This window comes from Perna viridis, chromosome 11 (assembly GCF_037379345.1).
Source record: "Perna viridis isolate PV_CMFRI_1.1 ecotype Kerala chromosome 11, ASM3737934v1, whole genome shotgun sequence".
NCBI lineage: Eukaryota > Metazoa > Mollusca > Bivalvia > Mytilida > Mytilidae > Perna > Perna viridis.
The window spans coordinates 23,545,532-23,667,427 of NC_142455.1; the positions used below are offsets into that span (position 1 = coordinate 23,545,532).

At 31.5% G+C, this 121,896-nt stretch overlaps 3 protein-coding genes across 5 annotated transcripts; all 3 read right to left on the reverse strand.

Moving 5' to 3' along the window:
- Positions 1-35,867: 35,867 nt before the first annotated feature.
- Positions 35,868-45,828, reverse strand: LOC148603436 (uncharacterized). 3 transcript variants are annotated; one of them, XM_088553336.1, is made up of 4 exons: positions 45,695-45,828; positions 40,698-40,793; positions 38,614-38,785; positions 35,868-36,416 (listed from the first exon to the last, which is right to left on the reverse strand). In XM_088553336.1, exons 2-4 carry the CDS (start codon positions 40,785-40,787, stop codon positions 36,397-36,399), a joined length of 282 nt encoding a protein of 93 aa, XP_088409462.1. In that variant the 5' UTR covers positions 40,788-40,793; positions 45,695-45,828; the 3' UTR covers positions 35,868-36,396. The 3 variants fall into 3 exon arrangements, with proteins under 3 accessions (XP_088409462.1, XP_088409464.1, XP_088409461.1); XM_088553338.1 differs by having other exon boundaries at positions 45,664-45,768; XM_088553335.1 differs by lacking the exon at positions 45,695-45,828 and having other exon boundaries at positions 40,698-40,903.
- A 4,944-nt stretch (positions 45,829-50,772) lies between these two features.
- On the reverse strand, positions 50,773-54,551 carry LOC148603437 (uncharacterized). The gene is made up of 4 exons (XM_088552740.1): positions 54,499-54,551; positions 53,522-53,616; positions 51,821-52,004; positions 50,773-50,965 (listed from the first exon to the last, which is right to left on the reverse strand). Exons 2-4 carry the CDS (start codon positions 53,609-53,611, stop codon positions 50,955-50,957), a joined length of 285 nt encoding a protein of 94 aa, XP_088408866.1. The 5' UTR covers positions 53,612-53,616; positions 54,499-54,551; the 3' UTR covers positions 50,773-50,954.
- A 16,130-nt stretch (positions 54,552-70,681) lies between these two features.
- On the reverse strand, positions 70,682-109,377 carry LOC148603438 (PDF receptor-like). Its single transcript, XM_088552632.1, has 12 exons — positions 108,970-109,377; positions 92,457-92,567; positions 89,474-89,637; positions 88,744-88,847; positions 86,046-86,214; positions 80,942-81,098; positions 80,542-80,602; positions 79,640-79,709; positions 77,226-77,317; positions 74,682-74,859; positions 72,005-72,136; positions 70,682-70,869 (listed from the first exon to the last, which is right to left on the reverse strand). Exons 1-12 carry the CDS (start codon positions 109,046-109,048, stop codon positions 70,786-70,788), a joined length of 1,401 nt encoding a protein of 466 aa, XP_088408758.1. The 5' UTR covers positions 109,049-109,377; the 3' UTR covers positions 70,682-70,785.
- Positions 109,378-121,896: the final 12,519 nt, after the last annotated feature.

Genomic DNA, 121,896 nt, shown 5'->3' on the forward strand with positions numbered 1-121,896 from the left:
AATCCTCTTTTATTCTTAACACGTAGTGAAATATTTTACATATTCATGAATGCTTGGCATGCTTTTGCGTTTTGAGGTAGATTGACAAATGATTAATAATTAATCTGCTTATTTACAAGTATGTGAAAATCATGAACTATTATGTGCGGAATCAAATGCAAATAAAATAAAAGAAAGACACCATTTACTTCACATGAGTATGGGACAGTTTACATTAGTTAAGATAATATTATATTTATGATTCTGCAAAAAGTAGCTAATAGCACAATCGACCCATTATACTGTACATGTAAGTTTAAAATTCAATACGTTACCATGACCTACCATGCTCTCTTGAAAAAAAAAGGCTGACAGAGCATTGTAACGCTTGGAATATAAACAGGAGGATTTTATTTTTGGACAACACATTTCTCTAGTGTGGTGGACGTTTTCAATAAACGGCAACATTCTAATGGGGACAAATTGTGCTCATCTGCTACTCACTTACCTATGTTCCTTCATTCTTATGAGGCTAACCTTATAGCTGATCTGATCCAAAGAAAGGAACATCGTTTAGACAGATCCTTTAATCTATACAGAATACGTATTATCGTTAAACAATCCTAGTTTCGGGGATTTTATACATTGCATATACCCCAAGAATATTTAGATAAAAGATACTGTAGACACTGTGAAGTCAGCTCATATCTTGACCAATACTTAGAAACCGATGGAAAAGAAAATATTTTGACCAAAATATATGACAAACGCAATGAATTTTCATTCCGTATTTTCAACTTTCCTTTCATTTGTGGCAACACCTATTCAGCACCTGCATTTAGAGTTTTCATATCACAACTCATACGTTATGGCAAATTTGCCGTATTTTACCTGGCTAGACTTTTTAACAATTTAGTTCAGGAACAGAGTAATGTTGTAACAAGACTGACGTCATCACTTAAGTTTTATGGTTTTCATCATGAAATCGTGGAACATGACGGTGCATCCACCTGCTGCATAAAAACTGATTGTTGAACGTGTCATAGTTTTCCCTTTTACTTTGTTCTGCCCCAGACTTGTTATATTTTAGCAACTCGGCGGTTGTTTTATAGAAAAGCAGAAGACGCCTAACTTACCTGTGCACCTGGTCCATGCTCCCAAGTCCGAGTTGCTCATTTACTTTGGATACTTTGAACGTGTTGCTTTAGTTATTACATGTTTTTTCGTATGTGTCTAACTGGTATTATTATTTATATATCTACCGGTACAATAAAGATTTCCATTGGTATCTTCCAAATGCTTAAATGTATCTTTGGCATTCGACTTTAAACATTTAGTCAATTCTCTATTGAATCAATATCATTTAGGTTAACATCATATTCACCATCCTGTGAAATCTAAAAAGGAATCTTCGAACAAAATTCGACAATCCTTAGGTAATGACTGAAGATTAAAAGTACAATAAAGAGGAGCATTTACCAAAACGATAAAATTCATCTAAGAGGGTATCCATGCAAAACCTAACAGTGAGTGGCATATGGCATATTTTGTTTAAAAAAATGTCATTTACTTCATATCGCAAAATTGATTGTTGGTGTTTGATTAACTGAAACGGTTGAAGAGATATACATTATAGCGATATCATTGCAATTTATTAAAATAGGGAGATACCTCATTCATTTTGTGCAAATTTGGTTGCTTTCTTATGGAACTTTTAAATAATATTCTAAGCCATTTATATTGTTGATTCAAAACAATATTGTACTATTCGACACAAACACACACACACACACACATATATATATATATACAAATGTCTTAGAATGCGACGACTCTATTCGCTACACTGCTCCATCGGATCAAATTGATACAGGGAAGTTATGTAAACGTATAGAAAGGTCTGAAAAGTTCCCATCGATGTTAGAACTGTCAAATTTGCTATGCAAATTTTTGGTCATTCCCTCCGCGGGACTCGAACTCGTACCGCTGTGACATCTATGGCAACACCGCCTGCACAAAGTCCAGCGTCCTAGACCACTCGGCCAGGTAAGCTATATTAAAATATAGCTTTCGCTGGCCGGGTCATTCCTCCTCGTAGGATTAATCTAGGGCTGTAACTTAGTACACGATGTATGGTAGTACGGGACAGTTCAGTTAGATGTTTTTATGTAGGATAGAGGATCAAAATAATGATGCATGTCACATCAAATCAATATTATAAAAACAAACGTCTTAGAATGTATATATATAATGATTTATATATACATGATAAATGTATTAATATTGGAACAAAAAATATCTTAGGAATTGTCTGGTTTCTAAAAGGCATACAAAAGATAAACAAGATTTTATCTAAAGTTATGGATATGAAATGTCAAACGGCTAACGCAATTATTTATCCATTTATTTTAAACGCCGATGGCATTAGTGATGTCTATTGGAATGTGTTTCTTCATTTTGTTTTTATTGATAGGGAGAACAACCTATATCTAGATCTAAGGGAAGACAATTTCATTATTTTACGTATTTGAATAACCTTCAAACATGGTCAATTCTCTGTTGTATTGTTGGGCTCACATTACCACTGTTTCATTCAGCTGGTGAACAAAACCTGGTCCGCATCTCTGCTGATGTAACATTTAGATAGGCTTTTTTCCACATTTCTGGTTTGTAAAATATAAGTTTGTTCATGATTTAGGCATTTGTATTACGAACATGTTAATGAATATTTCATTTTATGTAACATGTCTATACATAAATACTCCTAAATTTGAATTTAAACAACTTAACCTTCCGCCACAACAATAATGATCAATAAGCAGTTGGCATTTTACACACATTCAAAGCAATTTAAATTGTATGTACATATATCAATGTTTTGAACAAAGTATAGTATAAAAAAGCATAGCTTATTCTGAGGCTGCCAATATTTTTCACATACCTCAATTATTCAAACGTATACGAAACCAAGCATTCCAAAGGTAATCAACCGTTTGTCAATAATTGTTAACTTCATATTAATGCTTTATAGGTACAATGCACATGAAATAAAAATTCTTAAGAAAATCATAGCGCTTACACCTCCTGAAACGTGTAACGTTCCCAATCCCACGCACACGAAGCACACGACACACGAAACACGTTGCACGAAGCATGATAAACGAATGATCGTGTCCGCCGGAAGTATTCTGATCAGTAATTGGTATATATCGAAATCTAACTTGCAAAACAAAACTATTAATAATTCATGATATACAGTGTATGTGTTCGTCGTATTTTGTTGATTGCTAACATCGTACATATAATTTTACATTAATATGTATTATGCTTTAATAAACACATTCGATATACACAATTTCTAAACGTCTATAAATGTTTTGATATGAAATCACGTTAATTTTCGATATAGATCGTATATTGCGAAAACATTGTCATTGGTCTGGAAGTTTGAAAATGTTGAAAGTTTTTTTTTTTAATTGAAGACAAATTATGAAAAAAAATTAGTTGATAAAGTGTACTTAGCAAACAACCATGTTGCTTTGAAAATGAAATAAATAGAACATTTTTTATGTGTACAGAATGTCCATATTTGATGTATATGGATTATTAGGAATACATTTTCCTTGTTGCAGGAGATCAAAAATACCAAAATTTCATAAAGTTTTGGTAAAAAGTACTCTATTTTTAGTGGAGTCCGAGTTGCTCATTTGCTTTTGTTACTTTGTGTGTATGATTTTAGTTACTTTATGTTCTTTGTTGTGTATGTCTATTTTCCATGTCTGGTCTTTGTCCCTGGATTACATTCTTTTGATTACCGCTATAACCTTGGTTCCCTTGATTACTCTTTTAAATAATTTAGTTGTTTCAACTAATGCGATACCATTTATTTATCTAAAAAAAATAAAAAAATAAAACAATTGTTGATATGCAAAATGCCCATTTACATGGTACATTGGGAAAACATAAAACAAAGATATACTCAATTTTTAGATAATAGAGTGTTTTTGACAGACGCGATACCATCTATTTGCTCTAAATGTGAAAAGAAAGAAAAATGGTGTATAAAGATCATTGTGAACACATTTCCTTGTTTCAGGAAAATGAAAGTACCAAACTTTCATTAAGTATTGGTAAAAAGCACTCTATTTTGAAATAATTTAGCTATTTTAACTATTGGTATACCATCTTATTGGTCTAAAAAAGAAATTACTGCATTGTTGATATGAAAAATGTCCATTTTTATTATACATGGTACATTGCAAAAACATTTTGACTGGTCTCACAGTATTAAAATTTTTAAATTTCAATAAATTAGGGTAAAATCTTTTTAAATTTCAATAAATTTGGCCAAAAATATACTCAATTTTAAGATAAAAGAGTATTTTGTTTGTTTATGCGATACCATGTAATTGCTCTAAATGTGAAAAGAAAGTAATTTTCATATGAAAAAATGTCCATATCTGTTGTATAGGAATGATTGGGAACACATTTTCCTTGTTCCAGGAGACTAAAAATACCAAAATTTTATGAAGTATTGGTAAAAAGTATTTTTTTTAAAAAATAATTTAGCTATTTTAGCTAATGCGATAACATCGTATTTATTTAAAAATGAAAATATTGCATTGTTGATATGAAAAGTGTTTATTTTCATTATACATGGTACAATGCGGAAACATTTTGACTGGTCTTGGAATAAGAAAATATTAAAATTTCATAAAATTGGGATACGATATACTCAGTTTTTAGAAAAAGAGTACTTTTGACTTATGCAATATATTCTAATTGCTCTGAATATGAAAAGAAAGTAATTTTTTGTGTTAAAAATGTCCATATTTGGTGTATATAGATCATTGTGAACACATTTACATTTTCCTTGTTCCAGGAGAATAAAAGTACCAAAATTTAATAAAGTATTGGTAAAAAGCACTCTATTTTGCAATACTTTAGCTATATTAACTAATGGGATACCATCTTATTGGTGTAAAAAAGAAAACACTGCATTGTTGATATGAAAAATGTCCATTTTTATTATACATGTTACATTGCGAATACATTTTGACTGGACTGGGAGTATGAAAAAATTGAAGTTTCATAAAATTGGGGTAAAATATACTCAATTTAAAGATAAAACAGTACTTTTTGCTTGTGCAATACCATCTTATTACTGTGAATATGAAAAGAAAGTAACATTTATGTGAAAAATGTCCATATTTGTTGTGGATCATTAGGAACACATCTTCCTTGTTCCAGGAGAACAAAAATACCAAAATTTCATAAAATATTGGTAAAAAAGTACTTTTTTTTTAAAAATAATAAACCAATTTAACTAATGCAATACCATCTTATTAGTCTAAAAAAAAAACATTACATTGTTAATATGAAATATGTCCATTTTGTTATACATGGTACATTGTAAAAACATTTTCACTGGTCTGGAAGTATGAAAATATTGAAAGGGGTTGGTTCATTAAGCGCCAAATTTGGCCCAAGCTCTGTTTTTGACAAAAGTTTTTCAGATGGATTGGTATTGATGAAATATATATGTATATATATATATATATATAATATTGAAGTGTCTGAATATCATTTCTGCGTTTCCATGGTAACCGATTGAATCTATCATAGGAGAATCACAATTTTTTTTTTAATAAAAATGCCCTATTTAGCCATTTTATTTATCTTTGGTATTGACTTTCCTTATAACTTTGTATGAGACTTTGTACTAGAATGGTATATAATGCAAAATGAACAACAAATACAACAAAAACTAATGTTTATTTAATGTTTCTATGGAAACCAATCAATTTTAACAACAATATCACCATTTCTTACTTCTACACCAGCGCATTGATGACTCATCTATTTTAATATGCTGTCCTTAAAGTACTTCATTATTAATTACTTTCAAGAGAAGCTTTATAGTAGTGAAAACAAATTTATTTATCTAAAATGTATTTAAACAATTTGCAAACTTGCCACTGTCATTTATGAGGAGGGTTAATGTTAGACGTTATTGAGTGTCAAACAAATAAATTAACTTCAGTGCAAATGAACTACCAATTCTTTATTATAATTTCTTTTAAATAAAACAGCAATTGTTTCATTAAAAATATTCTTTTTTATCTGCCTTACAAATGACTACCATTTTTTTCCATTCAGCTGGTCATCATATACAACTGGTTTAATTCACAATACCTGAGTAATAATTCAGATAAAACAATATTTTACAAATGAACTCAAAGTGATGTTAACAACAATAATTTAAAACAATAACTATTTCAAATTATTTGTAGGTAAGAAGAAGGCTTTCTTAAATACATAAATTATGAAAAATAGATTACCACAATTCACTTTTCACTCCTCTATCATACTAGCTACACTTTCAGTCTCAGATTCTGAGGAATCAATAGCTGGTGGCAAATCACTTGCATCAGACAAATAAACATGCCAATCACGTACACCAAATGTTTGTCTTGTTTCTCTCGCACCACTCAAATACCATAAAACAATAAAACAGCAGCTACATGCGCACAGACACCAACTACACGACATCCAGCATGACATGTGCAGTACCATGACTGCACATCATTTACAGAAAACCTTATCCACACTAAATATTTTTTGGCAGAAATATGTCTACTTTGAATTTTGATTCTGATCAAGTTTTGTTCTTCTTTATGACTAAAAATGGAATACTCCCCATCAATGTACTTTTAAGGATTTAAGATATCTTATGTTTCATAAGATATCTCTTAAAACTGCACATTACATAAGACATCTTATGAAAAATAGAAGATATATCATAAAATATGTAAGATTTCTTATAGACTTGAAAGAAATTTTATAAACTATATATAATTAAAGATATCTCATTACAAAATTATATATGATGTCATATCTTTATCAGATATCTAATAAACTGATAAGATATCTCATAAACTTTATATGATTTCTTATATATTTTATAACATAGATCATAAACTTTACAAGATATCTTATTTAATATATATCTTATCTTATAAATTTAAAAGTTAATCATATAAACTATATAAGAAATTATGTAAACGAATTTTATAAGATACCTTATAAAGTATATAAGATATCTTATACATGTATATTTTCTAAGATACATAATAAAATGTATAATATATGTTAATAATGTTATTAAGATATCTCATAAAGTTTGTAAGATATCCTATATATTCTATAAGATTTCTTATAAAAATGGGAGGTTTAGGCTAAATAATAACAAGCCATGCCATTTTAAATTTCAAAGAAAAAATAATGCTGATCTATATTTGATGATGTACCCTTACTCCATTGAAAAATGCCTTCAAAATTTTTTTTTAAATGTCCAACACCCCAGAGTATAATGCTGCAGTAAAGAAATGGCTTATTTTTTTATTTTCCATTTAGTGCTGTCACAATTGATACTTTTGACAAATTTACAGGGCTTGTCATCATAATGAAAATAAGAATGTGTCAACTGAACTTCACATTTAAATGAAAAATTGTAGCTACATGGACTATTAATTTTCCAAAAGGGGTTATTTCAGAAAAAAAATTGGGCCCGTATTATTGGAAGAAATCATTTGGCCTACATAAAATTCAATTACCTCCCCTCCAACCCAGTAGAAAGTAAGTGGTATGTGCCCTATAGTTACCAAATACAGTTTTTTCTTTTTTCTTAAACTGCCATATTCTTCATGTAAATGCAAATTAAAAATTCATAAAGTTGTGATATCCTCCCACCCCAACCCCCGCCCCAACCCCCCCCCAAAAAAAACAACAATAAAAACTATGTATCCAAACTGCTGTACATTTTACTTTGCCCAAGGATTAAAATTTATGATGCACTAGGAAAAAGCAGTTTCAAAGTTGTACTATAATACTATATTTTTGTTGGTATACAAATCTTGGAAATAGAAACTGTTTAGGGTGTTATCATAAGTCAGCCACATACCTTTGATTTGATTTGTAGAATGACATATAATATGTAGTAATGTATCCGTAAGTATTTACACTAGCTTGTGCTTGTTATACATTTGCATAAGGAGAAGTTTGTACGGAAATGTTAAAATATTAAAATCAACCCGGGAAGATAATTCGTGATCCGACAGTAAAATGTGTTTTTTCTCACTCTTGAATTTTGCTGCCACTGCCAACAACTTGCAGTCATATATCTTAACGTACATTTATTTTTCTTTGTATATGAATTAAAACATATTAAATGCATAGTAAATTTGGCCGTTTCGATGTTTGACTTTACAATCGATGTGGTTGTCGGCTGCCGCTTCCAATCATATTTCACCTATTCGGTTACTACTTTATAAAAAGAATAATGGTAACTGATGTTTATGGACAGATGGCATACTTACATTTCTAATAAAGATTAAATATTCTATTTCTGTACATTATCTGTAAGCGGTTTTGGTGAAATCATAAACATCAACATTGTAAAGTTCGTAATCTGGCACAATGATGTCGCTTCGGTTTCCATGGCAAAATAAACAACGAAAATGCGGTCCGAACGGAATGTTCCGATTTGCGTAAACAAAACACGTTTTTCAAAAGTTAAACAACATAAAAATTTTAATAGAGCGCATTTCTCGAACTCTTAGATATTGAAGGTGGACGTAGATATATAAGCGACAATTTTATCATAAAAATACAAAGATGTTCGACAGCTGCGCTGATACTACATTTTTCGTTTGAAGTAGGTAAATCGGGAGAAAAACTCACCAAACGATCATACCATCGATAAGACATGGCTATTTTTTTCAATGAAGTGACAGAGAACTTTTCTACAATATCATTCGGCAAGGCAATTAACATTTTTACAGTATTTTATTATATGTACAAATAATTTTCGAATATTTGAAGCCAATTAATTCCTATAAGTATTGATTCCTGACAAAATATTGTCTTTTCAAGGTAAAAGGAATATTGATTTTGGAATAGAAAACGAAATTACAACGATATTCCGTAAAATTGATCTACCATAGGAGCTATTTTTATCATCCAATCGGAATACAGAAACGTTGCACGAAGAACATTGCACGATACACGAAGAACGAAGCACAAAGTGCGCATACGAAAGGCACAGGCAAACGAAGTCCATGCTGCACGATACACGATCCCATGAAAGCACACGATACACGCACACGAAGCACACGAAGCACGCTAAAATGGGAATGTTACACGTTTCAGGAGGTGTTAAGTAAAAATACAATGTATATATATCTATAAAACAAAAATTCGTTTAGTTCAAAATTGGAATTTTTATCACAAAACAAATCACAAAGCATAGATCAGATCTTTGGCGAGAGCCCAAGTCCTTGTCATAAAACAGGAAAAACAAATAGCAACTGTTTTGTCTTCAAATAGACTATATTTGAATATCAGGATTAAAATACAATTACATGTAGGTTGTATAAAAGATTGAATATTGTTAGTTTTGTTGTTAGTATTGTCATGTTCTGAACCGTCAGTTCACTTGATTTGCTTGTCTTTTCATTACTCCTGGTTTGTGTCAGAGGTACACTTAAACTTCTATTTAGTCTTTCCACCACACAATTATTGTTCAAGATATCGTTGTTTCGCACTATCATGTAAACCTGGATGTCATAAATTTATGAGTAACTCGTCACAAAAGACGACAATTACCATGCCAATGCATCTGGTCCAATTCCAGTATTTAGCGGAATCATGGTTGCCGATTTATTCTTTAGCTTCTGTGAGTATTCGTTTCCTTAATTTCCTTTGATGGCGTGTTACATGCTGGAGTTGTCAGGCTATAATACGGAAAACCTGACCGCAAACCATAGTGGTACATCGTGTTGGGAAAGATGCCACGTTCCTTGCACGTTAAAGAACCCTACTGTGGTATTCTTTCGGAGTAGGAACCATAGGGCTCCGCCACAGGAGGCCAAATTGCCCGACCCTACCCACCTCTCCCTATTCCCAGTGACAGTAAAAATTTGTTGACCCCATTGTCTTTGTGTCCCATCCCTTTTTCATTTCATCATCATTTCATGTTCATTTTATCATCAATTTCATGTTCATCTTCTGAATATAGCTGAAATATTGCTGCTCGGACGTTAAACCCCAACAAACAAACAAACAAACAATTAGCTAACTCAGGATAATTATTTTTACAGCCACTTCAAAGTATTTTTTTCAAGTATTTTTTTTTTATAAATATGATTCCTTAAATTGCCCCATTTTTCAAACAACATACATGATTGAGTAAAAGAACCTTTTAGTTTTTAAGTGTTAGTCTATACGCTGTGTATGTTCCTAGGATAACGCCCCATTCAACTAAGTCCACCTGGTCTATTTGTAGAATTTTATACAGGGATACTCGTACTTTCTATCACTCTACGTCATCAATCAAAATATACCTACTATACTCGGCGTCACATAAATAACATACTGTTAAAATTTGAATAAAAATATTTTCTACGACTTTATTGACACCTACCGTCGTTTAAATTGTCTTAAATGACTTGCTCATTCGTTTAGCCAAACGGCTTCTCCCTAAACATTGAATCGTTAAATTCCGGTCATATTTTAATTCTAGGTGCCAATATTTACATTGTAAAATGTTTACAGTGATCGGGTTGCTAGGAGATGTTGTTTACGTTTAAATGGTTTGTCCAAAAACCGAAGAACCCAGAATGCATTTCGGCGTTATTTCGGATATCTCGGATTTATTTTACGCGAACAACGTACAATACCGAGAAGTTAATCAAGCAGACGATTGTCACCGGAGTTCGACAGGAACTTACGAACTTCGTTTGTAAACAAATCGTCCCGTAGAAACCAACATGGCGGATATTAGTATGGGATTTTCCCGTAAGGATTTGTTACGCATGATTTAAGCTAAAAGCGAATTGTTCAGGGAGAAGCCGTTTGGCTAAACGAATGAGCTAGTCATTTAAGACAATTTAAACGACGGTAGGTGTCAATAAAGTCGTAGAAAATATTTTTATTCAAATTTTAACAGTATGTTATTTATGTGACGCCGAGTATAGTATTGACTGCATTTTGATTACTGCATTAAAATATTAGGTCACTATATCTAGCTTACAAAGTTGTTTTTATGTGTGTAGGTATGATACATTCCTTGAACCGTTAACATTTCCTATATTAGCGTTCATGCATCGTTAATCGTGCGTTTACGCATCGTTTTGCTTTCGTTTAAACGCACGATAAACGAACGATAAAATTGTTCGTTTAGACGCACGCTGGGAGCGTTCGTTTAAACATGCGATACGGAGTGTTCGTTTATATATTTTGCTATCATAAATTTAAACATTTTCATTAATTCCATTTTCTATTTTTTATTTTCGCCATTATTGGTTAATACTATCATTTTTAATCGTTCGTCTATCGTACGTTTTAACGCACGCTGTGGTCGTTTGTCAATGTTGCGTTTAAACGCACGTTAGAAGCGTTCGTTTATCGTGCGTTTGGTGAGCGTTTAGCGAGTGTTTAGGTATCGTGCGTACGGGAAACCTAAACGTCTCTAGGAGTGTAACTACATTGACCACTGACAAACAAAGAATCCATTATAGATATTGTTTGTTTTAGTGAAATTATTAGTTATGAGGAGTGTTATTTACTTTTTGTAGGTTTAAACTGATGTAGAGCTGGCATTTCAGTTAATTGCTATTAGTCCTTAGTTGGTACATTCGTGTAAAGTATATTCAGTTTCATTGTATTCTTTGGAACAAATGACATACACATTTTTAACTGATTTTAGGTGTGTTTGATTGTGCAATATTTTTTCCCACAGTGACCAGATTTTGAAGGCTACGGTTGTGATCAGGCAAAAGTACTTTAACATCACAGCATTGTTTGTACCTGTCCCAATGCGGAAAGTTATGGCTTTTGTATACCTTGTTTTGTTTTCACCTTTAGTTTATTATCATGTTACTTGAGTACACTTTCGCCGTATCTGTATATAATGGTGTTTTGAGTTTAGCTGCAGTCTGCCTGTGGTATGAGAGTTTCCTCATTCTTCATCGAAGACTAATGTGTGGCCTTGGGCTTACATTTTCATCCCAGTGTGTTGTTGTCGCTCTAACATATTCGTCATACCTATTTCCGTTTCCCGTTTGATGCACGTAATCAGGCCATATAGGCATCTTTATACTTTACAAATTGTTATATGTTTTGGAGTGCTTCTAATTCAAGCAGTACTTTGAAAAATATCTATATTACGGCTGAAATATTACTTACAGTTGATGATTCTTTACAACTGAATTTGTAATATTCGAAATAGAAATATTTATCCTCTTGTAAAACCGTATGTAAACCATGCACACATTGTTTTGATTCGCGTTTAAAAGTACTATAGTATTATCCCTTTTTACCAAATCGCAACAAGTTAAATTGAATATCTGAAATATTGTAAAGTATTCAAATAGCATATGTGTATGTTGATCGGAAAATTATATTTGCTGTTTGTTATTAGTCGAACACAAAATATTAACATCAAAATGATACATGACAGCCTATTATTTCATTCCTTTATGTTTTTTTTTTCTCAATATATTTACCATTGAAATGCCTTGTAATTAATAGTTTCACTAGTTTGAGTATAAAATACACATTATGAATAAAACATTTTTGTTCGCTTTATTGTATATCATTTATGTTTGGTATGTTTTGGTACAAAGAACTTTGTTGTACTTGCTATGAAACGAGTCTATTTCCTTTGGCTTAACATATTATTTCATATGATTTAAAACACTTGAAATTTGGATCTTAGCAGGACAGCCACAATTGTACAGATCTTACTAAGGTCATGAAACCTCTTGTTCATACACGTACTATGGCAATCGAGTAAATGGTTCGTTTATATTAGTTTTAATTCACTATAATATAAAAATATATATTAATACTATCCCCCGGTCACTGGTATCAGTGACATCTTTGTAGAATTGTACAAAGAAGTTCCAAAAAAACTAAATCAAATATCTGTCACTCAAATCATTTACACAGTGCATTGAAAATGAGGCTTAATAAGGGGTTATAAGGCATTTACATGTACTATAATGGCACGCTAATAAATGTAGTGGTCTAATGTCAGTTTTGTGTCAAAACAAAAATAAAAGAAGTAACAAATATGAACCCAGTTCAGCAACAGACTTAAATGCATTCCATGCTAAAGGTTTTAGTAATTCGATGAATTTTCGTCGTGGACCAAAAAGAATAAATGAATATCGTATATTAAAGGGTACATTACATTGTTTATATTATGATCAGTTTTACGAATATTGGAAGACCGATACAATGAACTTTAATTACGAAATGCAATGCAATGTTGTTCTTGAAGTAATGATTATCAAGGCCTTCAAAATATCCTTCAATGATTTTGTCTAAAAACTGCTTCAAAGGAAACATGTATTCCCTAATAACAGAAATTAAGTGGCATAATGTTTCAGTATATGTTACGATCGAAAATGTAATAGGTGGAACATGAGAAAAATGATTGCAAAGTATATGTTATACTCACATTAAAAAAACTAAGCAAAAGAATCATCAAGGCAGAGACAGGAACAAATTAAAAATGTTTCGAGATAACGACTTTAAAACATGTCTTAGTTGTGCTCCACAACTTCCTGAACTATTTATTCATTCTAAGGAAACTGACTTCAAAGCTTTTATATTCAAAAGAAGGAACAGAGGTTATCCAGATAATTTTATTTCAGTTTCAACTATGTAGATGACGTTTCGTCCATAAACGATCACACATTCTGATAGTTTATGAATTGCATCTACCCGAAAGAACGAACTTGAGAAAATGATACTGCAGAAGTCCATCTCTTATATCGTCCTAGCCTTGACGATCGGAAAGGAAACACTTATGATTAAACTATACGACAAACGCGATGACTTGGCGGATTTTTCTACCCCCCCCCCCAAAAAAAAAAAAAAAAAAAAACAAAAAAAACAAAAAAAAAACACCAAACAAACAAACAAACAAACAAACAAACAACCAAAAACCCCCCCCCCCCCCCCAAAAAAAAAAAAAAACCCAAAAAAAAAACAAAAAAATAAAAAACGCCCGTTATTTTTGTTAATTCATTTTTATTCAATTTTATATATTAGTTTTGATGTTGATGCAGACCAAGGAAATCACAAATGCAACTGTCAGCCTTGCCCGATCCTGAGGAAAAAAGACAACTTAGTACAATTACGATAACAGGAAAAACAAATTATTTCAAGAATGTCCAACAGTGTCATGCATCAACATGGTCTTTATCGTAAATGCAGCTCTGCAACACGTGTTAAACGCTATTTAAACCAGGGCGAAATCATTCATTTCAACTAAGTATCTTGGTGTAAACAAAGTAAATTTTAATGAAAGTCGGTTAAGGTAACAACAAATCGCTACAAAGCATACGCAATTAACAATTATGTCTTTTCACACCGCCGGAAATTGATTTTGAACTTAATAATACAAAGCAATATATCATGCGATAAAATTAACATTGTGCAAAAAGTTGACTGAAGATTTAAAAAGAAATGAAATATATGTCTTTCAATGCTCTGGCACGATAGTCCAATGTTTCCAAATAATAAATAGATAAAACGAGTTTAATCAAAATTATTAATATTTATTTTAGTCAGACCTGCATATGGATATTCTTGCGCCTTGAATATATAACATATTTTTAAGGATTCAACAAGCTCCCTAAATTGGGTGTCCGTTGTACATGGTTGAGATTTTCACCTCCACCCCAAAAGAAGAGAATTAGTTTTGAATAAGTCATTTATGAACACACAGCTTCTTACGGACCTTTCTGAGTGACGTTTACAGTAACTCAAAAACCAATGACTTAAAGCAATTCAAATATAAATTTCGAAAATTTATGATCCAAAATATCAATTTAGAAAACATAATTAAAATTATACTTATTTTAGCGCATACATTACGGGATTGCAAAATTCATTTCAAATAAAAAAGATCTCATAATTAACTATATTGAATAAATATTACACTAATCCCAACATATTAATTAAAATCTTGTTTGTATTTATGATCGCAGACATCATTTAAATAAACATATAACATATACATCATATGATAAAATAACGTACAATCCCCAACTCGCAACATTGCAACATCGAGGGCAATGTAACTTTAGATAAATAAGGCATAATAACAGCTTACATGCTGAAGCAGAGAAATTTCCCCCGAGAAAAAGAAACCAGACAATAAATGTTTAATTATACCCTACAAACCAATTAGATATTTATTCTTGAGTAAAATATTACATCATTTTTGATATCACTCCAATCAGGCGCCATTCCAAATGACCCGTTATATAATCACTATAAAAAACAACATTTTCCCAACAGAACTGATCAATTATCTACTAAATTAGGTCTCTATATATCATTTAACTAGAAATGTTTACATCAACCCCAGACATTATTTTTAAATAAAGTAAACTGAAGAATCCCCCCGCTAAAAAAAGAGGACAAAATAAAATATATGTCATTTATGAACATACAACTTCTTACAAATCTTCTTGAGTGACGTATACAGTATATTAAAACCAATCACTTACAGCAATTCAATTACAAAAATGACCCATCTTTTCGAAAGTTTCAGATGCAAGTTATCAATTAAGAAAACATGACTAAGAATATATACATTTTAACGCATGCATTTCGGCATTGCAAAACTAATTTCAAATAAAAGACGCTGATGATTAACTAAAACCCAACCATGGTAACATGTAATATCAAAGGTTATGTATAATTGATGTAAAAGTAAAACAAAATAATAAAGGACAATTCAGTAAATTAAATACATGGCTTTCGAGAAACAACTGAGACATTTTATGACCACAAATAATTAGTGTCAATGAAATAACATGAAAATTGGCTGTGACATAATGGAGGAACCACATTTTCCCAACTGGAAGTATCATTGATGTTTGGTGTTATATGGTTTGTCTTGAATCACTCTCAAATGTTATATTTCCATATTGAAGTATATTACCTTTCGAAAATTGGCGGTGTATGTAATAAAGAAACTTATTTTCACTCTTGAAAGTCATTAATATTTTGCGTTATATGTTTGTCTGGTTGTCTCAAATGGCTTTCAACTGCCGTATATCATTATTGCTGCATACATCATTTTTCTTTAACGGATTGTCTTTTCTGTTTATATAGTAGCTTGTTTTTCATTATTGGTGTGATACGTTTTTGTTCACAGATTCCGTCAGCCACCAGCTAAAATGTTGTCATTAATGTCGAAATGGGCGATACATTTTTAGTGTAAGCCATTCTTTAATAGGATGTCTGATTTACTACTGATTCATCATGGTCATGAATAATAAAAATAGCAAGTGTTCATTTCCTAACTCTTCGAGGAATATCACACTTAAATTGTAAACTGATATCATTTGAGAACGTCTACCCTACAAATGCACTTAGTCATTGCTAATTCTGTGTTTAATACTTTTTACAAAAGCTCACCCTACATTTCCTGTAAATAATGATATGGAATAATTTATATCTTATTTATGTATTTTGATGTTAGTTTTCGAAATTGCCCAAAACATGAACTAATCTCATCTCACATGCACAAAATTAATATAATGCTTGCGACTGGGGTCTTTTATTTAATTTAAAAAAAAGTTTCAAATAGCCTCTTATGTTGTGAAGAACATTAGATTTTTCAAAACCAAGATCCTTCAGTAGATAATACCAATTACACTGGACATTCTTTTCTTTCATCCCGCAAATTGATACAGGAAAATGTATTTGCAATGATTAAAAAGAATTTGAAATGTTTTAAACATTATTGTTAACTCATTTGTGAAAGAACTATCTAGAAATATTAATGATGGAACTACAAACAATATTTCTTCGAAAAAGCCTCTTTCATAGGGGGGGGGGATAATAGAGGCAATGTTCAAAAGAAATGTAATGAGAGTTTTGATGTTTTTATTTGTTACCAGGAAAAAGTCCCCCAACAAAATTTTGCATCTTGAAATTTGAAAGTACGTTGTATAAGTGCTCTTCATACAAGTTTCAAAAGATACCCCATATATCATGCGTATTTCCCATACTGTTAAATCTGTTTTTTCCTAATATGGTGAAGCTAAATGTCAATCTTTTCTACTGATTTCTGAAGTATGAATTATACATTTACAAAGTTTATTCTATTTCACCTTTTCCCAAATTTTTAAACCCGTCCAAAAGTTTATTTGCCTTTTCAGTTAAAATTAGAACTGTAATAATATTCAAATGAAACCAGTTTCACCCTGAGAAATAATTTCTTTGATTAAAATAAGATTTTTCCCGCCAATTTTACTTGGTCACTATAGTCTTAACTTCCTGTTTATAAATCATAACATGTTAATAAAAGATGAAGATTTTGATTGATAAGTATGTGAAATGGAACATGCTTAAAACATTTGATGTTTCTTGATACATTACTCCTAGATGAATTATATTACAAATTATCTTTCAAGGTCAAAAAAGAATCCCTCAAATCTTCAGTTGATTTTTGGAAGACCTCATTTTTATTTTGCAAACAGAATATAATATCACTGAGCTGAATAATTGCCAGAAAGATATTTAAAAAACCCAAAACTCAGAAAAATGTTTTGGAACAATTTTAAGGCTTGATGGGTTAAGAAATGCACCTTTTCTGTTAGTAAGTTTTGACTAACAAAATAACAAAAAAGTTTTGACAATTTTGACTCAAGAAGATTCTTGTAGTACTTATCATTAGGATAATTTCAAAATTTGAAAGTTTTTATCGAACATAGTTTTCAAGATATTGGTAAAAACTTAAAACAAATCGTTTTCTCCTTTCAAGGGCAATAACTCTTTCAAGGAGTCGACTGACATTTTTGATAGCTTGGAGAGTTTTCTAGGCTTATAATCAGGACCATTTCAGCAATTGAAAGTATTTGGCTTAATCTAACGGCTTATATATAACGAGATACATGTGATAAACTACTGTCTGATCCCTATGTTTTATTTTAGTAACGGTGGCCATGTTTTTCATGATCGGAAATCCCCAAATCAGTTCTATGCAGGATATCCCAAGGAAAGTTCCCACCATGTTTGGTTCCAATTAGTCGCATAGTGTCAGAGAAGAAGAAAAAAAAATAGCAAAACAAAAAACAAAAACAAAAAAGGCGGAAAAAGGGCAATAATTCCAAAATTTCACAACGCTTTTCATGTAAACAAAATGTAAAAAGCCTGAATCGGTAATTTTTTTAATAGCTTTAAATGTTGAATTCATGCAAAACCTAAAATTATAATGCTACTGATGAACTGTTTTAACTTTAAACAGAATTACATGCTTAACTTTAAACAGAATAGCATGCTTAAAGTCCTAAAACTAAAAAAAAAGTCATAAAAAACGCAATCAACGATTTTTTTTCTAAATTTGCACCAATCATGGCTTTTTTTACATTTTATAAATTTACAATAATCATCGATCTGCTTGGTTTTGTAAATAATAGACAAAAACTGATAAAAATGTCAATAATGATCCTAACTCTAGGAAGGGTCAACATATTTTTTTCTGAAATTTACGCAAGAAATACAGAATATTTTATCAAATTACATTAATCATCGATCTGCAACCGATTTTTTTCTGAAATTTGCACCTATAATAGATATTGAAATTGTTAACATTATAATAAATTACATTTATCATCCATCAGCTTTCGTTTTCTAAATAACAGGTAAAAAATGCCAAAAAGGTAAAAGCAGCAGAAAGAGGTAATACCTTTAATATTAGTATATTTATTGTTTAGAAATTGTCAGAGAAGAGAGACAAAAGAACCAACGGTGGCTCAGATTTCTTCTATCTATTATAAGTTTTTTTTTATATCTAAACAAAAATTTATAGTGATACACCTGTATTCTGTTTTCAGTGGAAAACAGACATACACAACACAGAACATGAAGCCACTAAAATCATACATACAAAGTAAAAAAGGCAAATGAGCAACTCGGACTCAACTAAAAACTGAGAGCATGGACCAGATGCGCCGGTAGGGTAAGCTTTTCTAGAAACACCCGCCGAGTTGCTCATAAAAAGTCAAGTCCGGGGTAGACAAACGAGGAAAGGAAAACTATGATCCGTTGAATAAATCAGTTTTCATGGTGCAAATGGATACACCATACGATCCACGAGTTCATGATGACGACCATAAAACTTCTGTAGTGATGACTTCAATCTTGTAGCAACATAACCCTGTTCCAGAAGCCTATTTGTTAGAGTTTTAGTGCGATACAAAAAGTCTGCGTAGTTTCGGCAAGCTCTGGCATGACGCATCTGTTGTGATATGAACACTCCATACGCAGGTGTTGAAGAGATGTTGCCGCAGATGAAAGGAAAATTGACAATTTTGAATGAAAAGTCATCACGTTTATGGTAAGGTTTGGTCAATAGTTTCCTTTACCATCGATTTCTAAGTGTAGGTCAAGATATGAGGCTGACTTCACAGTGTCTGTAGTATCCTTTATCTCAAGTTCCATGGGTTAGGTGCGATGTATCAAATCCCCGAAATTAGGATTGTTTAAAAATAATACGTCATCTATATAGTGGATACTATTCTTCAAATAGAAGCCAATATCTGCTGCAGAAAAGTAAAACGGACGAACAGACTGACGAACAATGTGATTGCAATACCACACTAACTCATTAGAGTGGGGGTAAAATGATACAGTCTGTTAGACTAAAATAACAAATGTGAAAAGTTGAAGTTTATTGACCGATGGGTCTTGAAGTTACTGTGTGACATGTTACATTATATATCATGGATTGGTAGATGGATAAAAGTCAATAGCGAGCTTACATTGATGCAGATAAAGAATTCCCCACAGTGTCATGTACATAGCTGCAAAGGTTTGTGAGTGATAGTCCGAAAACAGAAAATTGCCCAAAGTACCTAAAAAATCAAAAACTAAACAAAAACAATACAAAAAACAAAAAAAAACAAAAACAAAAACAAACAAATAAAAACAAAAGCAAAAAACAAAAACAAAAACAAATCAAAAAAAAAAACATCAAAAAAAAAAAAAAAACAACAAAAAACAAGGAGCTCATATTAAAAATGAACAATTCAACATAGTTTCAAAAAAATTGAAGACAACAATTCCGAGTTAAAATGTACTAGAAAGACAGACAGATGGACACTTTAATCGAACATATTCCATAATATATTCTCTCTATTAAAACATACATACAAAATTTAAACACTGTACATGGATTATTGAAACAACATCATGCACAAGCATTAAATAATGCAGAGGACGCCTACCCTACCGGTGCACCTGGTCCATGCTCCCAGTTTTTAGTGGAGTCCGAGTTGCTCATTTACTTTTGTTACTTTGTATGTATGATTTTAGTTACTTTATGTTCTTTGTTGTGAATGTCTGTTTTCCATGTCTTGTCTTTGTCCCTGGATTACATTCTTTTATTTACCGCTATAACCTTGGTTCCCTTGATTACTCTAAAAAAACAGGACTTTCCAGTACGTGTGTGGCAACCTTTCATGATGGGCAAGCAAGCATAAAAGTTTGCATCCTGATGATAATTAAAACAGTAACATCCAGTCAAGGTAAGTTCAGTTCGGTTAAAGTTGCCTGTTTGAACAGTCCGTTTTTTTATTTCTACCCCTTAAAACATGTGATGCACTATTCACAGTCTACTGTATACCAGCCAATTGTTCTTTCTTACCTGTATCAACTAAATGACGGAGAAAGTTATGCTCAGAAATTCTGTAGGAACTTTCTGTGTCCATATCCATCTGATATTAATGCCCCTTTGAAGGAAAAATATCAATGAATCAATTTCAGCCAGTCAAGTGCCTGTACATATTTCTGTATAGTACTGTATACCGTGATCTAAAATCTTTCCTGTTTTCCTTCTCCCTAAAAACATAAACTTAAATTATGATGTCCAGAAGGCAAAACCAGTCTTGGACCTCCATATGTACAAGTACTTTGTTCGTGAATGTTAGCTCAAATTGTGATGACATATGTCAATCAACAGCATGATTTTTTTATGTAACTGTTTCAGATTAAAAGCGAAAAATAGATAAAAGAACTATGAAGAAGAAAACATATTTGTACATGTTGTACGTGCACATAAAAACAATGCTGGAAGACAATGTCTTATTTTTTACCTAATAAATTAAAAGTTGTTCCATTGTATCAAAAATATGGATATTTCACTCTCAATTATACAGAAATACTTACAAAATGTATCTAACAAAGGAACTGGTACAAATGCAATTCGTAGATGACTGTCTGAATCATGTTTTTTCTTCCTTCACATTACGAAAAAAGGCAGAGAGCTCGCGAGACGTGATGAAAAAATCTACCCGTTTGGTTGTCCTTCTAATGATTGAACGCATTTTTTTCTCTTGTCTTTCTTCATTTATTCAGTCTGTAGGGATAAGGTTTCACATTTGTGGGGTTTTATTCTTAGTATTATTTTTTTTTACAATCATTCATTTTTAAGCTTGCCGTAATGTGTTACTAAAAGACTAATTTTAAAGGCTAATTTTAACAAAGGGGCGAATTGACCGATAAATTTTGAATTACTTACCCTTCTGACATTTCCGGCCCGGGAAAAGTGAGATATCCCCCGAAGTGATAAAAGAGACGAAAGTGCAAATCTAAGGTTTCCAAAAGGACTCAAATGTTTCAACAAAGAAAATGGATCTTTCTGAATATTTCTGAGTAAAACATTCTTACCTATGACATTTTCGATCAGGCACAAAATGTGTTCTCGGAAAGAAACAGATTTTTTTTTCAAGATTCAAGAATACTTGTTTAGACAGGTAATAATATTTGTCATTCATTACAACAGTTGTATTTAGTTTTGTTGTCTAACCCTGTTGGATATGTCATATTGGCCTTACAAGACCATAAAAATTAATTTGCAAATTATTGAAGTTGATATTACACGACATTAATTCATACTTGTCATTTTACTTCGAATGATCACAGATTTGTCTCCAAATAACCTTTTTAAGTCAGATAATAAATGTGATTTCACATTGTGCCGTCATAAATATTTAAGTTGAAGGAGAATTCAGTACGAAAAATACATTATATTCCCGAATATTTCAGGTAAATTAATGCAATGTGGTTAAAATAAAAACGCAAAGTTCAAATTGTGGTCCTTTAAATCCATTTTCACAAAGAATAAAATAAAAGAAACTTTTATGCTAAAAGCACAAGTATCATAACTGACCCCCATCACATGTATATTGGACTTTCTTGCAAACGTTGATACTTTAAATTTAGAAATGAGCATATTGAATAGGAACAATACGTGAATATATATCTCAAATACAAGGCTTGTTTTCTATTACTAAAACGTAACCTCTACGAATTGACTATCATGAATTTTACTTTTGTTTCATCTGGTAGGTCCTCTGATCACCAATAATGGCAAACAAATGTGTGGTTCAAGAAGAACGAGTCGCATTATTGACAGTACCAAATGAATTGAACACATAGTGTACATGTTTGTTTTGTCTGTATTATAACATGCAAATACCGTTAATAACTAACCACATCCTGCAGCCCAGGAAGATCAAAGTCCACATAGGCATTTATCATGTAATTAGAACAGATTGTTAAATTAATTTTAACATTATTTAAGCATCCGAGAATAACATTTTTTTTTAAACTTATAACAATGACTAGCACTCATGTATGCATAAAAAACATGTGTAAAGCATGTAAATTTTGCTTGTGTCACAGGCGTTTCCAACCACATGTATTACGCGCGATTCAAACACATGCGTAACTCTTGTAAATTGCGCATGCATCACAAACATTTTCCACACACCGACGTCTGCGTTCTTGCATATGTGTTTTTTTCAAAAGCTGGAATTATTTATCGCAACATATTTTTCCGGTGTTACGGACGCGCATTTCAGTGGGAATAAATTTAGCTGCTCTACTTGCTGACCTTCCGCTATATAGCTTACGTATTATCGTGAAACAATCCTAGTTTTGGGGATTTGTTACATCGAATCTACCCCCAAAGAATTTGAGATAAAGAATACTACAGACACTGTCATATCTTCACCTACACATAGAGATCGATGGTAAAGGAACGCTATTCACCAACTTTACGAACAACACAATGACTTTCCATTTTTCATAGTCAACTTCCCGTTCAAATCATAAATCATACGTTATGCCAAAGCTTGCCGTTACTTTTTGTCTCGCGATAGACTTCTTACAATTAGGCTTCTGGATCAGGATTATGTTCTACTAGATTGAAGTCATCACTACAGAAGTTTAAGGTCGTCACCATGAACTCGTGGATCGATATGGTGTATCCATCAGCACCATGAACACTATTTAGTTATTCATTCAACGTGTCATGCTTTTCCTTTCATCTTTCGTCTACCTTGGGTTTGACTTTTTATGAAACTTGGTAGGTGTTTCTATAAAAGCAGAGTGCCCTTATCCTTCCTGTGTACCCGGTCCATGCTCCTAGTTTTCTGTGGAGTCCAAGTTGCTCAGTTACATGTACTTTTGTTACTTTGTATGTAATATTTAGATTATGTTATGTTATATGTTGTGTGTGTTAGTTTTCCTTGTCTGGTCTTTGTCCCTGGATTACACTTTTTTTAAATTTCCGTTATAATCTTGCTTCCCTTGATTACTCTTTCCCGCGCAAAGGACACGCATGTAAACACATTTGTGCCACGCACGTTCTTCATTTCTGACAAGAAACACGTGTATTACGCATTTGAAACTCCTGTTTTACATGCGTTTTTAGGTGGCATTTTTAACCTAGCAGAGCATACATTTAATATTGATGTTACGTTTGTTGTTTGCAACGTTATAAAGCAAACAATCTGTTTTGATGACGTTATACTGAAATGCAGACCCATCATGTATCAAGCGAAATCAAAGCGAGAATAAATTGATAGCCCGAATCATTCTCTGCCAATTAAATATTTTCCGTTCTGGAATGTGAGATAATCAGAATTAACATAACAGTCCTTAAGATGATTAAGTTGACTTTAAAACTACAAGAGCAAAATATAAACCATTATTGATATTATGATAGATAGTTCACTGTAATTTTGTAGGATTTAACTTATTAACTTCACAAATGGTATTCGTTTATTTGTCCTTTATTCATGTCATCACCTTGGAATTTTCTCTAATATCAATCTTCATAATAGTCATACATGATGAAATTCATACTTGTCAGAAATACGCCTATTCACTATTTTTAATTCAGAAGCAGAAGCCTGTCTTAGTTTCACATTGGGTTGTTGCATTTTGAGATAAAAATAATACAGTTTGTGTATAAAATTGGCACTGGAGTTATCGTGCTTAATTTGGTTTGAATTTGTTGGATTAAGTGGGAAATGAATGCAGAATTTTCTATAAAAATCGATCAAAATTCAGAAAACACTATCGGTACATGAACATATAGTATAGATAAACTGTTTCATCATAGGGTGGGTTATTATTTCTTTGAAATACTCACCAGTACTCAATACTTACTACGCATTTACTAATTTAATGGAATTGAAACTGGAGATATGAAATACCTCAGTACAGCTAGTTTATAGATTAGATAACTCCATATCACTGCAAGAACATAAACGATTTACAGCATATCATTTATCAGACGCTTTTTCTTTACTCAAAACGTCAGGGTATGAGGCAATGGCATCGGGTCTTTTGTTTCGGTGTTTTATTTACACATTTCTTCCTTTGATACAGTTATAATAAAGCACCCTTTGATGCAGCTTTCCTAGGTGAACTGTAGACTGACAATTTTATCATAGATTTTTAATAGGTATCAAGTATGAAGAATTGAACCTGTTTTAACATTTCAGTACATTATGCATATGGTAGTTGCACCACCAGCAAACAGTCTTAACGATTCATTAAACGACTGAATAGTATTCATTTATTTAAAATGATTCGTAATTTTCTGTGCTTATTTTTCAATTTTTATCAATTCAATTACAAACAATGAAAAAGTATAGAGAGCCATGTGTAGTTGCTTGGCAGTGATAATTAGATACTTATTGATAGACAATAGAGAGTTATCGTCTTGGTTTTTTGTTTTATGATATAGCGGATAATGTTCAGGTTGTGCTAATTTTAGCATATTTCAGAGGTCTGTCCACAAAATTAACAGCAGGCAAATAATCGGTAATATGGTATTTCGTCTAAAAATTGAACATCAATATCTTTAGAGAACCAGTTATAATTATATTGGAAAATGAATTCGAATAGAATATTGCATAACAACAAGAGGTTGACTTAGAACCTCTTTATTTTCTATAATTTATTTTTCTATTTCATTATAGAAAGTATCGGATACGGTACACAGCAGTTTAATAGCTAAACATTATATAAGAGAATAAGTAACAAAATCTATGGTATCTATATTTAAATATTCTGCCAAGAATTTGATAGTTTTCGATCTATTTTAGTGATTCTATATATGTAATATTAAATTTAACAATATATAATTTGGATTTAACTGGAGTTCTGTCCAGTTGTTTTTATACTTTACTTGTATTATCTTCCTTGCAGCTGAACAAACTCTGAAAATAAACAAGGAAAATATTAAGGATGTATTGTAAACGACAGATATGTTTATTGATCCCAGTTACATTTATGATACTGTCGTGGCCGATAGCTACTTCAATAAATGAGTCTAAAATTACGCAGTTATATGATAGATGATTTATTGCACTGGAGATATGGGGATAAATATTGTATGGTAAATGTTAGTGGATTGTATTGCCAATTAGGTTAATTGAAGGGAACACAAACTAACTGAAAAAAAAAAAAAAACAATGTTGGAAAATGGGATTTTCAAGTACATTGCCATGTTTACAGTTCTGCTACAAAATCAGATAAAAGTCCTTAATTAGTTATTTCATATCTTTTAAAGGCTTTAAATGATTTTACAGATCTTCAGTCAAATGAAAACTGAACACTTTTACCAGAGATGTGGAGCAAATATGAAAGTGCTAGTGGATTGCTTACCATTAAGGTAAAACTAAGTCAGAAAAAAGTTTTTCATATGTTTTGTTTGTGGTCTTAAACATTTAAGCAACATATGATAAACACGTTTTCCTGTGTAATATCCTTTTTTATATATATATATTATTGGGTTGTTATTTCTTATCTTAATTATTCCGTTTATGATTACATACAAAATAAAAAAACCATAAAAAAACAAAAACAAAAACAAAAAGAAACAAAAAACAAAAAATCAAAAACAAAACAAAACGAAACAAAATAAAAACGTTGTAGATATAAAAGAAATGCTAAGAAACAAAATATAATATTACTTGTATTATTATAGTACTAAGTATAGATATATGCTAAACGTTGAAATATTTACCGTCTTTAGAAATTAATCAAGCTTCATTTCGATCACCTCCATCAAAAAGTAATCAAGGGAACCAAGATTCTAGCGGAAATTAAAAAAACTATATAATCCAGGGACAAAGACAAGACATGAAAAACAGACACACACAACAAATAACTTAAAACAACCAAAATAATACATACAAATCAACAAAAATACATGTAAATGAGAAATTCATTGAGAAACTCGGACTCCACCAGAACACGATACAAAAAAGTCTGAATGATAGTTACGTCAAGCTCTGGCCTAACGTATGAATTGTAATATAAAAACGCCAAAAGTGCCGAAGGGATGTTGCCATGGATGAAAGGGAAGCGGAAAGAAAAATCATTGTGTTTGTCGTATAGTTCTTTTACGATCGATCTCTTAGGTATGAGGCTGAATTCACTATACCTGTAGTATCATTTATTTCGAGTCCTTTAGGATTGATGCTATGTATCCAATCCCCGAAACTAGGATTATTTAACGATAATATGGCATTTATATAGCGGTAAATGAGATTGAAGTATCTAGCTTATCTATATTTCCTCTCTTGGATGATATCAGCCATGAATTCAGCCTCATAAGAGTGAAGGAATAGGTAAGCCAGCACAAGAGCACACTTCGTTCCAATTGACATGCCGACCATTTTTTGTTCAAAAACGCATCCACCACATTTAAGAAATATGTTGTCGGTCAAACATTGAGTATGGAGAATACAAGTATAAAGAGTTGAAAAATCATAGGTTTTAATGCTTTGGAATTCCGATAAGATCTTCAGAATGTTTCAGGATTCACACTGAATTTATACCGCTACGGGAGTAACAAGTGTCGTAGTAGGACTGGAGACCATCTTTGAAAGTTAAAAGCTTTGAAAAAATAGGTTTGGTTGGTTGTACATGTTGCAGATCTAGCTAAGTAGAGTTGTTTGTATGGATTCTTGTGGGGTTTAATAATCAAGTACATAGACGGTAGATCACAATTATCGTCTTTAGAAGAGAGAAAAAAAGTGGACATATTTATAGTTTTCCACTATCTCTTCTTTGGAGAGTGTAGTAGCTGTATAAGTCTTATTACCGATATTTGGTTTTTACGTCTACCTCTGATAATAAACATTTGATGTTTTACATTTTGCAGACAAGTACAACGTTATTTTGAGCTTTGTCTTCTGGTACGACAACACATTTGTATAGTAGACAAAGGTTTTGTATAGTAGACAAAGGTTTTGCGAAAACATTCTGTTGCTAACTGGAATACTTGATCTATACCATTAAATCTAAACATAGTATAGTAATTCCCTAGCGTACAATGATGGCCATCCGTGTTAATACATAGATAAGACCACTGTTTTGCTTATGATCTGTATAAATACGGGAAAGGGATATTGCCCAATACGTCGATACTGCCTAGAACCGTAAGTGAAAGCTCTATCAGTGCCGAATGTAGTAGTAAATAAAGTGATTATGCCCTCTTCACACACGCAACATTGTTCTTACTTCATTACAGAATCTGAAGCGAACCGTATGGTAATGCCTCGGGTAAAATCATATGCACTCTTGACGTTTTACCGCACATAAATGAATACCTTATGACTATGTTGTAATATGTATTGATATACAATCTCTATTGTTATTACAAAATAAGAATAAATAACTTGAATAATTATAGATTTATACACTACCTGCCTTGAAGTTTCTCCCTTGTTATTAGCCTGAGCGCTATCATTATTAGTTTCCCATTTATCGATACAAACTATGTTTTTTTGTGCCATTAAAGTGGTAGGCATTAAATAGTTAAAAGTACACCAACAACCGTATCACTAGGGTTTATCAAATTCATTCTAGTTCATTAAAATTACTCTTATTTCAACATATAAATTAATGTCTTGTTTGCATTTCATGATCAAAGACATCAATTCAATTAAAATATAACATATAAATTATTTCTGGATAAATCGCGTACAATATCAAAATCGCCTATTGCAACAGCAATGACATTTCCACTGTCATATAAAATGAATGAGATATAAAAACATCTAACACATTGAAACCGAGGAAACAAACCAGACGATTTATGTTTGATTATTACTGATCATTACTAACCAACTTATTGTTTGTTCTTGATTAAAGTATTGCATCATATGAATGATATCACTCCAAACAGGCGTCATTCCAAATGACCCGATACATAATATATTGATAACATAACAACATTGTCTCTGTAAAACAGATCAATATGTATTTAGTATTCTTGTGTAGCGGTTTTTTGGTATGTTTGAAATTTTGTGTTTTTCAAGTAAACAAATATACAAAAATTGTGTCGTCCCTAATTTCGTCGATTATTTAAAATAAGTTATTTATGCAAATACAGAATCTTACGGACCTGACATACAAAAAATACCAGTTTTATATTTTGTAAATTTCGATATGCTGTACACGTGCTTCAAGGAGTAATCTCTCATCAGCAGCATTAAAATCGAATATGTAGGAGGATCATAATCAAAATATTAGTTGCATACATGAAGTACTCATAACCAAATCTATCGAAAGAGGAAGCCAAATCCATCACCGAGAGGTTCTACCATATGCAATGCAAGGAATGAAGGCTTTGTGTTTTACGTATTTTTAAATTTGAATACTGTAAGATTTTATAAATATGGTAGATAAAATGTGATATTATTCGGGGTCAGACAAGTCTGACTACTTGATTGTTGAATACCCTCGGAGACCTCAGGTCCACAAGCAGTGGTATCGACCCAGTGGTTTTAAAATACAAAAAATACCAGTTTTTAATATTGTAAATTTCGATATGCTGTACATGTGTTTCAAGGAATAACCTCTCATCAGCAGCATTAAAATAAAATATGTAGGAAGATCATAATCGAAATATTAGTTATGTACAAGAAGTGCTCATAACCAAAACTATCGAAATAGGAAGCCAAATCCATCACCGAGAGGTTCTACCATATGCAATATAAGGAATGAAGCCTATGTGTTTTTCGTATTTTTAAATTTTGAATACTGTAAGATTTTATAAATATGGCAGATAAAATGTGATATTTTTCGGGGTCAGACAAGTCTGACTACTTGGTTGCTGAATACCCTCGGGGACATCAGGTCCACCAGCAGTGGTATCGACCCAGTGGTTTTAATATACAAAAATTCCAGTTTTATATACTGTAAATTTCGATATGCTGTACACGTGGTACGAATACGAAAAAAAGGTTTGAAATTTAACGTTGACTTATTCAAAGTTAGTAAAAAGCAGAAAGTTACATCTTTCATCGTTTCCTTGAACACCCAACTCTGTAAATCAAGCATTTTATTGCACAATTTATAATTTTGTCGTATTAATTCAATTTGCCCTACGTCTAGCTTCGTATAGTCTGTCTAGTTCTGTCTTTTGAAGGGAATGCCACTTAACGCACATTAAGATTGATATTATTATGCTAACAACTACAATCCGACAGAGATCGCATGTCGTAGAACTGCTAATTGCGCTAGTTGATGCACCAAAACTATGGACAGATTTGTCCTTTATATGGTAACTGCAGGTTGAAAGTCTCGACAACATATCACATTACATCTTATGGGGCTCACTTCGTATTCTCTGTTTCGACTTAAAATGTCGGCATTCTATATTTAAGGATGAAACATTTCAGTATAAATATATTCACTCAGATATGATATTTTTTTTTGTGATATTTTTTGTGACAACGCCTACCCTACCGATGCATCTGGTCCATGCTCCTAGTGGAGTCCGATTTGCTCATTTGCTTTTGCTACTTTGTATGTATGATTTTAGTCACTTTATGTTATTTGTTGTGTATGCCTGTTTTCCATGTCTGGTCTTTGTCCCTGGATTACATTCGTTTGATTACCGCTATAGCCTGGTTCCCTTGATTACTCTCTCTACCTTTAGACTTGTCATCCCTTTAATCAATACCGTTTCAAAATTTAAATAAATAGAACTATTTTCATTGCTATATGTCATTTTGAACAGTTCTTGATATTCGAATCCGCTGGTACCCGTAGCACAAGGTTCATCAATTTATGAAACATAATTAAAATTATAATATTTCAGCGCATGCCAATGGGTATTGCAAAACTATGTCAAGTAAAATAAGTCCCGTATTAATTTCTGAATTAACTAAAGGATAAATCCACCCAAAGGAGGTGTATAACTTATATAAAAAATAGAAAATAGGATAATTAAAGACACTTCATTGATATTGACTCACGGCTTTCGAGGAAAAAGCTTAAGTACTTAATGACATCTTAAATATTTAAAAAAAAATAGTTTTGATAAACTGGTATCATTCTAATGATCCGATAACTTTTGAAAATTGACTTTGACATAATGAAAGAAAAAAGTATTGATACCTTGATGTGCCATTGAAGTTTGGTTCTAAATGTTTTTACTTGTACCCGCCTCAAATGATATAATTATCTACTAGCTTAGATAACGTCAGAAAATTGACTGTGAACATAATGAGTTTTTTTTAAAGAATTACCTAGAAATATGAACGGTGAAATAACAAACATTATCATTTTATAAAAACCTCTTCTCAAGGGAGGGATGATTTTGGAAATATTCCGTAGAAAAAGGTAATGAGAATCATAGTGTTTATTTGTAACTAGGAAAAAGGTTAACCGACAAAAAATATTTTTCTTGAAATATGAAAGTACGTCATATACATGCTCTTTATACAAATGTTTAACGACATTTCATATACAAGGTTTTCCATAGTTTGCAAAATGTCATAACTTCATACAGAAGCTACATGTAAAATCAAAACATTCAAGATAATCTTTTAGAAAAAACTAAGTTTTGTTCTACCTAAAAAGACGCTCGTGAGAAACGCTATAGAACAACTTGTATGGATGATGAAACAATGAAATTTAAACCATCAATAGCCGATACCGAATCGAGAATAAATTGTAATAACCTAACACCATATTATAACAATTAAGAGTAGTTCTCTGTACGCATCAAAGGAATCAGTAAAGGCTGGGAAATCATAGGTGTCAAATTTTGGTATATAAGCCCATAATATGGCTTAATTGAAAAATGAAAGATATGAACCACATTTTTTCGCTGAAACTCAGTGTTTTTCAACTTGATCAGATGTAGACTTCTGTACTCATAATACATCTAAGAAGATACATTCAGTGACCCCAGTTTTTGTAAATGATAGCATAGTACTTGCTTTTTGTAAAATTAAACAAGACTAAGAGTGTGACATATTCTGAAATAAGGGATTCTAAAATACTAGAAGGTAGACATTTTTAGTTTCTATAAAAAAAAAAAAACAACTGAAAATTGGACCTATTTGAAAAAAAAATATTTACAAAAAAACCAAAAAAAACCAAAACAAAACAAAACAAAAAAACGCAGGCATCGACAGAGGAGTGGTTTATTTCAAAAGAGAGACCAAAGTTTACTCTACAAAATATAAAATATTACAAGTGGTATATTTCTCAAGATAGAATAGTTTACTTTGAAAATGGTTACCATGGCGGTTTCTTTAAATGACCAATGGAATTTCGTCACAATATTCTTGATATTTGATGTAAAATGAAAAAAAAATAAAATAAAATAAATACCCAAAAAACATAATTTTTCGCCTTTAAAGGGCGATTAATATAATAAGAAGTCATTGGACAGCTTTGTGCAATGTAGATTCCTCAAGTTGAAGATGGGAAACCCCATTTTTTTCCAATAGATCTTGAAGTTTTTGAGATTTAAGTAGAAATTGTTGATTCTACCACTGTGGCCTGAAAATAGGAATGGCGGCCATGTCTTACTCTTGATCCATATATTATCGACACAATTTTATACAAAAGAGTAAATACCCTAAGGATGCTTATCATCAAATTTGGTAATAATCCACTGAAAAGATAAAACAACGACGGATGCGAATTGATGGAAATTGCTCACATGGCTCAAGAAACCCTTACCCAAACCCTGGATTTAGATTGAAAAATTATTGATTTAACACTAAAACAGTGTAACTACTGACAGCATCAACTATTCAGTGCATTCAAATCTTTTTATAGAGATTATTTTCTACTACATTTATATCTTGAGTCCTTCAGTAACAAGTTATAATTTTGAAAAAAGGAGTATATAAAAATAAAAGAGGGATAATTTTCCCTAAAATGTATCACAATACCTTATGACGTAAAGTTTGTCTTAAACATACACAGATTCAAACATAAATTTCTTGGAATACTATCGTAATCCATATCACAAGAAAGTCATATTTCTATACTCAGAACAATGCAATTGTATTATGTCAATATTTGTGAGACATTCAAATGGTAATTTCTAAATAAATAACTTATTAAGAATGTAAAAAAATAAATTCTTAACTCAAATTACTCGGTTTCAAATGAATAATCAATATGAATTAATACTTTACAATTTTCCTAGAAAATAATCACAGGATTTTTTTTTCATAATTTTATCATTTTGAAATGTATAGTAACGTCCAAATTGAAGACTGTCTTTTCAAGTTGAAGATTGAGTGATTGATTGATTGATTATTGGTATTAAAGCCCAAGCACCAATATTTCAGCTATATTCAGGCAATGAAATGGATGATCAAATGAAAATGGAATGATGATGAAATAGAATAAAATGGGATAGGACACAAGAATGATAGGGTCAATGAGTTTGATTGCCACTAGAAATTGGAAGAGATGGGTAGGGTCGGGCAATTTAGCTCCTATTGCAAAGCCGAGGCTCCTTCTCCTGTTGAATGCCAAATCAGGGTTCTTTAATATGAGAGGAACGTGGCATTTTTTCCAACACAGTGCACCGTCACGTTCATGTTTTCTCTATTATGGCCTGACGATCCCAGCATGTTGCATGCCAGGAATACCTCATTCCCTCACCTGGGACGCACAACCCAGTTGCTCTCTGGGGAGAGCGCCCTAGCTTCCGGCCAGGGTTCACAGAACCATTTCATCGCCGATGACAACAAGCTAGTGCTGCTGCCGGCCTATTCATTTGATACCCGGACCCGCATGAGGATCATTTTGAAGATTAACACACAGTCACATCGGAAGCCACAGTTTTTCCCCCTGAATATACCTTATTAAACTCAAATTATGATTTTAACATACATGTATATTATGTGTATTCATATCAAACCGGTCAGGTAAATGTTACTAAATACAAATTATTGTTTTTGTTTATTGTAAACTTGTATTTGTCAAAACAGTACCGTGACCGCCCTTTGATTGGCCTTTTAAAGATGTTCAAAATAAATACTTACAAGTGTTGAAAGAAAGGTAAGAAAACTCCATATTTGTTGTCAGCAATTCGAACATGCTCAATTGACAACTTTTTTTCTGTTTACATTTTACAAGGAAATCGTGGACAGTGCTGTGGTTAATTTCAGGTTGTGCAGTGATAAAATGCGCAATACAATGTCTTCCAGACTTCCTTTTTCATAACAAATGTCTAAGATAAGGTCATCAGTTATGGTTACTAACCTGGACCATAATATACACTATAGTAATTGCCGGTGTTGTCTGTAGAATTAGCCATAGAACCATTGTCTGGAGCATGACAAAATGTAGAACAGTTCACCTTTTGATAGTAGTTTTCAATAACACACTTCATATTTACGCATTTATTGTTCGTCAGCTGTAGTTTTGGTAGTTTTGTAAATATGGGGGAAAATGAAGACAGGGGACAGAAACAAACTACAGTAGTATTTGAACATCCACTCCTTGGAGAACCTAGGATCATCATACAAATTATTAATGCATATATATATATTGAAAATTAGAAGGAGGAAAACAAAAAGTGAAAAAGGACAATATGAAAACACATAACAAAGCGCATGTGTACATATTCTTGACTTTTGCAAGCTTCAAGTCAATATATATATACATGAAGATTTCTGTCTATAGTATAGCACTTTATATTAAAATGGTAACAAAACTTTGTTGTACCATATTAATAACTTTGTTAAGATGGATTAACACTTAGATTACATGTTTAAATAATTGAACAAAGCAAGATTTGTGGCCTATATAGGGGTAAATGAATTGTTTTTCTATGTAGCTTTTTAGCAATAGTGGCTGAACTTATGAATTTTACATTTAAATATTTTTTGCAAGAAACATATACCATTTTCAATTTTGTCATATGTTGTTGACAAAGAATGGAACTTTTTGAAAACATCAATCACAAATTGTTCGATGCCTGCGTTTTATCATTATTAAAAGTGAAGAAAATGGAAATTAAAAAAAAATATTTCAAAGATTTTTTTGTGAAATTATTAATTAATCCTGTCAATATATCCTAATAGAATTTAAAAAAAACATTTATAAATAAAGAATGATTCAAATAAGTATTAATATCAGATTAAAGTGGTTAGAAATATTTTTACACTTTCTCTCTCGCACTAAGCTTGTGAAGTCAACCAATTTTTAACACTAAAAAGCATAAGAAATCATGGACGTGTGGTTTCCATGGCAAACAAAAACAAAAAAAAAACAAAAAAAAAACAAAAAAACAAAAAACAAAAAAACAAAAAAACAAAATTATGACTATGTTTAGTCATAATATGCATTACTTGGTCATTTCATTAGTGTTTTAAGTAACCACCAGTGTAAAAGTCGGACAGGATGTGGTCCATGCATGTCAAAAACATGCGTATTCATTTTTATTTCTAATTTAAAAACCGAAATCGACCACATAGCTACTATTGGTTTTATATTTGGATGTTGCATATTTGAGGTAACAATGTTATTGTTTGTGTCAATAATGTGCATTTTGCGAACGTTATCGTTGTTGATTTTGTTTGGATTTGTTGGTTTTAGTGGGAAATGAATGCAAGATTTCCTACAAAATACCGATCGAAATTCAGGAAAGACTATCAGTACATAAAAATATAGTAAAACTGACATTTGTCATTACGGTGGGACTGTCTCTTTGAAAAACTTGCATACACCATAGGCATTTGGCATTATGTTTTTTCCTTTACTACAATAATAATTTGTCTAGTATTTATAACTGACTACACATTTACTAATTTCAGGGAATTGAAACTAGAGATGAAATACCTATTATACTGGTACAGTAATAATGAAACACCAATGAGTTGTTTTTGATGAAACATTGCTATGGGGAAAACGCATCGGGAACAGTAGACTGATAATTTTATCATATTTTTTAAAAGGTGTTCAGTGTGAAGAATTGAATCTTTTTAACCGTCCAGTGCATTATGAAAATGGCATTTGTATCATCAGTAAACAAACTTAACGATTCATTGAACGATTTAATAGTATTTATTGACTGTTTTTTTAATCATTTCATTTTGTTAAAAGTTGATTTACAAATGTCTTTACAGCTTTGGACAAATTCAATAACAAACTATGAAAAGGTATGGAAAGCCATGTGTAGCTAATGAACAATGAACATATTAGTTATTTATAGATAGACAATACAGAGTAATTATCGTGGTTTATTGTGATACCGTATGTGGATGATTTTTACGGTCTGTTCATTTCGGCGTATTATAGCACTCTATCAAAAAGTTTAACACCAACCAAAATAAATAGTTGTAAGATATTTCATCTGAAAGTTGTATATTTATATGTTTTAATTTCAACAAACCAGTATCATTATTTTGGAACGGGAAGTCAAATAGAACATTGAACAACATCAAGTGGTTGACTTAGAATCCTTTTATTTTCAATTGTTTTAATGTTTCTATTTCATTAAAATAAATTATCGAATATGGTACACATCAGTTTAATAGCTGAACAGTATGAATCAGATTTGAAGTAAAACTTCATATTTTTTAGAGTAAATAGGAGACTAAGTAACGACATCGATGGTATCAATGGTCAAATATTCCGCCGAGAATCAATAGTTTCGATCACTTTTAGTAATTGATATCTGTATTTCAATTCAGTAAATATAATCTTTGGGATTTAACATGAGTTCCGTCCAATTGATCTATATACTTAACCTCATTGCGTCTGATTAATCTCTGAAAATAAAAAAAGCAAAATATTAAGAATGTGTTGTAAACGTCAGTTATGTTTATTGATCCCAGTTACATTTATGATGCAGTCGTGGCCGATAGCTACGTCAATAAATATGTCTAAAATTACGCAGTTATATGATAGATGATATATTGCACTGGAGATATGGGGGTAAATATTGTATGGTAAATGTTAATGGATTGTATTTCCAATCAGGTTAATTGGAGAGAACACATAAGAACTGAAAAAAAACAATGTTGGAAAATGGGACTTTCAAATAGTTCGTCATTTTTATTGTTGTGGTAAAAAATCAGACATAACTATTCTCATTTGAAAGTTTAAAATAAGTTTATTTCATATATCTTTAAAAGCTTTAAAAGACAATACTTAATTTAGAGACTAAATAAATGGGCTAGGCTTTTAAAGATTTTACTGATCTTTATTCATATAAGATGAATAATTGTATTGGAAAAATGGATCAAATAAAAAGGTGCTATTGGATTGTTTACAACTTAGGTAAATTGAGGGGAAACCATATTTATATACTATGAGAAAGAAAAAAAACACAAAACAAAACAAAAAACAAATAAACAAAAAAAAAAAGAAACAAACAAACAAAACAAAACCAAAAAACAAAAACATAATTGAACATAAAAAACAGAAAACAAATCAAAATTTGAATATTCAAATAGTTCACTAGTTCTGTCACCATGCCACAAAATCGGGCATAACTTCTTTTGAATGTCCTTAATTGATGCTCGACATCGTTAAACACAATACAGAGGCATTAGATTAACAAAGTAACAGACAGCAAATTATGGGAACGATCAACTGCATTCGACTTAGTCAATGTAAGAAATACAAAGTAACCATTTTCTTCACAAATCATATGATGATTTAAGAGCTTCAGTGGACGTACATTTTGTAATGGGATGCGCAAGACCGAATTTATATACCAAGTGTATGTAGATAATACAAATATGTTGGACACTAACTTCCTGGAAAATAACACCGGCTGTTTGATTTAGGAAAGAAATACCTACATATGAAATCTTGTAACATATGTTTTCTATGTTTTAAAAGATATGTAAACATATGTTTAAGATTATTACGACAAAAATAAATGTTTTTTTTTTGTTTTGAAAATACACGAAGTTACATGTTTTTAAAAATCGTATGCAAGCCAAAATATTTTCGTAAATGAAATCCTATTGAAAACATATAAATACCATTTTGTTTTCATTATTGATTCAGAAAGTATTGCTTTCATATGTTTTTCATGGTGATCCTTAACTTAGCAAACCATATGTTGCAAGCTCAAACTCTAACCGCTGTGACATCCATGTCATCACCGCCTGCACAAAATCGAGCGTACATTTTGTACGAAGTTACTACCATAGATTAATCCTACGACAAGGAATGACCCGGCCAGCCAAAACTATATTTTTGTATAGCCCAGCTGGTCGAGGGGTCTAGGGCACTGGGCTTAATGTAGGCGGTGTTGACATAGATGTCACAGCGGTACGAGTTTGAGTCCCGCTGAGGGAACGACGAAAATTTGCTTTTCAAATTTGACAGTTTTAACATCGTTGGGAATATTTCAGTTCCTTCTATGCTTACATTACCTTCCGTCTATCAATTTGATCCGACGGAACAGTGTAGCAAATGGAGTCGTTACATTCTGAGACGTTTAATATAAATATATGTATAAAGCTTAAGCAAATAATTTCACAGATTTATATTGAGGAATTGTTTCTATTCTTGTTTTGTATACATAACTGGATTGTTATTATTTCTTTTTTTGAATAAAAGATGCAGTTATGGATACAATTCATGAGAAACTTTTATGTGCAACTCAGCAAGTGTTTCTTGAAATGCAGAGGACGCTTACCCTACCGGTGCACCTGGTCATGCTCCCAGTTTTTAGTGGAGTCCGAGTTGCTGATTTACTTGTGTTACTTTGTATGTATGATTTTAGTTACTTTATGTTCTTTGTTGTGTATGTCTGTTTTCCATGTCTGGTCTTTGTTCCTGGATTACATTCTTTTGATTACCGCTTTAACCTTGGTTCCCTTGATTACTCTTTCAAAAGTATGCAAGAAATATATAAATAAACAAGCTTAAAAATAAAGGTTGAGATTACTTGTTTTATCAAAGAATATGTAAAAAGTATAGATATGTACTAAGCGTTAATATGCTTACCATCTCTAGTTATATATCCATCTTTGTTTTTATCACTTTCTTTAAAAAGATCTTTTGCAAAATTAAAAGCCTCTTGTCTACTTAGACCATAAATTCTAAACATACAATAGTAATCCCCTAGCGTTAAAGGATCGTTATGCATGCTTTTATAGTTGTTTTCACATCCCTGCAACTGAAAAAAAAATGAAATAAACATAATTGAGTGATTGAGTCATAAATAAGTTAAAACTACAAGTCTTGCAAGAACGGTGATTCAATTCAATTCAAAGATATCTCTTGCATAATGGATAATAGTTTAATGTGATTAAACGAATAAATTAGACCGCTGTTTTGCTTATGATTTGTATAAATATGAGAAAGTGGTATTGCCTAAAACCATAGGCGAGGCATAGGAGATATCATTGCTAAACTTCATAGTAAATATACGAATAATACCCTGTACACAAGCGCCATTGTGTTAACTTCATTAAAGAATCTGACGTAAACATAACCGTGTGGTAATGTATCGGTTGAAATCATATTGAAATGCACTCTTGGCGTTTTACCGCACAATAATGAATACCACATGACCATATTTTAATTAAGAAATAAATCACAGAAACTCCATTTTATCATTGTTTTACAACGGTCTGGCCATGTATGTCGTATTGTTTTACCCCGAGCGATAGCAAGGCATGATAGGATTATTTTCTTCATATTTTTAATACACAAAGCCTTGCACGTAATGTTGGTCATGTATTTATCATTTGTTTACCATGGCTGTGGTCTAAAGAGCATTGAAGCACGTCATATTAGAATATGTATTATCATTATCGACAAAGTACGAATGAATAACCTGAATACTCTTTTATTAATGTATTACCTTACTAAATATTACCCTTGTTATCAGTCCAATCGACGATATCAGTCGAGGTCTTATAATTCTGGTAGCACTAGTGCTGGTAGTATCATTGCTTACATTATGACAATTAAATTAGTTGACAATGACAAGTTGAACATGGAAACTTAATTTTCCTAGGGTCAGCACGCAGGAATTATATATCATGATGGTTTTATCAATTGAAAATTTAAGTTCTTCAAAATAAATATATAAATACAACTGTTCCAACCCTAAAGAACTTAAGATAAAGGATACTACAGACAGTGTGAAGTCAGCCTCATATCTTGACCTACACTTAGAAATCGATGGTAAAAGAAAATATTGACCAAACTTTACGACAAACGTGATGACTTTTCATTCAAAATTGTCAGTTTTCCTTTCATCTGTGGCAACATCCCTTCAGTGCCTGCGTATGGAGTGTTCATATCACAACTCATACATTATGCCAGAGGTTGCCGAAACTACGCAGACCTTTTTGTATCGCGCTAGAATTCTAACAAGTAGGCTTCTGGAACTGGGTTATGTTGCTACAAGTTTGAAGTTTTATAGTCGTAATCATGAACTCGTGGATCGTTACGGTGTATCCATCAACCCCATGAAAACTGATTTGTTCGTATCATAGTTTTCCTTTCCTCTTTCGTGTACTCTGGACCTGGCTTTTTATGAGCAACTCGGCCGGTGTTTCAAGAAATGCAGAGGACGCTTACCCTACCGGTGCACCTGGTCCATGCTCCCAGTTCTTTTAGTGGAGTCCCAGTTGCTCATTTGCTTTTGTTGCTTTGTGTGTATGGTTTTAGTTACTTTGTGTTCTTTGTGTTCTTTGTTGTGTATGCCTGTTTTTCCATGTCTGGTTTTTGTCCCTGCATTACATTCTTTTTTGATTACCGCTATAATCTTGGTTCCCTTGATTACTCTTTCTGACATTTTAGTATTTGTCTGCATTTATAATTTTGATATACGTTATGTTAGATACAAACCTTAAACATCATTATAGTATCGAGAGAACTTCATTCAAATAAAAAAAAAGGAAAAAAAGAGAGAAAACACAAAAAAAAAATAATTTCTAATTGCCAACATAGTCGGTTGTTGTCTCCATGCTCTAGTCTCAATTATTACCTACCTGGAAGTTCACTGGAAATAAGTTATCGTTAATGTAATTTTATGTACAAAATGATGTATAATATAACATTGATAGTACTCCTACCTCTATTTCTTCTGTGATAACGTGTGGTTTCAGTAGAACAAAGTCAACTGTCACTACCATGAGAACCAAAACCACAATCACTGACTTCATTGTGAACTGCAGAGAAAAGAGTATCAGTTTTCCAATACACGACACCATATAAAGGAGACCATACACAAAGGAAAAAGATAAGTACACACATTAATTTCACATTATAATAAAGTAAATTTCCCACCATGCTTCACCAGAATTATCAAAGCAGTGTCTATACATAGTATAATTTTCCAATGCTACAAATCAATGCAGCGACGTATTACATCTCTAATTATCAATTTAAATGCATTATATTCATTGTTTTCCAGATTGTGTCGCCAGATATACTACTTTAACCGTAAACATTTTATCCTATATTACATCATAGTGGATAAGCAATCATTCATATGCTTAATACTACACATCTTTTTATACGACTAGGAAATCGTCAGACAGACTACCTTCAATTTGCATGAAATGACAGTACTAGCTGACTTTATATTTTTCCTTTAATAATTTCATATCAAATCTTTATAAAATAGTTTTTCTTATGGAGATTTCATTCTTATTTGGTTTAAGAGAACTTTATAATGAAATATAAACAAAAACAATATAAATAAATAAATAAAAATTAAACAACTAGAAACCAATACGGATGTTTAAGAAATGCTGTCTTTGTCAAAAGGGGTCTATAATATTTTGTTTGCCCTAATATTTCCATCATGCCATCCAGCCATTTAAAGAAATAGTGTACATCTGTTTCTGTATTTTTGTCTAAGAAATAATCATGCTCCGTGATATTGCGTTTACTGTCCATATTTTGGACATTGCTTTGAAACTGTTGAAACTAACAATTTCACTTTCTTGTGTATATTAATTATTCGTTTCAACATGGAGATTATGCTCATGAGAGAATCATTGTTAACATTTTAGCATTGTAAAACAAGCGATGATATAATCCTCAAACTTCAGCTTCTTGATGTTTTTAGGTTCTACAAACTCTAAATTATTTTAATATTTGCCAATTTCAAGGATACTTTTGTTTCGCTTAGGTAGTTTCTTTACCTTCATGTCAAAATTGGTGTCATAATAAATTGTAATAAATGAAAAGATTTCTTTCTTTGTCATATCAAGGCGAAAAACAAGATTCAAAGTTGACAAATAGAAAAGTCCATAGATGAGAACTGTCAATCGAAGGAAAATATGCCCATCACGTATAAAATACAAAATTACCAACAATATATATATATATATATATATATATATATATATATATATATATATATATAATTTAGATATGTTGTACACGTGTTTAAAGGAATAATCTTTCATCAGTGGCATAAGAATAACAATTATGGGACGATTCTATTCCAAAACTTTATTGTATACAAGAAGTATTGAAAACCAAAACAAACAGGCTTATTCTTGGAATCATATATATAGCTGCAATTAATTGACACACTACTGGTTTGTATATTATCGTAATCGCAAGACAAATTAAGCATCAGTTAATAATAATAATAAAAAAAAGAACGAATCAAATATTTCATAAATGTAGCATACACGAAAACAAACTAAAATCAATATGTGTATTTATACGATAAATATATTGTCAATATTGTTTATAAGGTTTTATAAAACAATCAGCAATACCGGGTGTTAGCGTTCGTTAGCCCAAACCTAACGTCCTAAGATTATTGTAATTGACGTGTTTAGTTTTATTTGTACGACATCATAACCAGTTTGACGTAAATGACTGAATTGGACCTTACATTGTCACCTTTATAATATCACGGGTCTGAAAATTACTTTCCAAACCATTTATTCAAAATATGAAGATACAAACATTTACCTTATCAAATTTGATATTTGTGCTTTTAAATTGCTTATTATTAGACACTGAAAGGCATTGAGTATTTTTATGCATACATTGTCAATGTGTACTAAATGAGATGCAGGAATATTGGTTGAAACCGAACTTTTTAACAAATTTTTATTCATTGAGATATAACAAAATTATTTTATACAATCAGATTATAGTATTTATCTCAAATTAATTTATTACGTACAAATCGATGTAAGAATCAGACGCAATGAATGGAATATAATGCTTTTCAGAATACCAACGAACTAGCAATGAATGGAATATGAAGCTTTTCAGAATACAAACGAACTAGCAATGAATGGAATGTTCAGCTTTTCTGAGTACTAACGAACTAGCAATGAATGGAATATGAAGCTTTTCAGAATACCAACGAACAAGCATTGAATGGAATATGAAGCTTGCTTTTCATAATACTTACGAACTAGCATTGACTGGAATATAAAGCTTTTCAGAATACTTACGAAGTAGCATTGAATGGAATATGAAGCTTTTCAGAATACCAACGAACTAGCAATGAATGGAATATGAAGCTTTTCAGAATACTAACGAAGTAGCATTGAATGGAATACGAAGCTTTTCAGAATACTAACGAAGTAGCATTGAATGGAATATGAAGCTTTTCAGAATACCAACGAATTAGCAATGAATAGAATATAAAGCATTTCGAAATACCAACAAACTAGCATTGAATGGAATATAAAGCTTTTCAGAATACCAACAAACTAGCAATGAATGGGATATGAAGCTTTTCAGAATACCAACGAACTAGCATTGAATGGAATATGAAACTTTTCAGAATACCAACGAACTAGCATTAAATAAAAGCCAGTTAAAACGTATGGCACGGGTTTATTCTTGTACATGGAATTATAAACATGAGTACAAGTACACAATCCGGTTTTTTGGCACAAAACTGTCTCTTTTGCAAACTTAACTTAAATATATTTATACAGCTACCACAAAATTAAAAAAAAAAAAAAAAACAAGTAACAAAAACAAAACAAATCAAAACAAAAAACTAAAGCAAAATTCTTTCTGTTTATTTATTTTTTTTAAATTCCACGTTTATTTGATCTATATTTCACCTTTTTTTTTTTAAGAAAAATGATTTTCATAAAAATGAACGTTTTTGTAGGTTTTTAAATATATTTATTACAAGGCTTATTGAAACAATACAAATGTATGAAATATTGTGCAAACAAGCTGCTTTGATAATCTGTCCGTCTAATTAACTTGATTTTATAGATTTTAGATTACCGGGTAAACATTCATTATTGAATTTCTCACGAACGACAAACATTCTCAGGTAAGATTGCCAATTACTTTCAATTCGAAAGTGATTATATGCATCCGGAAGGAGCGTTAACGGTTGTATTTTCAACTGGGTTCAATATACTTATTGTGAAAAAAAACCATCAATACCCGGTTTGTACATGTAAAATCGGGAGCTTAATAATACACCATGACAGCTTCATTCTAGTATTATTTGTAAATGCAAGTGAGAATCAGACCCGTCTCAGATTACATTAGCAATCTTCGATGATTAAATACAAATTAAATCTTTGAGTTTCCAATGTAGGGATTGTCAAAGCATGGCACCCAGATACGTACGAAAATCAGCTAATCAATACCGGACAATTCGTCCCAAAGACATTTTGTTCCGTACGAATGACAGATATATAGGCCCATGCATATTTCAGTACATGACAATTAGGAAATTGCAATAGGAAAAAAACGTATGTCATAGAAAAAATTACCATTTTGGAACATAATTATGACAGGGCTGACAAAATTATGAAAGACGTTTGAGTTTATGTTTTTTGGGAGCGTTTAAGGTTTCACCTTCCGCATATCATTAATAGTGCTCTATGAGATAAAAAGAGATAATAATGTAATTGTATGATGACAAAGCCTTTGATAAATGGAGGGTTAGCTATAATAATATCAAATATGAAGCTTATATAAAATGCAGAATTCCGTTGAATTTCATTGTTTAGCAGCGTAAATATAAATGCGCCAATTTAACGATTGACTGTCCACTTATTTTGTTTTGCATGCATGTGCAGTTATTTTCAAACGATGCAAATACAAACATCAACACTGGTATATTCACACCGCAATGGGAGGGGAAAGTTTAACGCGATTGAAAACCTAGATTTTATTACATCATTTCGTTTGAAATGCCTGTGCCAAGTCAGGTCCATTGAGGTACCATCTGCTCCGGTGGTGTTATATCTATTTTGCAAGATTTATTTTGGACTGGTCTTGCTCATGAATCGGATTAATTTTCAATATTTTGTTGTACCATTATTCAATTTTACAAGGCCTATCAAGTTTTCATTTTATACAGAATTAAATCAATTAAAGTTACTTTGATGTTTATATGAGATTGATGTAAAACGATGAATACAAAAGTATAAAAACGTTCTAAAGAGTTGTAACAGTTGTGTCCCTTACCTTAGGTCTACCTCATTAAAACATTTATTTTCGACACTTGAATTACTATTATTCTTAAAAGTATAAACGAACTAAAACTTACTTTCAGTGCATCAAAAACCGATAGAATCATTCACTTTTTATATTACGATAGGGTTTATAAAATACGATATTTTGAACAAGAGAAAATAAAATTAAAAATAGTAATAATCACAATAGTGCAATGATAATAATAATAACAATAATAAAAATCATAATAATTGAACTGAAAATGATAGTGATAATAAGACCGACAAGAAATCTCCCCAAATCTTTAGTAAGTCGTCTTTAGTTTCGCAAGATTTATCTTTTTAAAGTCACTTCCGGGAAGCCTTATTTTAATTACGGAAGCAAATCATTAGGTTAGTTGAGACAAATAGTCATTCGGCTTGTTTTCTATAAAAGTCAAATCAGTCCTGCAATTCCATTGTCGATTATTTCAGTAGGGTTAACAATAATTTAACTTTCATGTACATGTAATAACCCCTTAGTTAAGCCATACGAATAAATACTGAATAAATAGATTAACATCTATAAATAGCCATTTAAATGTAATAAATATAATCATAAGCTAAGTGAATACTATATACTCACAATATCTTCACAAAAATGTACATGTACTTACATGTATCGTTAATACCTTTTATCCTAATAACCTGATAGATTAATCAATAAAGGACGTAGGAGAATAGTAATATCTGCAGCTGCAATCAATTCATGGGATCGAGCTACAAAAGTGTTCTTTATTGTTTTATGAAATACAATGCTTACGGCAAGTGAAGTTAAAATCGACTTTTATTATCTGGAACAAGCACAAGAAATTAGCATAACATCTGTGTTTAATGAGTGCTTTATAATCTTAGGTTGATACATGTTCCTTATAAGTGGTCTTGTTCATTTTTTAAAGTTGAGAATTAACACAACGGAAATATGTTATTCGCTATTTATAATCTGGAATCAGTGCAGTGAATAAGTTGAAGCACTAATAGACTTTCGACGAAGATCTATGTATAGACTAGGGTTGATGCTTGGTTATTAGTTTTGGTCCTAATCGTTTATAATATTCAAGATTAGAAAAAACGTTGTATCGATCTTTCCCTGGGTTCATTCCCTTTTTTGACACATATAATGAATTATAGTATTTGATACAATATATATGTTTTTCAAATATGGGTTTCATTATTTGATATCTTTATTGATTTTAAATGAAAACATTTACAAATTAATGAATTTAATTGATACTAAATGCTTTGTTATTAGCATTTCATTAAAACCAGTCGTTGGGTTCATTTCATCATCCATTTCATGTTCATCGCCTGGATAAAGCTTACATATTGCTGCTTGGGCGTTAAACCCATGCCATCAATCAATCAATCATACTGTAGATTAACATAAATGGGATACCAAATTTGAAATATGCATAACTACCAGATTGTTTTAGCCTTACAGTATCATCCAAATACTTTATAATTTTCACTATGATTTTTGCATAATTGCTATATAAAACAACGTTTAATGCAAACATATAAAGCCACTACAAAATTACTAGTTTTTGCTTAAACAGACTGATGTAATTCTACCGTTCGCTCTCTGCGAGGGTAACAAATTTGTCGTCAGAGTCCATACGATTACTTGCTTTGGTAAAAAAAATGGATGTTGCGTAATTCATTTCCCCTTCATTATTATGTTCATGATTATCAATAACCATATGGTTTATTGCGTTCTGTTATTTATTTTTAATACGTTATCCTGTAATAACCATCATTGATGTTTTCATGCAAGCGAAGAGATGTTGTCAACGATTTAAAAAAGCGTAAGTTGAGGACTTTTTGAGGGTAAACTTAGTCAACTGACGCCATAGCAACGATCCTTGAATTATTTTGAAAGACCATGAAATCAAAAGGTAGCAGGACACTGAATAGGTAAAATATTTTCAGTGTGTACAACTTCTATAAGTTTCAGACTTTTGTATACATTATATTAATTTTATGAGAATAAGACGTTTCTTGATTTCTTTCGATTGACACTTACGTGTATCCATATCTGGATAATTTATTATTGTGTGTGTTAAGGCGTATTAAATAATTGTTTTCTTTTCCTCTTTCATATGCTGGTGTGTCTTAAAAAGCAGAGGACACTTACTCCAACGGTGCACCAGGTCCATACTCTCAGTTTTCAGTGTAGTTCAGTTTGCTAATTTACTTGTGTTTCAATGTTTGCATTATATTTGTTATCTCACTGTATGTGGTCATATTTTGAAAACTTTGTGGGTTTGAAATTTTAGCAAGCCATGAGATATATAATTTACAACCGACAGTTTGCATGGATTGCAAGAACTATCCTTCGTCACATACAAATTGTGAATCAAGCCTTCGATATAGGCGAGGTTCAAATACCAGTTTATTACATTATGGTTTTTAAATCTTCACAGAAATTTAAGTAGCTTCATAATACATGTAATATACTGATATTTTTCGGTTAGAAGATATACCTGCATAGTTAGGAATAATTAATCCATTTAAGAAGATACGATGATGAAGGTATAAGTAGATTAATATCACCATTGACGATGACATTATAACAATTTTCAAATGCTTGAAAAGAAAAATATTGTCGCAAACACTAAAGAAAAATTCATCTCGTTTGAATCATCATCAGAATCTGTGGACGAAATTAAAATAATGAAAAACAAAACATGAACAATAATTACCAATTTAGAAAGAAAATGACTGGGTGGTTAAATGAGTAAAACCATTTTTAATGAATGGCCATGTCGGATCAGTGTTTTGATCTTAGTATTGATAGGCGTAGGCTATATATCTTTACATCATTTTGGATGTTATATGAAAGACTTGATATGAAATGCATGTTATTTGAAGACAGATGACATATGATTTGAAAGATTTTAGATGAATATAAATGTAAAAGAACCTATACAATCTTATTCTTAGTGATTCAATCTAAGCTTAGTTAAAGTTTTATATCAAACAATCTAGAAGTTATGTGAATATACTTTTGTCGTTTATAAAACTTATTTGTTTTTTTTTATTTTTGTTTGGAAAAGCTGAAGAATTTTGTAAAAACTTATATGCATAATAAGTAGGAAACTAGCTTCAAACCCTAATTTTACCACAATTATCGTAGATTTTTTTACTATTATCTGTTTTTAATGACTAGGATGATGTATCTTAAAATTATTGCATAGGATTGGTCCTTCGGTCAAATTTATATGAAAATCGTTTGAAACTGGTTAACCTTACTGCCTGTGAATTACAATGGACCAAAAATTGTTACAGAATCTATGAGTTTTCATAGTGCTATCAACTGCTTAATAACTCTTTCCATAGAATACTTCTTGTACTCAATTAAAAGGTCAACACAGTTACAAAAGTCAACTCAATTGATTGCTATTAATATTAATGATTGAACATCTAAAGCGAAAGTCTGAATTGTAACCATTATTTACTCGAAGACCTGGCATTTACTCTTTGAAGATTGTGAAAAACACATTAAGGCAGTCACGAACAAAGTGTTCTAGACTACAATCAATTTTACCAGCAAACAGACCTTTGATGTTTTCAATTCAAATGCAAAATAATTACTTTGATACATGTACAACCTAAATTAGGTTAAACTATATATTACATTTTAAGTATACATTTCTTAAATGAAACCAAAACACATGACGCATACACATATTTGTAAGCAGAAATCTTCTTTACATAATATGATTAAATGATATAGCAGAAAGGCAATATTAACCTATTGAGTAAGCGCTAGTCCAGTATAGCTTACACAATTCAATAGCATGTCAAGAAGCTTTTTAATTGACTCATACTGAAAATTAACTTAAGCTATCCCATATCATTCTAGCTTTGCTACACGCCCGCTTTGTCGTCTGACATTTTTAACTATTTGATTGAAACTCGGCTCTTAACACTTCCGTATTTTTTTCAAATTCGATAAATCACATTACGTTGCGTTGGGCAATGAAACAGAGGAACTCCCGAATGAATATTTTTGCAAGATTGAACTTGCTAAGTTAAAAAAATGCAAATACCTTTTAACAAGTACCATAGGCATATTAAAGGCATATTCCCCGGCAGGTATAAAAATGACATAAATATTAAAAATACTATTTGAAATACTCTTGCTATCAACCAATCAGAACCATGGTATAACAAACACACAAAAGAACGAATCGAAGAGTGTATATGTCTTTCTGCAGTCATATACGATCTACGTATAGAGTATAAAGTTCGTTATCTGATGTTTTACTCTAGATAAGCTGATATCAGTTCCAACATTATGTTTTAACACGCATGGAATACACTGATAGTTTGCATTGAGCTCCATACCCATTAGAAAAATACCGGATAAAAGTCAGTCTTGGCAAAAAATATCGGAGCGTCAATAATTGGACAATTCACTTACATACACGATCTAAACAGAACAAAAATATAATTTCATTCAACATCTGAGTACAAGGAAAATAAGACATCTCACACTAACAAAATGAACACCAACAAAATGATAAATCATACAAAAGACACTGCCTTGAATGATTACGTTTATCGAAATTGTGATTCAATGCTATGACAGAAGAATTTATTCGTACAAGTTTCTGTTCTTGTATGGTGTTGGATATGGTATTAACAAGTATGTATTAGTTTATTACATGTATAGCATAGGAACCATGATCTATCATTCTTTTAGTGAGTGTTCACTTTCTGTTTATTTCTATAGGTTTTGTTCGGTTCCCAGTATTCTGTTTATTTTATTCGCTCTCATTTTGTTCATACACACGAGTTCATGATCAGTGTTTTATCTTTCATTTTCTTTTCAATGCATTGTATTTTAAATGGGAACAATTCAAAGAGTAACTGTTATAATATGTTCACTGCATTTGAATAATAAAAACATCCAAAATCGTCATAAAAAATAAACAAAAATAAACAAAAACAAAATCAAAAACAAAAACAAAGACAAAAAACAAAAATCAAAATCAAACAAAAAAAAAAGCCACGGTGCAATTTATCATGGTGTTTACAAGGAATTTCAATTGCCGTTTTCGGTAAAGAACAGTAGCGTCCCATAAATTGCATTGTTGTCATAGTCGACAAAAAATGGCGCATGTTGATCGTTTCAAAACACCCAGTTTTTGTTGTTTTTGTAAGTGCTAGAGCGATATGAAATAGATGAGTTAACTTTTAATTGGCAGAAAAAAAAATACCAGATACGTGTACAACAATAGCAGATGAGATAAATATTTAACTGGTTGAATTTTTGACCGATATTAAAATTAGGTCAATATTAAATAAATCTGTTAAACAATGCATTATGTCTGAATAAGTACATAACTGTATAATAAAAGGGTCATTGCAGTTTTCTTGGCCAATATCATGACCTACGGAGAACAATATTGCTTTCAAAACATCGTACAATATGATATTTGCTCTGGGCAATATTCATCATTATAAGTGCAATAACTCTGTGTTATTGAAACATTGAATACCTACCCCGGTTACATATGCTTTAAGAAATTATCACATGTCAAAAGTTTTTTTCTAACTTTATGTTAAATGAGGTTCAAAGCAAAGCTTTTATTCTATATTTTTTCAACTTTTCCAATATGACAAACTTATAGAAATTAATACTGCAGGTTTTTATAATTGTCTAATAAATGCATATAAGTATAAAACGGAACGTATAGTTTTAAGTCGAAACCATCATTTAATCGTAAATAGGCAAAAATACAAAATATATTATTTGAGGTAACATACTGTCTGTTTATTATCTAAAACATTGTGTTTCATTTGATATCAGTGGTCTGGAATCTATATATAATCATCGTTTATATTTGCTATGTTTGTCATAATGGTGATTCAGAACTTTTCTGAAAAATAAAACATCATGATGATATACTCCTTTCATATGCATAACATCACATTTTAAGACCAATCGGCAATGGATGGGATATAAATGGAGTTGAGAGGAAATATAACTTGGCCTATTTATCTAAATAAATGACAAATTACATACAAAGGTATAAATTGAGATAAGTGATGATGAAAATAGGATATTATCATAATTAAAAATTCCGTATGTTAGATTTTTCGGCAACATAATTAAAGTATTTGTTGAAAAGACTTAGCTAAAAATGTATGTAAATGTACGTCTGGTATTAGCTCGTTCAATAATAATAATAATAAAACAACTATAAACTTTATTTTTTTTAGCAAATGAAAAAGTCTTTCCTGTTTATTTCCTTTTAAAACATGAACGAAATTGACAGGCGAATTTAGTGCATTTTCATGCTTTAAGGATGATCGCTGGTCTATGTAAGAAAAACAAGGATTTGAAAGAATTAATAATTTTTAAAGATATTGCATGCAAGAACAAAAAAAATAGAAGAGTCAATATGTTCGTTTTTGAGATATAAGCATTTAAAATTGGAGGGGAAAACGATTTATATTAATTTTTCATAGGGTTTGTCTTAGTAAGTTTTATCTTTTTAGACCACCAATTTTGGAATTTTGAAATAACAAAAGAAAAAAACATTTTAAAGTGTGTTAAATGAAATTATAAAATAAAATTTGGGGTTAATGGTAAAAAATATTAATACTATGTAATGGAAAAAAACAGAGGGGTAAAAAATCTGTCAAATATGGCTGAACATGACCAAAGAACATTCTTAAAACTAAATGTTAAGCATAAAGTATATGTATAAATATAGGTATGAAACACATACCACCATTATCAATCATGCCATTGCCATCGTCGTCGCCATCTTTTAGTGCTTGGTCAGCTTTTTCTTCCGCCTTTGCTTTTGATCCTTCGATTTGCCAAAATATACAGACAAGTTCATCACGTGTCATAGTATCATCGTCTATCTCTGGGCTTTTAACCATTTTCTGACATTCATCACTCAACTCCTGGTTAATGAATACATGATATGAAGGATGGAATTCAACACATTAAAGGTAGCGTTTTTGGTACATGTATTAGTGAATTATCTTTACAGCTAAATATGTTATATGTTCGCCCTTTTCAACGATTAGATAAAGCAACAAAGTTAAACATAAGTCCATATATATTCTTTGAATAGAATACAAATCTGACATAATCATTGTTAATAAAACCAGAGATACATGTACCTTTCAAATAAAGAAAGAAAAAAATACATCTGTTCATTCCTCATCATCCTTCATCATTGGGTTATTCTTCTTAATGAAGTCAACTACACATGTTTAGAATTGGAATTGATACCGCATACGGTGAGCAAATGACTGTTTGTGGATTCAAACTGGTCTAGAGCTGGCATGTCAGTTAACTGCTAGTAATCCTTTGTTTGTGAATTTGTGTAACTTATAATTAGCTTTTCTGTTTAACAACAGCTGATTCATTTTTGAACTGATTTTTAGATGTGTTTAATTGGGTACATTTTTCGAATGTGGTCAGATTTAAAAGGAGAGAGTTATGAGTACTTTAACCCCGGCCCTTTTTTTGCGCCAATCCAAAGGTAGGAATGTTTGGGCCTCCGTATGTTGTGTTGCGTTACACGTACAGTTTACTTTAATTTATGTTGCTGAAGTTTTTAAGGGCAACTATTTCGCTAAACCAGTGACTAATATTGATTTGGGACCAGCTGCAGCCCGCCCTGTGTTGCGTGGGCTTCCTCGTCGTGGGTGGCCGTAAGCTGATATTTGTGTTCCCGGTGGTGTTATTGTCCCTTTGATAAATTCACCAAATCCATACTCGTTAAATCAAAAGTGAATTATTCATAAAAACACAACTGTTCCGACCAGTAATTCTATGCTATACTATGCCTACTTTGCAAATTATGTTTCGTTATGTAGGTGGCAATCTAAACAGATGAAATGATTTTATCGTGACAGATGTTACTAGCCTCATTTAAAAAACTTATTATCACTTAATTATGCTATGCAATTAAAAAGCATTCAAATTTGGCATTAAAACTTCGTTTCTATACAAGGCGTTGACATTAGTGTATATCATATATTAATGCCCTTGTAAATAAAATTAGATCAAATTAAAACTCATAAAATTGAATGGGTATTTACTTGGCACAATATATGACAGGACGCATATCAATAAAAGTAATTCATCAGACTTTCTTATGCATTTACCCCTCTTTCGTGTTACTTTTATATATTATACTTATCATACATATATATTTATATTGCTATTTCAAAATAATATCAGTATTATTTTTGCTGGGTTATCTTAATGATCTAAATCCATAACAAAAATCAAAGTATAAGGGGTTTTATTTTACGATGACCCCGCACCCCTGGCCTGGGTATAATCGATATTTTTTTACCTTTTCATGATTTTTTCAAATATTTCACGGCAAGCAATACACAATGGAACGTACCATTCTATTATGATTCCTGCTAACACTCATTCACTGTGATGAATAAAAGCTTACCTCACGTTTGTATTTCTGATTTCTGGTTGAAAATCCAATGACATAAGCAATCGTGACTATCACAATGAATAAACTTAGTCTAGCCTGCATGATGCCTGAAAACGAATAGATAAACAGAAAAGTGCATAACAAACAGTAGACAGGGCAATACCTTTGGTGAAGAAGTTTAAACCTTGATATTGTCAAATTTACTGGAATAAATCTAAAATTTTGCTAACATCCAGATAAATCAGTACTGTAAAAATTAAATCTACAGAACAAAATAATCTACCCTTAAACAATTAAAGATTGCCGGATCATTAACAATACCAACTTGCAGTAAGTATAAAGAGTAATCAAGGGAACCATGATTCTAGCGGAATTTAAATGATGTAATCAAGGGACAAATACTAACATGGAAGATAGTCACACACAACAACAAAAAACATAAAAAAACAAAATAGTAAGTATACAAAGCAACAAACGTAAATGAGCTACTAAGACTCCACTAAAAATTTGGTGCATGAAGCAGGTGCACCGGTAGGGTAAGTGTCCTCTGCTTTTCTAGAAACATCCGTAGAGCTGCTAAGAAAACGTGGTACAAATTATGCAATACTTCTACCTCAGGAAATCTCTCTCCAAAATAACTAACATATTTATAATAAGATCAAGCGAGATAACCCAGATGAATTAACGTCTATAGTTAAAATTGTATTGCATGATAAAATGAGAATAAAAAAGAGAGATTCAGATTGTATTTTAACATCAATGATTTAAACTGTTACTTCAACATGTAAGATTTCTTTATTAGTAGTTAAAAACTAAGCATTTCATTTCAGCTTGTATGTAAACAAACAAAAAATAAAAACAATAAAAAAAAATAAATAAAAAATAAAAACCTAACAATTATTAACAAAGAAACGCTTATTTTGAATATAAAGACATTGTTCACATGAACTGCATCTTTGTTATATAAACTTCCGAGCCCTGATTCTTACCTTCAATTTATGTGTTATGTTATCAATATGATACAAAACTGTTTCGAATTTTTATTTTTATACTGCTGCAAATACCCATAGAAATAGATTATTTATTAACTAATCTCGTTTGATTATAATCCGTGCGACGATTTAAGTCATAATTATTGGATAGGTTAAGAAATTATCATGGTATTTTCCAATCATTACACATATTTTGTTTTGCATGTAAGTAATTTTGTAAATTATGTGTAAAATGTATTCAAAATTCCGCATTTCAGCATTCCATTGACAGATAATTTGAAATTAAACATTTATTCAATTAACCGTTCAGCAGATTGGGCCAAAATGACGCAGTAATGAACATCGAATCACTGTTTAACAATTATTTTCTCATGCTTTTCTAAATGCTTTAATTGTATGGTTATATCGCTTAATTTATTATTATATACCAATTGCAAGTTCAACAAATTTTCGTATTAAAAAGAGTCAGATGTAGTACACGACTTACTAAGCCAAAAATGTAATGTTCGCAATCACCATAGGTTACAATTTAATGTAATTAAACTGATCTTTATTACTGAAGTATAAACTTAATTAATGATACATTTTTAATTGATGGAATGTTATGTGTTTTATTTTGTTATTTTCATATAAATAACATACAATAAACTTATGGATAAATATTTTATTTGTTTTTGTACCATCAAAATTTTCAAAATTCAAGTTTTTTATCATTTGGTATTGAGTTTCAAGCAATACTAGGTTTATATTGTTTAAGGTTACGCCATAGAATATTTCAGAGTTGAACCACAGAAGTCCATTTTATTATTGTCTTACCACGGCATGGCCATTTATGTCGCATGTTATAGCCTGAGCGATAGGACCCAGACATATGTGGTATAATCATATTTGATACAAAATCAAATATGATATTGTTTTGTTGTATTTTAGCATTATTGTTTTTTTTTTTGCAGTATTATTAGTTTCATATGGTTTCTTATGTTGAGCTTCAGCATTATTAGCTGGTCATAATCTAGGTGGTTGATATAAGGTCTCTGATTATATTTTTATATTAATATTCAGAGTTTTCTTTTTTCATGCTTCATTTAAGTCTCAATTTTATGGCTTATTGAATGGTGCTTGCCATTGTATTCATTGTTGGTAAATTCATATTCACATGGATACATGTACTGTATGAGAGCAAAAGCAATTAGGATATTCATAACTCTTAGTATCTCATATTTTGGTTAGCTTTGCATGTTGATTTTATTACTTTAACATCTAGTTTTTTTTAATTTTAGATTTATAGGTCAGCGTTGTTGTTACAATTTTGCAATTAGTTATTCATCATTGGGCATGAAATATCCACCTGGAAGTATGCATGTAAGACAGCTTATATTATCATGAATAAGTTTCCTTGATACTGAAAGTTTGAAATGTGTGTTGTTTGGAATAATTTAAATTGTTTCTCTTTGTACGGTATGAATATGTGTATTGAATATTTGTTATTATTTTAACTTGATTAATAAACACAAGAATCCAAGTTTATTTTTGACGACCTCGATGCGCCCTGAGGTACAATGGCACCTACGTAGATTTGTGGTGAGATACTGCAGCTGTATTTTTTTGTTTTGTTTGTGATCTGTCCGTGATTTATGCTCGATTTTTATCTTCTTTTTATTTTCAAGTATAGGCTATTATACATAAATAGGCAGATTATTATAAATGGGCAAAGTTAGTTTTTTTTACTTTGAAGTAGTTGGTGAGTAGTCTTTTGCAAGTTTTTTCTTCTTCTCCCCTTTGCCTGTTAAGGATTAACACTTAATGTTTTGTCTGTGGTTGATTGTACTTGATATGACTTGGTGTGATTTCAGTTAGTCTAACTTTTGTTTTAGTTTAGTTGGAAAGTATTATGGATTGAAATATGTTTATCTATGCATGTTCTTTATGATGTACATTGTGTTAACTTTGTAATTTTATGAAATTTTGTATGACTTTTCACACCGTTCCATGTTTAGTTAGATGTGGTATGGGTGGTCAAGGGTTGATTTATTCATTACTTAATCCACTTTTTGTAGTTTTGTGTGCATGTATTTAAGAGGATTTGAATACCATATATGGTTGTTCATAGTATTGATTAATGTATACTTAGATAGTTGTATGACTTAGTTGGACTAATACTTCTTGTATTACCTGAGGTGTGCTAAGATAGTTAATCGAAATATTGAAAATTTGGATATATATATATATATATATATATATATATATATATATATGTCTCAGAATCTGACGACTCTATTTGCTACACTGCTCCATCGGATCAAATTGATACAGGGAAGATATATAAACGTATAGAAAGGTCTGAAAAATTCCCAACGATGTTAAACTGTCAAATTTGCGATGCAAATTTTTGGTCGTTCCCTCCGCGGGACTCGAACTCGTACTGCTGTGACATCTATGGCAACACCGCCTGCACAAAGTCCAGCGCCCTAGAGTACTCGGCCAGCTAGGCTATATAAAAATATAGCTTTTGCTGGCCGGGTCATTCCTCCTCGTAGGATTAATCTAGGGCTGTAACTTAGTACACGATGTATGGTAGTACGAGACAGTTCATTTAGATAGAGGATCAAATTAGTGATGCGTGTCACAACAACGTTTATATATCTTCCCTGTATCAATTTGATCCGATGGAGCAGTGTAGCAAGTAGAGTCGTCACATTCTGAGACGTTTGTATAATATTGATTTGTTGTGACATGCATCATTAATTTGATCCTCTATCCTACATATTAACATCTAAATGAACTGTCCCGTACTACCATATATCATGTACTAAGTTACAGCCCTAGATTAATCCTACGAGGAGGAATGACCCGGCCAGCGAACGCTGGACTTTGTGCAGGCGGTGTTGCCATAGATGTCACGGCAGTACGAGTTCGAGTCCCGCGGAGGGAACGACCAAACATTTGCATCTCAAAGTTGACAGTTTAACATCGTTGGGAATTTTTCAGACCTTTCTATATATATATATAGGTGTATTGTATTGTGAAGGGAGATAATCAAAATTGATTCACTTTTAGGATAAGTTGTATGATAGTATATGGCTAGACAAGTGAGATAATCATTACTTACTAAGGTATTTCTCCACAGGGAGGGGGGACCTTACTGTAATTCTTTTGATTATTATAATTTTTTTTTCTCCTGTAAATTCTTAAAATTGATATGGCAAGAAAAGTATGCGACGCATTTTTATGACACTTCAGACTATAGATCTAAATCACTAAGACTATGCGTTACTGACTTGTGGGGAAATGACAAATTAACGCGCCTTGAGTCATCTTCCCAAACACCAATTTGTTGTTTTTGCCTCTAAAGGAAAAACTTGTATAGATAGAGACAAACTGACAAGTACATAATGTTTGTCTTGTACTTTGCCAATAAGAATGTCCCGTCAGTGAAAGCGATCAAACTATTCCCTGTATGAGTTTCCGTCATTGTTTTTATTTTGAAACCTGTAAGGCGTAGACTTTCACCATTCATCCTAGGTGACATATGGTGTATCCAAAATCAACAAATTCTAGCTATAATGTTAATGTTCTTTTGTGTTATTGCAGGATTTTGCATTCAAGGATGCTAAAAGACTGTGTTTGTCTAGAACTATTGAAGAAAAAAGTTCATTGACATTTGGGACTATATTTGAATACAATGAATTTGCGTGGTGAGTTGATTATTTTAGGTCAAATTTATTTACCTTCATCTATTTTTTTTTACAATAACGGAAAACATCCGTAATATCGTGATTAATTGATTTTTCCATGTAAATGACTACAGATGTGTTCTATTGTACGGCGACTTTACTTCGTGGGATGTTTGTTGCTCTGTTATTTGTCATTTCCTGCCATAGTATTTTATCTCATGACAACATTAATGGTTTGTTTTATTTTCAATGCAAAAGTATTTACACGTTCTCTTCATGGTGCGAGGTTCTTTTTTCAGTATAATCGTTAATAACTGAACGGTCAAAGCGCCATACCTCCACATGTTAATTTGCTTCGATCCGGTCTGACAGAAAATCGGAAAAGTTTTACACTTTTACTAAATTTCCAAAAATGTGAAAAGGTACGGTAGAAAAACATATTTTCTTACTTTTGACATTAATAGCTACCGCTTTGTACGATGTAGATCATTCAATTTTAAACTTTTTTCTTCTGCTGAAGTGCCTACTGTTAATGATTTCTTGTTATTTTTTGTTACCCCTTTCCTTTGTCGATGTTTACAGAAAATAGTATCATCATTTATGAATCCCTTCAATATATACAATTAATTGAAATATTTTAGTAATACACATCATCAGAACAATGACAGTTCTTTGACAAATAATCAATATGTTCTTAAATTTGTCAGATCTTCGTACTTCAATATAAAAAGTGTATGAATGTGACTACATATTGATATCGTAACACCCTGATACTGCATTACTAATCTATCGAAATGATGAACCTTGTATCAGGGGATTATTGTCAGCCTTACTCGGATTAAAGATTATATTTCGTACTCACATTATAGGTAGACAGTTTCATAACGTATCTCTTCCTCTTGTACATCACAATAATATATAGAACCTAACTCTAATTCGGATTCGGGAATAAGATAGACAAAAGTTTTCCTATCCCCCCTTTCCCTTAGAATTCGTGTATAAATGAGTTTGACAATCGATATCAATGTCTTAATTAAAGCAAAGAAAATAATTATATTTTTAGAACATTTTAATTCTAATAGGCATACTACGGATTTTTTTTTCATATTACGCGGATATATGGCAACCAACGTGGACAAAAATAAGTGTTTTCTAATATTAAAAAAAATGATTTTTTAATATTGCCAATTCATTTTTTAATATAACAGATTTGTTTTATGATATTACAAAACCCTTTTTTAATATTAAAAAATCATTTTTTGATATTAAAAATTCAATTGAATTTCTAATATGAAAAAATGATTTTTAGTATCAAAATATGATTCTTAATATCTAAAAATGATTTTTTAATATCAAAAAATGATTTTTAATATCAAAAAATGATTTTTTAATATCAAAAATTGATTTTCTAATATTAGAAAATGGATTTGCTGTATTCAGTTACGCTCTTTTAATATAAGAAAATTATTTTGTAATATAAAAAAAATGTGACTGATTTTACAATGTTGCAAAGTGATTTTCAAATATTGCGAAATCATTTTCTAATATTACAAATTCACTTTCTAATATTATAAATTCAATTTGTACTATTACTAAATCAAGAATTTGTAATATTAGAAAATGAAATTTTAATATTACAAAATGAATTTCTAATATTAAAAAATATTATCTAATACTACAAAAAATATTTTGTAATATTAAAACGTTATTTTATAATATTACAAAATATTGATTTTTGTCCTCTCTGGCTTGCCATACGGATACAAAATTTTATTGTGAATGCTTCACAAATGTTCCTTATCAGTGTTGTTACACGTTACTTGTATTCGATCGCATCGGTGCATAATAAACTCATAACTCAGGCTACAGGGACAATATTTTCACGGAACTACATACAGCCCATTACTATTAACTGAGAGATCCGGCCGAGTATCTTTGACTTACACCCTTACGGTTTCAGTTGTATAAAGAAAACAACTATGTATTATGTTGGAATAAGCACAAATGCTTGGGTTTCCATCAATGTATTTTCAAAGATCAAAAATCCATATTGAAAGACAATTCTACTTTCCTTAAAGTTAACATTATATAATTGATATTGAACTTGATAATCAGAACTATTTTTTTCATCGAAATAAATAAAACTTTCAGTGTTTCAAGTCAGTACAATATGAGTGCATTTTCTACTATGTGGTTTTACGAAAATCTAAGGAAAGACCTTAGCAATTGTTTTGGAACAATTATTTTTAATTATTATATTATTATTATTATTATCATCATTATTATTATTATTATTATTATTATTATTATTATTATTTCTATTATTATTATCCTTACATTAGAACCAACAAAAGGAGGTATTAGGAATATATTGGTGATTGTGGATCATTTCATGTGCTATGCCCAGGCAATTGCAACCAAAAATCAATCTGCTAAAGCATAAGCTGAGGTACTGTTCAACAACTATAGAGTACATATAGAATCTCAAAGAAGCTTCATTCAGATCAGGGAACTAACTTCGAATTCAAGGTGATAAAAGATGTTTTGCCAGCTGCTTGGAATACAGAAATTCAGAACAACTCCTTATCATCCTATGATAATGGTATACTACAGCGTTTTAACAGGACGCTGATGGGAAGTTCAGGGACTCTCCTGCCAATTCAGAAGACAAACTGGAAGAATCATATTGCTCCACTGGTACATGCCTATAATTGTACGAGACACGAAACTACAGGCCAGTCACCATAATTTCTGATGTTCGGAAAAGATCCTTATCTGCCCATTTATCTAGCTTTTGGTATAATTAACGAAGTAGAACGGCAACCACAGTCCAAATACATAAACGAAATGAAAAATCGTCTGGAGAAGGCTTGTGAGATTTAGAAGAAGTCAGCTAAACAGTCAGTTGAAACAGGAGACAAATTATGACAGTAAGGCCAGAGGTGCAGTTCTAGAGATAGTAGAGGATACTTGTAAAGATTGTTACCTATGACGGTAAGCAGAATTAAAAAATGTTGATAAATGGGAAAAGAATATATAGACCAATTTAAATCAGACGAACGTTGACGTTCCAGTGTAGAGTGTGCAGAAAGAAACTTGGAAAGGCAAGAAGAAGACTCTACATAGGAATTTCCTTTTGCAAGATGGGAATTTCAACATGCCTTATTCAGGTCCCGTACGTCAAATCCCTGCACCTAGACAGTCAATTCTCAAAGCAAGACGAAGGTATCAAGTGCCATCACCTAAACCATCTGAATTTGAGTACCAGAAAAGTTATGAGGAGGTAAGTATACATCTACAAATAATGTATGATGACGTTACCTTTCCACCTTTGCAAGATACTAAAAATCCTTTACAGGTACAGGCTGAAACTGAGTCAGTTAGGGTGATAGAGCATATTCAGGCACCATTTCGGGAAAGGGTTCAGATGATGAGAAATGTCCAGTGCAAACTCAATCAGACAAGGCTGAGCATGATGTGCCAAGGTCTCCTGAACCTGAGCTCAGGCATTGCAGTGGAGTCCGGAAGGAACCATGTTGGATGAGTTCAGGGGATTTGGGCAGTATTTCTGCTAACACGCCAGTTGAGAAGACATTGCAACAAAAGACTTACTATATTTCTGATATTTTGTAGAACGGTTTATTTCCAGGATTAGAGAGAAAAGCTTGAGAAGCATTGTTGTCTGTCATCACCAAGGACTGATTCTTTTTATGTTTTTAATTTTTCATGTTTCCAGTTTTTTTCTTTTCTTTGTATGTTTCATGGTTCATGCATGTGCATATCATAAGTAATGTTACCGCTATTTTGTTTAAAATCCCTTTCGTCTTGCTAAACGATAATTTTCAATCTCACGCCAGTCGAGTGAGAATGAAAATTATCGCTAGTTTCTATGTCCCCGCGTGACATCGGGAGGGAGTATGAGGTATAGTCATATTTAATATGTAAATAAAAAATATAAAATCAAATATGCTAGTGTATTTTAGCATTACTGTTTTATTTCATTGGCATTAATTTCATATGGTTTCTCATGTTGAGCCTCAGTAATTTTAGCTGGTTATAATCTAGGTTGTTGTTTTAAGGTTTCTGATTGGTTTAATTGTTGTTTTTTTTTCTACATTTAACTTTTCTTTTGGTGAACTGAATTATTGGTATGAGGTTTTGGAATTTGACATCTGAACAGTCTCGTTCTAAGTAGAAACTATTGTAAGGAAAGAGAGGAGTACGCAGACTAGATACGGCAATACCTTACGGATGCAATGACAACAAAGTATAGGAAACCTTTCAAGCCAATATAACAATAGCATAAATGTGATGAATTTATTTGACAAAAATCCAAAACGGGAAAGGAGTCATGGCCATCGCCACTATACGTCACCTAAGTTACATGATGTCTCCATAAATGGTCTCCTTCCTTTCATACAAAAACCTCTTGGACTTCATCACATTAGAACCAAACCGTATGCTATACCTCTCACTCTACTACACCCCCTTTACAAAATAAGTCTTGACACTCCTGTTTCTGACCCCACATCATCATTATACAGACTTGTTGCCATCATTTTGGATATTGATTTCCACAGACTCTTTAAGCCTGTTTGTGTGAAAAGTTAAGATGAGAAAAAACGATCATTTCTTTCACTACCGTTTGTCAACAAAGGTATAGATGCAATTAATTTGGCTAACATCCTCCATCACTAAAACATTACCAACAAAATCCTCCCATATTTCAAAGACAAATCCATACCAATTATTTCATATTCCTATACGTCACCCATTGCATCCAAAATTTTCAATTAAAAAAGGCTATTGCAGAACCTCGAGCTTGAGGACTTCATGGCTAAACCACCTGACTGTTCTTGCAAAACTTCTGCATTCAAATATGGTCCTTCAAGTCACGTCGTTACGGGAGATTTAACCATTATCGAAAACGAATCTCTGCGAAATATCCTTTCTAAATGTCCAAAGTAGCGTGAACCAAGCTCCATAAATTGGAATTATAACTTTGAAGTTCTTATGAATGCCGTCGAGGACTATGCAAGAAAATGGATAAAACGAGAACAAGAAGAGTGGTTAAAGGCCGTGAGGTCTTTAATTTTGAAACGAATGAAAGTTTTAAGTAGGTCAGTGGTCTTAGCAGTGATAAGACCTATACTGCTACCACTCTCTCCAAAGAAGAGATTGTGGAAAACCATAAATCTGTGCTATCCTCTTTTGGTCTCTCTACGAAGAACAATGATTGTGATTTACCGTCTATTTACTGGATTCCTAAACTCCACAAGAATCCATACACTAACAACGTTTCATAGCTGGATCTGCAAAATCTACCATCAAACCTCTTTCAAAACTTTTAACTTCTATACCCACAACTGTCAAAGAGGGTCTGCAGTCCTACCACAACACATGTTACTCCCGTAGTGGTATTAATTCAATGTGGATCCTGAAAAATTCGAAAGATCTTTTGGAGACAATCAGTTCAAGACTATTATCTGAATATAATAGCATTAAAACCTATGATTTTTCAACAGTGTATACTTCTATTCCCCATACTCATTTAAAATTCCCACTTGAAAACATTATACATCGTTGTTTTTCAAAAAAAAAGATGGTACACCTAGATACAAATATATAGTTCTTGGTTGAGATTCCACATACTTGGTAAGAAATAATTCCAAGTCATCTTCCAAATATACAGAGGAAGATGTTTACAAATTGCTGGAAACAATCCTAATTGCCGGGATTTGATACATCGCATCTACCCAAAAAAACTTGCGATAAAGGATACCACACACACTGTGAAGTCAGCCTACACTTAGAAATCGATGGTAAAGGAAAACTATTGTCCAAACTTTACAACAAACGTGATGACTTTTCATTCAGAATTGTCAACTTTCCTTTCATCTGTAGCAACATCCCTTCGGCACCTGCGTATTGACTGTTCATATCACAACTCATACGTTATGCCAGAGCTTGCCGAAACTACGCAGACTTTTTGTATCGCAGTAGAACTCTAACAAATAGGCTTCTGGAACAAGGTTATGTTGCTACAAGATTGAAGTCATCACTACAGAAGTTTTATGGTCGTCATCATGAACTCGTGGATCGTTATGGTGTATCCATCTGAACCATGAAAACTGATTTATTCAACGGGCATAGTTTTCCTTTCCTCGTTTGTCTACCCCGAACTTGACTTTTTATGAGCAACTCGGCGGGTGTTTCTAGAAAAGCAGAGGAAGCTTACCCTACCTGTGCACCTGGTCCATGCTCCCAGTTTTTAGTGGAGTCCGAGTTGCTCCTTTGCTTTTGTTACTTTGTACGTATTATTTTAGTTACTTCATGTTCTTTGTTGTGTATGTCTGTTTTCAGTGTCTGGTCTTTGTCCCTGGATTACATTCTTTTGATTACCGCTATAACCTTGGTTCCCTTGATTACACTTGAAATTGATACGTGTATTGAGATCAGTGTTGTATTTCGGACAGAGTTCTCTTATGGTTTCACATATTATTTATTTGGTTAGTTGTAGTTTTGAACTTGCCGAAACTACGCAGACTTTTTGTATCGTGCTAGAACTCTAACAAATAGGCTTCTGGAACAGGGTTATGTTGCTACAAGATTGAAGTCATCACTACTGAAGTTTTATGGTCGTCATCATGAACTCGTGGATCGTTATGGTGTATCCATCTGCACCATGAAAACTGATTTATTCAACGGGTCATAGTTCTCCATTCCTCGTTTATCTACCCCGGACTTGACTTTGTATGAGCAACTCGGCGGGTGTTTCTAGAAAAGGAGAAGACGCTTACCCTACCTGTGCACCTGGTCCATGTTCCCAGTTTTTAGTGGAGTCCGAGTTGATCCTTTGCTTTTGTTACTTTGTATGTATGATTTTAGTTACTTAATGTTCTTAGTTGTGTATGTCTGTTGTATGAGACCAAAGGGAATTTAGATTTATAGTTCAGTGTTGTTGTTACGGTTTTTACAAATATATATTATTCATAATTGGACATGAAATATTTATATGAAAGTATACATGTAAAACAGCTTATATAACCATGAATATGTTTCCTTGATACTGAAGTTTTGACATGTATTTTGTTTTGAATGAATTGAGTTGTTTCCCTTTGTACAGTATGCACTATAAATGTGTGTATTGAATATTTTTATTTGTTTTATAAGACATTGATGTCTTGATTAATTAACACAGGGATCTTAGTAACAACTTTTTATAACCTCGATGCCCCCAGTGTTACACATACAACGTTTTTTGCAATTAACGATGGCACGCGTTTAATATATGACCTACTGTTCTAGCGTCCGGTACAAACATACATAGAGGTTCTAGAAGGTTAGTTACACAATGACATTCAATATGAAATATACTGTCGGTAGTTCAGCAATGATGATGCCTAGATATCGAGCTGGGAATAAATACACGAGCAGAACGCTGACTATATAAACAGTAGTTCAGAAAATTTCAGATCAAAGAAAATCAGGACTAAAAAATTAAAACAGGCAAGAGAAATAAGTTTAAAAGCCATGTGAGAAATTGACACTGATAAAAGTTTGTATTGTATAGAAAATTGCACTTTCGGACAAAAAGAATCCTCCCTCTAAAAAAACAAAAAAATCAAAACGACACAACACAAAAAAAACAAACAAACCAAAAACAAAACAAAACAAAAAACAAACAAAATAAAAAACAAACAAAAAATAAAAAAACAAAAAAAAACAAAAAAAGCAAACAATCAAACAACACAAACAAAAAAATGAAAAAGAAAAAAAAAACGACACAAATCAAAACAAAATATGAGATACAAAAACTGACAACAATACTGAAATAAATAATTCGTTTGCTTTATAATTTGTAATTGATTAAACAATTAACACATATACGATGTTCTTCTCCTCAGACTGATTACCAAAATTTTGTAGACAGTTCTGATCGATTGGTTTATTTGTATTAATCAATTAGTCCCTGTGTTGTACTAGTGTGACCTATCGAGCCGGAATTCTGATGTACAGAATCTTCAGCCCTCTACTAAACATATCACATCAATCGGACACATCTTTGAATGTTTGATTTCCTTATCTTCAGTTTTATATGTGATTTTATTATTTCATTTTGGTATAGATCGTCCTGGTTTCTATTATCACGCTTATGTCATCAGTTTTGATGTCTCTGAATTGGCCTATTTTGCACGGTTCGGTATTTTATTTGGCCCATGTTTTGACCATCTTGAAGTCACTCTATCAATTTTATCGTTTTGAGTCGGCCATGTGGTCAGCGTAAATATACATCAACGCAGATACGTGTAAGTTATAATGTTCAGTTACTTCACTCTCTGTAGAATTTGATAATTGAAATGTAATCGAATTTGCTTTTTCGTTACGACGTACTTCTGTATAATATATATATCATATTAAGACTACAGTTTTAACCACTTCATCTTCCGGCAGAAAAACAATGTTTTTTCCAATTAATTTGAATTTCAACATCTACCTAAGACCCTTGGCACTCGTGACAAGCTCGCTTCAATGAGACCTCTGAAGCGACTGCCAGTTAGAAATATCTTTACTAAAAAATCATACAAAATGATATCGTAAATATTCTTGGAATATATATTTCCCAACTTACAGTTAAATGACACAAAATTTGTCACTGTGCATCCTTATTTTCTAATTAAGGAAACGAATATCGGATGGCATTTTATGTCAAGACTAAATAGCTGCCATGTCTGAGTTTTAATCTTTTTTTGAAATCAGAACGTCATTTGAGTAGAATTTACAACACAAAATAAATGTTAAACTAAATTTATGCAAATCTCAGAGAAGGTTCTAGGCTTATTTAAGCCTGACAAAATCTGAGGATTACTATTTAACATAAGACTGTACATCGTCAATTTTTTAATTGCCTTTGATTAACCTACTTCATGGTACAACAAGGTCATATTTTGTTAATTCACTAACTAATTCTGTAAGAACAACAATGATGATGAAAAAGAATCATAAACTAAACATTCACGAACGATCAAAAAGAGTGAAACATAGATAAATCAGAAAAAGACAAAAAAAAAAAAACGTTTTTTGAGTGAAACATCAATGCGCGATATTGGAAGTCCTTTTTAAAGGCTACAAGCCACTTACTATGGAATATATAAATATATTTGTTTATTAGCTATTGTTGTTTAGTTCCTGTTTCAGATATTGATCATCAATAATACATGTAAAAATATCATCTTTATATAAACTTTTTTCGCATATATATTTCCAAAGGAAACGGAAACGGCACACTGTCAATTTATCATCAGGCACAATAAAAAATAAGATAGAACGAACATTTACCCTTCGATCAATTTTAACTAAGAATAAAATAAGTGCACGAGCATTAAACGGCTGAAATTGTTAGCGTCTGTCCGAACAGAGATATTACAAATACAATGTACTATTTATATGTATAACCGCAAAACAGAATGTCCTCTATAGCCAAAAGTTTTTTAGGTGCGAGTATTTTCTGATAGTTAACTGTTCGATCTTGCATTGGTGTTAAAGGATGAACAGGATATTGACAATATGTTGGCTCGTGTTTTATCTTACGTTTATGGAATCAGACCAAAACAATATAAATTGCACGTTCACATCAAATACACTGAAATTTGTCTTCAAATTGACTGAAAACATTCATGTTCTGACTAGATATAAATTTGGGCAGAGCAAGTTAAAGAGTGGGGAAAGATAAATGATAATAATATTATTTTGTAATTCAGATAATAATTATACATGTAGTTTAAAGTCTTATATACATGTTTCTTTTAATGCATTAGTTACATAAAGGTATACAGACGCTAGCATAAATATTTTTTTCTGTTTACCATTGGAATAAAATACCATTCAAATTAAAATTTCTGTCTGCTGCACACGTTTTAAGGAGTAACTTCCCGTCAGCAGTAGAATGTGATACAGAGGTACTACACAAAGGGCATAAATATTGGCTGAATTAACAAAATTATTAGATTTATATTTCAAATTTGAATATATGAAGCCACTTTGGAACCTTCTTGGTATCACTAAATTTCAGATGTCTATCGCTAGTGTATGTGGTATCCAATATTGTTTGATAAACTTCGCATCAGAAATGATTCATTATGGCAGCGATATCTTTTTCATTCTCGTTAATTGTTTATGTAGTCTAAAATTCTCAGACATATTTAATTTTTATTTAAAATCAAGCCGAGAGAAACACGTTTCTAAGTTTGTTTTTGTTTTGTTTTGTTTTTTTATTATTTGTCATCAAAGGACACTTTTACCTTCAATTGACAATGCTTCCATTGATGAAATCTATATTTGTACTTTGTAAATACAACTGCTGATAGTATTTAATTGTATGAATTTTCAATTAACACGACCCTTTTTGCCAGTTCTATTCTCGAATTGTCTTCCATTGTATAGTTAATGCTTTTGGTCATTTAGTATAAGTATCTAAGGTTGATCTATTACCTTTGCAGAAATATAATTTATTGAGGGACAGCTCATTCTCGATGTTTTTATATTTCGGCCAAACACGACAAGCCGTACTTTTTATAACCTCTTGATCATATATTAATAGTACACATTATAGCTCTTGTTGTGTTATGCATTGGACACACGGATCAACGTGCAAAACAAAACAATATGTTCAGTATACAATTATAAACGCATGGATAATCTATTACATTTGCCGACAAATGTTGTCATAATGAATTCGTTTTTTATCCAAACCGAAGGTAAAACCTAAGTAATAGAAACCTTTTTATTACAAAAATCAATGTGTCGAAGAAACTTTTATCATTCACGTATAGATACATATGGTGATCCTTTTATTTTCTTCCATGAGGTAACAGACCTTCGTCTTTCAGGACTAAATCTTTCTGATAAAATACATATTTGTCTTGTGTAAATTTTCTGTCTTGTGTGAAATGGGGCTCTTAGTCTGAATTTCATTATTTCATTCAAGGTTCTTTGGTGATATCATTGATTAACGAGATAAAATGAAGAGTAGTTTGGATCTTCGTGATCAATTAACCTTTAATACACGCCTATGAGAAAGTAAATAAATCATTAAAATTGTAATATGATATATTTTTGATATCAGGGAAGTTCAGTCTTAGTTCAGAACTTACAGACTTCGGTTATGGTATAATGATTCAGAGACATTTATAAACCAGCATTTTATAGGGACAAATACGTCTAATTGGTAATGTAATCTGTGCTCTATTTTGTAATTAATTTTTTTTTAAACCAAAAAGTTTATGTAACAGCATTGCTTAGCAAAACAACTGAATTAGATAAAACGAGAATAAGTATAGTGTAAAGAGACAACAACCCCATCATGATAACAATGTAAGCCCAAGAGAACACATTGGTATTTCAATGTACGACGAGGAAATCCAAAAAAAAAAAAACCAACAGGACAGACTGCAGAGTGATTACAAAACAAGACATATAGAGGCCAGATAATCCTGACATGGGACAGACGCAAAAATGCGGGAACTGTAAAAAAAATATTACACAATTCAACACACCTAAAAATGAGTTAAAAAAGGTCTTAGTCCCTTGTTAGAACGAAAATAAAGAAATTGAATATAATTATATATAAACTACACGAATATACAAACTAGACTACTAGCAGTTAATTGACATGCCAGATTCAGACCTGTTTTAACCAACAAAACTTTATTTCCAAAATTGTAAAATCAATCTCAATTCTGTCCGTGCGGGGTTGAGAATCACGGTTCTTCACGGGTCATGCAATAAGGACACAACTCATTTCATGCTTTCATGCAAAAAAACCTGCTTTTATATATAAGTTTTAATTTTTATGTAAAAACCCTATGAGGAAATCAATGTTAATACCCCCAAAAGTTTTCATTTTCATACTAACTCCCATTTGCAAAATATTTCGAAGGCACCACCTTCTGCGTTTGTTTAAAAAATAACAGCATGCAAACGAATACAAAAAATAAGTATAACAATGGCATAACCATATTTCTCAGGTTAGGAATGTCACTGATAAATTCTCACATCAATTCACGTTCAACATATTCAAAGAAGTATTACAGGTGAGAATTTTCTCCATCAAAGCCCAAAATCATTGCAAAACAAAACAAAGCACAGACAAACAAACGTTGTGTGATACTGTATTTTCATCTCTATCTCCGTGGGTGGTTACCAATTAGTCTCTTAAAATTTGTTTTTATCATAGTTTTATTTGCGTCACTACAATTCGTAACTTTATTTTCATAATTGAATAAGTGAACCATTTTTCCCGTAATGGCAAGTATTCACTACAGATGCTTTGTGTTTACAAGGGATGAAATGGGCACATTCTAAATATTCGTAAATACATAATAACTAAATTCAAATATTCGGTATATTATAAGCACCCATCACATTACAAAACTTATCGGTATGCTACACTGGGAAGATGAAGAGAAGAGCTGTTTTCAGTCTTTTATTAAATTTCCTAATGCACAATATTCAACACAATAAAAAAAAATCTGTCAAATTATACAGTTTTAAACTATAGTTTGTACAAAATATTACATTGTATATAAATCAAATGTTTAATGAATGGATATCACAGACGAGAATCTCGTGCAATCATCTCCCTTAGCAACGGAATAGCATTTCCAGCTGGCGGAGGAATACTTGACTGTCGCCTCTGGAAAGAAAAAAAAACATGTTCGGCAAATATAAATAACAAAATTCGTGTTCAATATAACAGTGTATTTATCTAAAAAAAAACATTAAAATGAATTCAAAATCAAATAATGTTAAACGAAGCTTTACTCTCGTTCTGGATAGCTCGGAAACTTCGTCTGCGTATACCATACTTTCAATCAAGTGTACATGTAAGACTTAAAAAAATGATATGTAACTTCTATGCTTTTCTGTTATTGCTGTGAATTTGATCAGTTGTCATTACTTCGATAATATTTTTTTTCAATTCTACCAACAAACAATTTCAATACCGTTCTAGATATAAAATACATCGTTAAGTGTTGCAAATACTAGTACATAAATGAAATTTTAAGTCAGTTTATTTCGAAAACAACACGATAGTGTGTACATTTTCCAGACATTTCATCTGGAAAGGTAATGAACAACACATAAAATAAAATTAAAATGACAAATTCTCAGTGAAAAGAGATACACTATCTAACAAATCCTAAACTACATCTCACAAACACTGGGAACAAGAACGCAAAATATGCATTTTTACTCATGACCATGACAAAACACCCTTCATTACAAACCCAGTTTCTCCGACTCTTAACATAATGAAAATGTTTAAGAAAATGGCAAAATATTTTTACTAGTCAAGTCCGTTTCTAGTAAAAAAAAAACAAAAACAAAAACTAAAAACAAAATAAAAAACAAAAACAAAAACAAAACAAAACAAAATAAAACAAAATAAAAAAAACAAAAACAAAAACATAAAAAAAATAAAATAAAAACAAAAACACTATTTAATAACATTTTTTGGGCTGTTGTCATGGTCTTTTATCTAAAACATCGAAACAATGAGGAACACACGACTCTCTTGTTAAGGTAGAATATACCTATTACAATTACCTTACAGATTTCGTGAATTTCGCAATTAGATAAATTTTGGTAATTTCTGAAAGATGAGATAGGAGTATTGTTTAAACCTCTGTGGTAACATTTTATCTTGTTTGTTATAGATAAACAGAAACAAGTGTCCGCATGTTATCAGAACTACAAAGCGAAATGTAATAGGTATGAGCCACCCTTATGTCTAGATAACCCATAAAAAACTACGTCTTTTTTTATACCTGGACAACTATAGGCATGTCTGTTACAGACGTAAATACTGAAAAAGATCGGCTACCTCGTCTAAAACTTGATGATTGTACCATTCTATTTTGTAGAAATTGTCCCCAGTGTTTGCGTATCGTCATTTGAACCTAAAGTTACAACAAATTATTGATGAGACGTTGAAAAGGAGCACGATATTAAGAGATAAAGCGAATGGTAAAATATCCACCTTATTTTACTTGTTATGACATTGTTTAATTGTTACAGTCATATTTTCGCATTAAGTTTGTTTATATATATATATTTGTAGAAACATCTTTAGCTCGGAAAATGGGCAGATGGATATTTTACTCTTTTAATATAATATATATATATATATATAGGTCTATATATATATATAGACAGGGAATGTTTTAGAAGAAGATGGGAATTGTATCCTAATTTCAAACTAAACAATCAAGGCTGCTCGCTTTAAAACTGGTACACTAAGATAAATACGTCTTTGTTTAAAAAATATATATAGAAGAAAATTAATATTTTAAATAAATCAAAAGTAAAATGATTGAAGTAGTGCTGACAAACACTTTTAAATCCACAGTGTGAGAAATTTTCAATTTGCCACAATGTTGTCTTTAATTTTAGTAAATTTCAATTTTGTAAGATATTGAATGTGGTTCTAGAACCATACAAATGTATGTATGTTTATAATTTATGATGCAAGCAGACAAGAACATTAATTTTGAAATTAAGAGTACGACACTGGTAACTACCTGTAAATGATTCTTTGGTGGTGGATACATGTAAATTCTTATTGACGTATGTGAATTGTCCCATCTTGTAGGACGTTTAAAACATAGGTAACGTTTCAATGTGTCCTGTACCTGTACAGTAGAATTAAAAAATACCATTCATTGAAATGTTGGGAATTTTGGTATGATGTACCTGTGTTCAATGATTTACCTCTCATTAGCAGCACATGATAGCAAATGTTTTAAACGTTCAAGATCAAATACGAAATGACGGACAAAAAGCTCTAAAAAATTCGACGCAAAGAGCCGAATCTAGCACTAAAGAAAATTATGGGTCTTAGAATATTATTGTAAACCAATGAGAGAAACAATAACCAGTTGAGGAAGTAATCAAGGGAACCAAGGTTATAGCGGTAATCAAAAGAATGTAATCCAGGGACGAAGACCAGAGATGGAAAACAGACATACACAACAAAAAACATCAAGTAACTAAAACCATACATACAAAGTAACAAAAGTAAATGAGCAACTCGGACTCCACTAAAATTGGGAGCATGAACCAGGTGCACCGGTAGGGTAAGCGTCCTCTGCTTTTCTAGAAACACTTCCATTTGAAGTTCTCATTAGTAGCAATGCCTTCACGACAGTTAATAAATCAAACATGTATCTTAACATACTCTTTACATTGTCATCATTTATATACAAAACGATTGTTTTTTCTTCAATAGATAATATCAAGTATCAGGATCGGTGTAGAAAATTAATCTATTCTAAATAAACGGAAAAAATATATTAATAAAATAGATTATTTATATTATATGTAATCAGGGCCTAGATATAAAAAAGGTCAGCTACATTACATTTCAAGCGTACTGTTTTGCATTAAAAAACGTAATGTATGTTATTACAATTAATAATAAAAACCGATTTCACAGCCAAATTGAAATCATATCTTTTTTTGGAAACAACAATTATGTGCATATAAATGATTAAGAACCTATTTAGTTTGTTCAAGTTCGCGGGATCAGACCATTTATTTAGGAAATCATATTCCTTAATGTCTACGTTTTTTGTTTTTCCTGCAGTTAAATTCAAATACAAACAAAAGACAGTTAAACTTAATAACCAGGGTAAATATTTGGTAAGAGATATATTTCACTCAAATAAATCGTGATTTGGATAAAGGAAAAGTTTCATGATTGATATCCTGAAAATATTTGCGCAAACGCTTAAAAAAACTACAAATGTATATATTTATACTATAAGAAGATCATTCTTTATAGCTTTGTAACGAATTAAAATAAGGAACTATCTGATACATGTAAAAAATCTGGTACTTTTACGGTTCTTCCTTCACTTTGGTATTTCTAAAGATCATTATAATATAGTAGCAAGTCACGTAAATAAGAAATATCGATTGTATTATTACAGTAAAAAGTGTGACGACTCGTAAATACAAATCAAATGGGGATGTTTTCTTCACCAAGCTAAAAACGGTATTTGAGAATACTATATAAATTTATTGAAATATTAAGTATACGGTATACCATAAATCAGTCCTATCAATATCTTTCAGTTAATAGACATTGGATTCATGGTTGTTTCATTGTTCCTATAACGAGCTTATCAGGATCAAACAAAGTTCAACAGAATTCTTCTCGTCTTCTCATATACAAATAGTTTTGATGAAAAAATTAAACTTGGCCTTTACGAGTATTATTTTACAGTTGAACATCACCTGATAATATGGCCTGGATTGTTTACTTACTAGAACATAGCAAAGGGATTTACATTTTCTCTCTTTTTATGAGTATCTTGATCTGAGTTTGTTAGTTAGTATAACTTAACTACCTTAGGAAGTTTGTCAGGTAATTTTTGAACGGGTGTCGAGCTTCATTCCTGGCAGTTATACTCACGGTAAATGTCTCATTAACAGAAAACTTACCTCGCCATTTAAAAAACAGTATAACAATGAAATGAAAAATCCTTGAAATGACTCCAGAAAGTACGTTGAATATGACCATATACCAAAGGCCACCACTCCATCTGGTGATTCTGTCATCACTACAAAATTTGTGATCCCAAGTAATGGTAGTAAAATTATTGCTGCTTTTACTGCCTTCCTGAAATTATCAACATCATCAGATATTTAATTTGTTTTTTAAACAAGCTTTCTGATTGGGTGGTTCTCTTGGATAAGCCATGTAATTTTGTGTGCATTGCTTTGGTACTGTGACTTGATTAACGTGGATCAAGCCGCATTCCAAAGAAAAAAAAAGCAAAAAAAATTAAACACTAACAGTTAACCAATTCCTAATACTTGGATTTGTATTCCTAAGTTCAAAAATATTTGATTAACAAATTATACGGGATGCTTTAATATTTTTCAACAAAGTTATAAAACTTATAAACACATCAAACCGAAACACTTAACAGTAAAGGTAAAGGAACAGTAAGAAAGACCTGAGTTTGAGAGGGATTGGGTAAAACCAAAACCAAAATTATAGTAGACAATAAGAAAGACCCGAGTTTAAAAAAGAATTGGTAAAACCAAACCCAAAATTATAGTAGACAATAAGAAAGACCTGAGTTTAAAAAGATTTGGTAAAACTAAACCCAAAATTATATTAGACAATAAGAAAGACCCGAGTTTGAGAGGGATTTGGTAAAACCAAACCCAAAATTATATTAGACAATAAGAAAGACCCGAGTTTGAGAGGGATTTGGTAAAACCAAACCCAAAATTATATTAGACAATAAGAAAGACCCGAGTTTAAAAAAAAATTGGTAAAACCAAACCCAAAATTATAGTAGACAATAAGAAAGACCTGAGTTTAAACATAAAAGAAGCAAATAACTTAAGATGATTATTCATTTTCAGCGTAGTTATTGGTGATATACAAATCTATGAAATCAGGATAATTTCACAAAAAGGTGTGTTGTGACGTATGTGGTATATACGCTCGTTCTTATCTCAATACCAACTGATACAAGCGCATGATTACAATTGTTCGGGTTTATTACCATTTAGGGACGCCGACTTATAGACTTTAATCATGAAATCTGTATGTTCGATCTGCAGTAACATATTTCCCTGCATTTACTGAACTAATTGAGGAATGTCATTTCTGCTCAAGATCAAAGTTTTGTTTTGGCAAAAAAACTTTCGCAATTTAAATAATAAATATCAGCCCTGATTTTTTTGCACTATAAATACCGATTTGATCACTGTTCCATAACATTCATTTCCTCATTTGTCTACACCGTATGTGACATTTAAAAGAAAGTTTACGATTGTTTCTAGAAAAGCAGAATGCGCGTACCCTACAGTTGAACCTGATCTATGCTACATGTTTATAGTTTAGTCCAGATGGCTTATTTTCTGTTGTTTCCTTATAAGTGTTACTTTTGTTATATAATGTGTCTATCTTCCCTGTCAAGTTTTAATACTTAGAATACATTCCTTTGATAACTGATAAAAATCTTGGTTCCCTTGACTGGGCTTGTATTTCTTCATTTTATAAAATACTTTTAAATCTATAACGAATCACAAATAGGACTGCATAATGCTGTATCATTTCAGGACAACATTTGTGGATGAAAAGATATCAATCCTCTAATAAATACTGCAATAAATACCTACAATTCTGTAGGTAGTTGATATATGTGAACATGTATATCTTTTTGGTTTTACCATTATTTCAGTAGGCCTTACTCACGGTTTATAGAAAACAACCATGATGTATGATTTCATTGAATGCATTTGATTGAATATTTAAATATAATTTCTGATTTCGGTTTGATTCTGAATGTTAAATAGAGGACAAAGTCCTAATTACATTAATCTGTACGATTTAATTCAATTACCATTGAGCCTCTTAGGATTTGTATCCAGACTGACAAAGGACATTATCCGCTTAGCCAATACCAATCGAAACTAGTCAGTCTTTTCAATGAGACACAAGAGTAACAGAATTGGCCAAATTGTTTAGATTTTTAATATACTGACGTTTATATAGGTTTGTTTTTGTTTGTTTGTTGGGGTTTAACGTCTGAGCAGCAATATTTCAGCTATATTCAGACAATGAACATGAAAAAGGGGGGATGGGTAAGGTCGGGCAATTTAGCCTCCTGTGGCGGAGCGCAAAGGTTCCTACTTCTATCGAATACCACAGCAGGGTTCTTTAACGTGCGAGGAACGTGTCATCTTTCCCAACACGGTGCACCACTATGGTCTGCAGTCAGGTTTTTTTCGTATTATAGCCTGGCAACCCCAGCATGTAACACGCCAGGGGTACCCCATTCCACCACCTGGGGCACACATCCCAGTTGCTCTGTGGGCAGAGCGCCTAGCCCCCGGCTAGGTTTCTGAGCACTATTTAGTCGCCTTATACGACAAGCAGGCCTATTCTTTTAACACCCAGACCTGCACGGGGCTGTTTATATAGGTTACACTTGCCTCTTTCTATTTAAAGTGAAAGTAGCCTACCTGACTTTTGTCACGTGAGGTTCATTTGTCTGGCTTTTCTGTAGTTTTGTAATCAATACTCTGATAATATTCAGCAAGAATATTAAATTCACCTGTAAAAGAATTGGATAATTAAGCCTGAAATGTATTAAAACAATCGAAATCCTTACAAAATGGCAGAAAAATATATTGTGACAACCTTCAGAATATGTGTCTCGTTTTCATACCTTAATCAATTTTGTACTTATGTTTTTCACTGTGAAGATTAATACAGTATGTGGATTTTGATATTTAAGAGTGAAAAATGTCATTCCAGATTTGCTTATTGCGATAATACGTTATCGGTCTTTGTTTATCTCACTGAGGGTCCCTACCAGGCTTGAATATATAAAATAACTTGATACAGATTATTCTAATTGACTAAACAATGCAAATACAACTTATAATAATATATTGAAACTCATGTATAACATAATGCACATACACAAATAATCTCATTTAACGATACATGACAAAAAGCGTTAAAGCTGAATAAACGAAATCTTGTCAGATTAATATGAACATTTCCATTACGATCAACATATTCGTGATTCTATCAAATATATCTAAGAAATAAAGCATGATCTATGTGTAACATACCGTCAAATGAAATGCATTTTATTATACAACATGAGTTTCAATTTCAAATTAAATCAGCGTAATTTGTTAAAATAGAAAATCGTTGAAACTAATGCAAAATTGCAACAGCGTGACCAAATTCTAGATCTCATTTAATTCAACTCTACTGAACTTATTTGTCTTGTTTTAAAAAGGCAGTATAAAATAAGAAGAAGTTGGCATATATATCAATATAGATATCTACAGGAAACCATTATTTGTAAAAAAAAAATTAGAAAACGACAAAACAAACAAACAACTGAATTTTTGTTTTGGATAATTAATTTACTTAGTAATTATTTTGATAAAATTATAGACCAACGTTATATTCAATCGAAAATACAAACAGTGGGAAGTATCAATTTATCTGCAGTGAATAAAATGTAAGTTCGTTACAGCATCGATGTAAAAACATCTACAAAAACAGTAAGGTAACAAATATCATTAAATTATTACAATTATATCTATGGCTAATTTCACAGCACTACATTAACACTGCTTTCTGCTTTCCCGTTTGTAATTCAACATTTTGTACAGACGTCTCCCTAGGTTATATGATTTCTGATATATTAAGGTAGCATGGAGCCTATGTTTAGCATTTTCTATAGCCGATTTCATTCATGGTATTTATATTTCATTGTTCTTATTACAAAGCAGATAATGCTCTTCCTATTAAACAAAATCCTTTACCACATAATTGATGTCTTTATTAAGTTCTTAGATGACAGATGTTTGAAATGATCATGTTGGAAGCATTAATGAGCAGTCTGTTAAGCAATGATGGCTAAATAGAAAAAAATAATTGAAAGTGACCTCTAAACTAATCATACTTGTTACGTTTGATGAATATGATTCTAAGAATAACATTCTTTTTATTCACTAAGGGTTTTGGAAATTATGGTATTCAATATATTAATGTATGTTCCATTTTTTCTCAAATAAAGAAAAGTTTGTTTGTTATGAAGTTAACACATACATTTAAAAAAAATATATGCCAAAGAGTTATAAGATTGTTGTATTAATATGATTAGTCCCAGCTATAGTTTTGTACTTAATTTGAAAACAATATACAAAGTAACTAGTCTTTGTTGGTTATTTTGATTTGAGACGAATCTGGAGACTCTAACAATCTTAATTCTTACTACAAGCTCTTATATAGAAGGAGTCCAAACAAATTATTTATTCAAATACAAAGAGACAGATACAACACAGTGACATAGATACCAAACACAACAATGTAACAAAGTACAATGACTAGGTCATGCCCATACGTGTATGTAGTAAGCACCTGATAAACACTTAAAAATTTTAATGATAGACGTGTTAGTGAAAGTTTTTGTAAAAATCAGGCAAACTGGGGAATATCCAGAAACATATATGAGAAAACTCCACCGATCTGACAATATAATTTCAATCAAGGATGATTTGAAAACACCAATATTTGATCTCTGCATCACTGGATCTGCTTAGAAATCTTTCAATAGAATGTTCAAAAAATGAGGTTTTTGATGAATGTTATCTGCCCTTAAAACAACAACAACAAAAAACAAACCAAAACAAACAAACAAACAAAAAAAAATACAAAACAAAAAAAAAATACCAAAAAAAAAAATGATATAGTAGATCTTGTCTTATAATAGAAATTAATTTTTATGGTACAAGTAGACATATAAAATGTTCTTTTTTATACCACGTTTCACCCAATGTCTGTTTCTTACAGAAACTGACAGTTTGATATTAAATACGAACACATATATATTTTATTTATCTGCCATTACCGTAATGACGATGACTCTAGGTGCCTCTATTATCCAGTAAAACGGTTGAAAATAATAAGTAAACCAACACCTGCAAAAAAAAATGTCATGAATTTTAAAATAGTTAATTTTGACAAGTAAGGTGTATTTATGATCACAATCCTTTAACTATAGATACACCATTTATTTTTTTTATATTTCTTAATAATAAGAATATGTGGATGTGCATACTAGTTCCAGCCGGTGGTAAAACAATGATCATATGTACTTAATTAACGTATTGGTATTAATATAATTGATTTAATCCACAGACTCGTTAATGTTTTATTCTTTTATTAAAAGCTATGATAATAAAGGCTTTGTCGATGTAGTACTCTTATTAATTGGCAATTAACTGAAAAGGAATTTTGAAAATTGAATTGACTTGGACCTGTATATATAAGGTGCCACATGGTTCCGAATAAGTAAGTATCAACATTATATGGAATTTCCTCCTTATCGTCGAATTATACTGTTCAGTTGGAAACAGACAATTTTCACCCTAATTTATTTATTATTTGCTTCTCCTAGTTGTTTTCAAATGATCTTCCTTAAAACAGTAGAAGAGTAATCAACGGAACCAAGGTTATAGCGGTAATCAAAAGAATGTTATCCAGGGACAAAGACCAGATATGGAAAACAGACATACACAACAAAGAACATAAAGTAACTAAAATCAAACATACAAAGTAACAAAAGTAAATGAGCAACTCGGACTCCTATAAAAACTGGGAGCATGGACCAGGTGCACCGGAAGGGTAAGCGTCCTCTGCTTTTCGAGAAATACCCACCGAGTTGCTCATAAAAAGTCAAATCCGGGGTAGACAAACGAGGGAAGGAAAACTATGACCCGTTGAATAAATCAGTTTTCATGGAATACATACTTGTTGTCGTGCTCAAGTGCCATTGTTATTACCCAAGCAACCGTTATTGGAATTGGGGTACCTAAAAATACAATATTTGTTTTATTATATTACAGATCATACATGTAAAAAAGCCTGATAGAAATAATATCCCTGTCAAACTGCACTGCATTGTTTTATAAGCAATGTTTAAAATATCTACAAAATGAAGTAAAAACAAATGGTATCGACAGCATTCACTACAAAACATAATTGCTATGAATATATGTGATAATACAATAATGTTTGTTACGTTTATTTTCACTTTAACGCTTGCACAAAGAAATAATATTCTGAAGAAAGACTTTGTCGACAATCGTATCATAATCAATACTTAAATTAGGCTAAGATAAATATATGCAATGACATATGTCTTACTTACACCATCCAACTATGTAGAAAATAATATAATTCGGTTTCGCAGAGAAAACCGAAACCGCAATCATATTATGTAGAAACACCCCTTCTATTAACATCCACATAAACATAACTGTCTTAGTATACTCTATCAAGGCGTAAACTGCTTCACAAAACACAGGCTAAAAGAGAAATGGAACGTGTCAATAGTTTTTTAGAGTAAGTTTTTGTAACAATCAGGCAAAATGGGGACATTCTGAAACAAGCATATCAAAACCCACTGATCTGACAATATAATTTCACTCCAAGGATGCTGTCTCTATTCTAATATATACATGTTTGATTACAGGATTTGTTCAGAAATGTTAGAAAAATGAGTTTTTTGAAAGAGATATCTGCCCTTGTGATGTTCAGTGCATTTCAATGAAATAATAATTACAGTTACCAAAATGATATGGAAAATCTCGTCTTCTTTCCTTGATTCTGGTTGTGCAAATAGTCAAATTAAACTTTCAAAATGATGATTTTTTTTTATCAAACCATGTTTCACCCATTGCTTGATTCTTACTGGTACTTACACTTAATACACAAACGAAACCTCAGCCAAATGAATTTGTGAAACAATTATGTTTAACTAGTTTGTATCGAAAAGTTTTTGGGGATGTAGTTTGCCTTCACATTATTAAATGATTAAGAAATGCATAATATAAATACTGTCTATACAAGGAAAGCGCATATATTTAAGTAAGCAATGGTATCTTTAAAAATTAAATTTTGCCTTGTCTTTTTGTTTACCTTGATTCTAGCAGAAATCAAAATAATGTAAATACTTACAGAGATCACCTTAAGGTCTTTAATAAGTGCACTTTCAATAAAATTATATCTTTTTCTTATTTTTTATCTGTATCTTATTCTTATTTCTTATTTTTGCCCCGTGCAGGTCCGGGTGTCAAAATAATAGGCCTACAGCAGCGCTGAGCTTGCAGTACAAGGCGACTTAATAGAGCTCAGAAACCTAGCCGAGGGCTAGGCGCTTTGCCCACAGAGCAACTTGTTTTTGTGCCCCAGGTAGTGGAATGGGGTGTTACATGCTGGGGTTGTGAGGCTATAATACGGAAAACCTGACCGCAAACCATAGTAGTGCACCGTGTTGGGAAAGACGCCACGTTCCTCGCACGTTAAAGAACCCTGCTGTGGTATTCGATAGAAGTAGGAACCTTTGCGCTTCGCCACAGGAGGCTAAATTGCCTGACCCTACCCATCCCTCCCATTTTCTAGTGGCAATCAAAATTTATCGACCCCATTATCCCTGTGTCCCATCCCTTTTTTCATTTCATCATCATTTCATATTCATTTTATCATCCATTTAATGTTCATTGCCTGAATACAGCTGAAATATTGCTGTTCGAGCGTTACACCCCAACAATTAATCAATCATATTTCTTATCTTTCATACTTTCCTAATTACATATATGTAATGGCTAGCTAATGAAGGGATGACCAACTCCCCTGAAGTAATTTAACTTTGTTCCTTGTTTAACTACGGAACTAACATCAAAGCTAGCTAAAATTTACAAAATTGGTTTATATGGACAAATTTTGTGAACCCTAGAAATGCATAGCGAAATTACTAACGCCGTAAAATCTAAAGTGTGTCACTTGCGTCTTTTTTTTTAAATGTTATTCTTTTATTTTCATTATTTAAGGACAAATCCTTGCATTTAAAGGATAATTCAGTGTTGTATGCATGCAAACACATTAACATGTGTTATAATGAACACATTGATTATATAAGCTTATTTTAAAAAAGTAATCATACAAATTGGATATTCTAAAAAAATATCGTTTTTGTTTTAACTTTTTTCACGTTTTTTGAGATTTTTTGTAACGAAATGAATTAATGCTTTGCAAAAAATAAAAGTCCATAACAAATCAGAATAATATGTCACAGTTATATATCGCCTCTCTGTCGTTTTAATGAGACGGAATACAAATAATGATGCTTATTTGTAAATTGCAATTAATTGGTTTTTCGTTTCCTGTTGTTTGCTATAAAGAAAGGAATAAGATACGGACGAGAAGGTAAAATTAGTCGTTGATATAGGTCTAATTGTTTTTGTTAGAAGCAAAATTATAATGTGAAGTTACGACTGATAGCTAGCTAAACTATATGGAGGTGGTTTCTGATTGAATGGAAATTTTCTAGTAGAACAAGCAGGCATATTTTTTTTTTAATTTCGTAATATTAATAACTGATTGAATAATAAAGAAAATCCCTTGGAAACAAAATCAGTCACCATACAACCTTATTTTTTTTAAATCAAGGGAACTGTAGCATTCAAATAAATGTCATATTTCGGATATGTTATTCTTGATTTATCACTTAAGGAGGTAGACCTAGGGTAAGAGACACAACTGTTAAAAATCATTGCAACGTTTGTATTCACAAATTTACATCAATCTTATGTAAGCATCAAAGTAACTCAGACTAATTTCATTCTATTTCAAAGGAAAGCTTGAAAGTCTTTGGTGAAATTGAATATAATACAAACATATCACTGATTGAAAGGTGTTATTTCCCTTACCCCGTGTCTACGTCCTTAAAATATATTGGCGTTACGATTGGGAAATATTTTTGAAAAAAAAATTACATAACAATTGCGTCTAACACCTATACAAAACTCGCCATAAAACGATATATGGACAACATGCTTCTTCTGATGAATAATACCGAAAACAACATTTAAACAGATATGTTTTTCATGATGGAAAAATCATCATATATTGAAATAATAAACATATTTTGATAAGAATAGGAGAATGTATTTGTAAAATTCTATAAAAGATATAAACTATTCTAATGAGCTTTTGAAACATTTAATCTTTTCAAAGGTCCTAGCTAAAATTAGTTTGTTCGTTAATGATTCATAATATAATAATTAATTGAAACAAGTAAATAACCAAAATATGATCACGAGTGCCGATAAATGCCTTGATTTAACGAGTGTGCGGAACTTGTAAAATCTTTATGCGTTCTTGGCACGAGTGATCATATTTTGATTATTGATGATATCCAATTTATTACATAGATCCTCTGTTATTTAATTGTTAAGTTCAGCATGAATTTAAAATTTTGTGAACGGCATTTTGCGGGAGGAAAATCCGAGTGTGAAATAACAGAATTTTTTTTCACACTGTGAACTATCGAAAAACTTAACACTGGGAACATTCGGTAACTTTTTGCTGTCTATATAATAACTTCATTATTCATGTAAACGCCATAGTAACCTGGAATAATGTCATTCTATTTCAAATGGAAGCTTAATAGGCTTTTGTAAAATTTAATACGATACAAACATACCACTGATTTCAACAGTTATGCCTCTTTCCCTAGTTTTACCCCCTTAAGGATTGTATGACCAGGTTGTGCAAAATGTCTCATGTTGATAGTGAGAATTTGCTTATATTTGTTTTGCTTAATACATTAAACACGATTTGAAATATTGTTCAAATAGCAAACTGTACGTTACTAGTTACAGATCGCAACGCAGATATCCCTATCAGTTTTTAACTACAATGATCGATTTGGCCAACATCATTTTCATACACAGCCTTAACACCATTGTTTTGTCTTTCCTTTTACCTTGAGGATGGTCTGTCTCTTTGTAGATATCACCAGGCATGGATTGAGGATTTCTTATTGTCTAATTAGTCAACACGAACGGTTTACGTATGTTGTCACTACATATTTAAAACGATAATAATGCTGCATGATTGGTATTCTTTTCACAATACTAGACATTGATTATGAAGTGACCTTCACAAAAGTACTTAAGATTATAAGTTTAATTTTGTTGGGGAGCCGTATATAGAATAAATTGAAATTATTTTCGTATGAGTTAAAGGAACGTGTATAAAATGCATTCTTTAAAGCACATTATCGAAGTTTAGATTCGTTATTGAGGCCAATAATTGTGTAGATTCGTCAACTGATTTGGAAATCATACATATACGAACTGTATGTTACTAGGTATTGATATAACTCCTAATTTCATAGGACAACAAGTGATTCGATTTTCTTATTTGAATAAAGGGTTATGTTTGGAATTTGGAAAATAATTGAGTAGCTCCACGGGACATCACTTCTCCAAATTGATAACATAGCCTTTACTGACTGTTTTACTCATCATTTGTTTATAAAGTTATCAATTATTCAGTTAATCTGGCTGGGGAAAACATCTCACATATAAGAGGATAAACTGAATAGTTCATATTTTGTGCCATCCAAAATACGATATCAAAGTTATAAATGGTATATTTTTGTTTAATTCTAATAATATTGCACATTTTGGATTTACAGATTAAAACTAATATTGATTATAATTTCACTTTTTTTTTTATCTGCTATGAGAATAAATCTACCATTTGACATTTCAGAAATGCAATAAAATCTTGCAACTAGGGATTTCACGATATTTAAATTGGTAGACTTGTATAAGAGGCTCAGTCATTTGATTCATTATCAAGTAATTTAAGCATGCGAGAAGTCGTAATGAATTTACAGAAAATCATTAAAGAATTAATTAGATCGTACTTTTATCTTCTTTATTAAGTAGAGAGAAATAAACAGAAAGGGGTGACTAATTCTGAGTATTCGCAATACTTTGAACAAATTCGGTTTAAATTTTCATTTTAAATAATGATATTTTCCTGTAGTTCTGGTAAAAATTGACATAAGCAAAGACTTATATTATACAAACACAGCTTCCGTCTCTTACATGCAAATGTAATTTGGAAAGTAATCAGGATAAAATTCTATTGAAAGTGCTTATTCGTTAAAATTGTTCTTTTGCATATATAGGGGTAGTTTGAAAGAGATTTACAATGATAAAAATCATAGTACAAAATAAAGATACAGAAAATGAAACTCGTGATTACAATCAACTCTTACAGCAGATGTGTTGAGGGATTTTTGTCTGCTTTAACGAATAATGTTTTAAATTAACATGTCTTGTATACGAGTAAATGAGGACGATATATGAAATGAATCTGCCAACATTGCTGTGATAATGAAAATGTTTAAAACATTTCAGTAAATTGTAAGAGAAATCATCATTGAGCATACTAACGGTATCAAAAATGGTCCCGCTACTTGTACCTCCTGCAGTTCCGCCTATTTCGCCACCTTTCATTCTCGCCACATACTGATCGACATACATAATGAGTCGGATGACGATTTGAGCAATTATAGACACGAATAAATTTCGATGAATTCTTGTTCGATTACATCGCAAAGTCCTAAAAAATAGAAAATTAAAAAAAGCAATTCACATGAGACTTATTTGTTTTGAAAATACATTAAAAGTGTGAAAACAACATGTAGGATAGATTGTTTTCCACCATTTAGAGCATCAACATTAGAGAATTAAGTAGCAGTCTTTATAAGGATCATGCAAAATGTGATTTATGGGTAAAAAGCCTACATATTTTTATTTTTGATATTTTGTTTGAAATGTCATAGTAAACAGAAATTAACATGTAGTTATTCATATAACCCGTGCTCTTCGGAGATAAAAATTGTATAGATTTCAAAATTAAGGGAGATAACTCTGTAAATGATGCTCAAATACAATAGAATCTACTGGATTTTCAATGTTGATTATCTTCTAAGAGCAGGCAGATTTGAATGAATAATTACACGTTCAATAGTATAGACCCATAAAACAACTTAATTACAAAAATGAAAATATGTAGCCTTTTTTGGGGTGTATCACGTTTTTCAGATTTTGCATGATTCTTACAAAGACGGACACTTAACAACATTTGCATAGTACTTCATATTTTAATTTAAAAATGTATGTACATGTAATCCAAAATTAGTTACAATTCTCAACTGTGCCTATATATTTAAATATGTAATGTATTTGTATTTAAAATACAATCAATACGTAGCATTTCAAACTCTAGAAATTCTGTATTCTGATACATACAAACATAGTTTTAATGCACTTGTTTTAACAAACGCATTACACTTTACGAATAACCAAAATCTTTTAAAAGTGAAAATTTCACATCCGGGATTTTAAACTGTATGTACTGTCTTGTTTTTATATGTGTTTGTATTTCATATTGATGTCTTATTTGTATATTTGGATCGTATTTGACTCAGGCTTTCAGGTAGTGCCGTATATTTTTATTCTTATTTCTCTAATTTGTCCTTTTTGCTTTGAAACCTCTGTATTTTGTTGTCGATTAATATTGAAAATGAAAAAAAAAAGAAACTAGCAAAACCTGTAATGGAAATGGCATCCGTGGAATCTACCCATGGAACTTTCCTAGCAATTTTAATATATTTTGAAACTGGGTAAACTGATCACTTGTCCAAGCCGCACTAAAGTCCAAAATGGGTTCGGTTTAGACAGGTTCCACTGTATTCTTGGTTTGGTTAAATTAAATCGCAAAGACAATTGAGATTTAAGTTAAATAAATGAATGGAAAAGTTGTGAATAAAATTGATTAGGTGATTCACACTTTTTCTTTTTAATTTGGAGGTTCACAACGAAAAATATATGTAAGTATACGTAATTAAATGGGGAAAAATACATGATACAACAGTCATTGTACTTTACGTAAAATGTACATTTTCTAATTTTAAATCAATATTGAAATATTTCCTTGTAATTTAGAATTGAATTCAAAAATAAAAGTATAATTTTCTCCTCAAAAACTGTTTCATTTTAGAATCGCATGCTTTATTGATATAATTTGACTAATTGATATAACATATTTTAAATTGGCTAAATTAAATATATTGATCATTTGCAAGGTGATTGTCGTGATTATGGAGTGTCTTATTTCGAACATCAAGACACTTGGCTTGCGTAGTATTAAGTCAGACCATTGGATACTACATTTGGCATAAATTCAAATTATAAGATAGGCATTTTTCAGTTTGAAATCAAATTTAAATGAATTTCATACATAATCAATTTCATGCCTTAACAATTTTGTCATTCTTGTCAGTGCGGGTATTAGAAATAAAAATGCATTTCAACTTATACTTATGCCAGAGCTTGCCGTATCTACACAGACTTTTTTGTACCGCGCTAAACTTCGAACGTATAGGCTATTTGAACACGGCTATGTTGACACAAGATTTAAATCGTCATTATAAAAGTTGAATGGGCGCCATCATGAACTCGTGGATCGTTACAGTGTATCCATCTGCACCATGAAAACAGATTTGTTCAACATGTCATAGTTTCCATTTCTTTTTTTGTTAGCCCCGGACTTGACTTTTTCTGAACAATTGGTGGAAGAAGCAGAGGACGCTTACCCTACCGATCAACGTCATCCATGCTTCCAGTTTATAGTAGAGTCCGAGTTGCTTATTTACATTTGTTTTTTTTGTGCGTATTACATTGGTGGTTTTATGTTCTTTGTTGTATGTGTCTGTTTTCCCGGTCCGGTCTTTGTCCATGGTAAACATTCTTGTGATTTCCGGTAAAATCTTGATTCCCTTGATTAATCTTATAAAGTAAAGCGTAAATTGTAACTTCGGACTGAAAGACTTACACTCTTACACTTAAAGTTAAGTGATTTTTACAACAAATTGAGTTATTATTATTGGGAAAAGACAATGCACGAAACATTTCACATAAAACACATGTACGTTTGTTAGTTAAAATAGGAAATATATGACTGGATTTGATAGAAAAAAACTAATCAATTACGTGTTAAGTACTCAGTACTCATACAGACCTTTTATTTATTTTCCGTTTCAGAACATGATATACGTTTTGGTATATAATGTGAGAAGTTACATACCTAAAATAACTGAAAATGAACAAGGAGATAAGTGACACGACAAGAGACAAAGACAGACCAACGACCTCCATCGTTCTTGTTCCGGACGCAATATGTTTTATCATCTGAAAAAGATGGAATGGTTTATTCTGATGTTTTAGATGTTGCAAATCAATAATTCTACCCAACTCCGCACTTTAAAATGGGACAAACCACAAAAGTAAATAAAGAAATAAAGCAAAACTTATACCTTTTACGTTTGCTTTTGCATTTTATTTTTTTATAGTTTGTGCACACAAGTTTAGTGGATGCATTCACATTTTTATTAAAACAAATGAACATTTCGGTCTTCTTAAACGACGATTTGTAAAAAACATACGTTCACTTAGCATGCATTTTAACATTGTAAGTCGAAATGGGTGTTGCCGACTTTTTGAAACTGCACATACACTTGTTTTGTAGTGGAATTGATATTACTTCTAAATCACGTATAATTATAAAAAATAAAAGCCTTTAGTAATATTACCAAAGAGCTCTTAGTCCTTTTTTCTACAACTTACAACTTAATCATTTGACTCCGAGGAAACAAGGCATTCGTTGATATACTTAACAAATTCATTTTCCACCCAAATTGAGCTAAGTATTGTGCGCTTGGTATAAAACACATGTTTTATTGTACTTTGAATAAAAAAAATGGTTGTAAATAGGACTTAAAATCGTGCTCATGCTGGGTACTTGTATGTCACAATACCTGTCGTTGTTCTGTTGATTTGCCTTCCATGAACCTCATGTATATTTCGTATGCTTCCGGTGTATAACATACTGTATAGTTAGTGTAACCTCTGGGGTTACTGTAATCTCCAGGAAGTTTACCCTGCCATCTACCGTCTGGTCCACATATTCTGAAGGCTTCCTCTGTAAAAAAAAAGAGAAAATATTTATGCCAAATTTACTTAAGGATAACACACTTCCCAAGTAACCAAAATGTCCAACAAGATGTTGATATTCCTTTTCTGAAATTCAATCCCATTATATGTCAGGTCAGTATAATACCGGGCGGCCTTTGTCAAAATATTAAGTGGCTGTGGTAAATGGTTACAAAAGTAACTGTAAGCTGACGGGATGAAACCAGAATCCCTATATAATGTCTTTTGAAAATCAATGTGTGAATATATAAAATCTGATGGAAAATCTTAATCATTTCAAGTATGAACATGGTAAGTACGTTATTTGGTTCAGTATAAATAAATACATGTAAAATGTCGAAAATAACAATGTGTAAATGATGAAACTATAAACAAAACACATCTAATTTTATTTATATCTAATTTCTGTTAATATTTCATTACAGAGAAACTAGATACATGCAAGTAGAATTACAATCCATTGAGTAAATGTAGATGAAAAATGCTAACGATGACGACGAGAGATGCAAATTAATTAGCATATACCTTCAGTTTATGTAAACTTCAAAAGTATACCAGCCAACACCCTTTAACAGTTTTTAATGAAACATGTACGAGGTAGTGTTGAACGTTCCTCGCAAAAATACCAACTAAGCCTACTCAGAAAATTTATTTTTAAAAATGGTCATATTGGCATAAGCAAACAAAAACATAAAATAAAACTAAATAAATGGAACTAAACATAAACAAAATAAAAAAAACGGTTGTACGGTGTTTGGTAAACAATTTAATATCTCAGTGATGAACGACTGCTGTCAGAATTGTAACGTTTAATTTTGTTAGCTGCAAAACAATAGGAGACTTGAACGCTATTCATTTTTTTAGGTATAAAAGGTTTGGCTAAATATAGTTCATGTACATTGACGATGTTATCATTTTATTTCAAGATCAAACGCAAAATTGAATTATCTACTTACGCTAAAAAAGCTATATAGAAGGTTATCGATAAATACATTATAAAAGTAACCAAACTCACAAAAAAAATAGAAGGAAATAAAATAAATAAATAAATATATATATATGAACTTAGATTTGATATATATATACGAGACAGTTACCAGACAAAGAACACTAAAAGGCTAAAGCAGTTTTCACAAAAAGAGATTATATAAATATATATAATCTGTATTTGCCATTTTGTGCTGATAATTCAGAAAACTAAAAATAAAATTACCTAGACAAGACCCAAGTCGCCAGAAGGTCAAATCTAAGTTCATCTAAGCATAATGAAATAGCAGTCAATTCTTTCCTTGTCATCGTTGGCATTTTCAATATGGAATTACGGTCCTCCTTTATTAGAGAGCGACGAGGTGGATTGTATATTGCCTATTGACATTTGAGAAACACGATTTACTTGTTTCCATTTATTCAGCTTAGAGATATTAGCTCTGAGATATAATTTTCGAGAGAAATGTCATTCCTTAGTATACGTAATTAAAAAATAAATACTTCATTTTGAATATAATATCAATCAAATAAAACGCAATGGTACTAGCATAATCTAAATGGAACATAAGTATTTCATATAGATATAATTATGACAAAAAAATTAAAACGGGTGAACAGATGTCAGTGACATCCGTATCCGAAAATATTGCCATAAAATGAAAACATGGAACAGAGAAGTTTTACATACATTTTGTGTATGCAGATCGTCTTTTTTTCTTATTTTCACGTTCTGATCATCTCTTTTGATCATGACACACTTGAATTGACATGTCGTCCACGCTCCGGTATTTTTACCGATGTATGTCATATTAATGATTCTAGATAAAAAAGGGTAATGAGTAGGTTGAGGAAGAGAAGAAAATATTGATCTGTAGTGAAACAAAAAAGCAAGACATTATTTTGAACAATTGTTTTATTGATAAAAAACACAACAACTGAATAAAAGACAGATCTCTTGAATTATTGCCTTGGTTTGATGTACAAATGAATGGCACATGTAACGTAAATGTTATTGTTGTTGAGAAGACACTATACATAACATAGGGTATTTTAAAATGATACCCTAGTGAAACAAGCAGCAGGACAGAAAAAAACATAAGGAAATAAAAATGCATATTAAAGATTTAAAATAACTTTGTACATGTAGTTATTAAAATTAGGTTCCGTACTTTTAGTACATTTTGGTTAAACAAGCATATTCTAAAATACGAAGATGATTTATTTCGTTTATAAATCTGGTAAGTAACGTATAAACAATTTCTTTAATTTGAATTTTTGTACTTCTTACCAAAATTTTAAATAAATAAAATAAAATCATGCTTAAACGTAGACAAAAGTCTAATACAAAATTTTTGTAGAAGGCTGTTTCATTTAATTGCGTAGGAAGGCAATTGCTATTCAAAAACTTCGTTAAGGAAGCGAGACAAGAATATTTAATCACAAAATATCGCCATTGTTTTACGAGTCTCACTGTAATTGTATAAAACTGATTGGAGCAATAAAGAGAGTCCCATAAATCAATTTTCTAATTCAGAAAAAACATCTAACAGCAGTTCTATTAATACTTTGTGTAAATGGGAAAATAAATTAGGTATTTCTGCATTGGTCTTAAGTAGGGACAAAGACCGTGATAACTAGTTTTTTTTCTGAATTGGAATAAGATAGATCCTTTGAATGCAGTAGACAAATACAAACGGTAACCGTTAAACATTTCAAAGCATTTTATCAAAACTGTACATTTAAAATATCACCTTTTGCTCTACATTAAAATCTTATATGTCATTCCATGTGCAGGACAAAAATAAAAATACTAGTACTTACTCGCTGTGTCGAGGCCCGGTAATGGCGGACACGGCAGGAAAATGGTGGTTTCAGCGGCAACTGAAGGCCAACATAACACTTTATCCCATGTACCGTTACAATAAACTTTACCTGTAAAATAGTAAATAGAAATGATTGTATAAAATGCTCTCATGCCTGAGCGTAGGGATCACTCCAATTTAACGACCAGGACATATACAATAATGTTAGAAATAAGCTATAGCGATGAATATGTCATTTTTTATATATTTTTTTATCATATACACCATATCCTTTCAGTTTTATAGCCTATCTTAATTTAATACTGCCAATATGTATTTTTTTCTTGTTTTAGACTTACAAAATACGTAAATCTAAAACAACAAATTTTAATATATACGTTGACCGACATCAAAACTACCAATTATGAAACACGTGTATCCTTGTTGTTAACAAATCATTTATATACACAACAAACAAACATAAAAATAATTATGTCAGCTGAATTGAATTGTCATTGTGCTGTTAATACCACTTCACAACAAACACTCAGAAATATTGTTCAAGTGCAAAAGAGACGCCGGCTTGTACATGTATGAATGCGACTAAATTACATATAGCAATCTTTGTGAAAATAAAACTGCACGTGCATGTTAAAAAAGAACCACCAATTTTATATAAATTCTTATACAGTAAGTTACAAACCAGTCTTTCTTTATCATTCAATTGTTTCACTTATATCGATTAAAAAGATGTTGGCTCTTTTCAAAAGTTTCTGGTCTTGATTTGCTAAATTTACGTGGGAAATAAATGTATCGATTTGTCAAAAATACAGATTCCAACACAGAATTGACACTAGAAAATGGTGTATGCACGTTTGTTTGATGGGTGTTCATACTTCTACCACTGGCAGTGTCTATATTTTATATGGTTTGAAACTTAATTTCACGGTGATATATTTTATATGTACAATAAACCAACGCATTAAATAAGCTCATTATTACACGTTTATGTCTGACTTTTTTGGGCAAGAAGTATGAGTGAACTGAAACTAAAAGAGAAATATAAACGTTTTCGACGGTACTACTTTAAAATTTGTTGCAAATTAAATTTATGCACAAATCATTTTTGTGCCAGCGGCGGAGAATATTTCGATACTATAAACACATAGGTTGATGAATTAGGTCAAAACAACCAATGTCGGCGATAAATAACGTAATTGGTAATGCATGATCTTGTACTAGCGAGGTAATAATCTGTGTAGTGCGAAAAGAAAATGAAGTTTCTTCCGTATAATTCGATTCTCCTACATCACTCCGGGGTTAACTATTTCTGTCATAAACATAAAGTCTTTTCTGACATTCAAATTAAGCTGTCGCAGCACAAAGTCGTTGATCTAATGCTATTGTGTAAACACAATTAATATAGCTTTTTATTGCTGTAAAACGGCTATAAATGTGCCAAGGCTCTCCGCGTATGACATGTCAAAGTCGTAGTTGAATCCCTGAAAGACCATAAACGTTGCATATAGGCTGAGTCTTTTTTACTTTCCAGTACGGAAAATCATTATCGTTTTCCACCAGAACCGTTTCCAATTCATGATTTTCTAAAGGACCGTTCCAAAAAAGCTATTAGGCTTAATGAATACGGTATTCGTTTTAACAATGATGCGGTGAGATATAATACTAATGAATATATGCATAGTGTAGCACTAAAAAGGGTTTGAAAGGCAATATTATTTCGACTATTTAAAGGTTTTGTATTACAACTATTACCTTCAAATCGTTGTAGCATTCAAATTGATAATCTGGGTATTCGAACACAGGAATGCGTTGGTTGAAAGTCTACTTTTGAGGGTTGCAAAGCGTACATTTTTAATATCGAGGTAGTATTCGATTTACCACTCTTATAAAAATCATATACGTACAAAATTTAAAAAAAACAAAAAAAAAACATGCATTTTCTTAACTGAAAAAAGGATTTCTTATGCATGAGAACCTACTTAGGTTTAGTTTGCATATATAGCCTACAGTCGTTGAATGGTATAAACTTCTTATTTACATCATATACAACCCCGATTCCCTATCCTCATTTCAAATCACAAAATGATCCCCATCCTTAACAGAAACTTTTTTGCATTTCTCTTTATCAAATATTTATGTAACAGGTTAAATAAAAAAAGTCTGCAAAATGCATTTACTAAAATTAATAAAAAAAAACAACTTTATTTTTTCCAGCTGTTTAAAATAAGAAATCCATTACTGCACTCAAATGTATTTAAATATACTGTATGTATTTCGTAGTTGAGATTTTTGTTTAATTATTTGGTCATGGACACATAAAGAAGAAAATGTGTCAGAATCAGCATACACATTGTACTACAGTCTCACTAACTCAAACCAAAGTGCATAAACATAACGAAAACATATTTGGACAATAATAAATGACTTATGTAAAATGTCAAAATTCTGTACATGTATTTATCATTTTCCATCTGACATTTCATTTTACAATACAACTTCAGCTATAACGAAGCTTCTGTTACTAAAACAATCACATTATACTTTATCACAATAAAACCTGTCTACATCGACCCCCTTTAGACCGAGATGTGTGTTCGGTTTACACAGGTTGAAAAGTGTTGATTTTTCATAAATAAAAGGATGTTTGGTTTATACAGGTTATAGGTCATCGAAATTTCGGTTTATATAGGTCATACGTCATCCAGCTTTCGGTTTAGACAGGTTATTGGTCATCCAACTCCAGTTTATACAGGTTATCGGTCATTCAACTCCCGATTAAGACAGGTTTCATTATACATAAGTGATTAGATCATTTTCAGTTTAAGTAAGCGCTCAATAGATTAGTTAGCTAATTGTTTACTATGGTGATATAGACGATACTTGGCTCATTACGATAACATGCGATAAATCTGTTTCAATATCCTCCTTTAGCACGAAAACCAAATGCTTTGTCACGTATTTGATGGAACAATTAAAAGTCTTATTTAACTAACAAAAATCTTACGTAAATAGCGATACATATCGATCTGTATTCTAACAAAATGTGAAATATTTTAGGTATTTCACATAAAGATAAAATGTACATAAGCATAATTACTCACATATTTTCAAATGAATTAACATAAATAAGTGAATAAATCGATGCCAAAGTTCACATGGCAATCATGGTAAAAGAATTTCATATGAAAATCTTATTAATTTCATTAATTGCAAATTAATTTCTCGGGAAATTCAATTCACACGTGTTTGACGTAAAATTAATCATGCATGCTATTTATTCAATGATATTTTATTGAAATGTTACACAGTGCCATACGTATCCTTTAAGTTGAAATGTTACACAGTGCCATACGTATCCTTTAAGTTGAAATGTTGTTTGGTTTTCATGTAAAATCAGAAAGAAAGCATGGTTTTAAGTTTATACTATAAAAAAACATGGTATTGTATATGAAGCAAAACTTTGTTCAGCTTTCAATAGGCATTCACACATATTACTTTCCTGATAAAAAGAAGATTTACTGTTGTTTGCAAATTTATTCAAATAAAAAGCAGCGAAAAAAATGCTTAAAATTCATATTATAACCATGCGCACTATGTCAAACGTGAAAGTTGTAAAAACGTCTTGCTTAGATGTTTTGTAATCTCGTTCTTAGTAAATAAAGGGTCAATGACAACAACTGAATGAACGAAAACGTCAGAAATGATGTGTAATTAAAAGTTTCGTGATAACTTCTTCGATATGACAATGTTTTCAATGATAGACAGAATGATTATAATAATAGTGATAGTCTGATACTTCTCAACAACATGTCAATTAGATTCAAAAGGATTATTAAGTGCACTCATTCATACCCGAACTAGACCTGAACCTAAGTATTATTTTATCGTAATTTCAAATATCATTCATCGGTATCATGTTGTAGTCGAAACTAATTGGTATAAAAGTTAAAAATAAACCAATCAAATAAATACGAGCAGTTGAGTATATCTATTTCAAGAAGTGGCCTTTTATGAGCTTCATGATAACCCTTTCACCGTAAAATAGGAATTCAAAACTAGCATAGAGTTGATGTGTTTGTTCTCTATACAAGAACGATTTCATCTGAATATGAAATTGTGACATGTAAAACTAATCTGATGATACATATACCGGCATTAACCATTAGTATGCCGTATGATACTGTAGATATGATGTCCTATAAAATAAGCTGAGGGGATTTTTGTAGTAAAAAGTGTAGTTCTTCTAACATTGAATTATTAAATTTCATCAAATGAAAGTGGCGTAGATATTTTGATTTTGAGTCAGTAAAACTGGCGAGTGTGATTTGTTGGGTAAAGTAGCAAGTTTGGCCATTTACAAGGCAATGTGAGAGGATGCACACACTTTGCAGCTACAGCAGTTATTCGCCTCTTTCTGAACAGATATAACCGTCGAAAGATTTTTTTTTTTAATTTTTTTAATTTTGTATTCTTATGAACTATGTATTAGGATATTTTTTCTTGCAAAAGTGCAAAATGGAGAAAATATTTAGGCTGGGAACTTTTTGTACATTTTAAGTAAAATTCATTCTCATGATTTAATAAGATGTCTACGGTAGACCCCGGCAGTTGGAGGCATATTCAACGTCTTTACAGAACATTAACAGCCATTTAAGATAAAAAAAACTAAAAAACCTCATGATTTCCAAAAAAGAAAAGAATGAATGTTTGCAATGGTAAAAATGAAATTAATTATATGGATAGTGCTACAAAAGTTAAAATAAATGGAATTACCCTTTAATCTGTTCATTAAATTGGTAGATTTGTTATGGAATTTGAACATATGATGAGACAAGTAAAAATCTGACATGGTCTAAAAATAACAGTTTGTATTTATTATGGAGCTAACAAGAATGCATGTATTTTATTAGTTTAATGTTATATGAAAAAGTAAATGCCAACTTTTGAGTTTTGAAAATTACATCACAAAGAATAGGAAGGAAAAAAAAGCGTTGCAGCAGAAGTTTAAAATAATGTTATCATCTGTTCATTAATTCAATAGAAAATGTAACATTTCTACAATTTTTTAAAATTTTTTTAGATACTTCGGAACGCCACTACTATTGACCAAATGAGCGGCCATTCGAAAGATTAAATGAATATTCTTGCATCCATTGAAAATCATTATAGGAAATTAATTTCGTCTAATCTTTTAGACTAAATCAGTGACAAGTAATCTGTCAAAATCAAGTTCATTCGAAATGACAAATTGTTCGAGCTTCTTTTATAAGGCTTATATGTCAAATGTTTTAAGTCGGTAAAATGAATACAATCGATAAGTGAACGTTCACATGGGAGTTGTTGAAAAATTAAGTATGTGATACGATGCAATTACCTTGATAAGATGTAATAGAACGTGAATATGTGTGTCAGTGAGGTGATTGAACGTGAATTATTAGTATTGCTTATAATATTGCATAAAGCAATTCAAACACTCTATTCTCCCCATGATTTTCTTTCTTATTAGTTCTAGTTAAATTTTAAATCATGCCCCCTGAGGCGGAAGCAGGATTTTTATTAGGATTGGTGTTAAGAGAGAGAAAAAAATGTTGGGGTAGATTTTGTGACGAAACAAGACTTCATGCAAAACATCATATGTTTAGGGGGTTATGATATCGAGTCCGCTCCTTTGAATCCGTAAGAGCTACCTTTTTCAATCGGATGTTTCATTGTTCAATGTTTCAACATTCAAATATCATGTACACATCTCTTTAATATTGCATCTGAATGATACATACAGATCCTTCCCTAAATCTTTATCAGAACCAAAAGTCATTTTTTTATCATTCGCCCAACAAAATTCATTTTACAACTCTTAAGTTAAGCCAGATTCATATTGTATGCGTTATGTACAGTACCTGAATTCAGCAATTTCCGATAAAACGGGAACGAGAATGGGACTTGGGTACTTGATCGGTTAATAGGGAGATAAGTAGATACAATTTGTGCACCACCAAAATTTCCTTTACATTGTATTTTAAAAGAGTACAAAGCATAATTGCTTATTGTTTTTTATGACATGTTCTTGAATATTACGGGTGGGCGACTATGAATTGAACTTGGTTATAAAGCAAAAGGAACAATGGGATGTTCTCTAATAGAGGAAAATCAGTGGTAGATTTCACAAGCAATCTTGAGAGTATAACTTGTCGTAAATTATGACGTCAAGATACTTTGACCTATTATGACGACATAACTTACGACTAACTTTACACGTATTTTTTTTTTTTTTTTTTTTTTTGAAAAGGACTACTGTTACTTCTATTTTGAGAAGAGTTATTTTTAGTGCAATTGCACATTGATTTAATTGTTAAAATATTTCAGTTATAAAATTCAGAAGATAAATCGTTTGATACATACTTTTTTTTCTGATATCATTTCAACATTTGCAAACACTTGATTTATATAAAATAGTTTCCAGTTGACAGAGTATCCCGTCTTGAAACAAAATTAGAAAGTAATTTCAGTAGCCATCATAAAAGAATTGGATGATTGTAAAGAATGACATTTTTAAGCATGTTGGAATTAAAAAAAAGGAATGAGATTTTCTTAGTTCAGTGTGATTGCAAATAAAGTAAACAATCGAAGACAGCAGACAAAGTGAAAGATGTTATGGACTCTATATATAGATCTAAAAGATACACATCCAATTTGCAGCTTAAGCTCTCTGTTTTGTTGCTAGTATGTTTGCGTTGTGGTGGTTGGTTTGTCAAATATTGAATAAATATATTAACTTGATACCAATATTGCTGTGTAAAATATATATGTTTATTCAGACGTACATGCAAGCTACTAGCTTTATAAGATATTAAGAAAAGATTCATTAAATATTTTGCGTACGTAAATTTTAGTTATTATTATTTGTGAATAATACTTCTTTTTGAATTTTGAATAAATTTTCTTTAAGTAGAGTTGTCAGTCAAAATGATTATTTCTTGAGCAAATGATCAATGTTTTTAACATAAAAAACCATGACCCAATCTAAGCCATCCCTACAACAAAAACTGATTAATCTGTTAAAGAAATGATTAACGGATGGAAGGACCGATACACGGAAAGACGAACAAAGTGATTCCGAAACATCCACCACCCAATTTTTATTTGTTCTTGTCTGTCAACAATAGTATACTGGTTTAATTAACAAACAATGACTATGTATTAAAACTGTGAACAAAATCGTCCGAAATCTGCATACCGAAGTTCAACCTTGGTTTTATGTGCTAAAACCTACAATATATCATACTATATGCGATATCCCTACTTTGATATGTTTCGTAAAAAAACGGATATTATCAATTCGTGTAAAATGTTTCCGGAATGAGATTAACGTTAGAAACTGTAAAGCACATGACGATATGGCAGGTTCACGTCAGTGGAGACGGTTTTATATATATTTATTTATTTCATATTCTTTTCGTTCGACCCCGTCAAGACAATAATACTTGAATATGACGAGTTTACAAATTATAATAAAAGTAGCATTCTATATAATCATATTACTTAATTAACAAACTCATCTTCACCTTTATTTACTACTTTCTCACATTACAAACCTTTGAAAATTAATCATTCATTAGATAATTTCCAGAATTAATTCCTTTACCTTTAATTAAAAAAGAGACTTTGCATTTAAAGGTGAATGTTGCTCGCAGAAAGGTAAAATAAGTTCGGATAAAGACAGTTGAATCTGGAAAATCGATCCGATAACCAACTCTTATCTTAACTGGAAACTATTTTATTTTAAGTCTTGATAATATTAAGTCAGGAAATATTCATCCTGTTAATTACATTTGAAAAGAATACAACGCTTTAAATTTCAATAAATACAATTATAGTAAAGGTTGTTTACGTAAGCTTTACTATATTGATTCCTCAATTTTTACTGAAAAGTAAGTCTCTTATTCAAATTTAATTTCGTGTATCAAGATGCATGTCTATTAAATATTTGTACTTCACTTTGAATTTACAAGATAACATTTCAGTACTATCGCACCAGAGTAGTGTTTAAAATCAAAGGATGTTACCAATTGTTATATAAAAGCAAACAATGGCTAGAGTGATATTCTAACCTTTCAACTATGTTATATTCCTGTTTTGCTTGACCAACTGTAGCTTTCAAGGTAGTATGTCAGTGGTAGGGCATTAAGAAAATAAGAAATATGTATATAAAACGCAGGTTTTATTTGAATCAAAATCCCCGTACAGTATTTGTATTGGGAAAGCTTCCCTATTATATGGCCTATTAGGAGGTAGATGGGGAATGGGGATTAAACAGCTAAAATTTGAAGAATTCAAAAATGTACAATTTTATCTGATATTGTTAATATTTGATAAGAAACATTCAATTGGGGTTCTATAGGGGGGTGCGGATTTTTCTGTGGGGGAATTGTAATTCACAATATGGAATGGGGGATGGTATATGGTGTAAGTGGGGAGTTCATACCATTTAATAATGTAAAGCTAAATCTAGTGTCACCTTCCGAAGACAATTTGTCCGCCGCTATATGTCCTTTGAAAAAAAGACATCTGCACAGATCATGAATTTGAGTTTTGGCTATGCCCATAATGGACGAAGCTCAATGTCGTAAGCGCCTCTACACTTGCGCAATTTTCTTATTCCCTGTAGACAAATTCCGTCAATTCCGTCAGAATATTTTTAGCCATTCATAGTTCTAGTCTTATATTCTACGTATTAGTTTGTCAAATTAAGAAATAAAATGTACCACGGGAGCGGATCCATCAATTCATTAAGGGGCGGGATAAAAGGCTATCGATTTATTATTTTTTCCTAAATTTTACCCCAAAAAAATGAACAGCATCCAGTAATTTGGATCCACCACTGAAAGCTACGGTATACAAATGGCGTATGGGATTCATGTTTGTTTTTGTTTTCTCCAATTTCTCCAAATGACACCACCAGACTTGTCTCCAAATAACGTTTTGAAGTCATGGAAACAATAAAATTTTACTTCGTGACGTCAGTTATCTTTCTGACGAAGGGTAAATCAAAATTGATATGACGTGTCATCCATGGCATATATCAGTGGGAATACGTCAATTGTGAAATCTGGTCATATCGTTACTTGTTGATCTTTGACCTTGAGTTTTGATCTATATATGATACCAGATATTTTAAGAACTCCATGTAAGCGAAAAATAAAATGATGTAGTACATTTCATTTCTGTTTGAATACAGTAACATAACGAATCAGCTTATTATACGCAGCTTGCTTTATAAATGTTCCATTCCAGTAATCGGTTAAATTGGAAGATAAGAAGATTACTATATCATAGCTGATTCAAACACGTGTTAAATATAAAAAAAATACATGGGTGGGAACCGAATAGGTCTTTGACAGCAAATACTATACAGGTAAGTCTATTATTAAGGCGTGACTGGATTTTCAACATCTCATTAATTACAATCTTGTACGAGAGTCTTGCCCTCAAGACCTTCGTAAAAATTACCAGTTACATCAAATCACGTTTTTACCCCGGACATGACTTGTTATGAGCAATTTGGTGGGTGTTTCCAGACAAGCAGAAGACGCACCTGGTCCATGCTTCCAGAGTTGCTCATCTGCTCATTTGCTTTTGTAACTTTGTATGTATGATTTTAATTACTTCATGTTCTTTGTTGTGTATGTCTGTTTTTCATGTCTGGGGTTTGTCCCTGGATTACATTCTTTTGATTACCGCTACAACCGTGGTTGCTTTGATTATTCTTTTAATCTTTTGATTTTTTTTAATTCTAATTCTCAATACAAGAATTTAATTGTCCTCGTAGAAAGAAATATATGGATGATAATAAAATGTTCACTTCCTGGAACATTTCAATAAACCAGCTTCAAATTAATTGAAAGATATATGTATATTGTTTGGTTCGTCTGTTCGTTCTGAGGTAGGATTATCTTAATGTTAATATGGCGTACGTGTAATAACAAAACCTGAAAAAGACAAATATTAATTACGGAAAAAAATATTCCTTTCGACTAAACATTTGTTTGCAATGTCTCTTTTGTATAACATAGCTCATTGCCCTCTCAATAGCTGTAAAAAATAAACCTGAAGGCAAAATATTTGAAGACGTAATCATTAATGTTTCAAATATATACGCGTAGCCTTGATGAATACGTCTTGTAATTTTAAAACACCGAATATCAATAGGAATTTTAACCATCTGAACATAAGAATTGATGACACATAATTGCAATTGTAATAACATTTTCATTACAATATCTGTACTTGTTAACCACCTCCTTCAGCAGCAACTATGTGGTATTGAACTGGCGTACAAGGTATATTTATAATAATGTATGTGGCATTTCAGGTGTTGGAGTTAGAATAGCGTATTTCAAAGTAATCGGTTAAAGGAAATTTAAGTTTATTCTATTAAAAGTAGTTTATAATATGCGTAAATAGACTTTAATGACTCTATGACAGTTAATACTGAAAAAAACAAATAACACTGTTAAGATCTTTCTTTCGTTTACAGTGTAAGCATTTATTTTGGCCTTAGATATTTTAGTTTAATTATATAAAAAATTAGCAGAGCCGAATGTGTAAAATTTTAACAAGTCTTCAATACAAATGTCTCGTCCGATTCTTCTATAACACAAACACCAGTGAACGATATTTTACCGAATGTCTTGTTCACATCTTCTAAAATTACACAAACACCAGTTAACGATATTTTACCAAATGTCTTGTATAATTCTTCTATAATTACACCATCACCAGTTAACGATATTTTGCCACAGATGTTATTAGGTCATTTTTCAGAGCAATTTGAAAAAGTCTCGTTATTTAAATTGCACATTGCACAAAATGAATACGGTGTTTTTGGATTCATAAGCATTTGATATAAAAATATGAAAAAATGTCTAATTTGTATTATTTGTTTTATTTCACAAAAATGCAAAAAACATATATACTTCGTTAACATTATTGAAAGATGTGCGAAAGTTATATCATTTCTTTTCAAAAAGAGTTAACAAATCAGTGTTTGATATAAACTATTTTTTTTACTATTGTATTTGTAGACACAGATCATGTGAACAAGCAATATGACACCGGTATAATCACCAATATTGTTAGTCCAGACAAATTATAAGGTTACAACAGTCAGCAAATTTCATTTGCTTTCATTTGCTATCGATTTCTTTTTCAGAACATCCCTTTTTATCATTTATGTCTCAAATTAATTGTCTTTCTGTGATATTTCAACAATTCAAAGTACGACATGTCCCTTTTTCTATCAATCATATAACTTGTACTTATAACCGTGTAAACAGAAACTGTATAATTGTTTGCGTGAAATATAAAAAAAAGAATCATGGTGTATAAAACCGGTGATATTGAATGCCTCTAGAGATTGTTTTCCTATTTTATTATAACACCACTGAGTTGTTCGTTGATTCTGAGAAATATATATATTCTGACTGAGTAGAATTACAAATTACATCTACTATTACAATTACAAAGTGAATGAACCATGAAAGAAATATTTGAGGAAACTTGATACAAATTTTATTTAATCAAATTATTTCAATGTAAAAAGGAATGCAAAACATTTAAACACAAATCAAAGTCGTGTAAAATTATTATACTTTTTAGGTCATGTATATCTGTTATTTGTTTCTGCCCTCATATGTTTTTTAACGTGTATAATTTGTATCCCTTTACATCTAGATAAGTAGTGTAAATGGTCTTTTGTCTTATATTTTTTTCGATGCTTCAGTTACAGAAAACGAATAATACGCTATTTCTGAACAATTTTAAAACAAAAAAAAAGGGAAAATGATGTACAAATTGTTCAGAAACTGTGTTCAGCTAACTCTCTTGGCTAAATCTGGATACGCATGACAGTGATGAGTGTAAATCATCCTCATAAAATATTGTTTGCTTCTACACTTAACATAGAAGTCAACATCTTGAAAAAATAATAAGTCGATATTACATATTCATGAAAAACAAAATAAAATCTAAAAAACTGATCATTTATTTTCAACTATTGAAAAGAACCATACATAGAATTAACTCCATACTAAACAGGAATATCACCTGCCTACTTTAGGCAGCGAGAGTTAACGGACGCATTTTCGGCGTGTGTTTCTAGAAAAGCAGAAGACGCTTACCCAACAGGTGCACTTGGTCCATGCTCCCAGTTTTTAGTGGAGTCCGAGTTGCTCATTTGCTTTTGTTTATGTATGATTCTAGTTACTTTATGTTCTTTGTTGTATATGTTTGTTTTCCATGTCTGGTGTTTGTCCCTGAATTACATTCGTTTGATTATCCTATAAACTTGGTTCCCTTGATTACTCTTTTACTACTTAAATGTGGTAAATATGAATTGTCTCCATCATATGTTGTGTAATGCAAACAAGTTGCTTAACATTTCGGCCGGTATGAAATAAAACCTGGGATGAGTGAATGTAACAATATATAACACACGAGTTGCATGTGTATGCAGTTCAGGAAGACACAAAATTGTACTTTATCAAAGCGAATATAATGCCATCGTCTATATATACATGTATATATGAGTTTTTTGCAATTATGACGCCATTTAAGGAGGTAGACCTAGGGTGAGGGAAATAACTTTTTAAATCAGCAATATGTTTGTACCATATTCAATTTTACCAAAAACTTCCAACATTTCCTTTGAAACAGAATGAAATTTCCATGACATTGTTACATTTAAAGGGCCAAAAATGTTATGCTGTACTTGCTAATGGAACAAAAGGAAAAGAAAGGACTCAAAGAAAGGAAGGGGATGTTTGTCATTCTCATATTATTTGTTGTCGACGTGAACGTATTCCTGTCGAAACAATTACCAACATTGATCTACATCTTCAGATCTACATATAAATGACTAGTTCTTAAATGACACTTATGATTTTCGTATTGCAAGCTGATCAATTTGTGTTGTATATTAACAGTATTAAAAAAAATTAAAAGGGTAAGTGAAACGTCTGCATTTTACGCAACTTAGTAATTAATGGTTAATAGAATTTCGAATAATGTGTTTTGCGGATAAGGGAATTATTGCACGAGGATTATCTGTCACAGTAAATACTGTCTAGCAAATATCAGGGACAAAAGTTCCTATACAAACAATTGGTCGGTTAACTTCTCCATCAAAAATATTCTCCGACAAAATTTCATACACAGATATACTTGTTTTCAAATATCAAATCACTAAGATTATACCAATAGCATAAACAATACATTTAAGAAAGGCACTAAATTAAAAAAAGAATAAGATGCATATTGATATTCATTTATCCTTATACTGATTTGCTCTCAATGTACACTATCTAATTCAGTTTTTGCGTACCGGTCTATATTAAAATCATATACTGCCTGCGATGGGCGATTTATAGTGTAGAAAAAAAAACAAGATGTTTTAGAATAACAGATTGATATACTAGCTGATACGTTTGTCATCGAATTAACAGCTGATGCTTGAGTTTTCCGAATGCATCAAACAGGTGGTCTATTATATGTATTGAAATCGTATATAAAACGCTTAATAATAGTATGTTTCAGTATCTCTGTCTGGACCGGATATCTTTGTTATAATTTGCATTATTTTTTTTATTAAGGAAACTATGGTATTTTGGTCAACATAGGTTATATCTTAACTTAACAATAGTCCTTCCTGTATTCATATTTGTATGTTTGAGAAAACCATTCACGTATTTTACTACCATTAACAAAACTAAACCAAATTAAAAACGATAACACTTGCAAACTGCCAATTTTATTTTTGACATGCAAAAAATATCTCTTGTCTGATTTTATAAGAGATTGATTGATTGATTGTTGGGGTTAAACGTCCGACCAGCAATATTTCAGCTATATTCAGGCGATGAACATGAAATGGATGATAAAATGAACATGGAACGATGATGAAATGCAAAAAAAAATGGATGGGACACAAGGATAATAGGGTCGACAAATTTTAATTGCCACTAGAAAAGGAAGGGATGGGTAAGGTCGGGCAATTTAGCCTCCTGTGGCGGAGCGCAAAGGTTCCTACTCCTATCGAATACCACAACAGGGTTCTTTAACGAGCAAGGAACATGGCATATTTCCCAACACGGTGCACCACTATGGTGTGCGGTCAGGTTTTCCGTAATATAGCCTGACAACTCCAGCATGTAATACGCCAGGGGTACCCCATTCCACCACCAGGAGCACACATCCCAGTTGTTCTGTAGGCAGAGCGCCTAGCCTCCGGCTAGGATTCTGAGCATTATTTAGTCGCCTTCTACGATAAGCTTAGCGCTGCTGCAGGCCTATTCTTTTAACACCCGGACCTGCACGGGGTGATTTTATAAGAGACTGCTTCTTAATAACACAATGTTTGAAAATCTCATATAAGCTTAAAGGTTACAAAATTAAAAAAAAATGTTTCATGATATTTATGGATCATGAATATGAAATTTAAACAAATAGTTCTGTGTTTAGTAAAAGTGCCAAATAATTGATGTGCATACAAATTAAATAAAACATTCGGATCCCCTGTTAGTCACTCTATAATAAACGTTTATGTGCTTCTTATACGCATTTAAATGACATTTTCAATACAAGATAATTTTTATCATTTTTGATGCACATTCTTTGCTTAATTAAGGATTTAGTAGAAGCTGGCTTAACAGTGAATAGTGTAGTGCTAATTTGTTGTATCAAAACGGGAAATTGAATCTTATGTATTAGGCGTTTTTAGGCAAGCAAAATAATATTATTTTTCTTAATTAAGTACATATTTCAAGACCCACGAATTTTTGAGTTTTAACAAAACCTATCCTATCATTATTTTGTTGATACTGTAATCAGCAACCATCCATGATTACATATTTCAATAAAGTTTTTCCCAAGGTTGTGCATACCTTTCAGGTCCCATTTTGCATGGAGGCGTTGCCATGACACGACACTAATTTCTTCGAATCTCAGACATGTATGGTTAATAAATTAATTGTGTCTATCTTTAGCTCCATTTAATAACTATCTCCACTTAATTTTAACGTTTAATTTTAATATTAGAGATATTTCAACCATATCAATCAATTTTGTGTATTAAAAGTGCGACTGAAAGTAATATTTTGTGCACTTTCAGTTTCACTTTCGCACAAGTGTTATAGCTTACATAATGTCTTACTTGTTTCCTCTTACAACATACATTACATTTTTTTTTAAAGTAAAAAAAGTTGTTTTCTCTATTTATTGCAGAAATCGTCCAGTACTTTTTTCTATTTTTCTTTATACTCAGATTAAAGTAGGGAGATTTATTCAACGTGTCATAGTTTTCTTTTCCCCGTTTTGCTCTCCCGGTTTTTAGTGGAGTCCGAGTTGCTCATTTCTCTTTGTTACTTTGTTTGTATGATTTTAGTTACTTTATGGTCTTTGTTGTGTATGTCTGTTTTCCATGTCTGGTCTTTGTCACTGGATTACATTCTTTTAATTACCGCTATAACCTTAGTTCCCTTGATTACCTCTTAATGACTATCACGTAGTTATAGTGTAGTTGTCTCTCCTCCTGTATTTGTGTCCTGTAAGTACCCTTGATTCATGTCGCATGTATATCGTAAAATTGGCAGGTCGTTTTTTTTAATGCAAGGCATTCGTCATATATAAGATTTGGATTGAGATAACAATATTTACTGGAGAAATTGCTCAGCCAAAGATATGTTAAATTCCTTTCTCGGTGTGTGATAGACTGTTTGACAAGAATGTCATATAAAATGAAACACGATGAGAGAACCGTCTACTGCGATTTTGTATCGTTTTTTTCTGATGATAATTTGCCTGTCGCTCACAATGGAAGCTTTCTACAACGATGTATTAACACATTCTAATGGTTTCATTATTTTATTTTTCATGTCCACTATCGCTGCGAAATGTAATATTATCCCCAATTATAGAGGACATAATATATTAAAATATATAAGGATTCTGTAGGTCCGGTATTAAATTATAGTTTGTATGATACAAATACAAATTTAACATCATTCGATGTTGACAAAAACAAAAAAAAAACAAAAAAAACAACAAAAAAAGAATAAAAATAAAAAATAAAAGAATAAAAAAAAACACGGAGTATCATTATTCGATTCCTCTATTTAACTGATGATTAAAACATTTTAATCCTTCAAAGACGTGCCCAGAGTACTAAAACTTGCTATTGGTATTGTTGAATTTGAAAATGTGTATGCCATATACAAAAAGAAATTCAAATTCTTTAATGGACTTGATCATATGTAATATTTTCATTTTTGTCATCAAATAAATTATTTTTACATTACAAAATGGGGAAAAGGTTTTCGTTATTACTGTTGATACTTCGGTATTTTTGTATTACATACAGTTAAGTTCCTAACAAAAAAAAGAACATGACTTTCAACCAATATTTCTATGAAAGTATGTCTCAATCTTGTCACTGCTAAATTTAGAAATTCGACACTTACCATCATCTTTGCCGTAAAATTTGTCACCGAGTCCTAGCATGCACTCAGTATCACTTCTGTATTTCCAAGGTTCTTTCATAATACCAGCTCTTCCAGTGTCATTTCCATCCTTTAAGATAAGTTATTAAGAAATAAGTGACATTTTTTGTTGGTTCCAAATTTCAATTGATATTGTTCAAGCGCAAAAACCTGTCACTCTTAAATATTATGTACAACACGGGTGAAGTGCAACAAAAAATATTGTTTTCCGTTTTACAAGACAAGAACGATTGTAGAAGAATCACACATCTGTAGTACTTATTTTCTGCAATAAAAAATCCGGCAAAAATTATATAATGATACTGCACAAATCGTGTCAACTGAATACATTGTATTACAATATCAAATTACTTAAAGATGTCAAAGTAAATGTTCACATAAATTTCAATAATAATGCATGTAAAAACTCTTCACGCTATTGTGTTGTTTAAGACACAGTCAACAAATATCTATGTGTTCAGGAGCCTAATTTCCCATTGATTATTGCAGGAAAAACCTCTAGATAAAGCTATAGTCAATCACCTGTATCTGTCTTTAGATCAATATCACAAGGGAAGTGTTCTTTTTCTGATTGTGCCTCTGTGTCATAATCATTTGTCGTAATTACTCTAAAAGTCTCGAAATGAAGCACAAATTACATTGTAAGGCATTTCGTCTTGTCAATAATTAGTTTTCTTTTTGTACGGTTTTAATTGAAAATTTCAAATACAGGCTATCACTAACTCTTGTGTTTTTTTAGATAACCACCTCACAATTATATTACAGAAGCATTTAGAATCGTATACTTAATATAGAAAGTCCGTCATAATTTCTTAAAAATGTCAAGATACATGTTTCCCTTTTGCTGCTCAAGCAGAAACTAACATATACTCTCCAAGATAAATTATTGCAATTAGAATGTCATGAACATGATTTACACCACATATTGATCTGATCGGACAATGCCAGCCATGTTTGGCATTCTTCTTGAGACAGGTACGGTATAACATATATAGTTATGACAATGTGGTGTAAAGTAAGTAAAGATAGAAAACTCTCTTCGAAATTCATTATTACTTTTAAGAGTTTCTTTTACTATAATTACATTTTGGTATATAAAGATTTGATGCACTATAAAATGCACAACGTTCCAACCAATTTTGTTTTATAGACACACATTTACACCTAAAATTCCAAACAATTAACGAAGAGTTGTGCTTATAAGCTTTATTTGGGAAACCCTTTGAATGGTTATTTCTAATGACAGTATCAACAATAAAAGTATTGTTCTTGTGCATCTTCAAATGATGCGTAACCATCTTTTACGCTTCAATATACTTCCTTTCGATCCACTTTCCACTCTACCTTGTTTGACGTGTTTTTATTGATATTTTTGACTGAGTAAATAATGTGTGCTTATCAGTTGCTTTTTGGTTTTGAACTAGCTTACAAAAACAGCAAGTACTGGAACAGATTGTTTTTTTTTATTTATTTTGTTTGGTTCCATTTGTTATGGTGTTGGTATTCTGTATAGATCACATAGTTGAATTCGAATTCGATAGAGTTTAATTGTTGTTCCATGATAGGGGAGGTTGAAAGCAAACAAACAGGTTTAACCGTGTCCCATACTTTATGTGCCTGTCCCAAGCCAGTTGTCGTTGTTTTTGTTTTTTTTATCACTAGTATTTGTTTTACGTTTTATTTTTCTGTAGACTAGGTAGATTTTTTGTCATAAATTAAATATTTCTAATCATTTCGTTTCGCCTTTTACAACGTACTTTATGGTATTGGTTTTGCACTTCACTGAAGATCTTGCAGTGACATATAGAAGTTTGATTGGTCGTTTCCTGGTATTCTATTGATGACTGTCTCAATTATGCCACGTCTCCTATTTTCATACTTAGTAATTGCTCTTACAATCTAAGGTACATGGACGACTGATGGAAGGGCGGATTTATTCGAGTGATAACTTTGTTTGAGGATGGATTGGCAAAAAAAAAGAAAACCATTAAAAAAAAGTAAAAACGCATTCAGCAAATTGTTTTAATATAAAGTGTGATATCTCCTGAAAATTATAAAAGTGATTATGATAAATGTTGACGGATCATTGTGATGAATAATTTTGTTCACTTCATCGTTTGTTTTTCTTGCAATAAATTTGAGCTATTCAAATATTTACATCTGAAAAATTATTATCATGTGCGTCAAACAAACATGAACTCAATTACCAAAAGCTGTGTTTACTAGCTCTTAACATATGATAAATCAAACCCATTTTTACCACCAACAGAAAAATAACATCGTTAATAACTCCAAATACAAATACAATCGCACAGTAATAACAAAGAAATTAAAAACAAGAAAGTATATAAACAACTCAATGTTCCTGTCAACTGTTTTAATTGATATTCTACCGAATAATCAATATACGACAAGTCAGATGGAATTTGGATCGACAGTTTGATAACTTGGTGTTACTAAAATTAGCGTGAGATTAAGCCCATACTTGATAGTAGCGAGACATTTTTAGCTAATTCGATTTATAATAATGTAACGGCTTGTACAATAACTATTGTTAGTTAAATAAATATGATTCAAAAGACTTGCGGTTTCTATATCTGTATCGTCTCTATTATGAGATATTTTAAGATATCTATACAATTTTGGCAGTTGCGATACATTGTATGATGTTTGATGGAACATTCAAACGCGATATTGACCGAGGCCGACGGTTGTTGACAACATGAAACAACCATAGTTCATTTCGTGCATTACACAAGTTAAGACATAACCTGTTTTAGTTGTCTAAAAAAAAAAAAACAAAAAAAAATATACACCATCTTGACAACTTAATTATTTGGTAATGGTTTCTTTTAAGCACTATTGCTCCTGAGAATGCAGGAGCAATAACTTTGAGAGCACCATCCACAAGATGTTTTAAAATAACAGATTGATATACTAGCTGATACGTTTGTCATCGAATTAACAGCTAATGCTTGAGTTTTCCGAATGCATCAAACAGGTGGTCTATTATATGTATTGAAATCGTATATAAAACGCTTAATAATAGTATGTTTCAGTATCTCTGTCTGGACCGGATATCTTTGTTATAATTTGGATTATTTTTACTATAAAGGGAGATTTTTATTAGAAAATTTAAAACGACGCACGTATTACATAACAGGATTAAACAGTAACATGTTTTAGCACATTTTTACGAATATTCATGACAGTTTTAATACTTCAAAGGGGTTATTGATTCTAAACCTCTCCATTCAAATATGGTCCTTCTGGTCACGTCGTTACGGGGGATTTAACCATCATCGAAAACGAATCTCTTCGTAATATCCTTTCTTAAGGACCCATGTACCGTGATCCACGCTTCATAAATTGGAATTATAACTTATAAAGTTCTTATGCCTTCGAGAACAAGAATACATTGATTTTCTGTCAGAGTGGTTAAAGGCCGTGAGGTCTTTAATTTTGAATGAAAGTTTTAAGTAGGTCAATGAGTGCCAAGGCTACATCAGTTTTTAAAGACCCCGATGTAGCAAAAACATTGTCTACTATTCATGACAAATATGTTGTCATACCAGCAGACAAAGCCCAAAACAACATTTTTTTTGTCTGTTAAATGTTTTGCATCCAACGTTTATTATCAGAGGCAGACGTAGAAAATAATAGCAGTGATAAGACCTATACTACTTCCACACTCCCCAAAGAAGAGATTGTGGAAAACCATAAATCTGTGCTGTCCTCTTTTGGTCTCTTTACCAAGGACGATGATTGTGATTTACCATCTATGTACTGGATTCCTAAACTCCACAAGAATCCATACAAACAACGTTTCATAGCTGGATCTGCAAAATGTCCACCAAACCTCTTTCAAAACTTTTAACTTCTATACTCACAACTGTCAAAGAGGGTTTGCAGTCCTACCACAACACTTGTTACTCCCGTAGTGGTATTAATTTATTATTTTTATTAATTTAATGTGGATCCTGAAAAATTCGAAAGATCTTTTGGAAAAAATTAGTTCAAGACTATGATCTGAATATAATAGCATCAAAACCTATGATTTTTCAACACTGTATACTTCTATCCCCCATACTCAGTTAAAATCCTGACTTAAAAACAAAATAAATCGTTGTTTTAAAAAAAAAGATGGTAAACCTAGATACAAAAATATAGTTCTTGGTAGAGATTCCTCATACGTTGTAAGAAATAATTCAAAATCATCTTCCAACTATACAGAGGAAGATGTTTACAAAATGCTGTAATTTTTGTCCAGTGTGGTGGACGTGTTTTTCAACAGACGGTCGACATTCCAATGGGAACAATTGTGCTCCTTTACTTGCTGACCTATTTCTTCACTCTTATGAGGCTGACTTTATAGCTGATCTGATCAGAAAGGAAGAATATCATTTGGCTAGATCCTTCAATCTCAGTTTCCGCTATATAGATGACGTATTATCTTTAAACAATCCTAATTTCGGGGATTTGATACATCGCATCTACCCATAAGAATTTGAGATAAAGGATACTACAGACACTGTGAAGTCAGCCTCTTATCTTGATCTACACTTAGAAATCGATGGTAAAGGAAAACTATTGACCAAACTTTACGACAAACGTAATGACTTTTCATTCAGAATTGTCAACTTTCCTTTCATCTGTGGCAACATCCCTTCAGCACCTGCATATGGAGTGTTCATATCACAACTCGTACCTTATGCCAGAGCTTGCCGAAACTTTTTTTATCGCACTAGACCTCTAACAAATAGGCTTCTGGAACAGGGTTATGTTGCTACAAGATTGAAGTCATTACCATTACTACAGAAGTTCTATGGTCGTCATCATGAACTCGTGGATCGTTATGGTGTATCCATCTGCACCATGAAAACTGATTTATTCAACGGGTCATAGTTTTCCTTTCCTCTTTTGTCTACCCCGGACTTGACTTTTTATGAGCAACTCGGCGGGTGTTTCTAAAAAAGCAGAGGACCCTTACCCTACCGATGCACCTGGTCCATGGTCCCAGTTTTTAGTGGAGTCCGAGTTGCTCATTTGCTTTTGTTATTTTGTATGTATGATTTTAGTTACTTTATATTCTTTGTTGTGTATGTCATTTTTCCATGTCTGGTCTTTGTCCCTGAATTACATTCTTTTGATTACCGCTATAACCTTGGTTCCCTTGATTACTCTTCGTCAATCGAATGTTTTGTAGCATATATTGAATTTAATCATCAAACATTATATGTATATACAACTTGAAAAATAAGTGTAAGTTTCCGTAAAAATCATGCAAAATGGTAAAAATCAGGAACTTGCATGTCAAAAACACACCGAAAATATAATTTCACTGAAGAATGATTTCAGCATTTGAAAAGACAATTGTTTGATTTCTGCGTTAGTGGAATTGTTTAGAAACTTTTCAATAGAATGTTAGAAAAATGATGCTTGGACAGAATTGTCTGCCCTTGGAATGTTCTTTTCAATGCAAATCAATGAAATCGTAACTCAATTAGCCAAAAATGATATTGAAAATCTTTTTTCTCCTTGATTCAGATGGTGCAAATAGTCAAATTAAACTTCCAAAATGTTTGGTTTAACCATACCATGTTTCATCCACTGCCTGATTCTTACAAAGACTGGTACTTAACTGATTTAAATAAGGACATCAACAAAAAAACTTTCAGACAGCCATAAGTAATGGTTTAGCAAATGGGTTGTACTTACTATGTTAATTTTGTTTGCTTAATGCATATAATCAGATTCAATTTTCTTTTTCATGAGTACCAGCTTGACCGATGTACATAAAGGAAAAATGTAAATCCAAAAAACAGTTGTTAATAAAATGTTAATAATCCGCCTACAATGAATATAATTTGTTTTAATACGATTTGTCTTAAGGGCAATATTTAAAAAAAAATAGACAAAGAGTACATAGGAAAGTCTTTTAAGTAGCTGGAATTGCAAAAAAAATAAATTACAATTAGCCTTATTTTTCTGGCGCCGGTTAAATGTTTAACAAAGTTATATTTGTTTTATTAGGCATATCTATTTTAAAAATGAAAGGTTTTTGGATACGAAAACATACAAGAAATGTCGAAACAACCTACAAAATATTAATATATGATATTTGTTGAAGATATTGCGTTTCTGAATTAGATTTGTTTTGTTTGTTTGTTTGTTGGGGTTTAACGTCCGAGCAGCAATATTTCAGCTATATTGAGACAATGAACATGAAATGGATGATAAAATGAACATGAAATGATAAAAAAAAAGGATGGGTCACAAGGACAACAGGGTCGACAAATTTTGATTGCAACTAGAAAAAGGGGGGATGGGTAAGTTCGGAATTAGAATTAGATTTGACGGACTACCCGGTGCATGGAGGCAAAAACAGGATCAGGCCATGCAAGTCCCTCTGTCGTGTTTTATTTCAAATTTATGTGACCAAGAACAAATTGACACCACCTTGTTAGATGAATAAACCTCATTGACAATGTTTTCCTCTTTTGTTACACCAATTTTGTACTTCAGTTAAAATATCTATTTTCACATTATTGGTCTTAAATATAACAAGCTGTACTAATACCGCACCCAAATTAATTCAACAATTGGCTTTTACTTCTTGGAAAATCTTTGATCAAATGAACTTATTTATTCATTAGAGAACAATTTATGGACGATACAGTACATCTAACACACATAAACTCAGTTTGTGCTTTACTTCACACCAATGTGATGATTTGTTAAATTATAATTGAATTTGACAACCTTTTCCTTTAAAATTGAATTCTAAATAAACACATGCTACTCAAACTAAAGCCCTGGTAAATTAGTCATGGCATGATCAATATATGTCACATCAAATTGTTTTCTATGCAGTGATATGACATGGATTGAAGTATATTGTTCCTTATTTTTTAAAAGGTGCGTAATTTGGTTTAGAGTTTTCTTAAACTGATTTACAAAAGTAATACCAGAATACATATAGCTATAGTTTAAACGTTAATAGACAACAAGCGTTTTCTTTCGCCTTTCCAAGAACCAACGACGGCCTACCAAATGACAGCTACATGTAGTAACATTGTAATTTTTATTATTCACATTGGAATCCTGAAACTCGAATTACAATAATTTCCAATAATTAGTAACTAGAAACATTTTAATTTTACAATTCTCACAAATTTAATAAACCATGCCTAAAATGGTTAAACCAAACAAATTATGTTTTTCTTCGTCTACAGAGGCTAAATTGTCCTTTCTGCATTGAGATCTGCATTTATGAGAAAACTATCTCCCAATAAAATCAAATTATTCAAACCAATTTGAGAAAGATAACTCTTCCAAAGTTCCAATTTCATACACAAGCAATATAACTTCTATTCCGATAGTTCAACAGCAAATCACAAAATAAGACATATTATGCGGTCTGTCAGTGTTCCTGAATAAGAAATGAGAGGAAACTCGATTCGTTTTTGACATGCATGAATCGGCTCCTGTCTGTTTATCCATAAAGACTTGTACTACATTACATGTCCAGTTCATACGCTGATTTATACCTTCATTACAACTAGGTACATTTTATACGCTAACTATAACATATTATTTCATCATATCTCTATATTAGTGTACTCCCGATCAGGCCTTTGTCTGAGATTGCATAATCGGAATTCTTTTGATTGAATCGCAAAAGAATATTTTGTTAGGATCCTATTTCTCAGTGATATAATTTACAACATGTATAGACATTCCTTCTGTTTAAGATATGGCTAATAGAATGTCATAAAACACAAACTTGGATATTGATGGTACAGCATAGTTTCTGGTTATCGATTTTCGTCGAACAAAAAAGAAAAATAATTCATTTCCTCCTTAATCAATGGTGTATTTCTCTTATATATATGCGATACCATAGTATGGGGAGAACATATTTCATAGGTCTGAATGTAGTTTGAAATAAACACTTATTCATATTTGTAATACAAGTCAATTAATGCGTCTTGTTGTATGTTATGGGTGCGGTATCTCCAAATATATTTTTGAAGATCATGACTCCCTTTAGATAACATTGACAATTTTACATTCGTTTATCGTAAAATGAAGCTTTGTTCTTACAATTGCAACATATTCATTTCTCTTGTGTTTGCGTATGTAATGCATCATCACACTAGAGAAACTGATCTTTAGACTACTAATCCCATGCTCATTGAAACACTATAAGAAAGATAAAACACTTAGATTGAATAAAAAAGAACGTAAAACATGGCGAGAATCTTAATATTTAAACAAATACATAAGAAGATGTTTTCGAAATGATTGATTTTTTTATCGATTTATTTTATTGTCGCGGTGGACATGGATTGCAACCGACGGTCAGCATTTTAATGGGAACAAATTCTGCTCCTCTCCTCGCTCTACTTTTCTCCTATGAGGCTGGATTTGTGGCTAATTCTTTCCAAAGGACGAAACGTCTTTTGGTCAATTCTGTTGATATTAGGTATCACAAAATACAAGACGTTTTGTCTTAAAATACGCAGATTCTTAAAAGAAAATTATTCATCGAATTTTTCCTACAAAACTTGAGATAAAGGATACTTCAGACACTTTGGAGTCAGCCTCAGGTTTTTGGCTCACTTTTAGAGATCGCCCAAAAGGGCAAACTTAAGATTGATCTATACGACAAATGCGAAGTCTACTCGTTTTGTCTCCTTTCATTTGTGGTAAAATCCCTTCAGAATTGGCATAACGTAAGGAGTTTTCATGTCATAACTCACATGTTATGGCAATCCTTGCCGACACTGCAATGAGTTTTTGTACCGTGCTGTGCATATTATAATAATTCCTGAAATGGGTCGTTTTGATACAAGAATGGAAGTCATATCTTTAAAAATTTTGGGGTAATTGGGGTAATCACAATGAACTCGTGGCTCATTTTGGTGTATTCATCGGCACCATGAGAACCGATTCATTCACCGTTTCATGTGTGCATAGTTTTTCATTTCCCTTTGAATACTCCAGAGATAATATGTGATGAGAATTTCGGCAGATATTTCAAGAGAAGTAGAAGACGCTTACTCTACCAATGTATCTGGTTGAGTCAGTTCAGGTTGCTTTTTTTTTCTGTGTTTGATTTTGTTTATTGTACGTTGTCTTAATTGGTTTTGTTTATTTTTTATCTAGTTGTTATTTCTGGATTAAATTTTATTAATTTCTTTTTTTATCCTGGTTGTGTTTATTTTCAATGAATCACTTCCAGATTTGATAGATAAATCACTTGCACATATGTCTAATATAACTTGCTTATCTTTCGTTAGTTAAAAACAAAATGATATTCTTTCAGATTTATAATACTTGTTTTTATTTAAACGATAATAAGTAACCCTAATTTATAAGTTATTTATGAAACTTTTAATATGTACGCGTAACTCTGTTATAATTTTCTATTTTGATCTAATTATATAAAAATTAAGAACACCAAATTATTAGTTTTATTACCAAACACTACATTTTATCCTAGCTCCACATTTATAACCAATTACATTTTGTAATGGACGTAGGTCAATCTATTCATATAATTAGTTAACGACAAACTTAATAAATATTCAAAAATAAAGACACTTTTACTACCTTGATAAGTTAGAGACTTAATAACGTTTCCATAGCATAAGGGTTATTCGATATCACAAGTGCATTTTGATATTTTTGCAGTTCAGGAAATCTAATTTCTTTTGTCAATTTGAGAAAAGCAATCATATATCGTCAAAAGACAATAGTAAAATCATTCATTTTCAAATTACTGTCTGGTTCAGTCCCTAATGGGCCATTTTTCACGTTACATTCTGAATATTTTTTCTCTATTTATGGGATTGTGTCATTTGAAAAAACAAAGTTTATCAGATTTATCTGTTGTTTCATCACTTGAGTGTGATTTAGGAAATAATTTCTGTAATTTGAATTTACGACAGAAGCTAGCTTGCAGATTTGTGAAAAATTGCTTCTTTGAGAGAGATCAACACAGACAGCGTATAATGAAATTTAAAACTGGTTCAAGTTATTTTTATACAAAATATCCAATACAATGCCCTATGGGGGAAATCTTAGATGACAGAAGACATATAAATACACGACAGTGCCTTCACAGTAATAGGTTTGTCAACTGAATTTAGAAAACAGACAAGGAACAGAAGATTTAACACGACATTTGGAACACTTGTGCAATAAACCGTTGACAAATACAATGAGAACAATTATACAGTAGCCCCGGCATAAACCGAAACAATTTTAAACTTTAGTTCGGTTACTAAGGTTCATAATACATTTTCATATAAACAAAAATAGTACAGATACGTTTTCGGATTATTTAGGGTTCGACTTAGATATGTTTCACTGCACCCGTTATCCATGAATGCTTATTTACAACCTATATAAATAGCAGGATAAATTGTTTTAGTGAGCAGCGATAGGAACTATGGATGCCGCTTTAGATATAAACAGGGCATGTGCGTTTCGTAATATATATAATTTCCTACACCCATGACAATCCCTTACGATACTACATGTTGCCTGCAAAATAGGCTTGGATTAAGAGAGCAGATTCCATTTCAAAATCTTTAAGCATATGAATGCGCGATATTATGAGCTTAATATATATGATTTAAGAAAATTCATTCAACCCAAATATTATCTGCATGCTATCCTATTAGGATTATCAATAAATCTATACTACTTAAAATATTGCTTAAACATATTCAAGGTGTCGGTGCTTCATGCAAAATCACAAAATATCACAATTAATATATATATTTTTTAATAAATTTTGTTTTGTTTTGTTTTTTATTCTTTTTTTTTTTTACAAATGATATTTTCTTTTCTTACCTATCCACCAAACTACTATAAGAAAAAAATAATATAAGCTGAAAACAATTTCTAACCGTCTTATCATACAAAAGCATTTCTAGATGTATAACTTTCGATGATAAGCATCGTTATCTGATCAAAAGAATGACAACTCTAACACAACAAGCTTATTTTTTTTCAAAGACTGGGAAACTCTTCTATAGTAAGGCTCATATACCCACTGTCAAACAGTATTGACAATAACAACTAATAATGACAATGATACAATGTTAACATAAACAATCGGATTTATCTCTGTGGTAACCAATTTTAATAAAAACGAAATAAATAAAATTAAATATTTCATATGAGGTATCAAGTTAAATACCTTTTATTTCATAGCAATCACATGCGATTTACTTACCTTGATTGAATAACAGAAATTGCGTAGTGAGGGTATCAACACGATGACGGTATTACTTTTCAAAGAGAAGGAAAAGCTGAGTCTAACATTCTACGCATCACGGTATAGGATAAAAAGATTTATAGTGCATAAATTTCCTACAACCTGTAAAGTGCATATACTAGTTCAAACTGTTCGTTTTTTGTTTTTTTGTTTTTTTTGTTGTTGAGCTATTGTGCTATTGTAGGATTGATTTTATTTTATTTAGTTTAATAAGGGTTATCATAACCGTGATCAAGTATATTTTTTATTCAAGGTATAATATTTGAAGATACAAATGATATCGTATATTCCTCAAAATATGAAGTAAATTGTTAGTTCTTGAAAAGCAGGCATAGTCGGGAAGATCAATAAAATGCATATAAAATTTACACCTATCTGACAAAATAATTTCACTAAAGGATATTTTCTTTATTTGAAAAGATCATTATTTGATCTTCATCACTGGACATGTTAAGATACTTGCAAATAGAAAGTTAAAAAATAGGTTCTTGAAAGAGTTATCTGCCCTTGAAATGTTCATTTTCTGTGCATTTCAATGAAATTATAACTTCATAACTACCAAACTGATATAGAAAATCTTGCTTTTTTCCCTTGATTTTGATGGTGCAAATAGACAAATGAAACATTGAAATGGTGGGTTTGTCATGCCATGTTTCACCCACTACCTGATTCTGACAGAGACTGACACTTGAATTGTACTTGGCATTGTTTAGTGTCATGATGTCAACAGATTTAATTTCAGTAAATAAATAGTTTGTCTACAAATACAGTACTACATGCAAAATATGAATGTTGCGTTTCAAATTTGTCAGGCAAATATACTTATCCAAACTAATGTACACTGTTTTGTTTGTTTGTTGGGGTTTAACGTCTGCGCAGCAATATTTCAGCTATATTCAGAGGATGAACATGAAATTGATGTTAAAATGAACATGAAATGATGATGAAATGAAAAAGGGATGGGACACAAGGACAATGGGGTCGACAAATTTTGATTGCCACTGATTTGAACGTGGCATCTTTCCCAACACGGTGCACCACTATGGTTTGCGGTCAGGTTTTCCGTATTATAGCCTGACAACCCCAGCATGTAACACGCCAGGGGTACCCCATTTAACCACCTGGGGCACACATCCCAGCTGCTCTGTGGGCAAAGCGCCCTAGCCCCCGGCTAGGGTTCTGAGTAGCACCATTCAGTCGCCTTTTACGACAAGCTTAGCGCTGCTACAGGCCTATTCTTTTAACACCCGGACCTGCACGGGGCCTAATGTACACGTAAGACGTACTCTTATCTATAGTTTTTGTAATCATTGATGTGTATATATCGTTAGTGGTTTAAAGGATGATCGACCGATAAAAAATACAAGATGTATTTGTTTATCTATGAGATATTCATTTTATTTATTATTATTATTATTTTTTGTTATGATCTTGTTTTCCTCTTCAAGGGAATTCTTATTTCTCACGATAATATGAGATAATTCTTAATTATTCTTAACCAACTATTTATCAAACAACTACGGAGTTACAAATTAACTATAATCATTCTCGTATTTTACAGAATCCCTTAATTAAAATTACGCAAATGAAAATTA

Bases quoted from the DNA above. Each gene is read 5' to 3' on its own strand.
- LOC148603436 (XM_088553335.1), bottom strand. From the start codon at position 40,835: ATGGTGTCGTGTATTGGAAAACTGATACTCTTTTCTCTGCAGTTCACA. The intron at 38,786-40,697 runs GTAGGAGTACTA...TTTTTTTTTCAG, and splicing joins TTATCACAGAAGAAATAGAG to TTGCAGGGATGTGAAAACAA. The intron at 36,417-38,613 runs GTAAGCATATTA...TTTTATTTTCAG, and splicing joins TGGATATATAACTAGAGATG to AGATTAATCAGACGCAATGA.
- LOC148603438 (XM_088552632.1), bottom strand. From the start codon at position 109,048: ATGAAAGAACCTTGGAAATACAGAAGTGATACTGAGTGCATGCTAGGA. The intron at 86,215-88,743 runs GTATGTAACTTC...TCTATTTTTTAG, and splicing joins TTCATTTTCAGTTATTTTAG to GACTTTGCGATGTAATCGAA. The intron at 77,318-79,639 runs GTAATGGCAGAT...ATTCTTTTACAG, and splicing joins CTAGAGTCATCGTCATTACG to GTGAATTTAATATTCTTGCT.
- LOC148603437 (XM_088552740.1), bottom strand. From the start codon at position 53,611: ATGCAGGCTAGACTAAGTTTATTCATTGTGATAGTCACGATTGCTTAT. The intron at 52,005-53,521 runs GTAAGCTTTTAT...TTCATTAACCAG, and splicing joins ATCAGAAATACAAACGTGAG to GAGTTGAGTGATGAATGTCA.